The sequence below is a fragment of the Phocoena phocoena genome, chromosome 19 (genome assembly GCF_963924675.1).
Source record: "Phocoena phocoena chromosome 19, mPhoPho1.1, whole genome shotgun sequence".
NCBI lineage: Eukaryota > Metazoa > Chordata > Mammalia > Artiodactyla > Phocoenidae > Phocoena > Phocoena phocoena.
This window is the reverse complement of record NC_089237.1, coordinates 14,235,912-14,380,090: the sequence shown is the minus strand read 5'-3', so window position 1 is coordinate 14,380,090 and position 144,179 is coordinate 14,235,912. Positions and strand designations below refer to the sequence as shown.

General features: G+C 44.8%; 1 protein-coding gene, 3 non-coding genes and 1 pseudogene across 4 annotated transcripts; 3 read left to right on the top strand and 2 right to left on the bottom strand.

Moving 5' to 3' along the window:
* Positions 1-13,811: 13,811 nt before the first annotated feature.
* Positions 13,812-13,884, bottom strand: TRNAE-UUC (transfer RNA glutamic acid (anticodon UUC)). The gene has a single exon. It is a non-coding gene; the product is annotated as a tRNA-Glu (tRNA).
* An 11,580-nt stretch (positions 13,885-25,464) lies between these two features.
* Positions 25,465-25,534, top strand: LOC136139584 (small nucleolar RNA SNORD104). Its single transcript, XR_010657105.1, has one exon. It is a non-coding gene; the product is annotated as a small nucleolar RNA SNORD104 (small nucleolar RNA).
* A 196-nt stretch (positions 25,535-25,730) lies between these two features.
* On the top strand, positions 25,731-25,867 carry LOC136139601 (small nucleolar RNA SNORA76). The gene has a single exon (XR_010657121.1). It is a non-coding gene; the product is annotated as a small nucleolar RNA SNORA76 (small nucleolar RNA).
* Positions 25,868-26,886: 1,019 nt separating this feature from the next.
* Positions 26,887-135,629, bottom strand: TEX2 (testis expressed 2). Its single transcript, XM_065896699.1, has 12 exons — positions 135,571-135,629; positions 86,206-87,868; positions 69,183-69,383; positions 67,868-68,207; positions 66,360-66,607; positions 56,396-56,542; positions 51,580-51,679; positions 41,801-41,933; positions 34,642-34,767; positions 32,796-33,005; positions 30,259-30,379; positions 26,887-28,577 (listed from the first exon to the last, which is right to left on the bottom strand). Exons 2-12 carry the CDS (start codon positions 87,841-87,843, stop codon positions 28,455-28,457), a joined length of 3,387 nt encoding a protein of 1,128 aa, XP_065752771.1. The 5' UTR covers positions 87,844-87,868; positions 135,571-135,629; the 3' UTR covers positions 26,887-28,454.
* Positions 97,358-97,482, top strand: LOC136139542 (U5 spliceosomal RNA; annotated as a pseudogene).
* Positions 135,630-144,179: the final 8,550 nt, after the last annotated feature.

Genomic DNA, 144,179 nt, shown 5'->3' with positions numbered 1-144,179 from the left:
AAAAAGCCAAAGGCTGGCTCTGGTTTCGTCCAGGGCTCTGTGACATCACAGGGCACAAGTGGACACAATGGCTGTGTCCAGGACAAAGGAATAGGACTTACTTGATGGCCTCAACCTGGCTGCATGTTAGAAACACCTGGGGTTTAAAAAAATTTTTTTCTCTTTTAAAGAAAGGATGCCGACCTCCACTCCTAGAGATTCTGATTTCATTCAGCTGAGGTGGGACCTTGGCATAGGGTATTTTAAAAGGTCCCCAGGTGACTCAGTCAGCCGGGGTGGAGAAGCATCGCCTCAAGTAACACATTCCCGGTTGCAGCTGTGGCCTCCCAGACAGGTGTTTCTCTCTCTCCTGGAGGCCCCTCAGGAATCACGGGTCATTTGCTTTAAGAGGAAGGAGATCTGACTTAGTTTGGTCAACAAAGTCCTCTGACCCAACCGGAGATCAATGACAATGTCAGGTTCGAGGGATCTGACGGCACTATTTGTTCAGATAATGTACGAAAAAAATCCGGTTTCCATGACAAACATTCCCGCAGCCTGGACAAACAATGATTCCCTCATCTGAAATAGAGAGGGAAAATAATCCACTGAGGGAAGGGGTGGTTTTGAATGATAATTATAAATTAGTCTACTAACTAGGGAAATCATGTTGAATACAGAAGAGGACAACCCTGGATCAAGGTTCATTTTCTAATAGTGAAACATCAGGCTGAGTACAAAATGAAGCTGACTCGGAATAATCACAGACCATTTCTCTCCTGGGGTTTGGCGGTGGGAAAATTAATCTCATGATTGATATGAGGAGCCTATCAAGAGAGCACCACACACTGGGGGTCATGTCCACCCAAGCAAGTATCCTGGAAACCCTCTCATTGTGCAGAAAGAAATGCTGTTGATAAGATCTCACTAAAGAATACAGATTACAGCTAAAGCAACATTTTCCTTATCCCCCCGCAAATCCACAGCCCACGTCGCCTGATGATAAAAGAGCTCCTTGTCTTATTGGTCTTCAAGAGCCTCAAAGAGAAATTCAATCAATACTTGCTGAGTGCCCACTACAGGGGGTACGACCGACTCACCGTGCTAAATGCCAGAGAGGATGCAAAGGTAAGTAAAACACAGTCCCTGCCCTCTAGGACAAACCAGCAAGAAAAGTGCATCATCCCCAAGCAGGGCACTTTCCTGGCCTCCTTCTCTCTCCCTCACTACCCTCTCCTGAGACCCACCTGAGCTAACTGAGGTCCCTCTATTGTGGCCCAAGGGCCAAGGCTACTCTCTCTCCTGTCATCATATACCCACTTCCTGGTGCCAGCACTTGGTGGGAGGTGGGGCCTCTGCAAAGGCGAACACCCCAGACCCGGCCTGATCATTAAAGAGTTCTACCTTTTCAGGATCCCTTGCCGAAGGCTGTTGACTGCAGTATGGAAAAGAAACTTTGGTTAAAGGCTTCGAAGACATGAACTTTCGGTTTTACTATTCCAGAAACATTTCGGGGCAAGATCTTACTGAAAAACATGCACCTGCTTGGATATTATTAGACCTCAAGCAAAGAAAAGAGCTTAAACTGAGAACCTGGTGTAAGGGCCTCTTAACCTGCATTCTCCCCGTGACTGCCGGATTCAGTTGATATCCCTGATGGAGATGCTCAGGGTAAAGCAGTATTTCCATCCCAAATCTGCATCTTTCTCTGACTGAAACAAAGGGTAAGAGGCTGCGACTCTCCTGGAAGGAACAATGCTCGTCTGAGCATTTCCCCAAGCTTACAGGAAAGCCTACTTCCTTCTCTTCTGGTCCTTCTCTAGATCCCATCTCTCCCTGTAACATGGCTTGGCCACCGCCTCAGGTGTGACTCGGGTATCTGGACTTATTCGTTCTAACAGATGTACCAGGACATAAGCACTGCAGGGGCTGCTCTTCAAAGGGAAGCGGAAGGATCAGATTCAGGGCTCAGTTCTGCCACTGGTGCATGACCATGGACAGGTCACCGGCCCTGTCTGGCCTCAGCTTCCTCATGTGTGTGCTCTGGGAACACAGCAGAGCAGTGACTGTTCAACTTGGGAGGGCAGGGTGATGCCTGAGTGAGGGTGGTACGTGCCCCAAAATACCACCTTTGAAGGTTCTAACCTGCTCGCACTGTGGTCATGCATCCCATTCCTTACGTGGGGGTGGGGTGGGGCAAATATTAAGACTTATTGGTCTAAACTAGCAAGATCCCTTCTAAAAGTCTAACGTACTCTGACGGGAAGCTAAACATTTATCCATACATGTTCCCACTGCTCACAATACATCTGGAATGTTTTGGAAATTACCTTCAAAGAACATACTTTTGAATCCTCTAAGTGGTAGAAAGTCTCTCACTGGTTTTTAGAAACAACCAAGAATCCAAGTGTCCTCGATAAATTGTGCAATCAAGCTGGGTAATAACAGTATTGATGAAGACTTCAGTGTGGACCACGTCAAAGTTACATTCAAGCAGAGACCAGAAGGAATTGTGTAAGGATAATAGGCTTAATAGTAAATATTTGCCTTTTTAGGGCTCTTTTTTTCATTTTAAAGTTGAATTATTAAGTGAAGTTTAAAAAAAAGTTAAAAAAAAAAAAAGACTAATTTGTCTGACATGAACATTGACCCTGAAGGGGTTATTATTTTGAAAGAGACAACATTCTTTTGGATGAGTAAGTCCAGGTACGTTTGTGGGAAAAACAAAACAAGACGCCAACAAATATTTTACTTTATTGTCAAGTGGTATTTTCATTTTGCTAGGAAAAACAGCTGTATGGACAAGCTATATGTTTTAAGAACTATGGCTTCCAAAAGAGACAAACAATGCATCAACTTTTGATTTATGAACAGTCTTGAGTCAAAATTTTAAATGGCCTCATAACCAACTATCAAAAGAATCTTGGGAATTCCCTGGCAGTCCAGTGGTCAGGACTCAGTGCTTTCACTGCCGTGGTCCAGGTTCAGCCCCTGGTCAGGGAACTAAGATCCTGCAACCTGCGTGGCACGGCCAAAATAATAATAATAATACTAATCTTTTCTGCAGGGGGTGGGCTACCCTTAAAACCAAACACAGAATTATCCCAAGGTATTTCAGAGTGCTCATGGGAGCCACATCTGCTAGAAAGCTGATCTGAAACCACTGCAGACCAAAGGACCCTGCATGCAAACAAGCTATTAACAAATCAGAATAAAACATTTTCTCAATAGCTTTTAGGTACATAGGGTGTCATAAAGAAACTGTTGTGGTTTTTCAGGTCTTCAAAATATAAGCAAAATAAAACCTAAACATTCCATTTTCAGACTTAAAATCCACCCTGCTAAAAGAAAACAGCTTACTTTAAAGTGGCTATCATGAAACCAATTTAAGGTTAGTTCTGTGCTTTTTAAAACATCTAATATTGCTTGGGGGCTGGAGGAGGGGACTGTAAAAGAGTACATATGACAAGCAAATTCCAGTTCTAGGAATTTATCCCAAGGAAATAATTAAGCAGTTAAGATGGGCTCAAGAGTTTAGCAGTAAGGTTTATCACAATTGTTTATAGTAATGAAAATTAAAAACAGCCTCAATATTTAAATGGTTGAATGGTCAAATTACAGTATACTCTTTCACGGAAGTATCACACAACCAGTGAGAATAATGTTGTAGAATTAAATTTACTGACACAGAAAGATCCATGTTATATTCCAGTCTGGGGAAGAAAAACATTATCTCTGCAAATATGTGCACATAAAAATTGTCTAGAAGGACATATATCAAGATATGAGGGCTTCCCTGGTGGCTCAGCGGTTAAGAATCCACCTGCCAATGCAGGGGACACGGGTTTGAGCCCTGGTCGGGGAAGATCCCACATGCCGCGGAGCAACTAAGCCCTTGTGCCACAACTACTGAGCCTGTGCTCTAGCGCCCGTGTTCTGCAACAAGAGAAGCCACCGCAATAAGAAGCCCGCTCGCCGCAATGAAGAGTAGCCCCCCATCGCCACAACTAGAGAAAGCCCGCGCGCAGCAACGAAGACCCAACGCAGCCAAGAATAAAAAAAAAAAAAAAAAGATATGAGTAGACTAGTCATCAGAGAAATGCAAACCAAAACTAAGGAGTTACAACTTCACCACCACTAGGATAACTATAATAAAAAAGACAGATAATATCAAGTGTTGGGCATCTTTATGTCAGAGCTAAGATTTATATGTTAGACTGTTACAAGACAATAAAACTAACTTGACTTTAAAAATATATATATCAAGTGTTGGGGAGGATGCAGAGAAATTGGAACCCTCCTACACTGCAGGTGGGAATGTAAAATAGTGCAGCTGCTTTGGAAAACAGTTTGCTAGTTCCTCAGAAGGTTAGACAGAGGGTTACCGCATGACCCAGAAATCCCACTCTTGGGTATATACCCAAGAAAAATGAAAATCCATGGCCATTCAAAAATCTGTACCCAAATGTTCACAGCAGCATTATTCATAACAGCCAAAAAGGGGAAACTCTAATGTCCATCAAATGAAGAACGGATGAACAAAATGTGGTATATCCACATAATGGAATATTTATTCATCAATAAAAAGGAACAAAGCACCGATACAGGCTACAACATGGATGAACCTTGAAAACATTACGCTAAGTGAAAGAAGCCAGACACGGAAGACCACATGTAGCATGATTCCATTTATATGTAATGTCCAGAACAGGCAAATCTACAGAGACAAATGTAGATCAGTGGTTACCAGGGGCTGGGAGGTTTGTGGGAAATGGGGAGTGACAGCTAATGGGTATGGAGCTTCTTTTGGGGATGACGAAAATATCATAAAATTGATAGTGGTGGTGGTTGCACAATTCTGTGAATATACTAAAAGTCATTGAACTGTATATTTTAAATGGGTGAATTGTATGCTATGTGAATTATAGCTCAATAAAGCTGTTAAAATGTTAATAGAGGTAATGTTTGGGTAATAGAATTATAGATATGTTGTGCGTTTTAAAAAAATTTAGACCATCTATGCTTTCTTTTTTCTTTATTACGACAAATATGATAATACTCTGAGAGATTTATTTTCAAATCTTCCCATGTTATCATACAGAAAGCACCAAACACACAAAAGATTTGAAGAAAAAGAAATCACCTTTCTTATAATAGTGGAAAAATTGGAAAGAACCCATATGACCCCAGTAGGGTGATCACCAGGCAAAGCATGGCTTATTACCACATCAACCCTGCTCAGCTAGGACCCCAGTCCCTAACCTGGGGCTGGGCACAGAAGGCTCAAATGCTTTCTGAGTGGATGATGGTTTACTAAGGTGCTACTGAAAGTGACAAATGCAATGGTGCACTCAGAACATTTCCTAACAGGTCACAGGAGACATTCTGTGAAAAAAAAAAAAAACGGAACAAAAATACAGAACACAGGGACTTCCCTAGTGGCGCAGTGGTTAAGAATCTGCCTGCCAATGCAGGGGACATGGGTTCGAGCCCTAGCCCGGGAAGATCCCATGTGCCGCGCAGCAACTAAGCCCCCGTGCACCACAACTACTGAGCCCGTGAGCCACAGCTACTGAGCCCACGTACCACAACTACTGAAGCCTGCGTGCCACAACTACTGAAGCCCACCGCGCCTAGAGCCCGGGCTCCACAACAAGAGAAGCCACCGCAGTGAGAAGCCTGCGTGCAGCAACAAAGAGTAGCCCCCGCTCCCCGCAACTGGAGAAAGCCCGCACACAGCAACGAGGACCCAACACAGACAAAAAATTTTTTTAAATAAATAATTAAATAAATAAAATATATACAGAACACATTTTTACACTGTTCGACTTGCTGTGCCTTTGTGCATGAAGATCATAAGATAATCAGAAGTGATGCAGAGACTGTGTAAAAGGAACTTAAAATTTTTAAAAGTCATGTAAGCAAGGACCTTGGGATTTTTTGTTTGTTTTTGTATGGTATCTAGTGGGGGGGGCGCATTTTAAGTTCTACTTTTCCCAGTCCGTATGTGGTCTGGTGCACTCACTCATTTAAATATCTCTGAGCATGTGTTGCTCTGAGGCAGCAAAGTCTGAAACCAAACATGGGAAATAGGTAAAGATAAAGATAGGGAAAAAAAAATCCCCAGCCCCTGGGAAATATAGCCAACCAGCATGTTTATTATTCACAGACTATGATTCACTGTCCCTATTTTTTAAGCCAGCCTCATACTCTAATCATAGTGCTAGGTTACAGGTCCCGAGTTATGCGTGCATAATAAAAACAGAATCCATCAAAATGATACATTAGGCTTTTCTCCCCTATATCATCTCTTTAGGGAGAACATCTGATCATTATAAAACATACACAATATTAAGCCTAAGGATTACTGTGGATTCCCCAAACCAAAGAGGTTTCCAATGAAAATGAAATAGTTACCCAATGATTCTTCAACCTGAAGAATGGAGACGCCACCGGAGGCATGCAAATAACTATAACCCCCAGGCCCATGCAGATGGCACTGTTCTGTTCAGACATGAAGAAACCTTTACATAGCTCACTGGTTTTATATTCGGGAATATGGTCTACCGTCGAACGTTCTCAAGAATCACTCTCATACACGTTTTCTCTTGTGCTCTTAGAAGCCACATGACTGCGGAGAGCCTCCTGGGCAGGCAAGTTAATGAAACAAAACAAACTCACGTGCACAACTACAGTCTAATTTCAGGATCAGCAGTCCTGAGAACACGAGCTTCATGAAACACCCTCCTCACTCTCCTCATGGCAGCAGTATTAATACTCGATACCTCCTATGAGGATAATTCATGCAGGTGATAACTATCAGAATAAATGATAAGCAAGGCCATTTCTAGTTAAGACTCATGTCTCCGTGTGTTTTTGTGCACACGTGATCTACAATTCTCCGTGAAGTTGTTTATCCCCCTCTAAAACCAAAACATCGGCCGAATAAAAGAAATCGCATATCCTCTTGCTGAAGAAAGTACCCTGCCTCACGTGCCACAGATCTCTTTGGTACTTGAGAGAAGTGACACCCAAACACTGTACAATGAGGACCACAGGCCAGCAATGATGCAACACAAACCAACATCAGGCACAAGATCCAGGTCTAGGAAGGAGGCGAAAAACTCACTGACTGAAAAAGCACCTTCTGGATTAAAAAAAGACACAGCCCTGAGTGCTTAGTAACAGCGATATAACTGCATTTTGGATCCGGTAGCCTGGAGTCTCAGCTTGCAGGTGAGTCAATGTCTGGCTCAGACACACACTGAAGGAAAATCACAATACTGCCTCCTCTGCACTAGTTACTTCATCAATCAAAAAGAAACAGCATCAAAAAACATTCCTTGCTCAGGCATAGTATAACATTGAAAAATGATGACTTAGAGTAAAAAACACCTTTGGGGGGTGGCAAGGAGAATTTACATTACCTATGATGAGCCAGATCCCTTCACACCTGTTAGTGTGTTAGCTGTCCCCATTTCACAGATCAGGAAACAGAGTCTCTAAGACTCTGAGGGCACAGCTACCAAGGGACCAGAAAGAACTCAGGTTTGTCTGATTTTACAGCCAGTACATTCTGCACAACATCACTGCTGACTAGTTTAACTGCAAACTCGGCAATGCATTTCATTTAGAATTTTAAAATAATACTTCCCACTATGTTTGGGGATCGAAGTTTCTACTGGTAGGTAATTCTGGGAATGAAATTCTGACCTTTGCCCTTAAAAGCAGTTACACTAAAACATAACCTTTTGATAAAGGTTGGACTCTTTTACCATGAACTCTGAAAAGTTTGGATTTCTAAACACAATTTGGAAATATTTACATGAACCAAAACTATAGTCCCAACTAAGGCTAAATAGTTATTTTTGGTTCTTTAGCCAAAGTTGTTCAATAACTAAAACACTAGACTCCAGTGACAGAATAGCACACGAAGAGATGTGGCAAAGAAAACAATATGCACAAGGCTCTGATGATATGAAATGACTGATTTCCATTTCATACATTTTGGTCACTCTCTTTACACTCTTATTTGTGGACAGATGCCAGGCAGCAGTTAACCAATCCAAGATGAAATGTTCAAGTTCAAAACCTGACCCCAGTTTTGAAAGTAGATTTTTAAAAAATTCAATCAGAAGGAAAACTTAACTGACATGAGTTTTACTGTGAAGTGTGTACAAATTTTCCTTTGAAAAAAACCCCAGGATTTCCCTGGTGGCACAGTGGTTAAGAATCCGCCTGCCAATGGAGGGGACACGGGTTCGAGCCCTGGTCCAGGAAAATCCCACATGCCGCGGAGTAACTAAGCCCATGCGCCACAACTACTGAGCTTGCACTCTAGAGCCCACGAGCCAGAACTACTGAGCCCACGTGCCACAACTACTGAAGCCCAGGCGCCTAGAGCCCGTGCTCTGCAATAAAGAGAAGCCACCCCAATGAGAAGCCTGTGCACTGCAACAAGGAGTAGCCCCCGATCGCTGCAACTAGAGAGAGCCCGGGCGCAGGAGCAAAGACCCAAAGCAGCCAAAAATAAATTAATAAATTAATTTAAATAAATAAATAAATAACCCTGAATTTGAAAAAGGTGGCCTCGTATTACTTCAGCTGTTTCCAAATTCTTGTTACCCCAAGAGCACGGACTATTATTTACCTGAAATGCATAACCTCCAAAGAGTTCATGCTGTGGCACTCAGGTATACACATGTCAATTCTCCACCTGGACACCTGGTACCTGATACACCATATTAAAAAGTACACAGTGGAGGTCATTAAACAGAACCTGCTCCAAAGCACCATACCCACATCCCGAACAGTTCGTTTTCTTTCTTTCTTTTTTTTTTTTTTTTTTTTTTTTTAAAAAAAACCACTCACTAATTTAGGTTCTTCCAACCAGAAGGGGAAAAAAAGCCAAGTCTGTCCACAAAATGTCCTCCCAGCCACGGTGCCCGAATCCACAGCCTGAGTGAAGGCCTGAAAGTTAAATAAATGTAAACCAGGCTCTTCTCTCCAGAAAAAGATGAAAAGACTTTTTGGACAGCCCCACGGTGTTCTCCCGTGAGGAGACAGTCTTTCGTTTAAAGTTTCGAAGCGGCTTCACTGCCGTCCCATATGGGGTCTTGAAAACAAGAGTACCATTCCCACCGCTTAACCTGCTTAACGATGTCTTGCTGCCCGAAAGGAAGCCCGCTGTCTCCAATGCCAAGAAACCTGCAAGGCAGGTAAGCGGAATCAAGCTCTAGGGTAAGAACGCTTACCCACTTCCAGTGGCATTCGTTTCCCAAAGTTCTCGCATTTTGAAAAGTTCAAGCTAAGATTACAAACGCAAGACATTCCCTTCCCCTTGGTTACAGGGCCCTTTCTGCCCTTCCTCCGCGGCCACCGCCAGGCCGAGTTGGCGCCCACCGGCGGGAAGGGTCCGGCAGGTGGGGCGGCCTCCCAAGGGCCCGGGGCCTTCTGGAGACCTCAAGGTGCCTCTAGAACGACACAAAGTTGCGCCGGACAGCACACGGCCGGGTAGGCGCTGCTCGTGACAGCCGCGCTGGCCCGCGAGGCCCCTGGGGGGCGGACGCCTCGGCGGGGCCGGCCGTGGCCGCCACTCCGGCCGGTCAGGAGGCCGCCACTCCCCGCCAGGCGCCGTCTCCGCCCGGGCGCACGGAGCCTGGGGCCGCCGCCGCCGCGCTCCCGGCTCGGACCCCGGCCCGTCCCGCGCCGTTCCCCACCCCAACCTTCCCGGTCACTCACCCGGGGGCTGGGCAGCAGCAACGCCAGCAGCAGCAGCTGCAGTCGGGCAGGCATGGCGAGGACTCGGCCCTGGCTCCTGACCGGTCCGGCCGGCTCCAGGGGGGCGGTGCGGGCGTGCAGAGGACGGGGCGGGGGCGCCGCGACAACAGTGCGGCGTCGGCCGGGACTCCGCAGACGCAGAGCTATCTAGGCGGTGGTGGCACCCCCATTCCCGGCCCTATAAGTGCCGGGCGCCGGCGCTTCTTCCGGTCGGGGCGGGGCAGGAGGCGGGGCCGGCCTAGGGGCGGGTCTGGGATTGGGCGGGGCCCAGGCTTGGGGGCGGGCTGGGGTTGGCCTGGGCGGGGCTGTCGCTGGAGGGGCGGGGTTATAGGCGGTGGCAAAGGCAGCTTGGGCCTCCGGCTGGCCTTGAGTGCCCCGGCCGCGGCGGCAGGAGAAGAGCACCAGGCTTCTGCGTCGGGCATCTAGGGACGCTGAGTGATCGAGGCAAAGAGCTTGCCTGAGGGCAAGGGGAGACCGGCAACCCCGCCACACGGGCGCATTCCCTGCCCCAGGCGGTCCCAGTGATCCCGCTGAGAGATCCGCTGCGTCAGACTTGATCAGGAAAGGCCAGGAGACAGCCGGTGCCGAGTGTCCAGAGTCCCCGCTCCGTCTTCCCGCCGTGGTGGGATCGTCAGCGACCTCCGGAATGAGGGTCGGCAGCTGGCAGGGGATTCCTGAAACCCGGCGGTTCTGCCCTGCGCGCGGCTATTGCCGAGTTCGCAGCCCTGGGGTCCTCCAGCTGCGCCTCAGTTAGTCCAAACGTCCCTTTCTTTGTCCTCAGGAATTCCCCTCAAATCATGTCCACAGCCAACAGTTCCCTTTGGAATAACCACGGCCAAATCATTCGCCAAAAATTACAAGCAAAGAAGGAAACCATTTCAGCTGCTGGTGTCATGTGTATTTACGTGGCATTTGTAGATGTGACCTCGTGAAGCTTGACATGTGTCCCAACTCACTGGAGGGAGTGGGTTTGTTGAGGACTCATACAAGGTCCTTTTGAAGGTTGTGGGCTATTAACCTGATGTAAAGAGCCCCGCAGCTCTTTGGTCACTGTCTCATGCTGCCCTCCACTTTGATGGAAGCCTCTCTCCAGAGGACATTTGTAACAAGACAGAATAAACTAAGGTTCAGAGCACAACATTTCCATATTCTAGGAGAAAAGGAAAAGAAGGATGGCAGCTTCTCTAATTTTTTTTAAATTAATTAATTTTATTTTTGGCTGCCTTGGGTCTTTGTCGCTGCCCGCACGCTTTCTCTAGTTGTGGTGAGCAGGGGCTACTCTTCGTTGCAGTGCGCGGGCTTCTCATTGCAGTGGCTTCTCTTGCTGCGGGAGCACGGACTCTAGGCACATGGGCTTCAGTAGTTGTGGCTCGCAGGCTCTAAAGCACAGGCTCAGTGGTTGTGGCCCACGGGCTTAGTTGCTCCACGGCATGTAGGATCTTCCTGGCCCAGGGCTCCAACCCGGGTGCCCTGCATTGACAGGTGGATTCTTAACCACTGCACCACCAGGGAAGCCCTCTAATTTTTCTTGACTTGCTCCTATGACAGCCTAAGATTTTTCAGGGTTTGGGGGAAAGGAGTAAGCAATGCTAGAGAAATAAAGAAGTAGGGACTGTATTCAATCTTGTAATCACCTATAAGGGAAAAGAATCTGAAAAAGTATATATATATATATGAATCACTTTCTGTACACCTGAAACTAACACAACATTGTAAAATCAACTATACTTCAATAAAAAATAATATAATTTAAAAAAAAAAAGTAGTGGGAGACTGACCAGATGTCTGACCTGGGTGCATGTGAGTCAATCCTATCCCACTAGAGCAGACAGAAATGCTCATGGTAAACCAAATCCCATCAACAAAGTTCCCCATTCCCAACCTCATATCCCTGAATCACAGTCAAGGGACTAAACCCTTGCTGGAGAATCCAACACACCAGTTTAAGAGTAGGACAAATCTTGGCAACTGTGAAAGCAGTAGACACATTTTGAAAAGTGTTATCTGCATGTATAAATGCAAACGGAGAGGTCTGAGATTGGCGAGGGATGTGCAGAAACACAAGCTCCATCACTCCTGACCAGTGTGGCCAGGTGTCCAGGGAGGCGCCCACAGAAAGTGGGAGGAGCTCTTTAATGATTATCTGTCCGGCATGCAAGCTGACAACAGGATCTATAAGACCACAGGGTTGAATTAAAAGAGAAGCCTGATCAGAAAATGCTTTCACATGCCTTCTCTGGTGCTTTTTCTCCGACAGAGTGACTCTAGGAGGGGAACTTTCTGTGCTGGAACTCTGGCAGCCCTTTTACAATTCAAAATGTCACTGTGACCCTGTAAGCACAGCAGATAAAACACAAAGGGGAATGCTTACCTCAATCTGACTCATAAATCAATTTTAAAGATCCAATAAAGAAAAAAAAATCCGTTCCAAGGAGACTGGACCAGGTAGGTATATTTATCTTGTACTCAGCTGGACCAAATCTCCAGGCCATAACTGCACTGTTACAGGTTCTCAGAATTTCTTATGCACCAGTTAGGTTACTCTTATGCTTAATCAGACAGGCACATGTCTTGTGCCTGTCTCCATTTGATTAGCAACTCACACTGATAAGTTCTGGTTTTATTTACGGCAGCATTGCCCACAATCTTGTTCCATAGTCAAGTATTGTTTTAGACAGCTTTTTGCTTTTGATAAAGCAAAAGCTGGCATTGCTGATAAATACAGACAGAAATGGAAATATTTTTGCCGGGTGCCTTTGAAGTGGACCTGCCCATAGAAAAGGACTGAAAATGACCTTTCTGGAAGTTGTTTTAAATAACATCCACTAAACAAGGCAAAGGTCATGGTTTTAGTGTAAAGATAAGCCCTCTTTTTCCACCAAGGTTAAAATATATGTTCAGCAAAGACTGGCCCAGGCAGGACCTGACTATGTCAATAGAGGGGAGGGAGTGGTGGGAGAAAGTAAGCTAAAATCTTATTTTCACTTCTCTAAATCAGTGGCTCCCAAACTTGAAGAGTTTTTTTTTTTAAATAGATTCCCAACACCTTTTTCTGCCCTCTTCCCCCTACTGATTCTGAATCTCCTGGGGGTGGAGACTGTGTGTTTTCCAGTTTCCGCAGGTGATAGGGGCAGCCAAGGTCCTGGAATCCGGCTCACTCATAACGTCCAGTGTTAATCCCTGTGGCCCTTAATCCCTTTTCTTTATTTTAGCAAATGTCGCCCTCTAGTGGAAGTTATGATCCAGCCTTCAAATGTTTGTGCCTGTCTCAATTCTGTTTGAAACCCTTCAAAATTTCACTTAGAAATGATTATGAAGTTGGTTTGCAGATAGCTATTTAGCGAGAGAGTAGTTTCCTTTGAAGGAGACTTGAAAGGAAAAGCTGGTAAAACCAGAAAGGGAGGTCATGGTTGAAAACTTCAGTACCATCTCAAAGGAACAGTGTCTTTACCAGGCTAAATCCACTTTGACTATTTTGAGTGATCTCCACGCTGCCGCTGCTCCCAAACAGACTTGAACTTACAGCACATGTTGAGGGGTAGTTAAGGGATAAATAAAACAATGAAGCAAGAGTTTCTGGTAGCAAGCTAAATGTTTATCTCTTTCATGTCCTAATTTTTTAAGGGAAATTCTTTAAAAGCCACTGTCACTGTGAGCAGTTTGGTTCTTAGGTAAATAGAACCTTGGTTCTTCCTGTTCCAGGATGACTGGATTTGAAGAGATTGTGCCACTCACTCCGGAGAACTTCTCTTTACCACAGAATCCAATCTACTGTACACTTTTTTGCTACCGCAAAGATGATTCTCATCACAGTTAACATTGGTTGGCTGTGGGCTATTGTTTGGAAATGTGCAAACACATGTTTTATAGGACCAGCTCATGCTATCTGCACAGCAGTTCAATGAGGTAGTGTTCTTAGCCCCATTTTACAGATGATACATTGGAATCTTAAAAGATTAACAGCCAGGTGGGTAACACATAGCTAGTAAGCAGCACAACATGGATTTTTTTTTTTTTTTTTTGGCTGTACCGCACATCACATGGGATCTTAGTTCCCCGAGCAGGGATTGAACCTGGGTCCACAGCAGTGAAAGTGCTGAGTCCTAACCACTGGACCACCAGGGAATTCCCAGCACAACCTGGATTAGAACTCAGCTGTCAAAAAAAAAAAAAAAAAAGAACTCAGCTGTCTACATAACCTCGGAGTTCACTGAGACAACCACAGATGCTGCAGCCTGTTCCACCATCGCTGGTTGTTATCCTTGCCCCTCCCCCAGCGTAGTGACAAGGTACCATTCTGTGGCCCGTAAATGTGGTTAGGCAGGAGCCCAGACTGCCTTGTCCCTGGAATACTATTAACAAACAGAAGTTTGTACAAATATTTGGTGATAAGGGGCATTGCCTCAAATAACATGTAAGTCTCCTGATCTCACCTGGGGGTTGATTGTGCAAAAGCACAACTCACAAAAGGCACCGACCAGCCACCTGGGAGAGAAGAGTGAGCTTTCCTCTGGGGTTTCTGCCCTGGGAGGGAGCTCAGTCTAATGCTGATTATTTGTTCACTTGCCTCTGAGCTGTTGTATTTTACACCCATTTGTGCTGAGTCTATATGCCACCATGGTGAAGTGTCCATAGTGGTACCAGTGTATCGTATATTAATATTCTCAAAGGGCCAGCTCAGTGCCAATGTGGAAACGGCCATCCTCTCAGAGTACCTCTTCTTCCTCACTGGTCAGTCCCTCCTAATCCCCTGGGATCCAGCTTATTTCAACAGAACTCTCTGGAAACTTCTCTCAAGCAGCTCATGTTCTTCCTCCTGCAAAATCCCAGTGGTCTTGCTTTATCTTTTTTACCCTGGGCCTCTCTTCAGTTCACGTTGTTTTTGTTTGGTTGGTTTTTGGGTTGTTTTGGCCGTGCCGTCTGACTTGTGGGATCTTAGTTCCCGGACCAGGAATTGAACCCGAGGCCTCGGCAGTGAGAGTGCAGAGTCCTAACCACTGGACTGCCAGGGAATTCCCTCAGGTATGTTAACAGTTCTTTTTTCTTGAACTTTTCCTCCTTGGATAGTACCATTTTCTGGCTTTCCTCCTGTCTCTCTGCTCTTTTTCCTCCTTGCAGACTGTGTTTCTTAAGGTTCAAGATATATACCTTACCTGTTCTCTCTCTCTCCTTTCTACAAGAGCTCATTCACAGACATAACCAAATTTTATTTTTTTTAATTTTTTAAAAAATATTTTTTCGTTTTAAAAAATTTTTATTTGTTTCTTTTTTGGCTGTGTTGGGTCTTCATTGCTGTGCGCCGGCTTTCTCTAGTTGCGGTGAGCAGGGGCTACTCTTCGTTGTGGTGCGCGGGCTTCTCATTGCGGTGGCTTCTCTTGTTGTGGAGCACAGGCTCTAGGCGTGCGGGCTTCAGTAGTTGCGGCTTGCAGGCTCAGTAGTTGTAGTGCACGGGCTTAGTTGCTCCATGGCATGTGGGATCTTCCCAGGGATCGAACCTGTGTCCCCTGCATTGGCAGGCAGATTCTTAACCACTGCGTCACCAGGGAAGTCCATAACCAAATTTTAGAGTAGAAAGAAACTTTAGCTATAATTTTGTCACCTTCATTTTGCAGATGACCTCATCTTTGTCCTCGGACGGTTACCACTCATTCATTCATTTATTCATTCACTCTTTTAACAAATACCATCAAGGGCTTCTAAGTTCAAAGGATTGGTACCATGAAGGAATATCACAGTTTGCAAGTTGGTAAAGGTGATAGGACTTGCACAACGTACAAGGCCAACTGTGAAAAGTGCAAGAAGGTGAGAATAAACTCAGAAACAGAACTATGGTGTTCAAGAGAGAGATGGGTCTGGTAGAAGGAAGGAGGTGGGATGGACAGAGCAGGGAGGGCTTCATGGAAGAAGTGGTATCTGGGCTAGGCCTTTTGTCAGATTTGATAGGGGAAAGGAACAGTCTAGGGGGACAGGAGGACCCGAACAAAAGCCTGGAGAAGGGAAAGGACTGTGTGGCTTCATGGAAGCCCCAGCTGCCTCATTAGTGAGCTCGTGTGCTTGCTTCGACAGCACATACACTAAAAACAAGTGAGCTCGTGCTCGACTTCTACCCAGAGGAGCAGTGGGAGATGAGGCAGGGCAGGCAGGATGGGCCGGTGGGTGGGGGCGTTAATGTCAGGCTGGGCTTTCTTAGCAAGCCAGCAGAGTGAGATGGGACTGAAGGTACGCTTCGGGGGGAGAGTTCGGGCAAAAGACAGACATTTGAGAGACATCAGGAGCCGGTTAACAAGGGTTATTTGGGCCTTAATCTAGAGCAAGAAAAGGAAGGGGGGACCAGGGCTGATACAAGAGACCTTGCCAAAGCAGGATGGAAAATATTTGACTGGTGCAGTTAAACAAACAAGAAGACTCAGAAGAAGGAATTCAACGTTATCAAGTGTTTACCATGTTCAAGGGACCGTATTACCAAACTGAACTTGGGTCCACTTGCCTGCCTCAAAGCAAAGCCAATTCACTGACACCAGGTTGTGATGAAGGAAAGCATAGTGTTTATTTGCAGCTCGCCAAACAAGGAGTATGGGAGTGGCTCATGCTCAAAACTCCCTGTTATTGGCTTTCAGGGATGGGTTTTTAAGGCAACACTTGGGGTGAGGGCTTCAGGGTGCATGACTTTCTTCTGATTGGTTGGTGGTGAGGTAATAGGGTGATGTTTCAGGAATCTTAATCATCAACCTTCTGATTTCAACCAGTTTGGGGTCTACCTGCTTTTGCTCAGCTTATAGTCACCATCCTCCACTTGGGTGGGCGGTCTAATTTCCGTCAGATCATTACATACCTCCCCTGAGGAGGAACTAGGACTGTTTTACTGCTGTCATTACTTTTCCTGTTTAACTGATTTTCCTTTGCTTCTGCATTCCTTCACTTCCCTAATTCCCAGGTCCTGCTCAGTTTCAGCTGTTCTCACCATGGAGGGAGCAAGTGAACAGGAATTAGGGCTCGCCTTGGAAAAAGGGCAGATATGCTAGGTGGTACTGGCTCTGCCCTAGTGGGCACCTACCCTGGTGAGGCCAATCATTCTACTCTACTGTGGTAGCTAAGTTTCCAAAGATGGCCCCAAACAATACTTTCCCTCCTTATAAGCCATGCTGCTCTTCCCATCAAAAGTAAGAGCTATTTCCCTTCCCTTTGAATCTGGACTGTCCCCGTGACTGGTTTTGACCGTAAGTGACATTCTGAGACCTCCCAGCCCAAGTTTAAAAGGGAAGGCAACTTCCATTTCCTTCCTCTTGGAATCTAGCTGCCATCTTGGGAGACGCCCAAGCCACACTCAGGCCACATGGAGGAGAAGGGAGTTGCTTTAATCAACAGCTCCCAGCTGCCAGCCATCTAGGTGAGCCATTTTGGATGTTTCAGCCCAATCAGGCCCCAGGGTGACCACATGGAACAGAAGTCCCTCTCGGCTGAGACCGTAAGCAGAGAGGGGAGGGGGTCTCCAGAGAAAGAGAACCAGGCATGGCCTTCTTTTTTTTTTTTTTTTAAACATCTTTATTGGGGTATAATTGCTTTACAATGGTGTGTTAGTTTCTGCTTTATAACAAAGTGAATCAGCTATACATATACATATGTTCCCATGTCTTCCCTCTTGCGTCTCCCTCCCTCCCACTCTCCCCATCCCACCCTTCCAGGCTGTCACAAAGCACCGAGCTAATATCCCTGTGCCTCAGGCATGGCCTTCTTGACATAAGAGAAGCCATTACTGGCCTAAGCTATTTTGTGATCTTCTAAGCCTGGCCACAATGCTTGTCCTTGAACAGGTCTCAGTAATTAAAGATCTTAAGGCAAGTGAGGGAATGCAGGAGCAAAGGAAACACAGTCAAGAAAAAATAGTTCAGTGATAAAACAGCGTCCTAGTTCCTCCTCAATGGATATACGTAACAATCTGGTATGGTCTTTTGAGTTGTTCTACAGGAATTTAGGCCCCCACCCAGGTGGAGGATGGCTAAGACCCCAGACTGGTCTGAACCTAAGGAATGATATTAACTTTTTCTGACCTTTGTGCCTTCAGTCAACTAAAGCTTGGACTCTGTTTAACTTTGCCCCAATTCTGTGCTTAATTCTCCTCTACTCAAGGCCCTTCATGAATATGCACACACTGCCCCAGCCTCTTCATGAATATGCATATACCCTTAGCTTAAAATCTCCCCAGTTTTGCTGCTTGGGGAGACACTGCTTTGCGAAATTTCCCCGGCGTTCTCCTTACTTGCTGCAAGTAACAAATCCTTCCTTCTCCCAGTCTTTGGCTTGGTTGTGTCTTTTGGCTTGACACCTACCAAGAGGCAAACCCTGTTTTCAGTTAACAAGGCTAGTTAACTCACAGATCTGTGAGAGATAATAAAAATGGCTGTTGTTTTAAACCACTAAGTTATGTAGTGGTTTGTTGTGCAGTAGTAGTTAACCAAAACAGCTGCCCGTCTGACCAACTTTACTTAACCCATGGGTAGGCTTGTATCCAATCTGGCCCCAACTAGAGGCACGAAAAGAGACTCGTTTCCTTTTTACTGGCAAGGCCGGGAGGTGTGAGGCCCAGGAGCTGCCTCCATCGTGTAAAGAAAGCCAACACAAAAGAAAAAAGTTGACAAGTAAAGAGAAGCACAGATGCAGTCAAGGAGCCCTGGACAAGCTTAAGTTCTGATTCTAGTTGGCTTGACATCAGCCTGCACAGCTCTTCTTCCCCTATTTAAACAAACCTTCCCCTATTTATCCCAGCTAGTTTGAGTTGGGTTTCCATCACTTACAACCAATAATCCCTGATTAAAGTGCTAGCTCAACATTTCTAAGAGGACTAAATCAACAATATACATGACTACACCTGGCCCATGACCTACACTAAAGACATCATTTCACACTCACCATATTGGCAAACGTATAAAAGGTGTGACAATATCAAGAGCTGGTGACGGTGGAGGCCAATGTGGTAGTGCAGATTAGAGCCTCCACTTTGGAAAATAAGTTGCTATTACCTGGAAAGTCGGAAACATGGGCTTACCTAGCAGTTGTGCTTCTATGTGCATACCCCAAAGAATCTTTTGCACACACACGAGAATATTCAGAGCAGCTTTGTTTGTCATACTAAAAACTGGAAGATATTTTAAACATCTAACCCAAAGAGGAGAGATGTATAAACTGCAGTGTAACTGTGTACTGGGATGCTACACAGTAGTGAAACGGGTCGCATTCCTACAATTCCTGGTTGCATTACATACAACATGAAGGTCACCAATATTAAGCAATAAAAAGAGCAAGTCACAGAAGAATATATACAGTATATTCTATTTCTATAAAGCTCAAAGTCAGGCAAAACTAAATAATAAACAAATATATGAAGCGGGGCTTCCCTGCTGGCACAGTGGTTGAGAGTCCGCCTGCCGATGCAGGGGACACGGGTTCGTGCCCCGGTCTGGGAAGATCCCACATGCTGCAGAGTGGCTGGGACTGTGAGCCATGGTCGCTGAGCCTGCGCGTCCGAAGCCTGTGCTCCACAACGGAAGAGGCCACGACAGTGAGAGGCCCACATACTGAAAAAAAAAATATATATATATATATATATATATATATATATATATGAAGCAAAAGTCTAAAATAACCAAAAACCAGACAAACTCAAAATTCAGGACAGTGGTTTTCTCTGAGAGGGAGAAGTAGTCAGAAGGGGCCGAAAGTGAGCTTCAAAGTTACTGATGATGTCATTTCTCTTAAACTAAGTGGTAACTGAATGTTCAATTTATTAATATCTCCAAATCACACATATACTTTTATGTACTCTCTGTATTCAGAGATACTTCAAAATCAAAATTTAAATGAATTTTTAAAAATTGAAGTATAGTTGATTGATGATGTTGTGTTGGCTTCAGGTATACAGCATAATGATTTGGGATTTTTTTTGCAGATTATATTCCGTTATGGGTTATTACAAGATACTAAGTATAATTCCTTGTGATAGGCAGTAAATTCTTTTTTTTTTTAAGCACCCTTCTTTACATTCATGTATTCATTTTTTTTAATTTTGGATATAATTTTATAGCAGTAAACTCAGTAAAGACATTTTCAGAGGTCAGTGAAAAAAGGTAAAATCGTTCATATATGAGGCATAAAATCACGTGTTAATGTAAATTGACACAATGTGTGGTACTGTGACAATAGACAGGACTGTGAAATAGAATAAAATTAAAAGTAGAGCCCGGGGCTTCCCTGGCGGCGCAGTGGTTGAGAGTCCGCCTGCCATTGCAGGGGACGCGGGTTCGTGACCCGGTCCGCGAGGATCCCACATGCCGTGGAGCGTCTGGGCCCGTGAGCCATGGCCGCTGAGCCTGCGCGTCTGGAGCCTGTGCTCCGCAACGGGAGAGGCCACGACAGTGAGAGGCCCGCATACTGGAAAAAAAAAAAAAAAAAAAAAGTAGAGCCCGAATAATGTGGAACCCTAGTACATGATAAAAGTGGCATCTCAAACCACTGTTTCAAAAATGGGCTTTTAAAAAATTAATTAAATTAATTAATTTTTGGATGTGTTGCTGCACCTGGGCTTGCTTTAGTTGAGGCGAGCAGGGGCTGCTCTTCATTGTAGTGTGCTGGCTTCTCTTGTTGCAGAGCACGGGCTGTAGGTGCGCAGGCTTCAGTAGTTGTGGCATGCAGGCTCAGTAGTTGTGGCTCACTGGCTCTAGAGCACAGGCTCAGCAGTTGTGGCGTACAGGTTTAGTTGCTCCGCGGCATGTGGGATCTTCCCGGACCAGGGCTTGAACTCGTGTCCCCTGCATTGGCAGGCTCGTGTCCCCTGCATTGGCAGGCAGATTCTCAGCCACTCCAAACTCCGGAACTCCACACTCCGGAGGCCCTCCTTTCCACATGCTGCCTCTCCCCTTCCCTCATTCATTTATTTTTATTTATTTATTTTTTGGCTGTGTTGGGTCTTCATTGCTGCACACAGGCTCTTCTCTACTTGTGGCGAGCAGGGGCTACTCTGTTGTGGTTTGCGGGCTTCTCATTGTGATGGCTTCTCTTGTCCCCAAGCACAGGTTCTAGGTGCACGGGCTTCAGTAGTTGCAGCACGCGGGCTCAGTAGCTGTGGCGCAGGGGCTTGGTTGCTCCACACCGTGTGGGATCTTCCTGGATCAGGGATCAAACCCATGTCCCCTGCATTGGCAGGTGGATTCTTAACCACTGTGCCACCAGGGAAGTCCCTAGGCAGTAAATTCTTGTTGCTTTTCTATTTTATGTATACTAAGTTTGTATCTGTTAATTCCATACTCCTAATTTGTCTCTCTCCCCTTTGATAACCATAAATTTATCTTCTGTGTCTTTGAATCTGTTTCTGTATATACATTCATTTGTATTATTTTTTAGAGTCCACATATAAGTGATATCATTTTGTCTTTCTCTGACTTATTTCACTAAGCATAATATTCCTTAGTTCCATCCACACTGCCACAAATGGCAATTTCATTCCTTTTTATGGCTGAGTAATATTCCACTGTGTGTATGTATATATGTATGTATGTATGTGTATATATATATATATATATATATATGTATATATATACCACAGCTTCCTAAATCATTTGTCTGTTGATGGGCACTTGGGTTGTTTCCATGTCTTGGCTATTGTAAATTGTGCTGCTATGAACAATGGGGTGCATGTATCTTTAAATAAGTTTTTTAAAGGCAAATATTGTCACATTGGGATAAACACTATCATCCAACCATATGCCTCATACAAAGGACACAGTAAGAATAAAATAACATGGAAAGGTAAGAAATAAACGGATGGGCAAACTTATATTAGAAAAACAAAAAAAAGACAAGTAATAATGCTAATGTGAGATAAATTAGAACTCAAGGCAAAAGACATAAATAACCTAGTTATTTTATACAGATATGTGTAATCCACAATGGAAATATTAGCCACAAACCATAATGAGAATAAATAGCATAGCCTCAAAATGTACAAACAAATAACAATAGAAATAATCATGGAAAATGATGGAAGCATATTTTTTATTTTAATTTTTTGTTTAAAATTTTTATACAATAAAATTAAATCTTTTGGGTGAACAGTTCTGAGTTTTTGTTTTTTTAAAAAAATTTATTTTATTTATTTATTTTTGGCTGTGTTGGGTCTTCGTTGCTGTGCTTGGGCTTTCTCTAGTTGTGGCGAGTGGGGGTTACTCTTCGTTGCAGTGTGTGGGCTTCTCATTGTAGTGGCTTCTCTTGTTGTGGAGCATGGGCTCTAGGCGTGCGGGCTTCAGTAGTTGTGACACGGGGGCTCAGTACTTGTGGCTCGCGGGCTCTAGAGCGCAGGCTCAGTACTTGTGGCGCACAGGCTTAGTTGCTCCGCGGCATGTGGGATCTTCCCGGACCAGGGCTCGAACACGTGTCCTCTGCATTGGCAGGCGGATTCTTAACCACTGAGCCACCAGGGAAGCCCCAGTTCTGAGTTTTGACAAATGCATAAAGTCCTGCAACCACCAACACAATCAAGATACAGAAAAAATCTATCACCCTCAAAAATGCCTTTGTGCTGCCTTTGCAGCCAAATGCTCCACACATCCCCAATCTCTTGAGAGTTCTTTGATCTGTTCTCCATCCTTATCGTTTTGTCTTTTCTATAATGTCATGTAAATGGAATTATAGTATCTTTTGAGTCTGGCTCCTTTCCCACCGCATAACACCTCTGAGATTCTTCCATGTGTGACATGTGTTGATAGTTCATTCTATTTCTGGCAATATTTTATGGCCAAGTAGCATTTAGTTGTAAGGATGTACCTCAGTTGCTTACCACTTACCCACTGAAGTGCTTTTGAGTGACTGCAGTTTTAGGGGATTATGAAAATGGTTGTACTATTTTGCATTCCCACACAGTAATGAAGAAAAGTTCTTGCTGCTTTGCAGCCCTGCCTGCATTTGATATTTGAAGCATGATCTTAACACTTCACTATTAATCAATGAGAATACATACACTCCCAATCAAGTATAAAATACAGAGAGATTTGGACAACATAATTACAGCTAAGATTGAATTAATAATTTTAAAAAATTAATTAATTAATTTTTGGCTGCATTGGGTCTTTGTTGCTGTGCGTGGGCTTTCTTTTTTCTAGTTGCGGCGAGCGGGGGCTACTCCTCCTTGCGGTGCGCAGGCCTCTCATTGCGGTGGCTTCTCTTGTTGCGGAGCACAGGCTCTAGGCGCGCAGGCTTCATTAGTTGTGGCACGTGGGCTCAGTAGTTGTGGCTCACGGATTCTAGAGCGCAGGCTCAGTAGTTGTGGCACACGGGCTTAGTTGCTCTGCGGCATGTGGGAACTTCCTGGACTAGGGCTCGAACCCGTGTCCCCTGCATTGGCAGGCAGATTCTTAACCACTGCGCCACCAGGGAAGCCCCAAATTAATCGATATTTCATGTCATTATCTGTACATGATAGTGAAAACATCTCTACTTCAGGAATCTGTGGAACATTTATAAAAGGAGATCATATTCTAGGCTACAAAGAACACTTTAATTCATTTCCCAATGTAGAAACCGTATGACAGTGTAATAAATGTTGACTTAAAAACAAATGTTTGGGACTTCCCTGGTGGTCCAGTGGTTAAGAATCCACCTTCCAATGCAGGGGTGACAGGATTGATCCCTGGTCGGGGAAGTAAGATCCCACATGCCGTGGGGCAACTGAACCCGGGTGCGCCACGACTAGAGAGAAGCACTCGTGCTGCAACGAAGATCCGGCATGCCGCAACTAAGACCCAACGCAGCCAAATAAATAAATAAATATTTTAAGAAAATGTTTCAGCAGCAATAGAAATAATCGTTGTAGGTACTTCACTTGTGGTCCAGTGGTTAAGACTCTGTGCTCCCAATGCAGGGGGCCCGGGTTCAATCCCTGGCCAGGGAACTAGATCCCACGTGCCACAGCTAAAAGAGCCTGCATGCTACAACTGAAAGATCCCACGTGCTGCAACTAAGACCCGGTGCAGCCAAATAAATAAATAAATATTTTTTAAAAAATGTTGTCTGCCACTCCAGTTCTACAAGGAAATCAAGCCATTAGTCACTAAAGTCACCCACTGAGAGTGGGCCTATGGGGATTTCAGGATGGAGAAAAACAGGAAGCATTCTGTACTTTAGACACTGCCCCTAGATAGTTAAGATACATATCTAAGGAAAATTTTCCACATCTCCTAGATTCTTGCATCTTCCCATACGTAGAAAAGCACTAAAATCGTTAACTTGAGATGTCTGTTCTTTGTGATTAGCAGTAATCTTTGATGTTCGACTAGATGTTTTTTCCCCAGCAAAAAAATTCATATATGGCCTGGCTCCTCCCTTACCTCTTGGGAACACTTTCTCATAGCTCTCCTACTGTCTCCTGGGCTACAGTCCTCAGTAAGACGCTGAATAAACTCAACTCACAGCTCTTACATTGTGTGTTTTGGTTTTTCTTAAAGTCAACATCACATAGACGTTACAAAACACTTGCCAAAATAACTACTGTTTTGGATCAAAGAGGAATTTTAAAATTTAACTAAAGACTATGTAGCAAATAATGAAAATAAGAGTCCTATTCAACTACAAACTCAGGCTGAAATGCTTTCATTATTACCAAAAAACAATAAACTTTCCTTTTAAGTTAGGAGGAAAAAAGGAAAAGAATTCCCAAGGAAAACATATAAAGGAAGTAAAGATAACCAGATATTGTGCCCGTGTGTCTTCTGTTCCCTCTTCCAGTAAATCAAACCCAGAGAGAAGGGACATATTGACCACTTGTGAATACGCCTGGCTCACAGTTTGAGCTCAATACCTAGAAGTACTCTCAGCTTTCCCAATGTTAGATCTTCTCTCTTTTGGGCTTCCAGTGTAGGCTGTTTATAGCTCTATTTTAGCATTTATTAAAGTATTGCAATCCATAAGTCTTCCACGTCACACCAGTCCTTTAAAAACATATTTGTTTACCACACAGAATGTGCCAGGTGACTGACATTAACTTATTTAAGCCTCGTACAACACTTTTTTTTCCCCTATTTTTCAGAAACTGAGGCTCAGAAAAGCTAAGTGATCAAGGTCACAGGGCTAATTCATCACAAAGTCAGGATTTGGTTGCACATCAGTCTACTTTCAAACACAAGGTCTTTCTACCGGAACAGGTTACTTTAAATTCAGGGACAAGACTAGTTTGTCACCTCAGCTCCTAGCCTAGCTCCTGGCACAGAATATTAAACAGGTTAGGCATTACTTGCGCCCTGCCGTTTGTAAGGTTTCGTTTTGTGTAGTATGGAGAAACGCACACTACTCACAGGCCGACGACCTACGCCGCGCAAAAAATCAGAAGAATTTAGGACACCGCGCGACTCTTTGTCTTTCCTTGACGCCCATCTTTACGGCTGGCGTGTAACCGCTCTATACTCTGGATGACTCAGTGAGCAGGGCCAATCATTAGGCCACTTTACAGGCACGTGGCTGGAAGTTTGACTTGCTATTGGTTAATGGCGGTAAAGCCCGCCCAACCACCTCCGGTCTGCTTCTTTAAGTAGAAGCCCGGTTAGTTCTCCTTCCTTTCAGCGACTGTTAAGTGGTGAAGGTGAGTTGGGGTGGGGTGTGTCCTGGGCTGGGGCAGGTCTGTTCCCTCTTTCGGGGCCTGGGAACTGGGTGGAGGGTGGGCGGCTGGCGGTGATGACATGCGAATCAAAGCACGTGTTAGACTGCTGACGCGGGTGATGCGAACTGGAGTCTGAGCCGGGCCGCTGAGGCGTGAGGGTGGGAAACGGGTTTGCGGGTATACCACCTCCTCACCCACCGCTCTCGTTCTTGCAGGTCTCGGCTAGGAGAAGGACGTCGGATCTCATTGTCCTCTCTGCTTTTCGACCCTCCCCCAAAGCCCCTCAATAAAATGGCTTGATGTCAGCGACGGTGTCCATTTTGTTTGTCGCGATGCGCTGCCTTTGAGCCCCCGCCGCGCCTGCGCGTGGCGCCGGGGGTCAGGCTGCGGCGCCAGAGCAACATGCGCTTGCGCATAACTGGGGCCGTCTTGCCCCCGCGGCGGCGGCCCTTTTAACCGCGAGCTACACTGCGGCACTGGGCTGCCGGGGTGGGGGGCTGGGGAAGGCGTCGGAGGTCCTGCAGTCTCTGCTTATTCGTGTGCCTGTCCTGTGAGTCCGAGTGGTCTCTCCGTGGAAATCAGTGAGACGGGCAGGTTCATGTAACCGCGGCGGGGAGGGTGTCTGCAGGGAGGGGAGATGAGAATCCGGCTGTGGCCTTGAACCGCTTGAGTGAAGGCTGTAGTGCACTTGACACGAACTGGTTACCGGTCCTGAGCTGCATAGGCTGAACTCGTCTGGCTGAGGTGTGTTCGCGGACCACGTAGAAAAACCGCCGTTTAGGGTCAACTGCTTATGCCCCAGATAGCTTAAACAGCTCACAATGACGGTTTTGTGCATTGCGGGGCACAACATAGGCACCTAAATAAATGCACAATCACTCCTTCGTAATCCACATCCTAGGTGATAACGATCCCTCCTGGATTTAGGTGTAACGTGCATTATTTCTGAGTACAAGGCAGCACGTGTTGAAGGGCAGGTATGCACAAGTGCCATGTCTAGCCCCTCTGGTACTTAATGGAGGGGGCCCCAAGTTAGCAGGGTTAGTAAGCAGTTGGTGTAAAACTCTAGCTCGGAAGCAGAGTTTTTTTTTTTTTTGCGGTACATGGGCCTCTCACTGTATTGGCCTCTCCCGTCGCGGAGCGCAGGTTCAGCGGCCATGGCTCACGGGCCTAACCGTTCCTCGGCATGTGGGATCCTCCCGGGCCGGGGCACGAACCTGTGTCCCCTGCATCGGCAGGTGGACTCTCAACCACTGCGCCATCAGGGAAGCCCCAGAAGCAGGGCTTTAAAAAATACGAATTGAGGATAATTAGCGCCTTCCTTGTATCAGGGTGTGGTCTACTTTGGATCCTCCAACAGGACGGGTCCAGTGATGGCCCAAGAAACAAGCTGCTACTGGCAGCTGAGGGCCCAGGTTTATTCTGTACCACAGTTTATTCTGTTCCTATTATCTAAGCAGGATCAAGTAGAAATGACTTAGATGCTTATCTAGTATTTGACATGAGACATTTATTTTGTGAAACAATGCAAGCGATTGTAAATCCCCACATACTATTTGATTAAGTGCAATAGGGTACAGTCATGTGTAATCTCTACACAATAGTGCATCTAGTCCTTTGCCTTTAATTATTGCACAAAAATTATAAGACCAGCGAACAAGACATGCGCACTGACAGGCAAATTGGCCTACACAATGAGAAATCAGAACAGTACACTGACTGGAATGGTCTGATAATTTAAGTCAAATGTTTTAATGGTACAATTAAAGTAATCAAATAAGGGTTCAAATATGTTTTTTTCAATATATTAATTTCTTTAAAGTCCCGTTCAGGCAAGGTGCTGTTGCTGTTTAAAAAACCACTATTAGCTTTGTCCACAGATGTAAGTTGTCAAAAGTTAACCCAAGGTAAGTTTGATGTTGAATGCAGCTTTAAACAATTAAAAAATTGTACTGAGTGTACTTCTCAAAGCAAATTACACAGTTTGAGAGAGCCCCGAAACCTGTAAACTAAATGTTCTGACACAAATGCACAAAATAAAGTTGGCAACGTTAAATGTCACGGTAATTTTGAGATCTGTAGTGTTTGTAGTGTTTGATGCTGAGCAAACATCAGCATCGTCTTGACTCTGAGATGATAGAGAGCAGTCTCCGGTTTTGGCCGTCAGAAAAGGAAACTGCCCACAAAACATCCCAAACCAATCAGGTTAACAAAGCATTTAAGATCCCTATTTAAAGCTTCCCAGAGCTCACAGCAAGTGCCAGGTGGAAGGACGGTGGCTCTGGCTTTCTGGCCCCACCCGAGTCCAGTCATTAGGTTTGTTTGATATTTCCACATATGCTCAAGTCTCAGGAAAACATTTGGGATTAGTCAGAAACCAGGTGATTGTACCTCCTTGGTAAAAGGTGTGGGATGGTTTGATCTCATGGCTTTGCCTAATGGTCACATAAATCCCACAGTTCCCGCCCCAGCTGATAGTGTGTTAAGAGTGTATGTTCTATGGCTACTTGCTTCCAAAACGCACAATTGATAAGAAGAGTAAGTTGCTATGCATATCTTTTTATCACCAAAGAAACAGTTGACAAAATTCCACTCCCCACCCTCCACATGTGTAACCACACTGACGTTCTCTTGGTGTGGAGGGCTGCGTCACACAAACTGTAAAAGTGAGAAAACATTCCACTGCACTGGCTGCCTGAGAAAAAGCTTTGGAGGCATCGAGGAGGCAAGGGGAAGCCTTCCAGCTGTGCAGCTTCGCTCTTAATGTGCTCTTTTGCTGCCACAAAAACTGGTAGACTTAGAAAAGCCATGGTGGGGGTCACCTGTAATCTCTGGATCCACCGTGACGATCCTTCCAGTTTTCCTTTGCTGAGTCAAAGCTTTGCAGGAGGCAATCTGGACCCCATTCACTGGACACCTCCCAGTGGGATGGGCACCGGCAGGCAGAGGGCAGAAGCTGTGGCACGAGGAAAGGCCAGTGCTACAGCCCAGATGGCAGCCGAGAACCCCACACCTTGAGCTTCATCTCATAATACTGGGAACACCAGGTCTGCACCCATCACAATTGATCAGCAGCCTCCACCAGTGGGTCTTTCAGGAGGCTGGAAGTGGAGCGAGGATCCATGGCTGAGTGCATGATAGGGATATAAACGTCGTCCATGTTTGGCATGACAAAAACTTTCTGTAGAAAGAAGGAACAGGCATGTGGAAGAATGCTCTTTTCTCAGAGTTGCCCTAGTGTGTTCCGATAATTTTAGGCTTTAGACTAGTTTTTAAAATACATATGAAACAACTTTTCCTACACATTCCAAACTAATTCCTCTATGATATTGAGAAAGCGTTGAGGTATCACACCAGTGCACGAACACGAGAACCCAGTAAGTTCTGAGGAAGAAGCAGCCTTTGATTTCATGGACATATAATAAAATGACTCATGAATTGATAAATAACATTAAGAGAATTAAGAGCATAAGCTGCTCATAGTATTTCCAAATTACTATATCCAGAACACATATTCCAACACACATAAGCCAACTTATCCATTTAAATCCTAGCAACAAAAATGTAAGCTAATTTTTTGTTTTTTCAAACCAGAACTAGTTAAAGCTACGTATGAAAGAAATCCTACTATAGTGAACACCCAAAGGATAATGAGTGATTGACAGTAATGGTGCTTTGCCTATCTGTTTATAAACTTACTTTATGTAAGTGAATTTTGGCAATGTATCCAACTTCAACAATGCTTTCTTCCAAAGCAAAACCAAAAACAGGTGGCCATGGGAGAATGCAAGCAGTTACCCTTCAACTTCCCAACTTGCCTCAAAAATACCATGCACCAAAGTTTGCCCCCTAAAAGAGATGACCCTAATATCCCAATACCCCTAAAAGAGATGACCCACCCAAATTCCTAATGCAGGATCTAGGGAGATAAGAAAAAGGAAAAGAACTGAAGGCATGAGATTGTCTTTCCCCTAATTAGGTTCAAAGTACTTTTCCTTTTGGAGATAAGATTAAGCTTTCCATAGACTGGTTTTTAGTTATATTTAACCTATAGCTTTTAAATAATAAAAAATATATAATTTTAAAGGCAATAACTCAAAATATACTACTGCAAAAATAATACTGGTATTCTTCAAAAGCTGAAATTTACTATAAAGTAAATAGTCTGTTAATCCGTAAAACCTTAATAGACAACTATGCCTCAAAAACCTGATAAAAATTTGATAGAAACAGCTCATTCCAGGGCCTCAGCTACACTGCTATTTCCCTTGGTGGCAGAATGCAGAAGACAGGCTTAGAGAATGAGCTCTGGCTTAGTCAACTCCAGAAGATCTCTAGACTACCCTAGAAGATCCACAGGGGAGGGACAGGCCTGAATCATCTTTGGACTTCCAGGGTAGGTGGTAGCTACACGCGGAATGTTTGTTGCAACAAACAAACAATTTTTTTGTTGAAAACAAACCAAGCAAGATGGGTACCACACAAGGGCAGGAACCACCACAGCCCGGGTGCTACTAGCTGGCCAATTCCAGGCCCCACCCGGGGAAAAGTCCAAAGATAGCCCCAGCAGATGGACGGCTCGCCAGGCCTACTGGTACAAGACAGTCATTTTGCTCTTTGACCCCTACCTTTTGAGTTTCCTCTAAAGACTACTTCATAGGCTTCTGTGGATGAGTTTCAGAGTTTTTGAAACTGAACCTGAAACTTTATGCCTATTTGATCATATGTGTACTTTCCTGGGGTCCATAGCTTTCACCAGATTTTCCAAGGAGGATCCTGACCCACATGAAGTTCAGAACCTCTGTTCTACCCAGAGCTTTTAGAGCCTCAGCATGAAACACTAGATGACACTGCAGGTGTACCTGAAACTCTTGCTCCAGTTTCTTCTCTATCCAGTCTGTCACATGAACTAAAGTCACTTCTCTCTCTCCAAGTTTTGGCCGAGCTTTCAGCTCGATATGTGGTGGCTTCCGGAAACCATACCTTTTAAAGACGAGTAATAACCACATTTAGAATCAAAGAAAAGAAGCGGACAGTACCAAGAACAAACATTCCTCATTTACACAAGGCTTTCCAAGCCTAATAACAAATTTTTTTAAAATAGTAAGAGTTGATACTTTATCAACTAAAGAAGGCTTTATCACTACTTAAATGTTTAAAATAGTAAGAGTTGATACTTTATCAACTAAAGAAGGCTTTATCACTACTTAAATGTTCTCTTCTTCCGAAAATCCCTTCTAAAAAACACTCCAGTGTAGCAAGTATGAATTGTGAACTCCCTGTGTCCCTGGACCCAGGGCCGTGATGATCTGAGAACAGTTGTGACAAACTAAGAAAGCCAGGAAATGCCACTGGAAAAGTCCATGACCTGGGCATTGTTTCTTGTTTTTGTTTTTCCTAAAATGGAAAGGATCTTCTTTGTTTCCATTTTTATGAAAGTAGGATATGTCTGTTACAAAATCCAAAATATACAAGTGTATAAAGCAGAAAATAAAAGACATTCTCTCTCTGAGTCTCATAACCAAGATAGGACCACTGAGAGAAGTGGGATCAATTTTCCCCACACTCCTAACATGCATACGTAAATAGAAACGTTCTATAACCTGCTTTTTCATTCCACACTCCACACCATAATTATGGCTTCTCAGTGGAGCAGACTGGCACTCAGAATTGTTGGTAAGGTATCCAGTCAAGAGACTGTGTGCTATCAAACTAAAATCTTCAACCCATCATGGACCAATGTTTTAAAGAATCCAGGCACACCTCGGAGATACCGTGGGCTCAGTTCCAGATTACCACAATAAAGCTAATTACTGCAATAAGGTGAGTCACGTGAATTTCTGGTTTCCCGGTGCATATAAAAGTTATATTTACACTATTCTGTAGTCAATTAGGTGTGCAAAACAATGTACGTATCTCAATTGAAAAACACTTTATTGCTAAAAAAATGCTAACCATCATCTGACAATGCAGGGTTGCCACTAACCTCCAATTTGGAAAAAACACAGTATCAGCAAGTACAAGAAAGCAAAGCATAGTAAGATGAGGTCTGCCTGTACAATAAAAATAGCAAATTGCTATAAATGTTTCTAAACACTCTCAATATCTATACGTATCTTTGTGGATTAATAACAGTTCAGCACTCGAGCATGCACTGCGTGGCACTAGCCTAGAGGTCTCTAATTGTAACTCCCATTGAGCAGTGGCATTTGTAACTCCTAAGTCAAAGCTTGGAAGAGGAAGAAACGTATCAACTCTTACTATTTTAAAAAAATTTGTTATTAGGCTTGGAAAAATGTACAGTAAGTTACTTATTAACTGGTTATTTTTGGATGGTAAGGTTACAGGCTTTTTTTTTTCTGTTTTCTTCATGTTCTTCCAGTGAAAACATTACTTTTTAAAAATAAAATCTAAAATGGTATTTTAAAGCTTTTACTGGGAAACACCAATATCATTAAATGATCAGTCAATTAAAAAATCCTTTTGTGATCATTCCTACAAGCCCTTCTGAACACTAAGGCTGTGTACCAGCATGCTGGTTTCACTCTATAACAGAACAGAGCTATCTTTTTCACACAACTGTAGTGTATGGTACAAAGAGGTCTTTTATGCAATCCCTGTATACCCTTATGCACATTTGAATGTCAATTTAAAATTGAGATTTATAGATAGTGATTTTCTTCAGCTGGGCCCTTGAAAAATTTATTTCAGTGATTCTCAATCCTAGCTTAGTCCCCCCAACCGCTGAATCCTGGGGGCTGGGCTGGGCATAGCTTTAACAAGTCACCCAGGTGACTGTGATATGCAGGTGGAGTTAAGACCCACTGGTTCAGTCAAATGACAACTCTCTGGGTAGACCTTCTACCACAGTTACCAAGCACACGTGCTCCTGCCTCCTTAACATCCAAATCTGACCTGGGGAAGTCTTCCCTAACCGCCCAGGACTCTGCTGGATGTGTGATCCCCATCTGTAAGGTGGGCATAATGATGGCCCTGTCTCCGCCGGATGCTGTGAGGACTGGCCAGGTGAAGCAGTTACACCCCAGGCTAGGCAGAGAATAAGAGGTCTACAAATGATAGCTGTTCTCACTGGTGGAAAGGGTTGGCTTGAGAGAGGAGGAAGACCAAGAATAGAAACAGCTCATCCCATAAACTTCACCAATAACCTTAACTCTTCCTACCGTGTGAAGATGAGTCTTTATATGTGAATTAACCACTCACAGTAGAAGACAGAATCAGATTTACAACTAATGTTAAGGTTCCATGAAAAACGTTTGAAAGTGCTTCTTCCCAGGAGAAGGTACCTTCCATAATTTCAAGGATCAGCAATTTTTATGGGATTTTTATGGTCATGCAAGAAGGGGAATCACTGGCTGACCCCGAGGGGCCCTCTACGCACCATATTCGGTCAGTCGGGGGAGGTGGAATGTTGACCGCCAAGGTTCCTCTACATTCTTGTACTTCTACAGTTAGCAGCAGTGGTGTATTGGAGACTTCTTCAATCTTCTTTTTAATGAACTCTGTCTCCGTTGCTTTTTGGAAATATTTTGACTTGGTAATTTTATCAACAAACCTCATAATCTTACTTGTTCGGTGACCTCCAACATACCTTTAAATGAGGGACACAGACGGGTGTTAGTATAGATTTTGTTCCTTCACAAACAACTTGGTGGCTCTGTGTTCACCTGACTTTAGACCTGAGTTTCTCAACTGCAGCACCACTGACACGGTGGACTGGGCGATTCTTTGTTGTGGATGTTGCCAGACGTTTAACAGCATCCCTGGCCTCAGCCTACTGGATGTCAATAGCACGTTCCCCCACATATATGACAATAAAAAATGTCTTTGGACATGGCTAAATGTCCCTGGCGGGGGGAACAAAATAACCCCCAGGTGAGAACTACTACTTTATTTATTTTTAAATTTAATTTAATTTATTTATTTTTGGCTGCGCTGCATGGCATGCAGGATCTTAGTTCCCCGACCAGGGATCGAACCTGTGCCCCTGCAGTGGAAGCGCAGGGTCCTAACCCCTGGACCACCAGGGAAGTCCAGAGAACTACAACTTTAGACAAGGTGCAGACATCAGATAGAGCCTGAGTCTTGACAATGGCGAGTCAGACCAAGTTCTCACAGTGCAACCAGGGAAGGCATCTCACCTGCTCTCCTTTATAACCTTCAAATACTGAATATAAATCCAGTGTCCTCTGAGCAAAATATCACCATCTCTACATAGCAAATAAGAAATCAGGCTGCATTAACAGGGCCACAAAACACAGTAAAACATCTGCCTTTTAGATGGTGTCACAGCAACTCTGAGCAGCAACGACTTGTCAAAGGGCTCAGGAGCATCTAAAGAAAAAAGCTGCATCCAGCTGATACGCTAGCAGCCCAGGAAAGCAAGCTTTCCTGTATCAGGTCATATCTACCTAAGACTGCCCTAAGAAGAGAGGATATTTGCTCTTAAAATCCTCCACAGTTCCAGAGTGTCAAGAATACTATGGGTATATGTGTAGGCAAAAGCAATTATTCTTAAGAAGGTCAGGTGGGGAGAGTTTAAATAATGCACACAAACTTTAGTCCCAATTCCTCAAACATCTAGATTCCCTTTTCATCTCCTGTAGGATTTCAAAAGTGAACAGGTTGATATTTTCTTACAAATGCTTCTGAATCACCTGGTTTCTTTATCATTTTAGTTTCTTCACTCACTTTAAATAATTAAAAGATCCTTACAGAGAGGCAGCCTAGGCACTTTCATCATTCAGCAGTCCAAGTAACAGGCAAAGGGAGCCACCAAAATGTAGTTCATGATCCAAAAGATCAGCTAAGTGACCCACGTTTTCAAAATTCACCGAAGAAATCACCTGAATGTTTCAACATTGTAGAAACTAAAAGCTCAACAGCAAGTGTGACCCGTCAGAAGGGAAGTAATGTTCCCTATCCACACCAGGGGGAGCTGTTGTGTAATCTGTGCTCCTTGTGATAAACACGCCCTTCAATTCTCTGTTATTTATTCCAACGGCCCAAGAAAATCATTTTCTTCTGGACCCTCTTAATTAGGGAAAGCTATTCAGGTCTTTTGCTTTGGGGCATGAAATTTTATCCCACTGGCTTTTAGTTATTAATGCAAAAATCATTCACTCAAAGTGAAGGAGGAAGGAAGATCAGAGAGGAAAAGACAATAAAAGCTCACTCCCAACTTGCAGCCCTGACCCCTGAAGACCCCAGAAGCTAGATCCACTCACCCTTCAGCCCCTGGGAGAAGCGGTTTGTCTCCTGCACCAGGCTCTGGTGCGTCGTCTTCATCAGAGGAGCCAGCACTGGAGGACTCCTCGTCGCTGTCGGCCAGACAGAAGGCCCTGGGCCTGCAACTGATCAGGGCAGAGTCACCACGGCAGCTGGCCCAGCGCCAGGCTCCACCGCCACCACTGCTACCGCGTCATCACTCTCCCCCACCCAGCCCAGACAGAAGAGGCCCAATCCAAGAGTCCTCGGATTGGCCTGGTGCCCCGGGAGACCCTTCAGTGCCAAGTCCCCGGCAGGACCGCAGAGGACTTGGGCCTGAAGGGCTGGATTCTGCGCATGCGTCAGAAAGACAGGTGATGGGAGTGCGATGCAGTCCACACAAAATGCAGTGATCTCGTCAACAGTGCAGTGCAGCCAATGGGAGGGTGAGTGGAAAGAACGATGGTTGCACGGGGGAGGGGACAGCTCATGTTGGCGCCAGGACCACCTCACAGATGATGGGGATGTTCAGGCAAGTCCCCTGACTCTGGCTGAGTTCAACAACTATGCTTTTTGGCTTAGTTTCCTCCTGTTAGTTTTGGCTCAAGACTCCTTCCTAGTGAAATTACGTATCCTAGCCCACACCTGCCCCAGCTCCTGAAGGTCACAGAAAAAGCCAACAACCAACAAATCTCAAGGGACTCTAGGAAGCAACTGACATGGGAACCCAGGAACTTTTCAAGAAAAGTACTAATTTAAAACCGTATTTTAGGGCTTCCCTGGTGATGCAGTGGTTAAGAATCCACCTGCCAATGCAGAGGACACAGGTTTGAGCCCTGGTCTGGGAAGATCCCACATGCCGCAGAGCAGCTAAGCCCGTACGCCACAACTACTGAGCCTGTGCTCTAGAGCCTGCAAGCCACAACTACTGAAGCCTGCCCACCTAGAGCCTATGCTCTGCAACAAGAGAAGCCACCGCAATGAGAAGCCCGCGCCCCGCAAAGAAGAGTAGCCCCTGCTCGCCACAACTAGGGAAAGTCCATGCACAGCAACAAAGACCCAGTGCAGCCAAAAATAAATAAATTTATATTTAAAAAACCACATTTTTTAAATGAAGTAATAAAAAACTTCACCAAAGAGCAATGTCCCTCATTAATCTTTCCAGGGTAGAGCCTCAGTTTCCACTGGGTCACTGGCAGCAGCCAGTGATCAAGGTTCCCCTGTGAGGGCCCTGGGGGTTCCTGGCCAAGCTTGGGCCCCAAAGAAGGCAGCTCCCTCCCTGGATGGTGGCTTTGCTTCAGAGAGGCAGAAAGCAGGGCCCATCCCGGAGGCTCAGAGACTTAATGGGGACAGAATGAACATAATTAAGCTACCAAATGGTCACTAAGCAGAGCGTGGGCCTCGTATTTTTTTTTTTTTTTTTTTTGGTTGCATTGGGTCTCAGTTGCGGCTCACAGGCTTCTTAGTTGTGGCACGTGGGGGCCTTGTATTTTTGATAAGGAGAAAAATCACCAGGACAGGGGAAGGCAGCGCAGCTTAGGTCCCATCTTCCTGCGGGTGTAACCCTTTGGGGTTTTCCTTGGGCCACCAGAAGCCCACGGGGGCAGTCATCTCCTGGCCAACAAGGGCCAAGGGCACCCAAGGGCAGAGCACACCCACCAGTGTGGACTTGAAGGCCCAGCAGAGGCCCCAGCACTGGGAAGAGGGCACTGAAATCTCCGCCCTGAAACAGGAGCCCGGCTGTAAGAGGACCGAGCACAAATGTCCTCCCTGGCAGGACACCCGGATCCTCCTTGATCCTGGCCCTGAAACATTAGAGCCAGCGCTCTAGCCAACAGGCTTGAGTACAGCGTTAAAGGGAAACTCCCTCTGCAGACACAAAGGCCTCTTGTCCCTGGCCATGGGGACAGCACCCGACTCCTCCTCCTTCTGTCAGAAGCCGGGCTAGTCCAGGAAATGCTCACGTGTGTGTGCTGGTCACAAAATCATCTCAGTGCTTTCCAGGGTTAGGCAGCCCTCACAGAGCTCTGCTTTTATACAAAAGTAAAATAAGATTCCCAAGAAAGCCTGCACTGGGTCTTGGGATGAAGAAAGTCAGGGAGCTAAGTCCCCAAAGATAACACGACCATCTCAGAAACCTATCTTACTTCTCCATCAGTAAAACGACTGTGCCCCCTGGCTCAGACCTCGTGCTGCCAGGTAAGGAAGGTACAGAGCACAAAAGGCTGCCTCAGCATCCTGGACCACAGTGAGACCTGCAGAACCACTGTCCCCTTCTGTCCCCACTGGTATTTGTCATCTGGCAGCCTCCAGACCTGGGGCAGAAGATGCCAAAGGCTGAGCACTGCAGTGAGCTCTCGGGTTCCTGAATTAATCCTCCACAGGACAGAGAACAGGACAAATTTTGTGGCTTGAAGTTAATCATTTAGACAATGCTCTGTCAGTTAAAACAGATCAGATGACATGAAATTCTGACTGTGACCAAATGGTACCTCTCCTCTCAGCATAGGGGGCTGTACTATGCAGCACCTAATACTTACTAATTAAAAGTGTAAATATTTGGCAGATATTCAAGTTTTATAACCGAACATGCATTTTGTGATCTCAACCCTATGATGAATTTCAGAGAAAGACACCCTGCACATTCTTATATAAGATGTGCTAGAATGCAATAAGCCTACTTTTTTAAACATACCTTAGAATTCGAGATAAGTGTAATATCCTTTCAAGAGTCACCTTAAAGGGCCTTCCCTTTAATAAATAAAGGGCTTATTCCAGTTTTGCTGTCTCTGCTAAAAATCTTTTTGGAAATGCGCTTGCAGTCGGACACATAAGAAAAAGTGCGATATTTTATCACTGATACTCTCTGTCTTGAACCAAACATTTAATTTCTTAGTCTCATAATCACCATCACCTCTGAACAAAGTCTAGCAATTTCTCAAAGATCCAATCCATCTAGAAAGTAGGAAGATTTGCTGTCACTCAGAATACTTAAAGGAATGTCACAGACTCCGAAGGCAACTCTAAAAAGCAGCTCCAAAAAATGCTTTAAGTGAAGGGTGCATAATTAGATTAAACAGCCCAGTGAGGACCGCTTGGAGGGGGACCACGCTCATGAGAGTGCATTCGTTTCCTTTAACAGAAGTCGGGCCCATGTATCTGCCACACACACGTGCACGTACACCCACGGCGTGGGTGACAAGCACTGGGCTCCCAGAATATCAGGGCCTCGGGGCGGGGTGGTGGACCCGGGTACACGGGGACTAGCGGCCCAATACAGGGGTCCGGGTGGGGGGCCCACGCGGGGTGGTGGACCCGGTACACCGGGGACTAGCGGCCCAATACAGGGGTCCGGGTGGGGGGCCCACGTGGGGTGGTGGACCCGGGTACACGGGGACTAGCGGCCCAATACAGGGGTCCGGGTGGGGGGCCCACACGGGGTGGTGGACCCGGGTACACGGGGACTAGCGGCCCAATACAGGGGTCGGGGTGGGAGGCCCACGCGGGGTGGTGGACCCGGGTACACGGGGACTAGCGGCCCAATACAGGGGTCCGGGTGGGGGGCCCACGCGGGGTGGTGGACCCGGTACACCGGGGACTAGCGGCCCAATACAGGGGTCCGGGTGGGGGGCCCACGTGGGGTGGTGGACCCGGGTACACGGGGACTAGCGGCCCAATACAGGGGTCCGGGTGGGGGGCCCACACGGGGTGGTGGACCCGGGTACACGGGGACTAGCGGCCCAATACAGGGGTCCGGGTGGGGGGCCCACGCGGGGTGGTGGACCCGGTACACCGGGGACTAGCGGCCCAATACAGGGGTCCGGGTGGGGGGCCCACGTGGGGTGGTGGACCCGGGTACACGGGGACTAGCGGCCCAATACAGGGGTCCGGGTGGGGGGCCCACACGGGGTGGTGGACCCGGGTACACCGGGGACTAGCGGCCCAATACAGGGGTCCGGGTGGGGGGCCCACACGGGGTGGTGGACCCGGGTACACCGGGGACTAGCGGCCCAATACAGGGGTCGGGGTGGGGGGCCCACGCGGGGTGGTGGACCCGGGTACACGGGGACTAGCGGCCCAATACAGGGGTCCGGGTGGGGGGCCCACGCGGGGTGGTGGACCCGGGTACACCGGGAGTCGACCAGCGGCCCAATACAGGGGTCCGGGTGGGGGGGCCCACGCGGGGTGGTGGACCCGGGTACACAGGGACTAGCGGCCCAATACAGGGGTCCGGGTGGGGGGGCCCACGCAGGGACTTGCACGCCAGCCCAGGCTGCCGTGGTAGAGCACGCACGGGCCAAGGGCCTTCCAGGAAACGCCCGCCCCGATGTGCATTTAAAGAGCAGCCAACGAGCAGCACATTCCCCTTCCTGACTCGCTTAGGTCCCCTTCAGGCCAATTCCTAAAGTTCAGACTGCCCAGCTCACCACCTGAATTCCATTTTGAGTGTCTATCGCCCCAAAGTCACTAACTACAAGGTGTAACAAGAAGACTATTCGGGAAATACAAAGACTCAAGGAAAAATGTCTGCAAATATAAAGGGTACCCACATTTCAAAGGGAAAGGCCTTCACTAGAGTGAAGCAACACAGACTTCAGTTTCTTACCACCAGCCTCAGGGTCCTTATAAACTTTCTACAGTAAGCAGGACTTCCCACAGGCTGAGCAGCACCTCCTCAGGTACTCCCCACGGCACAGTCATTTGCACACTTGAAGGGGGACAGACAAAAGCAGCGAGACAAAGCAGAGGCCCTGCCAGAGCAAGGGGACAAGCCCTTGCCCAGAAGTGAGGCCCTGGACAGGCGGCCACGGGCTAAAGGGAGGGCCTGGAGGAGAGGGCTGCTGCGGACCCACCACTCACACATGCTGCTCTAGGAGAGGCTTCCTCAAGGAAACAAAGATCACACGCTCAGTAACAGCCACAGGTGCAGGGACTCTGCCTCTCCTCCGGCATTCAGCCTCAGGGCGATTCCATAGCTCCTGACTGAGGAGGAGAAGTGATGCTAGAATCACTTCTGGGATCAGGCTCTTAGCTATGGATGGGCTTTTGAGAGGCTCTCGAAGGTCCCAGAAATTGTAAGCCAAATGGTGCATGTGTAGGCATTCTCTGGGGGAAGGATCCAGAGCTCTCAGATTCCCAAGGGGGTCCTTTATGCAAAAAAGGGTTAAGGGTTCATTTATCCAGGCGTTTTCCTCCCAAGTGCTTTGAGATTGTATTTTTCCTTGCTTTTAAAATTAAATGACAGCCAATTACACATCAACATAAAATTTAACACCCTCACAGGAAGCAGCAAAACATTTTATACCAGACTCTACTGGAAAAAAATGGTGCTTTAGATATATATTATAAATTAAATATAATACCATTATATTCCTAACGCAGAGGACTTTTTTCATGCAGTCTAGAGAAGCACTGCTTGCTCAGAAACGTGTCTGTCCTCCAATCAGCTGAGTTTATGAACTTGAAATTGTGCCAAGAGAGCTGCATGAATAACAGTGAACATGGAATGCCTCAGTGGCAACGATCTCAGGGACCTGGCTGTGGTGGGGCCCTACCTGCTCCCAAGACCCCTCTTTCCAATGGAGTCCCAGCAGCCCTGGGCCAGCACAGGGCTGTTTCCAGAAAGGGCTCCCTGCACAGATGCTCCTGACCGAAGTCTGCTCTGTCCCGCTCCCGGTTAGTTAGAGCTCATTTTCAAGACTGCTTCTGCCTAAGGTGCTTGGTTTTACTGGCAGCTGGTTCTGCAACTTTGCCGTCCCAAGGCTGGCCTGATGGCGCTCAGCTGGCCATGGCGTCGGGGTCGGGGCAGCTGGGGACAGAAGCTGAGTCTGACTAGAGGGCTAGATCAGGACCCCGGCAATACGAATCAAGGAAGTCTGTACGGCTCTCCCCCCAGGAAAGCCTCTTAAATGCTCCTGATCTCCATCCACTCAGGTCTACAAACGGTGCCTTTATGTTGGGGAACATGATGAAAGGACAAGCTTCCTCACGGTGTCACATGGGTCCGAATGAGACTCAGCACTGATGGGGTATGAAATGCTACACGGAGGGCTGATCAACACCACTCACCAGAAAACACAATCCACAGATTGCCGAATCCAAACACATTTTAACAAAACAGTAGAAAAGTGAAAGGAAAATAGCACAGATACAGGTTAGACTGCATACAGCAGGTGAAATTCTCCAAAAATTAAAATATGAACATTTTCATTAAGTCACCTGGACAACTCGGAATCACCTTAGTGAAAGAACGTTCTCAAATGTATGATCCAACTCCCCCATCTACTGTGCTTTCACCACAAGTACGAATACAAGCATCAGGTCAGCATCATAATAAAGCAAACATCTAAGAGCCTGTGTCTTATATTTATATTTAGATGCTGAGAAGGTGCTCCTTGTGGCATTTTCCGATCATTGTACTGCTAATTCCATGCAAAGGGGCTGGAGATGTGAGAAGCAGACTCCAATCAGCATTTTTAGTTTGGTAAAAACAATAATATCATTTAAATATGTAGTCTGAAGCAGTCATTTTTAAGGTGTGTGGGAATGTGAAAGTTCCAGCTTATCCATTCTAGGCATCTAAGAAAAAGAATCAGCTTCATTAACTATCTCACAAATTGGAAATATTTACTAAATTAGACAAACTGGGCAACAGATGCAGTATCCTCTACAAAGAGAGGCGTTTACTTAGAAAATAGATATTGTATTATTTAGGGGAAAGGCGTCTCCAAACACTTTAGGAGCACCCTCTTGGCTACAAGATCAATCGTCTAATTATAAATAACTCTGACGCTGTGATTAAAGCAGGCAGCCGCCTGAAGCGCCTCAGCCTGGCCCACACAGTGCTGTGTGTGGCTGCAAAGCTGAAGGAGGAACCTGCCGGGTGATGCTTCTCTTCACAAAGCATCTCACTGTGCAGCCTGCCTGGCTGGTCTGAGTCAGGGATGCTTTCCAGGTAATCGACACTGTACGCTCCGCTGGCAACACCAAGGCCTACGGCACTGAGTCTGCAGGGGGTGAAACCAGGAAACTATTCCCTGAAATCCTCCGGGGCCAGGAAGCACTTACATGAAGCTCGCGCTCAACATTGGGGCTATACACATTAAAGCTGCTTCTCAAGGGCTTGAGGAAGGAGGTGGTTCCCCAGGGTTGGGTTAGTAAATTCATATAGCCCCTTACCCTTCTTTGCCAATTTCTCCAACCTTCAGGGCTTCAACAAGAGGCTCTTTACCTAGTTTGGTCAAATTCATTTTGGTCTCAAGAGTCATCAGAAAGGACCCGTTGTAGGACATTTCCAAATCGATCCAGAGTCCTGGAGAAATGGTGAAAAAACAGAAGGTTTTTTCCCCGCCCCGGAAAAACATGACTATAAGTGACAGATTAAAATTTAAAATTTATATTTTAAAGTAAGTAGGTATCACATTGAAAGTCTATATATATTGCCTGTACTACCAATGCATGCAAGAAGAGACTGTGAAAAGAAAAGTTTCTGGAAACAGTTCAAGCATCTGGCAAATTGCCAGTATTTCAACATCCGTTAAAATGGTCACAGTGAGCTCAGGGTCCTGTCCTCTGGGTTCTTCTCACTTTGGGTAGGAAACACTCCCAGCAGGAGGACATGGCTTGTGCCAGGGCAAAGCCAGGACGAGGTCTGCGTTGTCCCAGCTGGTTAGAGGCAGAAGAGAGGTGCAGAGACTTCACAGCAAGCTGGGCTCTTTAAAGACACAAGTGAGAACCACTGTCTTTCTTAAAATTATCTATTGTTTGGGGGTGGGGGAGGGGAGGGGCACAGAAAATGGTTCAGGTGTAGCTTGGTATGATAAGGATGGTGACAAAACCTTTTAGAACCCTCTTCTTTCTGGAAATTGCGTAGGAATGGAATCAAAAGAATTCGTGTTCAAGCCCCAGGATTATCTAGATAAAGCTGGGTAACCACTTTGTACCTTAGTTGAAAAACCTGTTCCTTAATGACGCAGATGTAGAGAATGGACTTGAGGACACGGGGAGGGGGAAGGGTAAGCTGGGGCGAAGTGAGAGAGTGGCATGGACATATACACATGACCAAATGTAAAACAGATAGCTAGTGGGAAGCAGCCGCATAGCACAGGGAGATCAGCTCGGTGCTTTGTGACCCCCTAGATGGGTGGGATAGGGAGGGAGGGAGGGAGATGCAAGAGGGAGGAGATATGGGGATATATGTATATGTATAGCTGATTCACTTTTTTATAAAGCAGAAACTAACACACCATTGTAAAGCAATTATACTCCAATAAAGACGTTAAAAAAGAAAACAAAAAACCACCTGTTCCTTAGAAAAGACACTCATGTCAACGAGAGCATAGAGCATATCTTAGAGGCTTTTGGCTTTGCGGAATTTCACTGGGAAGGTCCACCAAGCAGAAGTGGCCACTGACCATAAGTCTAAAATGCAAATAGGGGTCAGTCATCTCACAACCTTTTCTACCCCAGGGTCCTATGATTCAGCAGGTGGGACAGACTATGCTGTGACTTTACCGAGTCCAAGCTCTGTAACACCTCATGGACTTCCCATCAAAACATGGTCCTCACATGCACCCCAGTGTTCATTGCAGCACTATTTACAATAGCCAGGTCATGGAAGCAACCTAAATGCCCATCAACAGACGAATGGATAAAGAAGATGTGGTACATATATACAATGGAATATTACTCAGCCATAAAAAGGAACGAAATTGGGTCATTTGTTGAGATGTGGATGGATCTAGAGACTGTCATGGAGTGAGGTAAGTCAGAAAGAGAAAAACGAGTATCGTATATTAACACATGTATGTGGAACCTAGAAAAATGGTACAGATGAACCAGTTTGCAGGGCAGAAGTTGAGACACAGATGTAGAGAACAAACGTACGGACACCAAGGGGGGAAAGCGTGGGTGTGTATGTGTGATGAATTGGGAGATTGGGATTGACATGTATAGACTGATGTGTATAAAATTGATGACTAATAAGAATCTGCTATATAAAAAAAATTAATTAAAAAAAAACAGATCTGCTAGCTGGCTTGTGGGTACTAACAGTATATTCAACAAGTGTAACTTTTTTAAAATGCAAAAAGAATAAATCAATAATACAGTAAAAAAAAACACACATGGTCCTTCAAGTGGGTGTTTAAATGTAAATAAAGTTTTATAGATCCTCATAAGACAAATGACAATATCTAAAAGGAAGCAGGAAATTAATCTAAAACCACTGTTCACACACAGCCGCATTTTCAAACAATTACTGTAAATAACTTATCCCCTGTTTGGCCACCACCTCAGATAATTGCTTTCTTAACTTCAGTAAGCGCTATTGGTGTAACTCCTCACTAAAGGCAGAATAATTTCCATTTTGCTTTCACCAAATTCTTTTTATCATAATTGAAGATAACTATTTTCTGTGAATGACCTGGTTTAATTAAGTGATATGCAGATCAGTTGTGAATGTCTTCTTTGCAGCAACACACAAAACTGCTTTATTTCTTGCTTACATTAAACATTTAAAAATCATTAATTAGCTTGCTCTTCACAGGCAGTGTTACTGGAAATAAAGGGCACATCTGCTTTAATAAAGACATTTAGTCATTAATCACTTCCAGTAGAAAGGAAATTAGGGCAAAAGGCTTGATATTAGTAGATTTTAAACTCAGTATAAATGGAACATCAATAAAGAAGATATTTCTTCTTGTATATCGCCAGCTTTATTTAACTTGAGAATCAATAGACTCAAACTACCTGGTTGCGATATGTATTCAGACATAATCATTTCCTTTGAAAATCCCAGTCAGGTTTCCAATAAATATTACTAGTAAGTATTTGCCTTCGAAGGTTGTCATATTAAAGGCACCAGAATTTTACTTGTTATAATAAAGTGGAAGGTTCTGTTTGTCTGTTTTTTAAATGAGGGGATATGGACACAGGTTTGGTAAACAGCTGGCCCACACCCCAGTCATCGGGACATTCTACTCAATGACGTGTGGTCCAGCCCCCCTGTTGGGAGCTGAGGCTGGGAAGAGGAAAAAGCACTGGAGTCCAGTCACGTGGACCGGGGCTTGAATTCCCCTGGAAGTTTCTCAATGTCTAGGCACCGGCCTCCTCATCTGTACAGGGGAGGCCACACGGCTTGTACAGCCTGGCTCTTGGTGCATCCTGGCAGGGCTCTCCCCTTTCACATCCATCACCAGCCACTTCCTTCTTCTAACCACTCTGGGCTACAGCCTAGCTTGCTGCTGTTGCCATAGCAGATGGGGACCAGACCAGAGGACACGGGGCCAGAGGGAAGAGGCTGCACTGGGCAGCCAGAGAGCCCTGTCCAGACTGGGGAGCGGGCAAGGCGAGGACATCTGACCAAGCTCCTGCGTAGGGGATGAAGCCTGTTTCTTGTTTCATTGTAGATGTTCCATGAGGCCCACACAGGGGGCCTTGCTCAGCCCCCGTTCTCAGTGTAGATATGAAGGAGTCAAGAATGGCTTGAGAATCTTTAAATACAGATATAAACTGCAAACATTCAAACAAGATATCTTAATATGACGTGCTTGCATTCAGATGAGGGTAAGATGACAATTTTAACATTAGGTGCAAAGAAAAACACGCTTCTGTGACAATGATTCAGTGGCAAAAAGCTCCCTGAAAACCTTGGAGTGCACGTAACGAGAGCCGAAACCACGTGGTTACATAAAGGGTGAGTCAGGAGCTCCCACCTTGCAGGACTGAAAGACGAAATCAGCAGTTACTAGAAAGGCTGTCTTCTCAATGAGGACAAATGTAGCAACACTGTGAAGTGGGGACAGACACTGTGCTCTGAGTGGCACCCTAACCCTAACGAGCTGCATGTCCCTCACCTGGGTGAGTGCGGGAACAGAGCTTTTTCTTCTGGGCTCTTGACAAAGGTTAAGACTTGCTTGTGAGGCATTTCATTTAAAATGTTGCTTCCTGTAACCATCTGGTCTTGGTAGTGATCAAGGACAAAAACCAGAAGTTAAGGAGCAAGGCAATTTTTTAAATCTTTAAATACACGTAAGGCAGCCAGTCCTGAGAGGTTCTCTGGAAAGGGCATGAACACAAAGGGTCTTGTCTTAGTCTTCTTAGGCTGCTGTAACAAAATACCACAAACTGCGTGGCTGAAACACGGACATTTATTTGGCACAGTTCTGGAGGTTGGAAGTCCAAGATCAAGGTGCTGGCCGATTCATTCTTGGTGAGGGCTCTGTTCCTGGCCTGCAGACAACCGCCTTCTCCCGTGTCCTCATGTGGCACAGCGAGCGAGCTATCTCTCTGGTCTCTCTTCTCATGAGGGCACTAATCCCACCATGACCTCATCTAAACTTAATCACCCCAAAGGCCCCGTCTCTAAATACCATCACACTGCAGGTTAGTGACTCAACATATGAATTTGGGGGGAACACATTCAGTCCGTAACAATCTCCACCACATGAGGGGTCTTCACATTGTGAGGCTGTCCAGTGGCGAAGGGTGGCACCTGATTACCAACAAGTCCCTAAAAAACCGGCCCTTCACTGGCTACAAGGGAAACACAACTAACAATGAACATGACAAACTTCAGTCAGTCTTCACACAAGGACTTGAGGAGCTTGGAGGGCTGTTTTTCTGTTTCTCTTCAGCCTCGTGAGGGAAGGATCAGTTACCACCACCGCTACTCAGACTGTGGCAAAAGCTACTGCTCGCTCTACCTCAAAATGTTTATTTAGTTCTTAACGCAAGCTATCAGAGCTCAAGACACTGAAGTGAATCCCTGTCCTTGGGAAGTTTATGCCTGAAGAAGAGTAACGATGGCCTGGACCACCTGGTGCAGAGCAGACCTAGATGCCAGCAGAGATAGTACACATGCCCTGGTATGTGTCACCAGAGATGAGTAGAACAGAGGTTCTTCCGCCTTCTCCCTGGTAGTTGATTTAATAGACACCATGGCCTCAGGAGCAGTCCTACCATGCTCGAATAAATCTAGTACTTTCACTCAGCAGTTCACTGTCGTATTTACTATTAAAATAGCTAAAAAGCCTCAGTCTCACTGGAACAGGTTTAATGGGGCAGGGGTTGCTCAGGAGGAGGTAAGAGGCCCTAAAGCCTTGCTCACAGGGTCTGGCTCATGTTACCTGCTCCTCCACTATCCCTGTACCCATAACTGATGGCTGATTTTCACTCTGAAAGCCAACATTTGGCATCCAAAAAACAAAAGCTCTTAAAATGGAAGATTTAATAATATAGTGATTTTACCAAGAACAGATGTTTGAGTTATTCAGCTCTTAGACGACCACATTAGTGACCGTTTCGTTCCTGGCAAACAGACTGGTGCCATATTGCTCACTCAGATACTGCAGAAAACTAGTATTCCTTATAATTGGATGTGTCCTTTAGGACAGATGTCATTTTTGGTTTTGTCTACCTGTAACCGTTCTTGGAAACAGCTCCGCCTTTCAAGGTCAACACAGTCCCAAATCAGAGTCTCTCCTCCCCGCCCCAACCCAAGTTCCACAAATGAGTATTTTTTTTCCCTTTCCCACAAAAGGCATATTTTCCTTATGCAACACAGATCTGGTCAGAGAGTATATGTGCCATTCTTCTCAGTGCTGAGCCCCACAGTCTGGCCCTGTCACCGTGACCGACCTCAGGCAGCTGCCCTCTTGATGAGGGTGTAGCCAGAGGAACAGGCAGCTCGCAGGCTGCCCCTGGTTCCACTTTTCTGCAATACTCCGCTGGCAGAGTAGCTTCGGTCCCAGCACTGAACAAAGGCACCAGGCACCACAGATCAAGGTCTGGAAGACAAATGTAGATGATGGACCTGCCAGACACAACTACAGGCATCTCTGAAGACAGACCAGCTTCCTCTTCCTGTGGGACATGGTCATCTTTCCACAGAATCCAAGCCCTTTGGTGGAAACGCGGGTTGTTAATCGGGTATCTTGAAACAGGGCAAAAACGGTGCCACGCTGCACTCTGTCCACGTGGATGCTCAATGACGATCTGCAGACAAACTCCGCGTAGCAAAATCCCTGAAGACTAAATTAACTAACCTGAACCTGAGAGGTCCCAGTCCACAGCCTTGGCTCATTCTGACACTGCTGACACCCCTGCAGGCACTGCTCTGAGGTCACTGGTCCCAGGCATGGAAGAGAAAAACCTGGCTGACAGACGAGGGTTCCCACCAAACCCCTTCGGGAAGATTTGACTAATCAAGCTTGGCAGCAGCAGCAGCAGCAACGAAGACCGATGGCTTCCCGCGTGTCATGTGTGCTCTCTGAGTGCTGACATGAAGCGTTTAGTCTCCTCCACAAGCACAGGGGAGAGGCTACTGCCATCATCACTCCGTGGATGAGAAGCTCAAGGTGTTGAGTGCTTAGAAACCTCCCCAAGGCCTTGCTGCTGCATAATAAAGGAGCAGGGGCCAGACGCGGGTGGCCTGGCCCAGAGCTGGTACGCACGGCAGGCCTCTGGCTCTGGCCTAGAAGCTGCAGAGCAGCATGGAAAAGCGAGGCTGCTGAGTGATCTCTGGCACATCACGCCCTGTCTGGGCTTTGGCTTATGCATCTAAACACAGCAGGGTCCTGCTAGGGAACCTCTGATTGCCTTCCCAAGTCTAAACAGTCAATCTGCCCAATTCTTTAAGGGTTTGAAAAAGGAGCTATACATTTTTAATTAATTTTTTTAAATTAATTTTTATCCATAAGAAAAACGATTAGGAGAGAATGTACCAAGAATGTACCAAATGTAGCAGAATGGTCATCCTGGCTATCTCTGAATGGTGGAACGATGGGTAATGTTTCTCTTTTTCCTTTTCTAAATATTCGAGTTTGCCCCACAATGAGTAGTTGTTGAATGAACGAAGGAGCAAACATTACCCTAACAGAGTTAATAAAACAACTGGAAAGGGCTTGGCCTGGTGGCCCCCCGAGGACAGGCCCCGGGGACAGCAGCCTGGGGTGGGGATGAGAAGTGGGGGGGAGGCCCCGCTCTGTAGGGAAGGAAGGAGACCACCCCCCACCCCACGGTGAGGTGTGTGTGGAGCGGGCAGGGGTCAGAGACAGGAGGTGCACAGCCAGTTTCCGAGGTTCAGATCCTCTCCACCTTCTGGCCACGGTTCTGGTCCCGGGAACGGTGGTCCTTTCCCCTTAGCCACTGCACTAGAACCTAGCTGTGTGTCTGGAAGCAGGAATGGCCTTTTCCCTTCATCTGTTCTGGGAGGACCTGCCGGCCTCAAGCTGTAGGATGGGTCAACTGAACACCTCAGCCACTCACATTCTAAACTCTCCAAGAGCGGCAGCAGCGAAGGCAGCGATAATGTTGGTGAAAATAACAACAGTAACACTTAGAGCTTGTTTGGCACCTGATGTTTTCCGAGTGCCTTTCATGTATTAACTCACTTAAGCCACCAAGTGGGTGCCATCAGTCTCCCCCCGCCGAGAGAGGAGTGAGTTAGTGACGAGGTTAAGGATTTGCCCAAGGACAAGGAGCTGTGAGCCCGGCGGTGCGGCCTCAGAGCTGGAGCTCAGAACCACCGCTCTGGGCTGCCTCAAGAAGAGCATCCTGGGGCTGGAGCGATCCAGCAGCTCTGGCCCAAATATCTCTCCCAAGCCATGTGCCTTCAACAAACAAGCACAAGTTAGGAAATATTACCAAAAATAAGGGTGTGGGGTGTGTAGGGGGATCCCCTGGGAGGCGCCCGCTCCTGAAAGCAGTCAAAGCCCCCTTCACCCTAGGGGGCAGTTCCCTGAAAGGTGAACTCTGCTTTTCAGAGTCAGTTTTAACACGTCACTCCTGATTTTCATTCCCCCCAAAGGAAAGGTTTCTCTTAGAGCAATGGAATCCAAGATGCATTGTCCCTTCATGTTCATTTCTGTTATACCATCACATGTAGCCTTGGCAGACTTGGAAAAACCTAATTTGATCAAACTTTTAAAACCCACAGGCTTTATGTCTTTATCATTCCTTTCTTTAGTAACATTTCTTCCCTTGTTACATAAAGCAGGCAGATCTCTAGAACTTGCCCTGAAAGGAGTTAAGTAAGCCTCAAATGGATTAAAAACTGGCAAAAGCTTTGATCTATATAATAAAACGTCTTGATGCAGCTCTGGCTCCAGAGGAATGGGAAAGAGACTTGAGACTTAGGCATTTAGTGAATTTCACTCAAAGCCTCACAAAGCTGCCCTGGGAGGCTGCAGAGTTCACAGCCACAGGGACACTTCTTAGATGCTGCAAAGCCCAGCTATGGCCCTGCTCCCCTCTCATTGGAAATTTCTACTAGTTCAACAAAGGACAGTTCTGAGATAAGAGGCTGCTAATGCATTAGAAAATAAAGCATGCACACGTATTATTTACCTTCTTTAAGCCTGACTCTCAGGAGGCTTATGTTACCTGATCATTTACCAGCTCGTTACAAGTCAGTTCCTAAAGAGGCAAAGAGTAAAGGGCAACCTAGAGCCCCCCAGAGCCAGAGGGAGCCAGGCAGCCCTGGAATGCCGTCGGGGCGAAGATCCTAGCTCTGCACCTTACACATAGATAATGCAGCTGTTTAAATTTCACATGTGGTTGAAAGAACTCTAGCTAGACCATTCGCAAAGAATCTTTTCTAGTTTTACTCTTAGTGAACCAGAAATTCACTAAACCTAGGAGCACTCAGATTCATCAAAGTGTAGACACAATTGAGTGGTCACAGGTGATTTCGACGTGCTATTAGGTGGACTTCTGGGTTTGCAAATAATTCTCTGGTCTATCTTTCTCTGAAATCGATGGGATGCTAAAGACCTGGAAATATGGACTTCACTGTTAGCTGAAATAGTGCTAGAGAGATTTGTTAGAGCTGCTAGTTGTAGCGCTAAAAAAAAACAAAACTCTCTGTATTTACATCAAATGTATACAACACAGAACTTGATTTCACTAAATATGTTCAAGAGCCACCTGATATAGCCATACAGAGACAAAAGTAGATGCTATAGTCTATCAATCTTACAAAATATTTACTTCAAAACAAATACCACTCTCTTGAAAAGTTGTAATTATTTTCTCCCTTACTTTGTTCCTGAGCCTTTTGGGGAAGAATGTAAATCCAGTTTAAGTGGAAAGAGGCTCACTTGGAGAGGGATATTCTAGAAAAAAAGTTGAATGCTTCCATGACAGGGAGGTTTTTCCCTTTCTGCTCATGGAGTATTCTTGCCTACCTAATTCATTCTTCTTTTCACCAGACTCCTGGGTACTAAATTTTCTGTCAAGGTGCCACAAAATACACATAGATCTTTACATCATAATTGTATTTAAACTCTCCACACATTTTAATCACCTTCTCACATGCACACATACACAAGTAGGCATAAATAATGTGTCTGTAACATGTCTTAAAAACCAAATCAGAGAACTTCCCTCCAGCAGAGAGCCTTTACTCTCAAAATACTGCCCAACAATATAAGTCTTCATTTTTCAAACACTTACTGAGTGCCTACTTGGAGTGGAAAGGAACAGAAAGAATAAAACATGAAGCTCAAAGAATCTGCATCCTAGAGGTTAAGGCAAGGCAAAGATGTCACTACTTATGAGGAGGGGCGGCTCCCAGTAAGAATCCAGGGAGGGGCACATGCAGACGAGAAGCCACGAGGGGTAAGTGGGCCTGAAATGCAGCCACTGCCTCTCACCGTGGCAAGGGCTGTGACCATGCGGGGCCAGGCCCCCATTAACTGGCATGTGGGCATCTTTGGGCTGGAGGAGGACCTGTAAGGATCCAGAAGACCAGAAGGGCTTGGAGCGGGAGTCCTGATCTACTCCCCACCGGTTTCAGGCTGTGACCGTTAAGAACAGGAGACACACAACATCAAATATGGTTAAAATGCCCCCAACTCCCTCCAAACACAAAGCCTTGGTATTCAATCTGCAGTGACGGCAACATTCTAACGCTCATATAAATGCTCCACTCCTTTCTGGAGTCGGTTAAGAGTTACCTTGGTGATCAACGTAAGGCTTGAAGGCCTGGAGGATTTTTGGCACGGCTACTCCCATGTCGAGCTCCGTCAGAGTTAGCTCATTCATGAAGTAGGGGAGCTGGAGGACAGAAGGAAACAACCAAGGAGACTCGTTAGGAACCTGGTAAATGCCAGAAGTCAACATACTCTCAAAGGGAACAATGGTCAAGGTTTTGGGGACACATTTATTCAACCAAAATTTATCGAGCATACACCACATACTAGGCAGCATACTACAGACAGAGCCGCGGACAAGAGAGGCAAGGTCCTTGCTCTCGCGGGGCTTATGATGAAGAGGCAGGAACAGACAGATAAGCAGACAAATAACCTGTAACTGCAGAGCGTGACCGGTGCTACAGAGAAGATGAGGTGGGTAACGGGGCAGAGGGAGGCTGAACCGTCTTGGATAAGGAGGTCAGCGAAGGCTTCCCTGAGGGTGGCGTGTGGTCAGAGACCAGACTGTGGAGAAGGAACAAGCCATGCTGGTCAGGTTAATAATGCCCAGAGTTGGCTGAAGGCTGGGAAAATTGGCCTCTTTTAGACTACTAGTGAGGAGTTAGGAAATCACTACAACATTTCCTGTAGGCCAACTCACAACATGTACTAAAATCCTTGGGAAAAAAAAAAATCACATCCCTTGACCCTGTGCTGGATATTTTCCCTTTGCCCCTCTGGGATCGAATTCCTCACTACATCCCAAGAGGCTGGTCTGCGGGAACCGCATCGATGGACTCTTGCCCTCTCCTCTGGCTTCTGGTCGGGCTTGGCCAGTGGAACACACCAGTGGGCAGGGGGCGGGGAGGTACACGGAGAGGAGAACTGTCAGGCATTTGTCCCCTCCCTCTACTGAAGGCCACAGCTCCTGTCAGACAGGCAGCCCCCTCCACCTAGACACCCTGCCCGAGTCTGGGTTAACCGCTCCCCACCGCTCCAGCCCTGGGGTGCGGCACTATGCTTTGCGGTTTCTCTACATCGGCCCACACCTTCATAAATCCTTCCCCAGCTTGCTGCACTGAATGTGCCATATGTTTTCCGCTGGGACCCCCAACTAACACAGCTGTCAGTAGGAATTTACTCTAAATGAATTAACGTAAGAGTGCTGGTATCATGCTTAGAAATTCCTACTTCACCTCAAGAGCAGAGAATTAATTGACCTATGTTTCCTTGACCTGGATTTATGTATATACATTAAAAACAATCTTTAGTCCAGTCCTAATTTTAATGTAAGATGTAAACTAGGAATCCACCTTAATTTTTTTCCCAGTGGCTAGTCAGGTGTCTTAACCTATTTTTTTTAAAAAAACCAAATCTTTCCCTACTGACCTGCAAAGCCACCTTTCATTATGGGATTCCCATTGCACTGGAATCTGTACTGAGCACTGTTTCCTACTGGTATCAAAGTGGTTTTGTTACTGTAGCTTTAAAATACATTTTTAAATCTGGCAAGTCCCTCTCTTTTCTTTTCCCCCAGAATTTTCTTATTCTCATAAGGACTGCTCCAGTTGAACATTAGAATAATTTTGTAAAATTTAGAATGTAAAAGTTAAAAAAATTGAACATATGCTGAACATTTCCCATAAAATGAGAAGCATCTATAGCCAGACATGAATTTAGTGCCTATTTTGGCTGGACCTCTTCAGCTGTCTCTCTGCGGAGAAACTTAGACACTTTTAGGATTCACCAGTCAGGGAATTTCATCTCTGATTTTCTGTGGGGAATGGAGGTGTTAATTTAAAGAGGATATGATGTTTGAGATGGACAAAATGTGACTAGAGACAGTATTCAAATGTGCCTTTTGAATTGGTGGTTGCTTTATTTGGAAAACCTTTTTCCAAAGCATTAATGTTATGTGGTGGTTGGCCTCCCAATCAGCCTACAGAATGATACTTGGTCAAAAATGTAGCCAAAATCTTGCACCCTTGCCCCTGTCCTTTTTGTCTATTGTTGTCATCCTAATGCCCAGTGCTTCTGAGGCACGCCAGGTTTCTATGGGAACAGGAGTGGACACTGAGCCAGGGAAGTGCACGCAGAGAACATGGGGCCCCTCCTGGCGCCCCGTCCAGCCTCCCTCCCCACCCCATCCTGCTCCCTGGAGTCCCCAAGAGGGCAGAGGCAGGGCCTGAGATGGAGGAGGGAACTGAAGGAAGCGGGGATGAGAAACACTTGGCAGGGGTGGGATGGGCACTAATCACCAGGAAGCAGGATGGGGAGGGGAGGTCAGCAGGGCATTTCCTACTTATTCACCTGAGCACCCAACTCCAAGATTCCGCAACATTTCTAACCAACCCCCTCACTCCCTCCTTGCTCAGATTTCTGATGTGAATCAAAACTCAGGACCAGGCCCTAGAGCTGCTTCCTTCCTGCCCTGTCGGGTTGGGGGGAGGCAAGGAAAGGTCACGCCCCCTCCTGCTCTTTTCAACCAGAGACTCTCTTCTTCCCACCCTAAGGGCACCACAGTGAGATAGGAACCCACTGAGTGTTCTTTACCCTCCTGGGTAAACCCAGCTGGGGACTGGGCGTTCTCCAGGTTGGTGGGGGTTGAGTTAGAAGCCGTTGCAATAAGAGCAGCATTTGCTGACATGGGCAGAGGCCATAACTACTGAGGGCTCCAAGGTGGTGCCGGAGCAGCCGGCCAAGGCCCAGGGTGTACTTGCTGTGGAGGCAGAAACTCAGCTTATTTTAAACCTATCACCGGGCACCAGATACACACATGGGGCTGCTCTTCCACAATGTGAGCTATTTATCACAGGTGAGGGTGACAATCACTGCAGCCAGCAAAGCACCCTCCATATGTCAGGCCCTCAAGGAGACCAGGAGACGGGGGGACCTTTGTCACAGGGGCAGCTCAGGCTCCTCCAGCCATTCTGGTTCTTGACTGGCCGTTAACCAATACTCACTACTATATTTCTACTGTATTTAAGGAACAGCCCTTCCAGGGATACCTGGATATTTGGTGATAGTACGTGTTCTCTTGGCAGGGGTGATGGCAGGTTCAGAATGGGGGTAATCTCCCACTGCCCTCCCGTTTATTCCATCACCAGGGTCCCCTCTGGTCTGCTGGGCACCTCCCAGGACAGCAGCTCAGGTCGGGGTGGAGGGTGGGAGGCCCTGAGGCTGCCAGTGGGGGGAGTACAGCCCCCGCCTCTGAACTGCTGGCATTGCTGGATGGGGACCACTTTCCCCACCCTAACCCCCTAGCACTTCTGACCTCAAAGCACAGACAAGAGTTTATCTCTGTACCCTGCAGAAGCCCACAGGGTCAGCGAAGGGAGAAGATGAAAAGGAAAGACCTTCGTCAACCTCCTCTGGGTTGAGGGAGCCCACGGTTCTCAATCCGGGATGGAGGTTGGCCCCGAGGACTCCCAGCGCCAGAGAGAAGCCCTCCGACACCCGCTCTGAGAGTCAGTACTGGAACGTGTGTAGCGGCGAGAGCGGTGTCCCTCTGCAGCTCAGGCGTGCCCTGTTTTGTCGCCAGGACCCAGAGCCCTCCTGCTCAGGGAAGCACCCATAACAGTCTCTGGGAAGACAGCAGCACCAGCCCTACCCGTGCGCCTCAACCCGGGAGCTGGAGCCCTCCGTCATTTCCCAAAAAGAGGAGGAGGTTGAGCGAGCTCCAGGGTGGCTGCTGGCCTCTCCTCTCCAAACACTGCTTCCTGCTCCCGCTGCAGAGCGCTCAACCCTCACTCGCCTGAAGAACACAAACACGCTGACCCTTGTCAACAGAGCCCTCCCAACACCTGCCGTTCCAGCTGAGGAGGCCCCGCCTCTTCATCAGGGCCTGGGGAAGGGGTGACAGCGGCCTGACTGTGCCAGGAAAGGCTCTGTTCATGACCCAAAGGCACGACAGGAATCAAATCGAAGCTCCTCCATGCCCACATTTTCTTCCAACATAATTTTATCGTGACTCACCGTCTCCTAACCTGGAGTCCTTAAACTCTCTGAAATCATGGGCAAAATTTTGTGTCACAGGGCATTTTTCTAAGGAAAGGGTCCATATGTTTCTGCTTCTCAAAGGTATCTATGACCCAAAAGATCCACTGACTTAAGCTGCTGACTGTGTAAGCTCTCCGTGAAGATCTGGGGACCAAAGTGACTCTTCCTTGGTTGGGTCTTCAATGGATCAAAAACTTACTTCTAAGTAACCTAAATAAGGTCTCTTAGCTGGCAAAGGTGGTACTAAATGAGTCACTTAGTGGCAATTGTGAAGAATACTTAGGCAAGTTTAAACTCACTTCCAAGTGGGCCTACATCAGCACCGGGACTGTTTCTTCAGCAAAGAGAGAGCCCAAAATAAAATACCATCTGGCCAGAAGTAAAGGTCAAATGCAGACACATTTAGAGTGCAATGGTAGCTTTCCCAGCTTTGAGAGGGAGTTGGGAAAGAGGTCTTAAGTAGTCTGGCATTTTCCTCAGAGCACATGCTGTGTGGCCAAGATTGTGGGCTGTCCGCCATACAATTTAAGTTTATTACTAACTTAAAGATAACACAATTCTATATAACCAACCAGCTGCAACAGCTCCCATTTTCCCAAACCAAATTCTGGATTCTCACCCAGAGTGAATGACAATGAGGGCAACAGAAGGGGAAAAAATAAACAGGAACATTCACTACATCCCCAGAGGCAGTTAGTCGTATGGTCAAGGTCAGAGCCCAGATGTGTTATTTGATAAGAACTTACTACTCCCATTTGTTATACGTTTTAAACCAAATGATTTTTCACTTAGGATATAATGTACAAAACTTCTAGAAATTAAGACGTGATGAATCGGAAGCCTCTTGGGTGGAAAACAATACCTTTATTTTGCTGAGTTTCATTTGGATTTTCTTAGACACCAGATCAGACCAGTACTTCTCTCCTAAGAAGTCCCAAAACATTCTTCCAAGCAAGGCATTCACCCAGGCTTCCTGTTCTTCCTCCTCAGAGGGTGGAACCTCTGGCAACTGGTAAAAGAAAAAGGACCAGAATTAACTAGAAAGCAACTGGAGAGCAAGCCAGGGGCTTATTTTTATAATGTCACTGAAGGTCCCTCCCTCTAGAGAAGGGGGACCGGCCACGTGAGTTGTATTTCTTCCCTATAAATGACAAGTCCCACGTTGTATCAGTGAATAGAAAAGGAGAAACAAAAGCCACCATCACAGATAAAAACTCTTTGTCTATATTCTTCTTCTACCAGTCTTCTTGTGAACCAGCTAATATTTCATACAATTAGCTCAGCCGTATTACTCTATCCCTCCCCTCCCCTCAAATTAGCTTGGTACCATCATTCTAAGTCAATGACACATCTGATCAAACGTCTGCCTCTCTTTCTTCTAGCTAAGGCTCCCAGGACATGTAACCGTCGAGCTGGTCTCACCAGGCAGCCCCAGAGTTTCTCAGTGCCCAGGACTCTCACATTCAGCCTGACTCTTGGGAGGTCATGATTCTCCTGGGCGAAGGGCAGAGAGTGCTTAGAAATACTGGTGTCTGGGTCTTGTATCCAGCAATACTGATTTAAGTGGGTATGAGGATTTTTAGAAACTCTCTCACTGATGTAATGAACAGGTGAGGTTGAGACCCACAGCCCTGGATTAGAGAGAGGAATTCTGTGAAACTCCTACAGCTGTTCTCACCCATCTCAGCCCCGTGAAACACCCTGGGCTTCAGCTCCACTTGATACAATCCACCTGAAACATCTGTTGTGGCCAGTGTGCAAGGTGGGAAAAGAGCAAACCCTGTTAGCCTCCAATTTCCAAGGCTAAGAACTGGACCATGGATTCTTGCCTGGAGAGGGTCAGGGTCGGGGTAAAGCAGAAGGGAGAAGCAGCCGTGACACCCACGGACGGTGTGGTAGTGCAGGCAACGCTTGGTGGTGTCCGCTGACCCCACGCCAGGCTCTATGATAAGGTTCCTTCTCAGGTTCCCTCATTTACATCTCACAATACCCCGGAAAGACAGAACTTTTACTTCTATTTTAGGCTGGAGCAAACAGACTGGGAACTGTTCAGCACCCTGCCCAAGGCCCCTGATTCATCAGCACAGCCTGACTCACAGCCTCCTCCCTGTCTCCCACCTGCTGTGTCCGGTGGGAGGAAGGGGGCGTGACGGCCCGGGGGTGACAGACATATCCTTGTGCCGAGGTCTCTAATTAGGTGATAGCCTTATAGAAACAATTCGCCTTGGAAAGCAAAGACTAAAAGAACGAGAAATGCAGGAATCTGTGGATTGCTCACCCTTTCTCTTCCCTCTACGGTTTGTACAAATGCATCTGCCCTGCCCTCATGGCTGCCTGCAGCCATCACCTACACCAGACGCCTCACGTCTCCGTGCTCCAGCGTGGGCTCACACCGGTGATGTCTGTCTTGCGCAGCCGTGACCACGCCCCCACAGAGCTGTGTCCTAAGCCGGGGACAGAGTACACGGGTGGCCTGGTGCTTGTGGATTTGACACTTAGAGATCTGATGACCTGTGAGTGTCCTAAAGGCCTGTGGCAGGGACCTATGTGTGATTTTTCTGAAGCCTGGAGTCCTTGGGGTCTGACTCAGTTGAACTGGTCACTGAGCTTGTGCAGGGCCTGGAGGGCTGCCCAGCACCCACCTGTCCTCCACTCTCATCAGGGCTTGTGCCGTCTCTCGCTTTGGGGGCCTGGGGGTTCACCTGCATTTCTCAGTCTAATGTTATTGCATATAAGCAGGGATATCCTATGTTCTAGGAGTCCTTCAAATTGGGGTATTTTCAAAGTTCTCCCTTATAAATGTCGGCGAGTCTCATTAAAAAAAAAAAGTTAAACTCTGGTTTAAAAAATAATACATGTTGGTCACTGCATTTCAGAAGACATGGCTCTAGCTGCCTTGTGTGAATGGCTGTAGGGTCCCCTCTCTGTGCTCTTCTGGTGCTGTAAAGGCTTCTGATATTAACCGAGGCATCTCTACCACCAGGTTCTGGATGGTCGAGTGGAAGCCTGTGCCCAGCGAGCACTTAGTCATGCCTCAGGCTGTACGTGGTTTTTGGAATCGCTTTTCTCTCTGCCTGAACATCTGCACCCCACCCCAAGGGGATCTGGTCTAGCTTTTCTGAGGTTACAGTCTTTGAGTCACATCAGATTATCTATGCAGACTTCTGAGTAAACACTCACCCAGGGACAATACCCTCCTCCCCCAGGGATCCGGGCAGTGCCAAGAGGCTGCCCACGCAGGGCAGTGCACGTCTCACTCAGATCTGTAGGCTGCACAAGAGAAGAGATTACTTTTTCCCTTCTCATGTGGGAGAGTTGACTCTACTAACCTTTCCTTACAAACCTAGTTATTCACAGGAAACAGGTTTAACAACACAAAATAGCATGAAACAAAGGCTATTTCACAACTTTTGTCCAAGCCAAAGGCATATGATGTGGAAACAAATTTCTGAAATAACTGACAAGGAGGTTGTTTTTTCTTTTCAACTGTTCCTTTTTCTAATGCAGGCTTCTCTCCACAGACTCACTGGGAACAAAGAAAAATCCATGAGCAGCAGAACACTGACAATGCATCAAAGCAGCTTTATGAACAAAATCTGGATTCAACAGGCTGCTAGGAAGAACTCATTTCCAATGGAAGTCATACAAATTTAAGACCATCAACAATAAATGTGCACACATTTCCTAATGCTGCTGTTTGGCTGCAGGAAGGAATGTGAGAAGCAGATTCACTTTACCATTTCAATTAAAGATGTACATTTAGAAAGGGTATGTTTCTAAAAATGGCTTCCAAAATAAAGTTTAGAGAGTTCAATGGCCCGAAGCTAAAGCAAGACTATTGTAACTGTCTGAGTAGCTCTTGGGAGATATTTTATTAAAAACCAACCTGTAAAAAGAAAATAGTACAGATTTACTTTTTGTGGTGTAACTTTTCCTATTACAAATAGCCAGGCAATCAGCCCAGCTTTTTAAGGGCAAAGGCAGCTTGGTGGCTTTGCTGCTAAGGTCTGGTCGCACACTATCTGATGTCATGAGGGCTTCACAAAGGGCTGCCTGGCCCAGGAGAGGGCACAGCGGAAGACCCTCCTGGTTAGCTGTTTCCCCAATTACAAAAACAAGCATGTTTACTAGAGAAAACACCCATAATCTCATTATCCAGATATACTTATTTAAAACATTTTAACTATATTTCAGTCTGTTTTCAATGTGTATATATATATATATATATATATATATATAGTTTAAGAATACATAACTTTAAAAAATAAGCATAACTAACATGGTTTTGTATCCTTTTTAAAAAACAGATTTATTGAGATATAATTCACATACCATACAATTCACCCATTTAAAAAGCATCATCAGTGGTATTGGTATATTCAGAGTGTGAGGGCATCACCACAATCAATTTTAGAATATCTTCATCACCCCCAAAGAAACCCTGTATCCACGAGTGGTCATTCCCCATTCCTCCCAGCTCCATCCCCACCAGCCCAAGGCAACTAACGACATATCTGTCGCAGTGAATCTGCCTATTCTGGACATTTCACATAAATGGAATCACATAATATGTGTTCCTTTGTGGCTGACTTCTTGCACAAAGCATAATGTTTTCAAGGTCATCCATGCTGTAGCATGTACCAGTACATCATTCCTTTTTATTATGGAATAATATTCTATTACGTGTATGTACCACACTTTGTCCATTCTTCAACTGAGGGATATTTGAGTTGTTTTCCACTTCTTGCTATTGTGAATAACACTGCTATGAACAGTTGTGTACAAGTTTTTGTGTGGACCTAGATTTTCATTCATTTCTCTTGGATATACACATAGGAGTGGAACTCCTGGATCATAAACCTCTATGTTTAACTTTCTGAGGAACCACCAACTGCTTTCCACAGCAGCTGCATCATTTTACATTCTCACTGTTACAAGGGTTCCGGTTTCTCCACATCCTCATGAATCATTGCTATTATCTGTCTTTTTTATTCTAGCCATCCTAGTGGTTTGGACGTGGCATTGCATTATAGTTTTGATTTGCATTTCCCTGATGGCTAATGACTGAATATCTTTTCATACTCTTACTGGCCAGTTGTATATCTTCTTTGCAGAAATATCTATCCAGATCCTTTGCCCATTTCTTAATTGGGTTATTTACCTTTTATTATTGAATTACAGAAGTCCTTTATATATTCTGGGTACAAAACCCTTAGACATATGATTTGCAAGCTCTGTGGGTTGTCTTTTCATGTTCTTGATAGTACTGTTTGCACACAAAAGTTTGTAATTTTGATGAAGTCCAATTTACCTATTTTTTCTTTGGTTGTGTGTATTTTTGGTATCTTATCTTAGAAGTCTTTACACCTAGCCCCAATTCACAGAGATTTACTCCTATATTTTATTTGAAGAGTTTCATAGTTTTAGCTCTTGCCTTAAGGTCCATGATCCATTTTGAGTTAATTTTTGTATACGGTGTGAGGGAGGGGTCTGACCTCATTCTTTTGCATGTGGATGTCCAGTTGCCCCAGCACTATTTGTTGAAAAGACTATTCTTTCCCCCACTGAACTGTCTTGGCACTCTTGTCTGTAATCTTCCTAAAATTTATTTTTAAATTGGATATATGGCTTTATATTTTTTACTTATTGTATGATAAACACTTTGCAATTCTACTTTTAAATGTTTAAAAAGCTGACTCTGAGCTTGGAAAGGGGAAGCCTTGGGAAACCATTCTGCCAATTAAGATTTCCTGGTTTCTGTTTGATTCCTGTTTGCTTTGTTGAGTTCTTATCTCCTGATAACACCAAACAGGATGTAGTATCTTATGATCCAGTTTGTAGGTAACAAGATAATTAGTGGAACTAGCAATAATGGAGACAGGACTCTCCAAACCTGGGGCAACCTACATGACCTTTAAGTATTCCTGAAAACCTTGCATTGAAAAGGAGCGTGGCAGTGCCTGATGTGATCTGAACACCAGAACCTCACACTTGGTGAACAAGCACAGCACTGCCTCACCAATGGTCCTCCCTCCCAGGCAGGCTGCTTCAGGGCATAAGGAACTAGTAGCCTCCCTGGCCTCACACCTTTGAGTAAATCCACAGGCTGCCCGTGGGGTCTCCCTTCCTGAGGTACCAACACTAGGGGTAATACTATCCCACCTTTAGACATTTCTTAAAAGAGTTTCTTCATTTTCTTAATTGCTGTTTATATCTTCTCCACCTCAGCAAGATGATCAAGCTCTGGGTCTCCTCAGCCAGCCTCATGGTCTCACTATTCTAGAGGTGAAGCTGCCTGAGAAGAGAGAAAATGGCGCCAAGATCACAGGGGTTTGGAGACTTCAGAGGCTGGTACAGTCTGTGTTTGTGAGATAAAGCGGAGTCACAGGGCTCAGCGACCGATCACTAATCACTAAACATCGGGAGAACCAGGCCCTTCCTCCAAAAGAGCAGTATTTTATAATTCAAATGTTGAGCTCCAAAGTGATTTCAGAATCCCCCAAACTTGTTTTTAATTATTATGGGTAAGAATAACTACCAGAAGTGTTCTAGCATTGTTTAATACAAACCTAGTCTATGTCTACTAATTATCACCGGCTGTTTTTAACATTGGTTTGGCTCCTAAGCACCAGTGGCCCTACTCACCTCCTGACCCAGTTTAGCACTGGGCCATGTGTGAGAAAGGAGGCTGAGTGTGTGGAAGGCGCCGTTAGACCTGGAGCCCTCAGGGTGAGAGATGCTTTGAACGTGGCCTGTAAGAAGCAGCAGCAGGGTGGGGCAAAGGCTGGTGCTGTGTCCTAAGCTCCTTGTATAGAAGAGGAGGGGGCATGCTACCCTGGGTAAGCGTCTGGGTGGTGCCGACACTGATGAAGTGACAGTGTAACTTGAAGAGGTGTCAAAGGTTCCTTTGTGTCTCTGAGCCCTTTCAGTTCCTCTTGGACTCATGACAGCAGAGGCAATATGAACCCAAAGAAATAACCTGGTCGTCTTTGGCAGGAAGGATGAGCACTAATGACCACGTCCAAAAGGTTCACATTTGGCAAAATTGTGGGGAAACAGGCATTCTTATTACCAGTGGGAATGAACACTGGTGCAACCCTTATGGAGAGGCATTTGGCAATATCTAACAAAACTACATGTGAGTTTACATTCTGACATTCTCGTAAGACATCACCTTGAAGATATACCCGCAACAACACAAAAATACACATATACAAGGTTGTTCATTGCAGCACTGTTTGTAATTGCAAAATATTACAAACCACACATACGCCCATATAAGAGAATGAATATACTATGGAACATTCACACAATGGAGTCAGTCTTTGCAGTTGCTGAAAAACAAGAGGAAGGGGAGATAGCTAAGAACTGATGTGGAGTGATTTCCAGAATGTACTGGTAAGTGAAAAAAGCGTGCAAAAGAGTATCCATGGCGTGCCACCCTTTGAGTAAGACAGGAGGGGAAATGAACCCAGAGAGGATGAGCCAGAGACTAATGAGACCGGTTCACTACTGGGGTGGGGGTGGGGGGATGGCATGGATGAATAGAAGGAAAAGGGCAGGGGAGACGGCACTTTTCTGAATATGTCTTTGTACAGTTTTGGTTTTTGGAACCATGTTAATGCTTCACAGGAACAGAAAAGAAAAGAAAATTAAAGAGGGGGTGGGGGAAGGTCCTCATTTGCTCGAATTACAGAATTAAAGAGAAATAAAACTAGTAAAGAACTATCTCCACTGAAAAGGAAAGCATGAAAAGCAATAAAAAGAGCATAGGAATAAATACTGTAGCAGACCTTATTTCTCAAAAATGGTGCAATGATACTTCCCATCCCAGATGCTCTTCTAAGAATTTGCTACTCCCTCAGCTCAGCAGAGGTGGAATCTATGCCCCTCTCCTTGAAGCTGGGAGGGCTTTTTGACTACTTTGACTAATGGAGCAGGAAGGAAGTGACATTACTTTACTTCTGAGATTAGGTCATAAAAAGCCCACCTGGCTCTTTCTCTAGGGACACTTGTGCTTGAAACCCAGTCACCACACTGAAGGAAGCCCAGGCCACATGGGGAAGAACCAAGGCCCACAGCCCCCAGCCCTAGCTGAGCTCCCAGCCACCACCCAGCAACTACTTGCCAGCCATGCAAGTGCCATCTTGGAAGCAGGTCCTCCAGCCCCCCGTCCAGCCTCCCCAGCTGACACTGCGTGGAACAGAGAGAAGGTTTTACTGCTAGGCCCAGTCAAATTACAAATCTGTGAGCAAAATAAATCACTGTTATTGTTTTAAGCCATCCCATTTGGGGCTATTTGTTACACAGCAATAGATAACTAAAACATACACCTATACCTTATTCATGACTGTCTCTACTACCAGACCACTCCTGAGAGCCAGGACGCGGCCCACACATGCTTCAGGCAGGCCAAGTGGACATGGGAGCCCAGCGCTAAAGCTCACGCACTTGCTTCAAAAGCCCCTCTTTCAAAGACAGTTGCCTGTGTTCACACAATTCTGGCTCTCTGGTTACCTAGCCCATGCAGATTAGAACCATTAGATTAGGGGTAGGGGTGGGAGATGAGGATAAGCACTCAAGGAAAGGCAACTAGAAGGACACACACTAACACCAGCCAACAGACAAGTGACAGAAAATGCTGCAGAGTCTGTGGTCTGGGATGGTTCAGACGGGGGTGAAAGGCCTGACCTCGATAGCCCTGCAGGACAACAGGCCTGAATTTCCATGTGTTGTATTAAGTCTTTAAATCACCAGGAAAAAGATTAAATCATCCCTGCCTGCTCTGCCTAAGGGGGACAGGAAGCGCAATGTGGTTTTTAAAGACTTTAATCAGACTTAACTTAGAAGATGAAAAGAAGGTTCTGGTGTTTAAAGGGGTTAAGTGCTAAGTACCTGGAAAAAAGGTTTGTACCAGAGACACCCCCACCCCACCCCAGTGACAGCAGCGCAAGGTTGAGGGGTCAGGCTCTGTGCCAGCAGGACCTCCCAGGCCCTCCTGGGGCTTCCACAGACCCCAGTGATTACACGATACAACAGGCACATGTAACACATACTGAGGAAGCGATGTTCTAAAACTTTTGTTTTTTTAATTTACAGAACTCTTTTTTAAAAAGCAAGCATTTATTTATTAGATCCTTTTCTTACATCACACAATTCTCCTCCTGATTTTCCTGAGTCTAATGAGAATCCAGACAGCTGACAGGCCAGGCAGAAAGGGAATTAGGGGGAGTGGGACTCACTGTTGGTAAACAGGACATTTCCAGAGCAGTTTTCTATTACCCCGCTCTAGCTTAGAGGGAAGTCTACTTCCCACGCTAGCTGGTAACTTAGGTCAGAGGGGGAGGCGGTGGGTCAGAGGCCAGCAAAGGCATATGGTCTTTTTTGGCCCTGACAAAGTAGGCTGGGTGAAGGTTCTGGGGCCTCTTCCACACTGAAGAGGGTCAACAGAATGACTAAAGCCTGAAAGCACAAAGAGGATGGTACCAAATGCTTCCCGTTAACAGAAATACAGTCACTATAAGAGGTTAAACACTTTAGTAACTGAACATGGAAGAAACAGGCTTCGTGCTCCACGGGCGGGAGGCTGTGCCTCAGAACCTGAGGGGGCGTAGCGGCTGGAGGCCTCAGGTCAAGCACAGTCTGAGAATGACCCACCAAGACGGCAGTCCTGGCAGCCAAAGGGCCTCGGAGTCTCAGAGCAGGTTTTGTGCACTCCATCAATTAGCAACTGTGACATTAAGCTACTTCTGTGAAGTTTGGTTTCTCCATCTATAATATGGAGAGAATACCACCTGGTTTGCAAGACTGTTCAAGGGATCAGAGTAATTCTATTACAGTGTCTTACAGACTCTGACATATGGCAGCTTATATTAGTCATCTTATCACAAATGATCTTGAGTCAATGTCCAGCTTGTTACATTTTGCAAATAATGCATATGGTAAACCTTCAAAAGCCCTAGACAGAGCTGAGGAGTCTGAGAATTTGAGTATACAATGGTTGTTAAGGAATTAGATCTCTATTGCTAATGATTCTGTGAATTTCCCTACTGATGGCCCAGTTGCTCAGGTCAAAAGCTAGGGGTAATCTCTGACTCCTTTGGTTCTCCCCATCCCACATGGAACTCATCTGCAAATCCAGCCAGCTCCCCTCCAACAGTATCCCCAAGGCCGCCGCTTCTCACCACCTGCTATCAGCCTAGCCCCTTCCTCCTGCTGCCCCTTCTCCAGTCTCCACGGAGAGCCACATGACTTTTTACACTCAAGTCAGATCAACATCAGCCCCTGCTCAAAACCCTCCCAGGGCCTCCCATGACCTCATCGGATGAGGAATTGATCCGACGAGGCCCTGCCTCTGTCCCTTGCTCACTGTCACCTACACTGACCTCACCACAGTTCCTTGAATACTCCAACCACAGGCCTGCTTCAGGGCCTTTGTACTTTCTGGTCCCCGCACCTGGAATGCTCCTCTCACACAGATCGCCAGGGCTCACTCTCTCACTTTGGTCAGGTCTCTGCCCAAATGTCACGTCCTCAAAGAGGCTGTCCTCGACCCCAATCTAAAACAGCAGTTCTGGCCACTTTCCATCCTCCCTTATTTGTCTTTATTTTCATGCTTATTGGCACCTGATGTTTGCTGTTTGCTGCTTGCTGTCTCCGTGACTAGAGTCCAAGCTCCCTAAAGAGCACAGCCCTCATCTGTCTGGTTCAGCACTGTGTCCTCAATGCCTAGAACAGGGCCTGGTACAAAAGAGGCGCTCAAAGGGCTTATGTATGAGGAAACGAATCTAAGAGCAAAAAAGCTACCCCCAGGCAGCCAGCTTTACCTTCTTCCCAGCTGTGGGGCTGCTCTCCGCACTCTGCGCTGGGCTCCTTTGGGGGCTTCGGTTTTCTTGGGGGACACACCTGGCCATGTACACCCCGTAGTCCAGAAGCATCTTCTGCCGTACACTGCCCGCTAGCTCCTTCTGCTTCGGCTGGGGCATGATCTCCTCCACGCTGCCCTTGCTGCTGCTGCGGCTGTGGGTCAGATGCCCCGAGGGACTGTTGTGTCTGCTGTGTGATGGCAAAACCCCTGGAGCAAAGAAGTGATGGCTGTTAACACAGATGAGGAAAACGACGGCAAAGGAAATGGAACACAGAGCAAACTCCACTGGGTACAGTTGAAAAGCAGCTAAAATGCTATAAATGACTATTTAAAATATACATATTTATAAGGTTATTTCCCACCCTGAAAGACACCTTCCATTGTAATGATAGATAACTTTTTAGAACAGTTTTTATTCTTCTTGAAGACAATTCAGAGGAATGGGAGCCATGATACATATCTGGTAGGTACCTTTTTCTTTTTTTCTGGTGCTCTCTTGGGGTCAGATGAAGGACTGACACAGCCCAAGGGGCACACAGAAAGTGGGCAGAAAGCTAACTGGAATTGCCATAAGCTGTGGATGGACAAACATCTTTCATTCATTCATTCAACACATTTTTCATCGAGCACTTTCTCTGGGCCAACTCCACATTAAAAAGAATGATAAGACATACACAGTCCCTGCCCTTGAACTCGGGCACCTAGGCAAATAAAGCACAATTTTCTGTAATAAGCACCGTGCTAAAGGACTTTCAGGGCAGAAGGGACAGGGTGAGTCCCTCTGCCCAAGAGCCAAGAGGCGCTTCCTCCAGCAGTGACTCTCACAGACAGTGACCTCTGGACTGCCCCTTGAAGAAACAGTTGGCATTTTCCTGGCCTAGGTGGGGGAAGAGCATTCCAGGTAGAGGGAACAGCATACGCAAAAAGCAATGACAGGGCACAGTATGTCTGGAGGACGGTGAGAGATTCAGTGCTGTTCCAAGCAAAGTACATGGGACAGAGGGACAGGAAATGAGCAGAGGGGCGGGGTAATCGATGGCAGAAGCAGTGAGTCAGGAGGCCAAGGATTCTGTGCTTCGATGGCAATCTCAGGCGTGGAGGCCATGTTGAAGGCCAGGAGCTTGAGAGCATAAGCTGCCTTCTCACTGGCCTTCTTATTATAACTAGGGTTCTCCTTCTGCTGCTTCTCTCAGAGGAGCCACAGTACATAAACATAAATATTGATATAATCTTTAAGGAACCAGCAAAGGCAAAACAATACATCTGCAAATGGTTCCATCACTGGTTAAATGATTCAGTACAAAGTATTGCAGTGAGCAGCCTAGAAGGCAAATAATCCATGAATACACCTTAGGTGGCAGACAGTCATCAATTCACGGTGGTCTTCCTCTCTTCCTACCCGGGACTCTCTCTTGATTCTCCCACGGGCCCTTTAAAAATACATAAGCATTTAGCACACGTCATTACCTGGTTTACTTCCAGAGACACCAGGTGGCTTCCTGGTTTCCAACTTCAGCTTAGATGCCAGAATAAATCTCCTAAACCACTCCTCTTTTTCTCGGCCAGTTCTCCCAAAGAGATAGAGTATCTGATCTCGCTGGCCAGATCGTGTTCCCTCCTGAGGGTGGGTTGGCTTCTTAGGGTCCTCGCCTCCCAACTCCCTCTCAGCTGGTGGCTTTTCTTCAGAAGTCTCTTTATCAGTCTGGGCCTTAGACATAAAGTCATCTTGTCGACCAAGCTCGATACAAATGGGGTACTTTTTATTCCAGATTCGCTTTCGAGCCAAACTTTTAGGCACAAGATAAATCTACAGAGAAAGGGAAAGGATTTACACTCTAAATTAAGAATTGGCTACATGGTGCATTACTACTATGCAGAGCACAGATGCAAACTTCATAGTATTTTTGACTAAAATGATGAACGTGAAAGAATTACCACCTGTCCATAACGTGACTTCAGAAACTAGAATTTTTAGAAATGACTTATCTTTCAAAATAATTCCAGAAAGTAGATATTCAAGAATTTCGCATGAGTTACAAATATCTACGATTTTCAGGTAACAGTAGCAGAATACTTATTTAATGGACTATCATCAACTAAGTTTGGATATCGACTGAGTTTAATGACCCTGGGCCAAACCTAAGCTGGGGGGAAAAAGAAGAATTTATTAAATTAGATCTTGATGGGAAGCTCAAGTTTATCAACCACAAGTTAAGAATAAATTCGTCAAAAAACTATTTTAAATAATTCTGCCATTTTGGAGAAACTCAAAGGTCACTCACAAGATTTACAAGAAAAGAGAACCTATAGCTTTTTGGAATAACAAATAATTTACATTTCTCAAAAGCAGAAGGATACTTTATCAAAATGTGGTTATTTTGCATAACTTTCCATAATTTTCACATTTACAGAGCTTGCGTTAGTTATTAGCCTAGCACCACCACACGTGGCTTTCGTTTGACCAAAAAAACTAACTCTCAGCGTCAGAAGAGTGTATGATGCCTTTGCTTCTCAGAGTGTGGTCTGTGGACCAGCAGCATGGATATCACCTGGGAGCTCATAAAAATGCAGACTCCCAGGCTCTGCTCATAGCTGCTGAATCAGATTCTGTACTTTGAAAGACGCTCAGGTGATTCATATTCACATTAATGTTTGAGAGGCACTGCTCTAAATTACACTAATACTTTAAACACACAACCTGTTAAGGGGAAAAATTACAGTAAAGCGTCCAAGATTCCAAATGCTTTTCATTCATCTAAGCTTCCAAATTAGTTGGGCTCACCTTGCTGTCGGACAGGTCGTAGATTTTCTGGCTGACGTAGGTCACCTCTGGCTTTGTTTCATTGTAGCTTGCCCTCCTGGATATATTTTTATTGGGCTTTGAAAGCCTTACGGTCCCACCCTCAAGTCGAACAAAGACTGAATGTGTCAAAGTCGCATGGTAAGTTTCTGGATCATAGTTGTAAATCTCATTCATCCATCCCTGATGGAGAAAAACTTCCTTTAGTAAAATCAGAATAAACAGACACCTGATTCAGTATGAAAATGATGACCACTCTGGTATTCAGGGCACTGAAACCAAACTTGACTACGATGCCAGTATTAACTTACTGATGACAAGAGGTTGCTGAGACAAGTCTCTGAGCTTGAAGGATAATTGTGCTGAGGGGTGATTTGGTATGTTTTTGTTAACTAAAAACCTGGATTTAGGGGGAGAATGACAATGTCCAGTTTCCTAAATAATTAAAGCTTTTGTTTCTTTTCTTTAAAGCTGAAAGGCAAATCAGGAAACTCAAAAGTTTAGTTCATGTAAATAGAAGAAGTTGTCTCAGCCTGACCTCCTCTGGGGACTAGTAATCCCACCCAGTCTGGCCTTCTTAATTAATCAGACACAGCCCACCTGCAAACAATCTTTGAAATTTCACAGACCATATTAACTCATGTTACCATACCACTCCCCATTTCTATCTCAGTGAAATCACATAGTAAAGCAGATGATCGAGACTTAGGCATTAAATAAATCACAGATATGATCAATGGTATGTCAAAATTCAAAGATATATAGTAACTTAAATGTTTAAGAATTATATGTTAATTAATATGTTTAAGAATCAACGTATGAGTACAGAGAGCAAACATGTTGAAGGTATGAACGACACACAAAACCCTTACACACAACAGAACAGTGCTAAAGCTAGTCTCATAGCTGTAATCAGTATTCATCATTTAACACTCTGCCAGCCCCACGGTACTTTTTCAGATGACATGGGTGGTCCAGATCTCTTTAAAAGAAGTTCTCTAGGGAATTTTAATTACTGTGTTCCCACTCCCCTCACTTTATGTCTTTGAAATGAGCAGAGAAATGCTGAAGATCACTACAGTAGAGTTGGGATTGTCATTCTTCTCAAAGAATAGCCATTTCCATGGTGAGTATTTGAGCCTCACACTAAAATCTTGAATTAAGAGCCTCGGCAAGTGAGGGATGCTCAAAATTCTCTTTTATTCATTCATCCATTCAGCCAAACATGCAGTGAATCTTTCTATGTGCCAAGCAGTGTGTCAGGAGTTGATACAAAGATTTTAAAAAGAATAGCATTTTCTCCACACGCTCTCCAGCATTCATTGTTTGTAGATTTTTTTGATGATGGCCATTCAGACCGGTGTGAGGTGATACCTCACTGTAGTTTTGATTTGCGTTTCTCTAATGATTACTGATGTTGAGTATGGAGGTTCCTTAAAAAACTAAAAATAGAACTACCATATGACCCAGCAATCCCACTACTGGGCATATATCCGGAGAAAACCATAATTCAAAAAGAGACATGTACCACAACGTTCACTGCAGCACTATTAACAATAGCCAGGACATGGAAGTAACCTAAGTGTCCATCAACAGATGAATGGATAAAGATGTGGCACATATATACAATGGAATATTACTCAACCATAAAAAGAAACGAAATTGAGTTATTTGTAGTGTGGTGGATGGACCTTGAGTCTGTCATATAGAGTGAAGTAAGTCAGAAAGAGAAAAACAAATACCGTATGCTAACACATATATGGAACCTAAAAAAAAAAAAAACGGTTCTGATGAACCTAGGGACAGGACAGGAATAAAGACGCAGATGTAGAGGATGGACCTGAGGTCATGGGGAGGGGGAAGGATAAGCTGGGATGAAGTGAGAGAGTGGCATGGACATATATACACTATCAAATGTAAAACAGGTAGCTAGTGGGAAGCAGCTGCATAGCACAGGGAGATCAGCTCGGTGCTCTGTGACCACCTAGAGGGGTGGGATAGGGAGGGTGGGAGGGAGATGCAAGAGGGAGGGAATATGTATACATATAGCTGATACACTTTGTTATATAGCAGAAACTAACACAACATTGTGAAGCAATTATACTCCAGTAAAGACGTTTAAAAACAACAACAACAACATTCTTGACCCAAGGGTACTCCCAGAACAGTAGAGAAGAACTGGTCTTCATTTCACCATCCTATGACCCTACTAGAGTAACTATTTTTAAAAAGTCCTCACAAAGAATATCCTGAGTGTGTTATTGGAAATAAAAACAGACAAACATGCTTCTTTATCATTGGGGGTATGTGTGTGTGTGTGTGTGTGTGTGTGTGTGTGTGTGTGTGAAATTTATGAGCCAATTATATGGATTTATACACCTCAGTAGATCTTTTGCATGAGCTAGGAATATCTCACCCTCTTCCCAATGAGTCATTGCATCTATTAAAAAATGTTGGATGAGTAAGCAGTGGCCATGGGAAGAGAGTGTAATCTAGGTGTTTGTAAAGAAACAGCAATGATCAAAGCAATGAAGCAAAAAAGGGGACAAGCGATACAGAGCACAGTGAGGCCTGAAGTGGACTGAACTGTTGGAGCATCAGTTTGGGTGGGCTTATTTTGCTAAGTATAGAACTAAGCATGATTTTTGGTTCACAATTTTTGTCTTTTTCTTTAGTCTGTTATTATGGTGAAGTACGTTCATTGATTTTTGAATGTTGAACAGTTCGCATTCTTGGGAAGATTATGCATGGGTCATGACATGCTGAAGCTGGACTATACCAGCTCATGAGAGCTGATTCTACACATCTTTTCCCAACTCCACATTCAGTGACCTTATGTTGGTAACTTGCAACTGGCCACGGTGGGAGATTTACACCATGGAAATCAGTACAAAGAGGGCTCCCCCCACCAACCGGAGAGCCAGTTTACCAGCACAACACTATTATTATCCTTTATATACACTGCTGAATTTGGTTCGCTAGTGCTTTGTTCATTTGTCCAAGTGCATGAAGGAAGTTGGTCTATAGTCTTTTTGCAGTATCTTTTGGTATTATTATCTAGCCTCATAAAATGAGCTGGGAAGTGTTCCTTCTATTTTCTGGAGGAGTTTGTGTAGAATTAATATTTCTTCCTTAAAGGTTTGGTAAATTCGCCATGGAAGCCATGTGGGTCCAGAGTTTTCTTTGTAGAAAGGTTTTAAACTATGAATTCAATTTCTTTAGTTACTATTGGACTATTCAGGTTATCTAGTTCTTCTTGAGTGGGCTTTGATAGTTTATCTTATAAGGAAATTTGTCTGTTTCATCTAAGTTATCCAGCTTCTGGGCATAATGTTTTTTGTAATATTTCCCTATTATTCTTTTAATGTCTGTAGAGTCTGTAGTGATGTCCTTTCTTTCAGTCCTGATATTGGTAACATTTCTTCTTTTCTAATATAATCATTTATTGCTATTAATTTATCTCTAAGCACTGCATCAGCTGCAATTTTTGATTTGCTGTATTTTCAATTTTATTCAATTGAAAATATTTTCTACTTTCCCTTGTGACTATCTTTGGACCCATGGCTAATCAGAAGTATGTTTAATTTCCAAATATTTGCGAATTTTCCAGACATCTTTCGGTTATTGTTTTCTAGTTTACTTCCATTATAGTCAGAGAACTTGCTTTGTATAATTTCAGTTCTTTTCAACTTGTTAAGGTTTGTTTTATGGCCCAGAATATCGTCTATCTGGGGAATGTTCCATGTACACTAAAAAAAAATATGCATTCTGCTGTTGTTGGGTAGAGTTTTCTATAAATGTATTTATTTGTCTTTTTAAACACAAGCATTTTTCGCTAAACATCTCCTGACATATAATCCACAGTTCTCTTTTTATCCAATTTGGTTGCAGAAAATACTTTCTTACATATAACAGGTTTACTAGGCTTAAAGTTCTAAAGGCAACTAGATTAATAGAGAACTTGCAGCAGATCTGATTTTTCTAGGCTGCTTCAGAGCCATGCTCAAGGCCAGGTTGAGTTTACATGCAGTGCTACTAAAACCAAGAAGAATCCATGGAGGGAGGGAAGGAGGGACTGGTGCTTAAGAAGTTCTAACGGTCAAGGAATAACTATGAAATTAAAATAGCAACTTGCTATCAGTGTCCTTTATAAGCCATTTGGCCATATGGTCCCCACCTGGGATTGCTCTTTTGAGTCATTTCACTCTGAATGTATACTTCCTGGCTAAAGCAGAGGCTACTTGAGGATACAGAATATGTGTGATACATTTGTGGGTCCATCACAACATCTTAGCTGAGATGCTCACCCTTTATTTAAAGACTTTTGAATTATGACAATCATAATTTGATATGACAAACATTTCTGCAATAATATCTCCATATAAAATATTTTTCATTAGTTCCCAGCTATGTTAGATTATAGTAGACATATAAAAAAGGCAATAGAACTAACACGGTTCTGGAATTTTCGACAAAATTCCCAACATTACAGTTATCATCCAGTCACCATCAGACTAGAAAGGCTGAAGGGAAAAAAAGACAAGCTTTATACTATGAAGTTACTCTTAAATAATAAGACAGCCTCTGAGAAACAGAGTAATTTTTAGAGAATTCCCCCTTTTCGAAACTCCTGCGACTGGACAGATTATTTGATTTATGAATTAAGAGAAATTTAGGAATAAAAGATTGTTTCTACCCAATTGCTTTCATTTTTTCTTTCCTAAGTCAGAAAACGCAGAATTATTCAGGGAAGCACTCACTATCCAATGGAAATACAACATGAGCCATAAATGTGCATCATGAAAATATGTAGTTTTAAATTGTCTAGTAGCCACACTAAAAAAGAAAAAAGCAGGTGAAATTAATTTTAACAATGTATTTTATTTAACCCAATATATCCAAATTATCATTTCAACATGTAATAAATATTAAAAATTATTAATAAGATTTTACATTCTTTGTTTTGTACTGTCTTCAAAATCCATTATGTATTTTACACTTAGAGCACATCTCAGTTCAAACTAGCTACACTTCCCTGCTCAACGGCCAAATGTGGCTGGTGTCTACTCTACTAGACAGCCCATGCCCAATTCTTGGGTTCCAGCTTTTCAGACCTAGACACTGGGCTCAACCAGGATGGTCAAAACCCTCCTCTTTCCTTACTGACACTTCCATACATGCAGGTTTATGCAGTGTTAGTAGGTGCTTTACCTAATTGAATGAGAAGATAATCTAAACCTGTCTCCAGGTGAAACATTCTATTTTAGAAATTCAAAACCCCTTTAAAAAGCTAACATCAAATATTAAAAACTCAGGAATAAGAACAAAAGTAATCTAGGTAAAAGGCTAAAGTTTTTAAAACTCTTATAGTTCTATAAGATCATTAAAAGATACTCAACTTGTGAACAAACTTACATAACACTTTTAGCTTATTCCTTTGATTTTTAGTAGAAAAAAGACAAGACACAGGCACGCGTGTTGGGACACAAGCCCTGCATCAGCTCATCCGTTTACAGGCTTGCTCAGGTGAAGAGCCATCACTCTGCACTAGTCTAAGAAACAGCTGCTCAGTTTTTGTTCCTCATCAAATTCTTACATCTGGTTAACAAGAGCAACTGTTTCCAAGTGCTTCAGGGACTGGTTTTTAGCCACAAAGCCAGGCTCTTGACCCAGCAGCCTGAGCTACCACCTGAGCCCTCTACAGAGTTCTCACTGGGCCACAGCCTGTGTCCGCCCACGTGGCCACAGTTCTGAGATGAGATGTGGCTGTCCTTCTTTGCTGACAGCTCTGACAGGGACAGGTCACCCTCTACCACGGACCAAGCTGCAAGAACACTAGAACACTAGCCTGATTCCCAGGAATATGGAGAAGAGTTTCAAGTCCTCCACAGCTCAAAACCACAGGACCCTGCCTGCCCCACTGGAGGAGACAGTGGTGAGAGGCAGGGGTAGGCCTAGGAAGAGAATCCAGGAGCTGCTTTTCCTTGGGAAAGCCCAAGCAGGCAGACTCCCTTCTTCAAGCTGGGATTGGAGCTGGCTTGACCCTCCTCCTCCCAACCCCCATCCTTTCACAATCACCTGTGGCTGAGCTCTAAACACAAAGGCACCTGTGGGTTCTCCTTCCCTTTTATCTTCACATTTCCTCCTTCCTGCGGTACCGTGTTAAAAATCTATCAGAGGCTAAAGTCCACAGCTGCCAAAACCAAATAAATACAACTCACAAATCAGGATTTGAACTGCACATCTATTGTGAACAATCATTTGTTAGCTTCAGCGAGACTGGATCCTTGATCTTACTTGATTACATGAAGGGCTGCTGGTCCAAACACAGGCACTGAAGCCAACCCACATCCATTAGCAGAACAGCAGAGTCTGAAACAATTGGGTTCCAATCCTGGCTTGACTACTTACCGCCTAGTTGGATGATGCTTAGCCTGAGACCCTTGGTTTTCTCACCTGTAAAAGGGTCCTGCACACCTTACTTCCCAACTTCATGCATCCCTGGTCCCCACCTCCCACTCTGCTCAAGCCATAATGACTTTCTCCACGATAACAGCACCTTGTTGAGGTACAGTCTGCATATAGAAAAGGAACAAATCTTATGCATATGATTTTTTAAATACCGATATTAATATTCGTTATAATAGCTGGCATTTAAGCTCACATTATGATCCTGGCTCTCACATGCATTATCTCCTTTACTTCTGCCAATTCCCTAAGAATTTGCAGGTGAGGAAAGCGGTGAGCGAGGTTAAGAGATTTGCTTAGACAGGGGTTAAAAAAGTGGTCTGTGGAGTGGCAAATCTGGGACTTAAACCAAGTCTGCCTGACTACGAGGTCCAGGCTCCTACCCCACTTCCACAGCACAGCCCCACCTTTAGTCTGGCTAACTCCTGGTCATCCCTCAGGTCATGGCAAAGATGACGCTTCTCCTCGGAAGCTTCCCTGATTACCTAGGCTCAGTTCTCTGTTACCTTCCTCCTATCACTGTATTCATTAACTGCCTGGTTTGCTTAACTACAAACTCAAGACAATCACAGTTGTAACAAATGTTTGTCAACTGAATACATAAATGTAGCCTAATTCAGAGGGTGGCTGTGAGGATTAAATAAAATCTGTAAAGCACAAGTAAGTAGGACAGACTGGTGTGCTCATCACAGCCTGTAGGGATAGTTGTGGCTGCACAGGTGGAGAGAAGGAATGAGTTGAGATCCTACTAAGCACAGGGAACTGTAGGGCTTATTTGAAATAGAAGACGTGGTCCCTGTTCCTGAAGAGAAACACCAAATTATTATCGCACCAAAGAGCACAGAACAGGGACTGCCCTGGTGGTGCAGCAGTTAAGAATCTGCCTGCCAACACAGGGGACACAGGTTCGAGCCCTGGTCCCGGAAGATCCCACATGCCGCGGAGCAACTAAGCCCATGTGCCACAACTACTGAGCATGCGCTCTAGAGCTCGCGAGCCACAATGACTGAGACTGTGCTCTAGAGCCCCCAAGCCACAACTACTGCGCCTGCATGCTACAACTACTGAGCCTGTGCACCACAACTACTGAAGCCTGCACGCCTAGAGCCCGTGCTCTGCAACAAAGAGAAGCCACTGCAATGAGAAACCCGCGCACCGCAACGAAGAGTAGCCCCTGCTCGCCGCAACTAGAGAAAGCCCTAACACAGCCAAAAATAAATAAAATTTAAAAAAAAAGGAGCACAGAACAAGAAAAGAAGTAACCTCAGAAAGACAACGAAGAGTAAAAATTGTTAAAGCTTTTCAGGACAGAAACTGAATTAGCCACTTCTTATCTATAGAGGAGAGGGCAGTGTTGTGACTAGAGCCCAGGTGTCCTGACTCCCACGTAGGGTTCTTTCTGGAACATTACAAGCTTTGATAGGAAACCCGGAGAGAATCACAAGAGCTGCTGCTTAACCCACATTGTCAGGCATCCAGGATGCAGACTGGCCACTGGGAGGCTCAGGCCAACAGGTGGCCAGGCACGACTGCTTTCCGAGTTCCCTGTTCTGCCCGCTAATGCACCCCTACTGACTCAAATCCAGGTTGCCCTTGCAGGAAGCAATTACCCAGTGCAAACCCTGATTGCCTTTTTTTTTTTTGTGGCCCATGCAGCGTGTGGGATCATAGTCCCCCGACCAGGGATCCAACCTGCAGCTCCTGTAGCAGAAGCATGGAATCTTAACCACTGGACCACCAGGGAAGTCCCCTGACTGCCTTTGGATACTACCAATCAGCTAAATTTTACCTGGGGCTTGACCTACTCCCTGGGTTAAGCTGCACATGGCATTTCCACACCTAAGCGACCAAATATCCAATCTTGTGAGCAGTGCAGCAACTCCAAGGTCTTCATCGTGTTCCCCAAATAGTGACCAACTGTCCACTGCGCAGCTGTTCTAAAAGTCTTCACCCTGAATTCCTTACCCAGTAAGATCTTTCTCCAACTTTGTTTCGTTATGTGGGTGGGTCTAAAGAGGTACAGATACAGTTAGCAACTCATTCCATTTCAACAACTCAACTAAAGAACTCAGAGATGCTCTCAACCCACACTAGAGCGTCCCAGACAAGCCTTGTTTCTTTCTGACGCTGGAACTGTCAAAACAGAGACAGTGCCCGCCGCTGGGGGACAATGACCGCAGTCAGCTGGGCTGCAGCTGTCTGGCCCACAGACTGGTCCTGTGATCCCAGTTGTAAAAGGTCAGGGGTTTCTCTTCAATTCTCCGCTGGATTTAGAAGCCATGTCTGGCTGAAAGTACAAACCACAATCTATAAAGGGACTCGTTTAATACTTGGAAAGATTAAAAGCTACAATTAACCTTTTGCAAAATAATAAAGTCTGGAAGAATTATTATTGTGCTCACTTTCAGTTACAGTGCCAGTCAGGAGGTCAAGGCCAATGCTCTCTTCGTCAGCTTGATGCTGAGGTGACCAAAGAAATGTGCCATCCCTCTGGCCTGAGGACGCAATGGGGATTTCTCTATCTTCAGTGCGTGGGGTGCCTGGGCTGACACCCTCCTGTCACGTGGTTGTGCTGGCCTCAAGGCCCCTGCCACTCAGATCCCCTGCATCATTCCTTCATCTACTCTATCAGGGAAGGAGCAAATCCTAAACATAAGAACAGAGCCAGGACCCAAGGTCCCTTGCCGCTGAAAAACATCTCTGAAAAATCACACAAAAGTGTGATTATTTTTCGTTTGTCTCCCAAACTAAAACATAAGCAGGGCTTTCTCTTTGCCAGGCTCAAACCCTTTTTGATGTGTTAATGGTTTAGAACTGGAGTCATCAGTCAAAACATAATATCACAGATCATGGACTTAGAGAATACGGCAGGAACAGTCTACTAAACTTTACAGAACTTTAGATGCTAATTTGACTTTACCCATGAAAGACAGACCTACAGACAGAACTCACACTATGAATGATAGCCTCAAGCAAATAGTCAACATTCAAAATAAATGCTGATTGAAGACAGTATCTTAAAAAAAAAAGTACATTAAAGGAGGGAAGCGCCAGCATCAATACTATCCACATCCTCCAACTGCCTGCTTCAAGGTCACCTTCACAGTAGTGTCACCAGACACACTGGAGTCAGGGCTTAAGCCACAGTCTCTGCCTGGGAAAATGGCCTTTATCCTAGTTTTTCCTATCCTTTAGGGCAGCACCTTGTAAATTCAGGTATGTGACTTGGCAGACAGTGGTAGAGGTAGGAGATAACAAGCATGTAAATTAGACAGAAAAACAACATCATATCAGATGAACCAATAAAATAATCAAGGTCTGAGTTATGTGAATACACGATAAACATTAAATCACATTAACAAGTGTTGAAATTATAAAATAGATCAGCAAGCAAATAAATTAGTAGATCAGCTTTAGATCACATATCCTGTCAGTTAAATTTTTTTGAGTATATACTCAGAATGTAGACATTTACTTATAAATTATATACATGTTCTAATATAATACAGCTTTTATAAAAATTAAAAATAGAAATAAAGAGCAAAAAATGAAATAATTAGCCTTTTCACTATTAGTTTTGGCTTTCTGACAGCTTTGTACTATCTTCAGCTGACACATCAAGGCTCAATATATATACTTAGGGTGAGGCTCACTGTTAATGATAATGGATGTAAATCCGTATTTCAAACAGTCTTCTTGATAATTTCCAAGGATTTTGACCAAAGGTCAACATATGGTCATCTGTATGTTAAATATTAGCAAGGCTTTTTTACGTTCTTATAGATAAAAAGAGTAAAAATATATACAAAAAGAAACTTTAATATTTTCTTCTTGGATCGTGCCTTCAGCAACCCATTTTGGAGACCACTGAAAGGAGAAACAGAATGAATCAGAGTTCACAAGAGCCTCTGGGGCATCAACATGACAACATGCTCATGCCCTGGGGCCATCCTGCTTACAATCTCCTTGTCTTTGGGGGGATGGCAAACGAAAGGCTAATTATTGCACAATAAGAACAATCTTCGATGGATTTTGTATCTTCTTTATATATTACATATAAAATTTAGAAGTGAAATGGTATATAGCATTGATATTTTTTCATGATTAATACTTTACTTTTCAAAAAAACATGATTTGAGAAATCTCAGACCCACAATGCTCACAGCCTCTCTCTTCACTCCACAGATGACACCTGGAACAAAGCCAGAAAGGATGGTCCTCCAATAGCTAGCTGGAATTCAGGATGCATTTTCCCAAGGAAATGATGCTACAAAACTGCAGTTACCTATAGGTGGACCAGAATTACGGTTCAGCCATGCCATAAGTTAATAGGTTAAGAGGAAAACTGGCAAAATGTTGATAATTGTTGAAGCTGAGTATTGGATACATGGGGATTCATTATACTCTTCTCTCTACTTTTGTATATACTTGAAATCCCCTACAATAAAACATTAAAAAATAAAAGATGAAAAAAATCATGCTGGGGCCACCTGACATCCTTACCATTGCTCCTGTGTAATTCAGGAAGCATTTTCCCCACAGTTGCTTCTCCAACCAACTCAAAACATGGGGTACCTGCTTGCAAGTGAGAGTGTCTGCAATGAAACACCGCACCCGACAAACTCCCCTAAGCAACAAGGGGCACTGGGAAATAGCCATGATTATAAATGCCAAACACAGAAACTTAAGTGACCCATTAGAGGGGCAGGATATTTTCAGTTAAGTACAACATGGAAAGAAATACTTTTTTTTATTTCTTGTACTCATTGTATTAAGGATTATAAGACACCAAAAAAGAGCAACCTTTTTTGGCTGTATGCAGTGGGTCTCTTTTGGCTGTATATAATGAGGCTGTTTTTGCCTTAAAGTTTGCTCACTCTAATTTCTGAAAAGAAAGAATTGCATGAAATTGAGATTAAACTTACAATTTAGAATTTCTTCTCAAAACTGATAATGTTCTCCCTAAAAAGTATTCTTTTATATGTCAAAACCACAGCCTGTATTTAGGGAATGCAATTATTATAAAAACCTATCCCTCTTATTAAATATCTAAATATGACATGACCTAAGGAAAAAAGGTTCTCCAAAATTAATTTGTTAGTTTTGCAATGGTGTAAATGTAATATTAGTCAACCTTCTAGGCCATATCTTTCAAAAAGAGACACATCATCACTCCTGAAACCAACACCCTACTGCTGTGTTCTGCAGGTGGTTTATAAGTCTGAGATAAAGAATTTACTCATGAATGTAATTCACAACTACATGTCATACACTCAAACATAAACCCAAGAACCTTTTGAAATCTTCAGGAAGTTTCTCATTATAGACATGTGGAAACTTAGTGTGCAAGAACGGCACTGAATTAAATACAATCGTGCCTCAGCATCCAAGGGGGCCTGGTTCCAAGACCCCCGCAGATACCAAAATCCACAGATGCTCAAGTCCCTCATATAAAATGGTGTAGTATTTGCATAAAAACTACGCACAGCCCTCCCCCATATACTTTATTATTTTTTGAATATTTACTTATTTAGGCTGCGCCAGGCCTTAGTTGCAGCACATGGGATCTTCGTTGCAGTATGCGGGCTCTTACTTTAGGCATGCGTGCGGGATCTAGTTCCCCAACTAGGGAGCAAACCCGGGCCCCCTGCATTGACAGCATGCAGTCTGCCCACTGGACCAGTGAAGTGCCCCCACCCCATATACTTTAAATCATCTCTAGATTACTTATAACACCTAAGACAGGGTAAATGCTATGTAAATGGTTGTAAATACAATGTAAACGCTATGCAAATAGTTGCCAGCATGCAGCAAATTCAAGTTGTGCTTTTTGAAACTTCCTGGAATTTTTTTCCAAATATTTTTGATCCCCAGTTGGTTGAGTATGGGGACAGGGAACCTGAGGATATGGAGACTGACTGTATGTATACTCCTGGTCATGCGACAAGTACATTCTTGGAAAAGAAAGAGCATCCAACTTGCTTAAGAACACTCAGCAAGGCAAACATCCCAAGTGCAACATGCTGACTCTAAATGCCTCATTCTCCCATTCTTTCCCAGGGCCCCTAGTTCAGGGTATCTAGCTAGTCACCCAAAGTAAAACCCCGGAAGGTTACCACCTAGGGGTGTTGCTCACAATGCCGCCCCTGGACTCAGTGGCACAAACAAGGCCCCGCCAGGAGCTAACTTACCCAGACCCCCATGCTGTAAGTCCCATTAGCTTCTCCTAACATTTTGGTCTTCCCCCGGCTTTCATGCATTCACATGTCACTTTATTATGAATGCAGGTGGTGACATCTTTCTCCTAACTGCTGCTTCGTATTAGCTATGAATTCCCATCATTAAGAACAAGCAGGCTTTGGAGAAGGTTCTGAGAGTTATTCTGTGGACTTTGTGACAGCTCTTTGGCCTCACAGAGGCTTCGACAGCTTCTATTCCAGACAGTAGAGCTGCTGATTGGTGGGGTTACTGGGGAGGTGGTAGGGTACCATGAGGCCTAACCAACCCCACAGCAGTCTTTGAGAAGAGTTACTACTTGACTGCAAAGCAGTCTTTTTGGCTCACCAGCCCACACACTCATCACTGCTGCAGTGTCATTTGTAAACACAAATGTCTGCAGTATGGATGGAATAATAAAATCACCTGGATAAAGTACAGAAAAACTTTACTTTTCTCCTCCTGTTTCCTTGTCATGTGAAGGCACATCAAAAAAACAAAACAAAACTGCAATGCTCCTTGAATTGTTTATGAAGCCAATAAAGGAACCAGACTCTCAGTCCAGGCTGCAAGGACTGCCGAGGCCCACCGATGAGAACTTACATTGTTCAGAGGTTTAAAATCACATGGTCTCCTAAAACAGTCCCGAGCACCAAGCTCCCCGCCTGACTGGTTCATGGGCTTCCAGATGTAGTCTACTTAGGGCAGGAAGTATGCAGGATCAAGGGGCTAGGCCTCTGTACTAGAGAGTTTCATCACAGAGTGAGGTTTTATAGCCTCCTATATCAGTGAATGTTTAAAAATTTTTCCGTACCTGCCCTCAAGAATTGCATCATATCCTTTACAAAAAAACAACTAAATAGCATCAGATGCACAGAAAATAACTCAAACCAGCTGACGAATCCCTGGAATCAAGCCATATTCAAAAAATGACTCTTTCAACTCCCCCCAGAAACAGGTTCACAGAACCGTTTTATAAAGAAACCAAGGCCCGGGACTTCCCTGGTGGTGCAGTGGTTTAAGAATCCGCCTGCCAATGCAGGAGACATAGGTTCGAGCCCTGGTCTGGGAAGATCCCACATGCCGTGGAGCAACAAAGCCCGTGTGCCACAACTACTGAACCTGTGCTCTAGAGCCCGTGAGCCACAACTACTGAGCCCGCATGCCACAACTACTGAAGCCCATGCGCCTAGACCCCATGCTCCACAATAAGAGAAGCCACTGCAATGAGAAGCCTGCGTACCACAATAAAGAGCAGCCCCCTGCTCGCCGTGACTAGAGAAAAGCCCACGTGCAGCAACAAAGACCCAATGCAGCCAAAGATAAATAAATTTATTTAAAAAAGAAACAAAAAACCACATTTATCCCAGGCATCAAGGGTGAAACACCTTCCTTAAAAAAAAAAAGAAAGAAAGAAAGAAAGAAAGGAAAGCGTCAGTCCTGCATGGCTCCCCTACTCACTAGCTACGTGACCCTGGGCAAGTAACTTCCCTCTCTGTGCCTTCATGTCCTCATGAGCACACAACTTAACTGAAAAGGGTTGTGATGAGGATTAAATGAGATAATATACCCAACACTCAGCCCTCTGTCGGTGCTCAGCATCGTAGTGCTGCCTTTACTGTTTCAATGATCAAATCAAAACAACCACACTGTGCTATAACTTTGTCATCCTCTGTGTAGGTAGTAAGTTCCTGATTAATCAGTAGACTACTTAGTAAATTGGACTCAGCATTAAAGATTGACTGGATTAAAAGTAAAATCTTCCCAAGACAATTATGAGCTCAAACCAGTTTAAACTGAATACTGCAGTCAGTCATTAGGCACTGGAGTTAATGTAAGTACCATTTTTCTTTGCTAAAGTTAGCGCTAACTTCCTTAGAGGGCATGTAATTCAGGTAGTCACTGCACCACCCTATCAAAAAAGTTTAGCAACCATGCATAATGAGTCACTTTTGCTCCACTTCTTATATTAATGCTAAGCTTAAGTGTGCCATAGCCTCAAGATTCAGCACCAGCTTCTCTTAAAAAAGAAACAGTCTCATAACGTATTGCCATGTGAAAGGGAAAAAAAAAAAAGACTAAACTGCAAAACACAGGCATATCTCATTTTATTGCGTTTCCCTTTACTAAGCTTCATTGATGTTGTATTTCTTGCGAATTGAACGTTTGTGGCAACCCGGAATTGTCAGGTGATGGTTAACATTTTTTAGCAATAACTTTAAAAAAAAATTTATTTTACTGAAGTATAGTTTATTTACAATATTGTGTAGCAATGAAGTATTTTTAAATTAAGATATATACACTGTTTTTTTTAGACTGAATGCTATTGCACATTTAACAGAGGACAGTATAGTGTAAACATAACTTTTATATGCACTGGGAAACCAAAAATTCGTGTGACTCCCTTACTGCAATATTTTGCTTTATTGTGGTGCTCTGGAACCAAACCTGCAATATCTCTGAGATATGCCTGTATATATGATCCTATTAAATCAAAACAAAAAGAGTGCATGAGTGTGAATGTGTGTGATATATGTACTCATACATGCAGAAATGTAGGAAAAAACAAGGATATATACCAAATATATATTTACATATATGTATATATTATATATTAACTATAATTCCTTCCCACTAGTGTGATAAAGAATATCTTTTTCCTTTGGGTTTTCTGTGGTTTTTTAAACATTGATAGTGCATTTTTTTTTAAATAAGGAAAAAAGGTTATGAAATTAAAAAAAAAAATAAGACAAACAGTATTTTGGACCCTGAGAGTTCTTCCCCTTGTTTTGTTGTGGGGTTTTTGTTTTCATTTTTGTGTTGTAATAAATAGAGATCATGGTGCCATTTTTTGAGCACTCATTTAAACAGAGAGGAGGACAAACCTATTAACAGAGAAACCAAACAAGCTTTGAATTATAAAAAAATTATCAAAATAACAAGTGTTGGCAAAGATGTGGAGAAACTGGAATCCTTGTACACTATTGGTGGGAATGTAAAATGGTACAGCCACTGTGGAAAATAGTACGGCAGTTCCTCAAAATATCAAAATTAGAATTACCGTATGATCCAGCAATTTCACTTTTGGGTACATACCCCAAAGAATTGAAAGCAGGGTCTTGAAAACCTGTTTATACACCCACGTTCATAGCAGCATTACTCACAATAGCAAAAATGTGGAAACAACCCAGTGTCCACCAACAGATGAATGGATAAGCAAAATGTAGTAAGTATAGACATACAATGGAATATTATTCAGCCTTAAAAAAGGAACAAAATTCTGCAATATGCTACAACAGGTTAGAACCTTGTGGACATTATTCCAAGTGAAACAAGCCAGTCACAAAAAGACAAATACTGTGTGATTCCACTAATATGACACACTTAGAGTATTCAAAATAAAAAAAACAGAAAGTAAAACGGTGGTTACCAGGAGCCAGGCAGAACGGAAAATAGGGAGTTATTGTTTAGTGGGTTTAGAGTTTCAGTTTTACAAGCTGGATGGTAGTGATGACTGTACAACAATGTGAATGAATATTAAATATAATACCGCTGAACTGTACACTTAAAAATGGTTAAGATGGTAAATTCTGTTAGGTGTATTTTACCAAAATTAAAATATATATATACAAAGAAGTGTGTATGTGCCTATGACTTATGACCTATACAAGCTACAGCTGTACTTCTATATGGTGTATACTGTGAAACACACAACAACCAGAAACTTTTTAAATATGCAGAAATAAACACAAATGGAAGTTCTAGTAGTTTCTTTCTGCACCCTAGTGGTTTGCCTCGGCCGTCCCTCAGGAGGCCCAAATCCTGAGATCTGATATGCACGGGAAAGTGATGCCTCCTTCTAGAGCCCAGACCCCACTGTGTGCAGGGCAAAGAGTAGTGCCAGCAGTGGCCCACCCCTGACGTTAGTCTGCTTTCTCTTCCTCTGTCCCTTCTCTTGCATTCCAGGAGTATTTAACCCTGCTCCGAGATCTCAAGAATATTTAATCCTAACAGACTTAGCTATAATGAATCCTGAGCAAGTAGCAAATCCCTGGCAAATTTAGAGAGAGACTGGAATGGAAACTGGATGGAAATGCTACTCTCCAGAGCCATGGAGAGCCTTGAAAAACCACATGGTGAACTGGCAAAACCTGAACTAGAATGAGGTTTACCAAACAAGTCTCTTGGGTGCCTGGAGAATGAACAGATCCCAAAGTCTTAAAAACACTGCTTGGGCAAAAACCTGTGACAATGAACTAAAAGAATAAAGTCAGATCTAAAATGAGGCTGGATGCCAGCCAGCTACTGCGGAGAGGCTTACCTTCAGTATCTCAGGTTCTTTGATATCCAGAGACCTTGGGTTCCAGTGTTGTAGATTTTTATGTAATCTGTGATATTTATGAGCACTTGGTGGTGTAAAAAACCAAATCATGCAAACTGCAGTCATGAATCCAAGGCCAATGCCCAGAAAGAGTCCACTCACGTACTGGGGGAGGGGGAGGATGAGGTACGCATAGACACACATGACAAAGAAGCCCAGAGTCTTCACGGGCAATTCGGGGTGCTGCATGGCCGAGTCCACCTCGTGGTCACGGTCCAGAGCCGTGCCATCGTCCGCCAGCACCTCTGGCTTGAGAGGGACTTCTGAGAGCCTCTCAGCTTTACTCTCTCCCTCCGTTTCCAAATCAAAGTCCTCAGTGTACAGTTCGCAAAACTCTTCATCCTCTTTGCTCACCAAGGCAGACAGAGAGCACCTCTCAAGAACCAGAGAGCCGGTCTTCAGGCCTACCTCCTTCAGACTGCTCCCCTGAGAACTCTTCGGTTCTGCCTCTCTCACAGGGTCCTCGGAGGACTGGGGATGGTCACTCCTGGGGACGCCAGGGTCGCTCCCCAAGCCCTCGCCCTCGGAGTCACACTCCTCCTCCTTGATGCTGTAGTTGTTATTGCTTTCCAAGTGACCGTTCAGGCTGGACAGATTGGAGAGCTCTGAAGCACTTGAAGATAAGGCTTTGGGCCTATGGCTGCCACTTTCTTCCCCTATAATTTTACTAAAAAGCTGAAAAGGGTCATATATGACTTCGGAAAGGCGTCGCTTAGTGTCTTCGATTTTCGCCTCCATTTCGGGCACTTTAAAAAAGGAGCGTGTATCGGAAGGCGACGTCAGAGGGGAAGAGGGTGCAGTTTTGGAATCTCCACCTGTGTTTCGTGGCTGCGTGAACTGCTTGAACAGGTGTAAATTCAGCTTGGAGTCGGGTGGCTTGTACGACACGTTATCTGACTCTTGCCTGGAGGTGTCGGTGGACAGAGACTTGACTAACGTCTTCATCAAGTGCCGGTGCCGTGGCGGGTGGGGGGATTCTTTTGGCTCCACCTCGGTCGACAGGGACTTCACGAGGCTCATGAAGGGCTTTGCGCTGGAAAGGGTGGAGGACGAGGCACTGGAAGGGAGGATGGGAGACCTGGAAGGCGAGGAGAGCGGGGAGGAAGAACTGGTTTTCTGCTCAGAAAGGGACGACACGCTGGGAGAGCTAGCTAAGGGCCCCGACGAAGACAAGCCCGGGGACAGAGCCAATGGCACCGTGCTTAATACTTGTGCTGCTGCAGGAGGGGGCTCCAGCAGCTTTGCAGTGTTCTCGGAGACGGGCAAGATGGCAGGGGACACGGACAGTCCGTCTGCCAGGATGAGCTGGGCGCCAGGGCCAGCAGGGTCATGGCCACCCTGGGGTTCAAGATACAGGTCTTCCTTGGCTTCGAGCCCCGTTACAATGCTTTGGTCGTCCAGCCCCTCCTCCAGGTACTCCCTGAACTCCTCCTCCTCTTCCTCCTCCTCCTCCCCGGATGCCGAGAAGTGGATGGCGATAGTGTCTCGGGACACGGACCTCTGCACGTGCACTCTGGGGGTTGACGGTTTTGGCATGTCAATGGTTTTTTCGGCATGGCGACCATTCAGACTTGTCATCGCCGGCTTCACAAGGGCTCAGGCTCTGTGAAAACAGCGAGAAAACCAGGAGTCAGAAAGCGGTTTCTCCACGGGACACGCTGGTGTGTGTGGACAGGAATGCACGTGAAGCTCACTTCTAAATGGTGATTATGCTTTTACTTGGCAGATGGCCACTGTTTTTACTTGAGCAGGTTTAATGGTTTGATTTTCATCAGATAAATTCCAGTTAGGCATTCTCTTTTATGAGCAAACTACAAACCAGTGTTATAAACCCCGTACAATCTGTTTTCCTTCACAACATCTAACTCATCATTTCCTCCCTCTTAACTGGCTCATTTCTATCAGTAATTCTATATTGCAAGGCCTCAAAGACCTGCACAACAGTTGCTACCAGTATTACTTCAGAAGTCCAACAGGCTAAAATGCAGCATCCTGGCGATTTTGAGGATCTTGGAATAAAAATTTCACCAGTGGTTTTCCAGCTATAAAAAGCTAATCCTGGAGGGTTACTGCTTTCATTGCAATTTTCACAGCAATCCTAACAATTCTTTTGCGTCTCCCACCAATGCTCATATATCTTGCCACTGCATATAAGGAGCAAAGTATCCAAGGGTGGTAAGGGAAATATGTAAACTAACTGCTGTGATCTGTCAGCTTCTTTATTCCCCAAATGGTAGGTACCCTAAGGCCAGAGTATTTAGGCATCCATGAAGACATGGCCATTTTCTGAGGCTTCAAGATAAAGCAAACTTGTATTTTAAACTGAATCCAAGAATCAAAGGGCAGGAAAATGAAGTCTCAATGCTGCAACCCACCACCAACTGAGAACTCTGCTAAGAGCTAGGGCAAGAGACATGCAGGCTCTGCTTTCTGCCCTTCAGGAGCTTAGTTGCTGTAGCGAAAACAGACACCTGAAAAGCTGGGCAGAAAAACAAAAGAAGCCAAGCGCACCCTGTGACACCCAGTGCATTACATCTCCCCCTATTCACTTACGGCCCATTTATTGGGAACAAGGCATCATGACAGGTCCTACAAGAGGGAAATGAACACAATCTGGAAAGAAACCCCGTCAAAGGAGCTAAAACGCACTTGAGGAGTGACCTTCAGGCGTTCTGAGGAGGGTGAGAGCAGCGTGGACGGTAGGACACCCGCTCGCTCTTTTAAACTGAGGGGTAGGTTGTGGTTAAATGGGTGTGATTAGAAAGAAGGGACAAAGCCATGAAGATGAGCACAGGCATGGTGTGTCCTGACACATGGGTCTATTCTCCATGTCCAGGATGGAGGGTGGGTGTTGGGGAGCCGGGGGAGACCACCAGTACGAGAGAGGCATCATGCGAGAGAGGAAAGAGCAGCCTTGGGACCAGGAAATAGGGCTTCTGATACTTGCTCCTTTTCCAGCTGATTCTGTGGGACCTTGAACAAGCCAAGACCTCTACGGGTCTCAGAATCTTCATCTGTTAAATGAGGCACCAAGAGTCCTTTCCAAATCTAAAACCCTACGTTTATGTTTACAGGTGATAGTACACAACCCAATATGATATACGCACACAAGTAATCTGCCATAGACAATCAACATTATGTTGCTTGCTTCTTTTTTTTCTTTTCTTTTTAAAAATACTTATTTATTTATTTATTTATTTGGCTGTGCTGGGTCTTAGTTGCGGCACGCAGGATCTTCGTAGCAGCATGCGGGATCTTTAGTTGCAGCATGTGGGACCTAGTTCCCTGACCAGGGCTCGAACCCGGGGCCCCTGCATTGGGAGTGCAGAGTCTTAGCCACTGGACCACCAGCGAAGTCCCTTGCTTGTTTCTTTAATTTGAAAAACTCCTATAGTTAAAGTCTTCCACCAAATACTCATGTTCAAAATGCTAGCAACTGATACTACCAACAAGAGAAAAGGTAAACCTGTGTGTGTGTTGAGGGGATTGGTGGAGGGGCGGAACCTGGGGCAGGTGGGCAAGAAAAACTATTTCCTAGAAACAGGAAATAACCCAGTGATGACAAGAATTACAGTTCAAGGGCCCAGTCACAACAAGGACACACAAAAGGACACATCTGAAACAACACATTTCAGTATCAATACTTGAGAGAAATTACTTTCATAAAAATTTTTCAACAGAGTTTTGCCCAAGCTCATTCATGACCCTCAGGCTCTCCTATCCCCATTGGATCCAAGAAAAGGGAGTGATCTCTATCAATCACACAAAGCAATTTAAATCCAGGAGCTGGCAGCAAGCTAGAAAGACACAGCCTTGGGTCCAGGACAATCCTTCCCTGTTATCTCAAAGCCAACAGGTTTGTTGGCTTAGTGAGAAGAAAAATACCAAATGCAACACACATTTTTCATTTAACTGTCACCTACTTTTATAAGGGTAATTTTAAAAGAAAATTACAGAGGTAATTTTAAAAGTTTGGTACCTGATAATTCTCAACAGGCTGAAAAATCAGCTTTATTTAAATTGCTTTAATAACATAAAGGATGATCTGAAAGGCTCTGCTGCTCTGAGGCTGCTTCACTGGTAGCAAAAGTGATTGTAGGCACAGGTGCACATACAGGGAGCATGACTGGGGGGCCGAACAGTGTGTGTCGTCCTCTGAGGAGCAAGGCAAGAGTGCAGAGGCTCTTTTATAGTTGGGGGTGGGATGGCCTGGGAGTCCACAGGCAAAGTCAGGCCCAGTCCAGGGCCACAGGGCCAAACAGCAGTGTGTCCAGGAGCCTGTGGTCTCAGCACCTGCCCAGGAAGGGCCATCAGGGGCCCATCTGCCCAAACCTCCAACACATAGTCGGGCCCCCTTGGCTTGCCGGTTAAAGGGACCTCTGCTGATCTCTGACTAGACTGTCTTAAGGTCTTGTTGGGCTGCACCCTGCAGGCCTACAGCCCTGTGCTCGCCCCGCTTCAAGACAGAAGAAAGACCCTGGAGGCAGCTACGGAGACATCAACGGTTTAACGGATGGGGAAGCTTATATATCTGAAGCAAGGTTCTGAAGCAACACCCCACCTGGGTGGTGGACGGTGGGCAGGACATGGCAGCAGCCTTCACTCACAGGGGCAACGGAAGACGGCCAGTTATAGGGGGAACTTACATCAGGTTTGCTCATTGGTTACCAGGGAAACTAGCAGTGGAGCATGCCCCTCACCGCCCTTTTCATAAGAACAATGACTAACTGAGGCCTGGGGCAAGCATGCAGGAAGGTCAGTCATGTAAGTAGAGTGTGGGTGAAGCAGGCACAGGTCGGGCTGGGGACCTACGGAGAGCAAGAGAACAGCCATCTTGAGTGGCCTGACCGCAGAGGTCTGTGTCAGCCAACTGGGCCTGAGCTGGGCCCCATAGAGAGCTAGGTGCCAGGCAGCCAGCCAGAGTAGGTAGTCTGGCTCACCATGGCTAATGTCTTTCTCCAGGGCTCAGGCAGTGCCTTCAGAGGTTTAGAGTAACCTCCCTCAAATCCATGCTGACCGAAGTCTAGCTCCACCTCACTAGTTTTACACTAAAACATGCCATGTGAGGCTAGAGCAGCACTACTACTTTTTAAATATAAGAAAATCTTAGGGCCCTGTTTGCTTATCTGCAAATGAGGGGGTTAGACCAGATAAACAAAGACTGCTTCTAGGACTCAAACTGCTGGATAACTGTGTGTCCTGGAACTCGAGTCCCTGGTTTGGGTTCTAGACAAACCATCAAGTGGCCACTCCTTCCTCCTCCTGGGGAGTCCTCCAAGCATCCTCCTCTCCATCCTTCAATAGCTGGCGGCTGGGGCCAGTAAAACCGACCCTCCCACAGTCACAGCACTGCAGGACAGCCAAGGTCAAGAGGAAAAGTACCTGACTGTCGCCCAGGAACTTTACGTGGTTGGTCCAAGAACACAGCACTGAATGAGGAGGGGACGGGGAGACGGTTAGACACGGGCTTTTTTTTTTTTTTTTTGCAGTACGCAGGCCTCTCACTGTTGTGGCCTCTCCCGTTGCGGAGCACAGGCTCCGGATGCGCAGGCTCAGCGGCCATGGCTCACAGGCCCAGCCGCTCCACAGCATGTGGGATCTTCCTGGACCAGGGCACGAACCCGTGTCCCCTGCATCAGCAGGCGGACTCTCAACCACTGCGCCACCAGGGAAGCCCTAGACACAGGCTTTTGACACTCATGTCCTGATGCCTTTGCCACCACAGCAATCTGCCTCCTCAAGCATGTCATGGACACTCATTATGATTGCTTGTCCTGGCCTTGGTACCTGCCTTCCGTGCTCTGGCATGAACAGCTCTACCAGGAACTAAAAGCTGAGTTCTCAACAGCTGGCATGTGATTAGCAGGATTAGGAAATAAGAATTCGTTATCCACCTGTCAAGCTAGCATCATAAAAAAGTAGCCTCCTGCCCTCTGCTATCTCAATTCAATTATAAACAGGCTCAAAAAAAAAAAAAAAAAAAGGGACAATCTTATCTCAAGCCCTCAGGAATTGAAATGTCAAAAAAGGTCATTTCTCACCCAGCAGGTCTCCTTCCAAAGCCACCAGCACAAGACCGTGGGTTTTAACACTGATTTTGAGTCTTGTGAGGGGAGGGCCTATAGCTCACATTGTCATATAGGATGATTTTCTGCCAGAGATATGTTTAAACAAAAGTCTGATTTGGTCATGAGCAAATAGGTGCTAAAGATTAACCCCGTCCAGCCCCATAATGGATGGGGTGGCAGAGGCAACATTGACAAACTGAAGCCAGAGGTCTGGTGTCTGGGAAAACAGGCTCCATCATCAGGTCCACCACTCTACTGAAAACAACTAACAATGAAATCCATATTTTTTAAAAAATCTGAAAAGCACTGAAGCTTCAACAACTGAGTAAGGAACCACCAGGCCAAAAGGAATTAAGAACCCCAGAGGGATGAGCCCTACAGAAGGCGCTCTTGCCCTCAAAACATTGGATGATTCTGGCAAATTGGAACCTTCATTTTATCGATCTCCTGAGCAGAAATCAAAGTTAAGGGCTGGCTGAGATGGAGCCGTAATTGGAGGCTGTTCCACAATGAGCTGGAATGCCAAAGGGCTACATCTATCTACCTGGTAGTAGATGAATCAGAAGCAAAACAGCCCTCACTTAGATCTGAGAGCTTCGAGGACATTAAGCTAAGTGAAGTAAGCCAGTTACAAAAAAAATGAATACTGTATGATTCCACTTATGTGAGCTAGCTAAAGTAGTCAAATTCAAATAAACAGAAAGTAGGATGGCAGTTACCAGGGGCTGGGGGTAGTAGGAAATAGGGAGTTGTTTTTTAATGGAGATACAGTTAGGGTTTTGTATGATGAAAAAGGTCTGTAGACTGGTTGCAGAACAATGTGAACATACTTAACACTACTGAGTTGCACACTTAAAAACAGAATGGTAAATTTTATGTTATGTATAATTTACCTTAATTAAAAAATTTAAAAAAATTTTCACCATTCAAAACTTTAGAATGAAATAACGTAATATTTTGAACTACTTATCATGCTCACTAAAACAATTTCTATTCAAAAAGCTCATACTGTTCTTTAGTGTTTATAGCACCATGTGGTTATGTTCTAAGACAATACTGTAAATGCAAATGTATTCATTTATGCTCCCATACTTTTGGGGGGTGGGGGGAAGCTATTTGGAGCCAAACGCTCTCCAAACCTTAGCCTTAGTCAGGTATGTTTCAAGGAAGCAGCATATCTCAAACAGTTCTGGTGATGGGTCTTGATGAAAGTCTTCACTATAACTCTCCATTAAAGTTACTATGCCTTGTAAAAATGTTCGTAGCTCTCATTAAGATTGAGAAAGCCTCTAATAAGGAAGAAGAAATCAAAAAATAGCTAGAAACAAATGACAACGAAAACACAACAACCCAAAACCTATGGGACACAGCAAAAGCAGCTCTAAGGGGGAAGTTTATAGCAATTCAATCTCACCTCAAGAAACAAGAAAAATCTCAAATAAACAATCTAACCTTACACCTAAAGCAACCAGAGAAAGAAGAACAAATAAAACCCAAAGTCAGTAGAAGGGAAAAAAATCATAAAGATCGGAGCAGAAATAAATGAAATAGAAACAAAGAAAACAGTAGCAAAGATCAATAAAATTAAAAGTTGGTTCTTTGAGAAGATAAACAAAATTGATAAACCTTTAGCCACTCATCAAGAAAAAAAGGGAGAAATGAAAAAGGAGAAATCACAACTGACACCGCAGAAATATAAAGGATTATAAGAGACTACTACAAATAACAATATGCCAATAAAATGGACAACCACGAAGAAATGGACAAATTCTTGGAAAGGTACAATTTTCCAAGACTCAACCAGGAAGAATTAGAAAATATAAACAGATCTATCACAAGTAATGAAATTGAAACTAATTAAAAATTTTCCAGCAAACAAAAGTCCAAGACCCGATGGCTTCACAGGGTGAATTCTATCAAACATTTAGAGAAGAGCTAACACCTATCCTTCTCAAACTATTCCAAAAAAATTGCAGAGGGAGGAACATTCCCAAATTCGTTCTATGAGGCCACCATCACTCTGATACCAAAACCAGACAAAGATATCACAAAAAAAGAAAATTACAGACCAACATCACTGATGAACATAGATGCAAAAATCCTCAACAAAATACTAGCAAACAGAATCCAACAACACATTAAAAAGATCATACATGATCAACAAGTGGGATTTATCCCAGGAATGCAAGGATTCTTCAATATATACAAATCAATCAACATAATACACCATATTAACAAATTAAGGAATGAAAACCATATGATCATCTCAGTAGATGCAGAAAAAGCTTTTGACAAAACTCAACACCCATTTATGATAAAAACTCCCCAGTAAATGGGCACGGAGTGAACCTACCTCAACATAATAAAGGCCATATATGACAAACCCACACCAAACATCACTCTCAATGGTGAACAACTGAAAGTACTCCCACTAAGATCAGGAACAAGACACAGATGTCCACTCTCACCACTATTGTTCAATATAGTTTTGGAAGTCCTAGCCATGGCAATCAGAGAAGAAAAAGAAATAAAAGGAATACAAATTGGAAAAGAAGAAGTAAAACTGTCACTGTTTGCAGAAAAACCTAAAGATGCCACCAGAAAACTACTAGAACTAATCAATGAATTTGGTAAGGTTGCAAGATACAAAATTAATGCACAGAAATCTCTGGCATTCCTATACACTAACAATGAAAAATCAGAAAGAGAAATTAAGGAAACAATCAGATTTACTGTCACAACAAAAAGAATAAAATATCTAGGAATAACCCTACCTAAGGAGGCAAAAGGCTTGTACTCAGAAAACTATAAAACACCGATGAAAGAAATCAAAGATGACATAAACAGATGGAGAAATATACCATGTTCTTGGATTGGAAGAATCAACACTGTGCAAATGACTCTACTACCCAAAGCAATCTACAGATTCAATGCAATCTCTATCAAACTACCAATGGCGTTCTTCACAGAATTAGAACAAAAAATGTTACAATTTGTATGGAAACACAAAAGACCCCGAATAGCCAAAGAAGTCTTGAGAAAGAAAAATGGAACTGGAGGAATCAGGCTCCCCGACTTCAAACTATACTACAAATCTACAGTAATCAAGACAGTATGGTACTGGCACAATAACAGAAATATAGATCAATGGTACAGGACAGAAAGCCCAGAGATAAACCCACGCACATATGGTCACCTAATTTATGACAAAGGAGGCAAGGATATACAATGGAGAAAGACAGCCTCTTCAATAAGTTGCCTGCTGGGAAAACTGGACAGCTACATGTAAAAGAATGAAGTTAGAACACTATCTAACACCATACACAAAAATAAACTCCAAATGGATTAAAGACCTAAATGTAAGACTGGACACTATAAAACTCTTAGAGGAAAACATAGGAAAAACACTCTTTGACATAAACCACAGCAAGATCTTTTTTGACCCACCTCATCAGAGTAATGAAAATAAAAACAAACAACTGGGACCTAATTAAACTTAAAAGCTTTTGCACAGCAAAGGAAACCATAAAGACAAAAAGACAACCCTCAGAATGGGACAAAATTTTTGTAAACGAAGCAACAAAGGATTAATCTCCAAAATACATGAACAGCTCATGGAGCTCAACATCAAAAAAACAAACAACCCAATTAAAAAACAGGCAGAAGACCTAAACAGACATTTCACCAACAAAGACATACAGATGGCCAAGAGGCACATGAAAAGATGCTCAACATCACTATTAGAGAAATGCAAATCAAAACTATAGTGAGGTATCACCTCACACCAGTCAGAATGGCCATCATCAATAATAATAAATGCTGGAGAGGGTGTGGAGAAAAGGGAACCCTCTTGCACTATTGGTGGGAATGTAAACTGATACAGCCACTATGGAGAACAGTATGAGGTTCCTTAAAGAACTAAAAATAGAGCTACCATACAACCCAGCAGTCCCACTACTGGGCATATATCCTGAGAAAACCATAATTCAAAAAGAGTCATGTAACACAATCTTCATTGCAGCACTATTTATAACAGCCAGGACGTGGACTAAGTATCCATCGACAGATGAATGGATAAAGAAGATGTGGCACATATATACAATGGAATACTACTCAGCCATAAAAAGAAATGAAACTGAGTTATTTGTAGTGAAGTGGATGGACCTAGAGTCTGTCATACAGAGTGAAGTAAGTCAGAAAGAGAAAAACAACTATTGTATATTAATGCATATGTGTGTAATCTAGAAAAACGGTACAGAAGAACCTATTTGCAGGGCAGGAATAGAGACACAGACGTAGAGAACGGACATGTGGACACAGGAGGGGAAGGTGGGACGAACTGGGAGATTAGGTTTGAGATAAATACCCTCCATGTGTAAAATAGATAGCTAGTGGGAACTTGCTGTACAGCACAGGGAGCTCAGCTCGGTGCTCTGTGATGACCTAGATGGGTGGGATGGAGGGGGGTCCAAGAGGGAGGGGATATATGTATACATATAGCTGATTCACTTCATTGTACAGCAGAAACTAACACAACATTGTAAAGCAATTACACTCCAATTAAAAAAAATTTTTTAAGTAAGAAAATAAATAAACAAAACTCAATCACAGAATATTCCAATAGAAAGGGAAGCTCAGATATCGCCTAGTCCTAAGTGAATAAATCAAATAATTTGAAAGTGGAAAAAAAAAAGAGAGAAAGTCTCTAATAAGGGTTCCTCTCCCCAGCATTGATGCAGGATTCTATTCTATCCAGTCTAAAAATAAGGAACAAATCAATGGCTCCCATCTAATCTGAACTCATAAAAAACAAAAGGCCTCAACAGGAAGCCAGTAGCCAGCTTCCCTCCCTATCATGAACTCCAGGAACCTATCAACCTCAGTGGAGTCAGGGTTAGAATACCAAACATCCATGAAATTTATTTTATTTCTAGTCACTCAAAAAGGTTATCATCATTAATTAGTCCATGAAAAACCAATCAACAATAAATCAGACTGTACAATGAAAAATGAAGAGCTATCCATACTCGTGCTTCTCTTCATAATCGAATGAATATTTTGCCTTTTACTAAAGATTCATGTAGGGAGGGAAAAAAAATTAAGAGCTATTTCAAGACTCAATGTTGGCATTTATTAGCTCAGATATAATAACCTCTCTGAATCTGATAGGTTTGTTTTTTGTGAGTTTTTTGGACTAATTTTCTAATAATAACTGCCCTTCCTACCTCTAGCTGTATTTGAAATAATTCAATCTCAGGGTCCTACAGAGACATAAAAAGAGAAAAGAGTTCCTTTCAGGCCACTCATTTATCAGCAACTCCTCTTCTTGGTCCTTCTACATTAGAACAAATAGTAATGTGGCCCTTATCATTATTATTATCAACATTATTATTATTAATTTCTAACTCATATACTAGATTAGAGGAAGTGCTGAAGGAAGGAGAAAGAGGAGGGAAGCAAGCAACTTTGACTGAAAATTAAACGTGTCTCCAGATGTAGAAAGCACAGTAATACTGCATCTTAAGAGGCAAGCCTGGTTTGGAAGGAACATGTCTCATTTCTCAGGAGCACCCCTACTCCTTCAAAATCAATGTGAAAATTCTTCATCTTTGTAAAATTTGGCCTGTTAGATATTTGCTGTCTCTGAACAAGCTTGCACTTGGACATCTGATGTATGGGCACCATCTGCTAGCATGGGCTGTGTCGGTCAATAGTCTTAATTCAAAAACATCTCTTGGCAGCGGAAAAGAGTCAAGCTGCATTGTATTGCAGAGGATGTCTTAACATCTCTTATCTGTGCAGTTTTTAATAGCATTTGGCTTCATGAAAAGTAGAGAAGGGCCTCAAGGCTCATTTTTTCCACCTTGATGCTGCAGAGGAAATGGTGAATCTGGTCGGAAACAACCATAGTAGGAAGTTCTGATTTAGCCTTAAAATCTCAAGTACATCTTAATAGCCATCCCTTGATTCATTTAAAGTCAATGAAGCATATGAGAATTGCCAGCAGCCATTCTAATCTGTTAATACTCCACCTCACAAATAAAAATCAATATTGACATTGTAGATAATGAGCTAGTGCTAGGCTTAGTTTCATTTAAAAAGAGAAAAGGAAAAGAAAGTACTCTACTACCAGCACAGGCAAGCCTCCCAAGGCACTTAGACCTTGACTGGTAGAAACTCAGAACTCCTTTCCCATTAGTTATTAGGTTCCCAGACCCCCATTCAAAGTCTCTTCCAGCCCAGCAAAACAACACAAGGTTTATACTACTAGTACACAAGAGCTTCACCCTCTGCAGCCACTGCATGGACTTTTACCTGCCATGAGGAGGGCCCACCTGGGAAGAGGGCCACATCCCTGAAGGAAAAAGGTGTTCAAAAGCATCAATATGATTAGAATTTTGCTTTATAGATTGCTATAATAATCGATGGTTCCAGTAATGAAATCCAAATACAGTTCACAGTAACTCATTCAAAACCAGGTCATACCTTCAGCACAACCACACGAGGCCTATGGAGGTTTATAAAAGATAACGCTGATGCCATCCACGAGGGGCCAGGGTGGGTCTCAAGGAGACAGCAGATGGATGTCGTATGATGACATCTATATGAAAGTTCAAAACAAAACAAGACAACCCTAAAGTAATGAAAACTCAGGATAGGTATGCCCAAATCAGGTGGTGCTAATAGAGTAAAGAGGTCTGGGAAATTTTTTTTAAGCAGAAAAGCCATGTACGTGACTTAACGAGGAAGAAACGTGAACAAAATAATATGGCGGACATGAAATATCAGCACAAGGAAAGGCACCGAGATGGAAACGAGTCAATCAAGACAGAACAAGAGTCGCTAAAGATTAGGTTAGCTGCAGCTGAAGGGCTGTACTGGGGGGGCATGGGAGAAAGATTAATATTGGAGTTTGGAGGCATGGAATCAATTGTTCAAAGACTCTGAAGGCTAAGTGTCTGGATTTATATTTAAATCTTAGGAAACAGAACCACTGTAGGTTCTTGAGAAGTTTGAAACCTGGGTGTAAACAGTTTTGTTCAGGTGAGTGAGTACTTGGAACCTGGGAGACTGTCATGCTGAAAATCCAGAAGGAGGATGAGCAGAAGGTAGTGGCTGGGGTCACAAAATAGCACATTTCAAAAGCTCGTGGGGTCAAAGGTTAACAAGGGGTGAATCTGAGAAAGAGTAAATGCTGTTCCTTATTCAGTTTTCATTTTTGCAACCATTGATTGACTGATTGATTGACTGATTGCCATGCTGCTCGGCTTGCAGGATTTTACTTCCCTAACCAGGCACTGAACTGAGGCCCTAGTGAAAGCGTGGAGTCCTAACCACTGGACTGCCAGGGAATTCCCATAACCATTTTAAAGTTTGAGATTATTTCCAAATTAAAAACACCATCAACAACAAAGCAGTTTCCTAACCACTATTTGGCTTTGGGTCTGTTGTCATACATTGCCCCCTCCCACCTCCCACCTACCCTTCCAGTCAGAGTTGTCAAATTCAGTTACGGGAGGAAGCCAAAGTTTTACTACTCCTTGAATTAAACTTTATTTTGAAATAATTATAGACTCTCAGGAAGTTGCATAAGAGAGGTCCTGTGTACATTTCACCAATCACTCCTTAAATTTTAAAGTCAAACTTCCTTTTTTTTTTTTTTATGTTTTTTTGGCCATGCCGTGAGGCATTCAGGATGTTAGTTCCCCGACTAGGCATCGGACCCAAGCCCCCTGCAGTGGAAATGCAGAGTCTTAACCACTGGACTGCCAGGGAAGTCCCTTAAAGCCAAACTTTAAAGTCAAATTCCAAATGGTTAGGAAGTCAAGTTTTAACCACAGACCACCAATTCATCCCTGTAAGAAAAACGTATTCCAATAGGCAGACTGAAACTTCCACTTATAAGGACTTTCTAATAGTCTTGCTTAAGGTCTTCAATGGTCAACTTTAGGAAGACATCTTCCATAGATACTTCCCAAGTACATGAACAGGCAATTCACCCAAAAGTTCAAATGGCCAATAACAAACGAAAGAGCTCAACTGACTAAATACAACAAAGAATTATGAAACACATCAATGAGACAATATTGGTCATCAAATTCCATCATTAAAATATAACATATGATGCTGTCAAGGGCATGTGGAGACAAACCCTCTATTGCAGACAAACCCTCTATTATGTTGGCACATAATTAGCAAAAACTTTTCTGAAACCAATTCTGCAGTAACTATTAAGTACCTCAATAATGTTCATACCTATACACACACCAGGCAAAAAGGGCTGGGGGGCATTAATGCTAGTTTTCTCCATATAACAGGCTTATCAGTCATTTTTATTTTCTACTTTTTAGGTATTTCCAAATTCTACGAATTAGGTATTTCCAAATACTTCTGTAATCTGGGGGAAATAATTATATGTAAGTGTATGTCAATTTTAAAAATAAAATAATTATCTTCAGAATATCAAATTGTACCCACACCTTACCCATGAGAAAACTAAGACACAGAAAGATTCATTTTTATAAAATGAGTCACACCATATGTATGCTGTAATCTGTTTTTATACTCAAGATAACACAGTGAAGTAATCCAGCATCTGGGTATCAGCAAGGCCTTTGGCTTCAGTTCTACCAACTTGGTGGGAGTCTGACCCTCAGGCAAATTATTTACCCTAACCAAGCCTCCCTTTCTCCATCTGTAAAATGGGAATGGCAAAAGATGGTTCAGAAGATTAAATAAAACAATTTAGGTAAAGCACTGAGCATGGTCCCTGGTACAGAACAAGCATTTACTAAATGTTAACTGTACTTGTAAGTACTTCCTCAAGTCAGCAAAGATTCTTTCATGCATGAATTTAAATAGCTTTATAAAATGAATATTCTATAATGTAACCATTTCAACACAGGATACTAGGAATTTTTTGCTATTACAAACAATGCTGTAATACATTATGATGCTATACATAACCTTTGACTGTCTCTCTTATTATTTTCTTATTATTTTTAGAAGTGGAATTACAGGGTTGAATAAGCATATATAAATTTTCACTTCAATTTAAAAAAAAACACAATTTCAAGCTCATTGTAAAAAACTTCAAAAACAGATGTATGGAGAAGAAAAGTGAAAATTTCTCCTGCTATACCCAAAATCAACTGTTTAGGATGTATCCTCTGTCCTTCTGTATGCATTTATATACACACAAACACACAAAGCTGTTTTTGTTTTTAGTCTTAAATGTAACCATACTATGCATATTGCTTTGTTGTTTGTTTTTCACTTATTATTTCCTGGACCCCTTCCTATGCCAATACATACAAATCTACAGGCATACACACTTCTTCTACCTAGTACAGATATACCATCATCCACTTAACCATTCTTTTACTGATAGAAATGTGAGTTTTTTCCAGTTTTCACACTAGAAAAAATGCTGCCTTGAAAAGCTCTCTATATAGATCTTGTGTACAGAGCAAGTCTTTTATAAAGTGCCCACCCTGAACCCTTGTCAAGAATAAACATTATTTTTAATTATTGTCCATCTGATGGGTGGGGAAAAGGCATCTCAATGCTTTGATATCATTTCATGTTTTTTTCCACCATCTGTTTCTCTTCTATTCACTGGCCATTCATGTTTCTTGCCCAAGGGTTTTTCTTATTCACTTTATGTATCATGAACACTTCGTCTACTGAATGTGCTGAAAATATTTTTCCCCATCTCCGACTTTTTACCATTATGGGTTTTTTTTTTTAAACATACAAAGTTTTATATTTTTAGGTGTTGAATCTCTCAATCTTTTTCTTTATAGTTGCTGGGTTTTTACTTCCTGAGGAAGCCTTCCTCATTCTATCAGCCTAAAAGCATTACTCTCTGAAATCATTTTAGAAAACACTGACAGTAACATATGTAACACACATAATGTTCTCTGTTCCCTATACAAGAATCAAACATTTAACTTTGGAAAAACTGACTTGATATGGACAATCATATTTTCTAGCTATAATAAATAGTAAAGTATTTGAACTTCTCCCCCTCCAAATCATACTAGTAAACTAGAAAACCTAGTTTACATATCTGAATCCACTCTTATCTATTAACCATTCAGCTTCTCCATGTGCAAAAAGTATTTTGGATTAATTCTTCATAAATTGAAAAAATTCTCTGAGAACTTAAAGAAAAAAGTAGGCTTTCTTTTTCAGTGAGAAACAATACTTTTCATACATGCATCAGTAGACTTAACCTTGATATAGGGCAGTGAAATCTGATTAAATGTATACTTAATGTCAGAATTTTATTTACAGGTAAGGAATCTGAGGCCCAAAGAAGACAATTTTAAAAAAATCAAGTTGGAGAAGTCTATGTGTATAAGTGTGTGTAGGGCAGAACAGTGGGAGTGAGAGAAAGGAAGTGATGGGGAAGAGGTGAGAGAAGGGGCATGAAGGAGGGCTTCCCAGAGGCGGTGTGTGCGCTGGCCCTTGGAGATTTGACAAGCTGACTGCAGAGACCCAGGGTGGAGAGTACATTCCAAGTGAAGGACAGAGCATGAGTAAAGGGAAGGAGGCAAGAAACCCAAGGCCACATTCAATACCTGCAAGAAGGCCTAGAGATACCAGGTTCCTGGCAGAGGTCCCAGATGGCCATCTGTCCACACTGTGGTTCCCTCTGAAGAGAACCACTTGCCCACAGGTCCCATGGGTGAGATTTCCCCCATCCCACTCCACCACCACTGAGGATTGTGACAGGGAAGGACCTGGAGAGCAGCCCCGTGATATGACCCAGCCCCAAAGTCCCACCCAAGTGTGAGATTTTGACAACTGTTCAGTTGGTAGTGGAATCAGTCACTAAAACACAAACCAAGGGAAGCCATGAGGCAGCAGGGGCAGGAGCTCCAAGGAGGACCAAGACCCTCAAATGACAGTGACAGGGCTCACCCACTTCACCTCTCCTAACCTTGGGTTCTTTCATTGTAAAGGGGGAGGAGGTCCTCCATTGTCTTCAAGGAATTTTCCAGAAAGCTCTAAATTCTATAATTCTGTGAGTCCTACTTAGAGTCCTACTTTTCCATTCTGCACCAGAGATATTCTTGGCAAGTGCTCAAGTCAAGCAAAGGAAACAGAGTACACTTGAACTAATGTGCCTAAGGCAATTAAGTCAAAATATTTTTCTAATAATATTGTAACAGTTCATCCCACATTAACAAACACTTCTAGACCTTCTGGACTTGTCTTGCTTAGCCCAGCTGTAGAAACATCCTTTACCTCTAGTTAAAGGTGGAGAGTGGGCTGAGTCAGCTAAGAATGAGATGCAAATTATCAGCACTTGCAAGTGACATGGCAACAGATGACATTTGTCCATCCGACTTCCGCCAGACTCTACAAGAGGGCTGCCTCTGCCCTGGCTGTGATAAGGACAGGCTCTCTACCCCAACGCTTCCTTCGTTCTTACTCTGCACAAACATCCCTCCAAGCACAACCTCTTGGCTTCACCCTCTCGTGGATTCACACCACACCTGCTCCACATTCCCACCGCCCTCACTGCTACAGCACCCTGCAGAGCCCCCCAGGGACAGAACTCCCTGCCCTCTCACAAAAAAACATCTGCCTCCTACTCTGCCTGGCCTTTTTTTTTTTTTTTAATGGAGAGGAGATCATGGTAAGAGAAGGGCTGGCCTGTTTTCAAGACCAAACCATCATCTGTACCACCCTCTCTAAGTCATTAGCACTGCTATCTACTGCCTGCGAGATATCCGAGACATCCGAGACATCCGTACATGGGCGTGAGCCACTCCCACTGCCAGGGATCTTCATCCCAGCCAGGGAGGGTATGGGGGGAGAGGGTTGGGTACAGGTTGCTGTAGACCCCAGCCAGGAGGTGGCTGTAGCATGCAGACCTGGTCCATGTCCTTGCTGTTTCCAGGAAATTCCTGAATTAGCATACTGACTTCCTAGTCAGATTCCCCACTGGTGTGATTCTAGGCCTTGTCTCTTATCTAGGCCTCCAATTTTGTCTCCCTCCTTTCTCCCTCTAAGCACATGGCCTTGCCTCTATTCACCAGGAAGGTGGTATGAGTTGCTATCTTGTCTCCCATATCCATCTATATACACCAATCACTATTCTCATTCTTTGGCTAGAAATTCTTCTACCCATTCCTCTCTATTCTCCACCCACACACAGACTCTATCCAGGTCCAAAGAGGTCCACTTCTAAACCCAAGAGACCCATCTCATTCCTGCCCACCCCATCCTGACCCCACTCACTCCCTCTCATCCATCAAGGGACCTCTGCTCTCCCAACCACCAAGGCCCCAACCAAAAGAGTCTTCTGACACTCTCTTCTTGATCCTCCAAACCTCTTTAGTTGTCCAAGCCCTGTTGACTCACACCTCACACCTCAGCATTTCTTTCTGACTTTACCCCTTGCCCTCGTCTCCAGCCCACATGGCATTCTGCTGCCAGACGAGCCTTCTTTAAATACTACTCTCATCATGTCACCATTTTGCTCAAAAACCTACCATGTTCTTGTGTCTCATCTAATCTCCTCGGCCTTCAGGGCCCAATACAACCCAGCCCCTCTATCTACTCACCCTCATTTTCAGTTACGCTAAAGTGTTCCCAATATTCTGGCTGGGTGTGATGAGCTACTGGCTCATGTGAAAACCATCCTCCTTCCCACCTCCCTGTACTGAAAATGCCTTACCTGCTCTCCTCTGCCTTTGTCAAATCCTAGCATCCTCCATGAAGGCAGTGACGCTTGAACTGAACCCCAGGCCTTCCTTCTAGACAACTCCAGCCCCTCGGGTGACCTACAATATTTACACCACACAAATAACCAAAGGAAGTAAATCCTCAACCAAGAGTAGACTGAGTTCCCAAAGTTCATCAGTAAGTCAACTGTCTGAAATTCAAACTCCATTTATCCTGAAGGAAAATAAATGGGAAATAGGTTCCTAGGCTCACAAAACTTATGCAATCCACAATGTAACAGCTATGGTACAAGTGTACTTTTCCAACTACACAGAACCACTCTTTATAACACACTCAAAAGAAAAACATTCTGATTTCAGTTAATGTCAGGACCCTAGAATGAGGGCCACACTCCAGAAAAAGACAATTCTAGAGACTAGGAAGCCAAAGGCCCAGGGGGTAAATCCAGACACTTTTCACCCATCTGCCCCAATCAGACTTCTAGAGTCTGAACTCCAGTTTCCAATCCAGCCCATGGACGTGAGTCTGCTTTAATTCACGTGTAAAATTTTCTCATTCAACAGAAGCAAGCCCCTGGAAAAGTGCGGAGGAATTGGGTCTGCCTGTTCCCAGACTCACAGGAGCCCAGGTAGCAGTCACAGGAAACACCCCTTCTCGGGACAGTTCCAGGCTGCAGAGAGAATGCTGCAATGACTTCCAAGCATTGCCACAGAGAAAGGCATCAGGGAGAACATGGGAAATTCTTTACTGTGCCCAGAGAATGGAGCAGGTCACACAGGTCTAATTTTAGCACACATAGGATTTGGTGCCCACTCTCCAGTGGGGACTAGGTTCTAGGGTCAGGGGAAAAAGCTATCTATAGCCAAAATGACCCTTGAGAATCTCCTGAGTCTCCCACAAAGCACTGTACACATGCTTCAGGCGACCTCATGTAGTCATTGTTGTACCCATTCAAGTTTCAGAAACTTCAAGGCTGACTAAAGGATGGAACTAAAGGAAAGGCTGAACGTGGGCTGGCCTTTCACATCACTCTGCCCCCACGAAGACTAGCAAATCCCTAATGTGGACGGGACCTTCTCCGGGGCTCCTGCTTGCTTGCAGCCTTTGCTTTATCTTGTTTTAATATTAAGCCTCTGTGACTCTAGTACACATTAACAAATGTATCTGTTGTGAGGATTAAGGTGGAAGGTGGTTAGTTTTCTGAAGTGAGCTGAGAACTGGACGGGCCCCATGGTGCACAGAAAAACCTGGTTGAGAACTCTGGCACTGAAGAGACCCAGCTTCGGATCACAGGTCCACTGCTTACTGGCGTGTGACTGTGGACAAGTCACTGCAAAAAGCCTCTTTTTTCCTCATATATAAGTAAAATGGAGATAATAGTGCCTACCTCACAGGGGCTGCTGGGAAGGTTAAGAAAGAACATTCAGTATATGTAAGTTATTATTCCCAGCATCCACAGCAGGCATGAGCATATCTTTTGTACCCATGCAGACTTGGCCAGAGCTGACCCCACCAGCCATGTTACCAAGGATCAAACAGATAGCGTGTCTCTACCTTCTCGAATCGCTTGAACTAGACTGTCCCGTCTGATCTCAGGTTTAGTTCAGGCAGCTGTGACCATTAAGAATGACAAACATAGGGGCAAAGTAGAAAAATGGGAAGGCCTATACGTTTTAATACAAAATGAAAAAGCAGACTTTGGGATTATGTGCATACGTCAAACACAACTACGCAAAAAGTACATACAATCAACAGGATCCCAGGAGGCTACAGAGACTAATAGTTGGTGCTTCACTGTAAATTATCTTTGCTTTTAGTGCAAAGCTTTTAAAAGGATCATTTTTAAAATGAGGGCACTGAATGAGATCTGCAGTTTTACTAGCCTTTGTTTCTGTCTCTTCCCCAGGCTGGCAAAAGTCTAACAAACGATGTTTAACAGTAGTTGATTGACTCTGTGTACTATTTTTCCATTCCAATGCTGATCCAAATTTTAGCCAACAATCCACATTTACAAAGGGTTCATAATAACATTATGAAAACAAATCACTGCCACAGGTGTGATAATGATAAGCACAGCTAAGTAAACAAGAAACAATTAGTTGCTCAATTTATCAAAAATATGAGGCACTCATATTCAAGGTCAATCTCATTCTAAAGGAATTAAGCATGCTCAGCTTGGGGAGTGAGACCTGATACCAGCTCTAGTAACAATGTCTAGAGTTAGACCAATCCTGTCTCAGAAATTCCTATTATGTCATCCACAGCCAATCAGAACTTGGAATCCGCAGGCAACCATACAGACTTGCAATTCCCAACAAAAGCAAGGAAACTTGATGTTTTGGGTAGCTTTGGTGTCCTTATCCTGGGTTAAGGTATAGTTTCTGTTAAGCCTTTTGAAATGCCGGAAACAGTCCCCTGGCTCCCGTGGGTTCCTTTGCAGATGCGGTTGGAACCATCAGGCTCAGTCACCTCCAGGCAGCAGACTGTGGTGGGACAACTGATCGGCCAGCCCTAAGTGCCTGCTTAATCCTAGCTCTCAAAGGGCAGATGCATCTTGGGATTGGGCAGAGGGGAGCTATGCCAGAAAACCCTAAGAAACATCTGCACACAGATGACTCAGCCACCCCTCCCCATCTCAGGGCTCATCATGACTGAGGAGGGATTGGAAGACATATATTGATAATTTGAAAACACTGCCCTATGTATGTGCACGCACCCCCCACACACACACACCCCAATGCCTACCACAGAATTGAGACTCACGGGTCTAAATCAACTTGCAATATCAGGAATGCATTACACTTATTTAAATACACACACACACACACACACACACACACACACACACACACAGAAAAAGGTGATGGATTCACCAGGAGCTCAGTAGGAGACACAGTACCAGCTATTCCCGGGCACCAGTAACTAGTTATTAACTAGAAGGCATCACCTGAGAGGCAAATTGCTTTGTAAGAGGCTACTGCTCTGTACCTGCAGGAAAAAAAAGGCCCATCTCCATCAAGGCTAATCAGTCAACGACTTCAGATATTTTAAATGAGGAATCAGAGGTGGGCCACCGCTTCCACAGGCACAGGACACAATCGGACTGAGTTGTGCTCCTGATCTTTGATACGCCTGCCTTCACTGTTTGCCCCTTGAGCTGCGGCCTCATCTCCTGCGGCTGGTCCTAACCACCCCCACCCCCACCGCTCTGCCAGCCCAGACCCTGTAGCCAGGGCCTCCAGAGCTGCCCATTCCCGAAAGTCTGTTTCATTGCTGTCTCAAGGCCCAAAACAGAATAGAAGGCAGAAATGAAAGGCAAGTAGAATAAAAAAGAAACTTGGATGCACAAAGTAACAAGAGAAAAAGCTGTTTCTCGGACAATCAAGGAAAATAAGCACAAGTAGCATTTCATAACCAGAAATACGTACAAGTGCACAGCATGAAACCAAACTGTCTAATCTCCAAACTGTCTAATCTAATTCTGGAGGCACTATAAACTTGATGGCCGTACGGGGGTTCCATTTGACGTTTCAAAGAATCAAAGGTTGTAAAGTTGTGATCTTGATATTTTTCTATTCACAGGTCCAATAACTGCCTAACAGCAGTGTCCTGCCCTTTCCCAGATGATTAGTGCTGAGTTTGTTGTTGGGTTTTCTTCTTCCAGCTTATGTGGGTCCTCAGAGAGTACTCTCTGCTAAAGCAAAATGCCAAAACAGGAGCAGAACTTTCTGGCCATCTGCGTGCAATTAGGATCCCATAAAAATCCCACTCAGATAACTCAACACCTAAAAGTGCACTACCTGGGCCAGGTGAGGCTCACCGGAAAGAGCGCCAGTTCAGAAGAAGCCTCGCCGGGTCTGGATTTTCTGATCTGTCAAATGAGGGTCATGATGGTGAAACAACAGCCCTCAGGTTGTTGGGAGGAAGAATAAATAGCATAGCACTTCATAAACTGTAAAGTTTGGGCACCTGACAGCATAGCAGTGTTGTTATAATTAACCACATTGCTCTCTCCCCCTGGATACAATGGAGTAAAGTATACCAAGGTACTATCACTACTTGTTCTCAAAAGAACCTATCTGTTTGGCCGATATTCTATGTAAATAAAGATGTATCATGGTTATTCTTTTCTTGAGAAAATATAGGGTTTTTTTTTTTCCTCCAAAAACTTTATGATAGCCATTTAAATTTCCGTGGCAAAGAACACCATTTATGTACTGAACAGTATGTGCCCCAGTCAACTAAAAAGCAGCAGGAGTTATTTCTGGGAGGGAGGAGGGCCAAGGGTCATGGAGATCCAAGAGAGACACGGACCTGAATCAGTAACAACAGTTAAATTTTACGTGGCTCTAAGTGCTGTACCAACAATATCTCATTTAAGGCTGACAACCCTCTGAGATAGATACTATTATTATTTCCTCACTTTACAGGTGAAGAAAAAGACCGAAAGTGGTTTAGGCAACTTACCAAGGTAACAAAGCTACTCACTAGCAGAGCTACACTGCCTCGTTCAGCTATTTCCATAGACAAATCAATCTCGAGTCAACAGAAGCTTTCTACAGACGCTCTGTGCTTCGAGAAAGTGTTCCATCCTTTTGACATTTACTGAGCACTGGCTACAGGCCAAGCCAAAGACCTTCACCCTATCTGTCCAGGGGTGCATCAATTCCAGGGTGGACCTTGTGTCTAAAGACAACTCAGGAAAGCACTGAAAAGTGCTTAAAAAAAACACTGTAGTAATGCACAGAATGGGCTATAAAATACTTGATTCTATTGTTATAGGTTCCTCAAAACCTGCTTGGGATAACAATCAATTCATTAAGGACATATGCTCCATGGTGGGAAGACTTTCCTGTGGTATAATAAACTACAGTTTACAGCAGAAAGCAATCCAGCAGGCCTACATCAGCCCCCAGCCCTACCTATCCTATCCCACTCCTCTAATTCATTTCTCTGTATAAGTAAATGTTCTATTACATACATGCAATAGATCATAAAACCCCCAAATACTGCATACGCATTTTTGTGTGCTATGGGAACATATTTCCACCTTTAGGGAAGTTGGTTACAATTAGCTGGGACTTCACTGAGACACTAGGAGAGGCTACAGCAGGTGCAGGCTCCCTACGAGGCTCCATCTGTAGCAAATGTTCAATCCACACCACTGATCAGCTGGTGACTTTACTGATGTCTCTGTCTTCCCTTTTATACTGGCTGTCTCAGGCAGTTGCTAACCACAGATTTTCCCAATGTAAACTACTCCACGAAATGTTCATCTTAAGTGTCTCAAGGTACTACCATACAGAAATTAACTTCAAAAATAACACCTAGTTAAAAACAAACTCTTATTTTCCTCTCAATTTATTAGGTATATAAAACAAGCATTTGGAGTTGATTGTAGATCTCTTAATTTCACAATTTATGTACTGTTACAGCTTTGTTTGCACAAACATTTTAATTTAGGCCAAACTTTTCTAGTTGGACACATGGAATTTAAGCCCTGAGAGCAGAGACCATGATTTAGCATTCAGTACTCGTCCTTTGTAACCTGCCTTACAATTCACAAAGCAGCACAGTACTCGAGCAGACCTCAGGGAGCTTACAGAGGTGGCAGGGAGAGACAATCAAATCATCAATGCAAGAATGAAAGAGCAGACCACAGCCAGCAGGGAGATCTGCTCAGTCTGAGCATCAGTCATGGAAGGGTCCCTAGCGCAAGTGGGATCACGCTGACATCTCAAGGATGAGTCAGGTGGCTAAGGGGTGGTAGCGTGGGGCAATCCGGAGGAGAGAATGGCATGAGCATGAACCCGAGGCAGAAGCACGGCCTAATGGAGGAGCCCTAGGAAGCCCCTTGGATGTGAGTATAGTGTATACAGCATGAAACTGCAGAGGTGGGCAGACCAAGTTATGCAGGGCTTTGAAGGCCACACTGAGGAACTGGTCTTTATCCCAAGAGTGGCGAGGAACAACTGAACGGTTATTGTATGTGGTCTGGAGGCAGGTATGGAGGTCATCAGATGTATATTTTGAAAAGCTCACTCTGGCTAAAGTGTGAAAGCAGACTTAAAAGAGGCAAGAAGGGGTTCAGGGAGGTCATTTAGACTCTTACAACATTTTAGGTGAGAGACAACGTTAGCCCAGACAAGAGAGGTGGCTTTGAAAATGCAAGGAGGGACTTGAGAGAGTTAGAAGATGAAATGCATGGGACTCAGCAGGTGGGAAACAGAGTGAGGAAGAAGATGCTCTTAAGGACGAGCCTTAGGCTTTGGGCTTACAAGACCTTAGGCTCACAAGAAGGATAGTGGTCAGTGGTCCCATTCACCAAGTATGGGAATAAGAGGAGGACTGGGTTTAGGAGGAATGTAGTAGGTTCAATTTGGGACGTCTTAAAGTCAGACACTTGCTGACCTCCAAGAGTTGATGTCAGAAAGGTGTTGAAAGCTCTGGTTTAGTAACTGATACTATTACGTATCTACCCAGATGGGAGACTAACGGTCCCTTATAAATAACCTAAAACCAGTAGAAAGAGCTTGGATAATGAAGTATTTTCTTAAAGTCATGAACTTCTAACAATACTGTGCAAGCAACATATGAAACAAAACCATCTCAGAAATGTCAGCATAAGTTCTGCTTTTGGGAATATGCCTTTCAAGAGAAATTTAATTCCATTTACTACTCTACACAAAAAATTCTTCAAATTTTGGCATCCTAATTTAAACTAGGCAACAAACAAGAAACTTCAAAACGGAGAAGGAAAAGTAACTATTCCCTAAAATGAACAATGAGGGGTCTTTGCATTACCCAAACAGCTCATTTAGTGTGCACTAATTCACCCAAAGTTTTGAGTTAAGAGTAAGAAAAGAGAATTAACTTTTACTGAAGATTTATATCTCAGACACTTCAAGACACTCTTCATTTAATCTTCATGGCCCTATGAGGCAGGAATGGTGTTCCCATTTTCCAAATGAGTAAACTGAGATGAAGAAGTTGAGAAACTTACCTAAGGCATCGTAACTAGTAACGGCAGAAATGCCAATCAAACAAGTCTAGTCAAGTCCCTTTACCAAGGTCCAAGACCAGGAAAGGGAAGAAGCAGCTATTTCCTTGATGCCAATCCTCTGCTGTGGAGGTCAAATGTTGGGATGTTTAGTTTGAAAAGTTGTTTTTTTTTTTTTTAAATCATCACCTGCCATTCAGTAACTACATTCTTAGCCTTAAGATAACTTTAATTTTTAAAAATAAATCTATTTATTTTTGGCCGCGTTGGGTCTTCATTGCTGCGTGTGGGCTTTTCTCTGGTTGCGGCAAGCAGGGGCTACTCTTCATTGCGGTGCACAGGCTTCTTATTGCGGTGGCTTCTCTTGTTGGGGAGCACGGGCTCTAGGCGCGAGGGCTTCGGTAGTTGTGGCCCACGGGCTCAGTAGTTGTGGCGCACAGGCTTAGTTGCTCCACAGCATGTGGGATCTTCTCAGACCAGGGCTCGAACCCATGTCCCCTGCATTGGCAGGCAGATTCTTAACCACTGCGCCACCAAAGAAGCCCGATAACCTTAATTTTTAAAGAGTTGTCTTTGTCAATTCAATCCTCTCTGCTTCAGCTTCTTAAAAAGAGTTTTACTTGGTAAGACATATAAATCTCACCCGAAAAGGCTTTGTATGGTTTAGTTATAACTGCTTATAAAATTCGGATCAAGGGCTTCCCTGGTGGCGCAGTGGTTGGGAGTCTGCCTGCTGATGCAGGGGACACGGGTTCGTGCCCCGGTCCGGGAGGATCCCACATGCCGCGGAGCGGCTGGGCCCCTGAGCCATGGCCGCTGGGCCTGTGCGTCTGGAGCCTGTGCTCCGCAACGGGAGAGGCCGCAGCGGTGAGAGACCCGCGTACCACAAAAAAAAAAAAAAAAAAAAAAAAAAAAAAAAAAAAAAATTCGGATCAAGATGTAAACTCAAATCTCAAAAAACCAAATGTTTGTTTTCCATCAAATGTCTACTATATGTTTCCAGCCAAAATCCATTGAAACTATGGTGAATAAGCCACCCCTAACTTATAAAACAATTTTACAAAAACCACTTATTCTTAAGCCAAACTCAGAACTTATCTCCCTAAAGAAATAATGCTATAAGGTAAGTTCCTTGCCAGGTCACAAAAGCTTAACAACTCAAATGGTCAACCAAGAATTCTATGCATGCTAACAGGAAATATTACATAGTCCTTACAAATGACAAGTATGTACACTATATAGAAATGGGCAATATGCAAATAGAATCATGATAAATGAGGGGAAAAATAAAAACTAGTAAGTACACAGATTACACAATGTTTAAAAGTGTAAATGTGGGCTTCCCTGGTGGCACAGTGGTTGAGAGTCCGCCTGCCGATGCAGGTGACACGGGTTCGTGCCCCTGTCCGGGAAGATCCCACATGCCGCGGAGCGGCTGGGCTCGTGAGCCATGGCCGCTGAGCCTGCGTGTCCGGAGCCTGTGCTCCGCAACGGGAGAGGCCACAGCTGTGAGAGGCCCGCATACCGCAAAAAAAAAAAAAAAAAAAAAGAAAAGTGTAAATGTATGTTTGATATGCTAGAGTGGGATACAGTTTAATTTTCTTTTATGAAGATGTAGATACACACACACATACACACAGATACACACACATCCACATATACACACACACATTATGTATGTATGTGTGCATATGGAAGTATAGGTATGTACATATATGTGTGTATGTATCTGTGTGTATAAAGCTCTTCGTCACTAAATGTTTTAAAGTCTATTAACCCTCCAGGCACCTGAGATAGCAGCTCTTCTCAACTTGGCACTGCCCGCCCACAGCCCGGCTCACGACACCCTGCCTGGCACAGACTCAGGTGGGCCACTGGCTCAGATGCTGGGCAAAGTGACTAAGGCAACACTGAGGGCGGAGCTGGAGTTACAAAAGGAAGAAGGGAGCAAGGGGCAGGTGGCCTCAGGCAGGTGAGGCAGGCACCAGGTAGGGCGGAAAGAGCATGAGTTTCCGACTCAGAAAGACTGGGTGCAAACCCTAGCTCGGCCCCTCACCAACTGTGTGACCTCAAGCAAGGTACATGATCTTTCTGAGCTTCAGTTTTTCTTCTACAAAATGGGAAAAATAAAGTCTATTTTTCCCATCGCATCTGTGTGAGGGTCAAAGGGATTCTACACTAGCTCCTGTACAGGCTTCTCCTCACATGGCTAGAACCCTTCCTTTCTTTCTTTCTTTTTTTTTTTTTTTTAACATCTTTATTGGGGTATAATTGCTTTACAAGGGTGTGTTAGTTTCTGCTTTATAACAAAGTGAATCAGTTATACATATATGAACCCTCCCTTTCTTGACCAGTTTAGAGTCAGTTTCCTCGTCTGCCAAGTGGCGACAGTAACAACAGGATATCTGAGGACTAAAGGAAGGTCTATGGCAATGGATCTGTCAATTGCAGCCCTATACAAACACCGGTTATCAATGTATCCTGGGACTATGGGGTAACAGGAATAACTGTAGGGTTCATTGACATGTCACGTGTGAAAAAATGTTTTGAATGGAGGCAGCAGCATGATAAGACCAGTAACCTGTCACCATAAAAAATTATTCCAGTATTATTGACTATATTCCTTATGTTGTATATTACATTCCCATGACTTATTTATTTTATAACTGAAGTTTGTACCACTTAATCCTCTTCACCTATTTTGTCCAACCCACAACCCTCTTCCCCTCTGGCAACCATTAGTTTGTCCTCTGTATCTATTTCTGTTTTGTTTTGTTTGATTTTTTTAGATTCCACATAAAAGTGGGATCATACGGTGTTTGTCTTTCTCTGACTTACTTCACTCAGCATAATACTCTCTAGGTACAGCTGTGTTGTTGCAAATGGCAAAATTTCATTCTCTCTTATGGCTGAATAATATTCCACTGTATACTATAACACATCTCTATCCATTCACCTATCTATGGACACTTAGGTTGTTTCCATACCTTGGCCATTGTAATAATGCTGCAGTGAACGTAGGGATGCATGTTATCTTTTTGAATTATCTTTCTGAATTAGTGTTTTTGGTTTTCTTAAGGTAAATACCCAGAAGTGAAATTGCTGTATCATATGTAGTTCTATTTGTAATTTTTTGAGGAACCTCCCATACTGTTTTCCACAGTGGCTGCACCAATCTACATTCCCAACAACAGGGCACAAGGGTTTCCTTTTCTCTACATCCTTGCCAACACTTGTTATTTTTTGTCTTTTTGATGATAAGTCATTCTGACAGGTGTGAGGTGATAGTTCATTGTGGTTTTGATTTGCATTTCCCTGATTAGTGATATTGACATCTTTTCATGTGTCTGTTGGCCATTTGTATGTCTTCATGGGAGAAATGTCTATTTACGTCCTCTGCCCATTTTTTAATCAGATTGTTTTTTAATATTAAGTTAATTATAATTTGGATATTAACCCCTTATCAAATATATCACTTGCAAACATCTTCTCCCATTCAGTAGGCTGCCTCTTCACTTTGTTGATGGTTTCCCTCACTGTGCAAAATCTATAGATTCCATGCAATCACTCTCAAAATACCAATGGCATTTTTCACTGAACTAGAACAAAAAGTCCTAAAATTTGTATGGAACCACAGAAGACCCCGAATACCCAAAGCAATCTTGAGAAAGAAGAACAAAGCTGGAGGTATCACATTCCCTGATGTCAAACTAAACTACAAAACTATAATAATCAAAACAGTATGGTACGGGCACAAAAACAGACATATAGATCAATGGAACAGAACAGAAAGCTCAGAAATAAACTCACACTTATATGGTCAATTACTCTACGACAGAGAAGGCAAGAGTATACAGTGGGGAAAAGATAGCCTCTTCGATAAATGGTGTTGGGAAATCTGGACAACTACATGCAGAAGACTGAAACTGGGCCATTTTCTTACACCATCTACAAAAATAAGCTCAAAATGGATTAAAGACTTAAATGTAAGACCTGAAACCATAAAACTCCTAGAAGAAAACATAGGCAACACACTCTTTGACATCAGTCTTTTAGATCTGTCTCCCTAGGTGAGGGCAACAAAAACAAAAATAAACAAATGGGCTCATGCATTTTAAAGACCACTGGGCACACATAACATCAGAAAGCTAGATTCAGTGGCAGAGCTTGAAGCCAACGGGAGAGCAAGCAGGGAGATGCTCAGTCTGCTTTGAACCTCAGCCAAGAGGCAACTTCATCTCTCCTCCTGTTCTTGTCACAGGAAAACTGACAGTAAGAAAAAGAGGGCACTAAACCAGATAAGGCCAGATCATTCTCTCCAAAGGTCACTGACACCGAAGTCCTGACTCTTCAAAAGGTCCTTCAAATTAATCAGTCAAAATCTCTGCAAAGAAGTCTCACTGAATTCCATGGGCTCAAAGACAACTGTTATTCCCCCAAATTTGTTGCAGTAAAAATAATGGCAGGACTCAGCTCAAACGCTTCCTCCTCAGAAAGACCTTCTTGGCCACCTTCTCCTAAAAGAACAGTCTCCCCATCCCCTTATTCTCTTTATTTTTCAGAACGCTGTGTTATATGGCTACTTACTTGTTTGCTCCACAGAATATATCTCTAGGTGGGCAGAAACATAGTTTATTCGCTGCTGTGTCCCCAGTTTTGTACAGAGTCAGCACTTAAAACATTTACTGGTTGAATGAATGAGTAAACACTGCATATAACACCTAAGTAACCTGTTTATGTCCTTTTCAGAAAATTCCATATAGTACAGAAGATAAATCAATTATATCATTTACAATTGAGTATCTTTTTAGAAATTGGGCATCAGGTTTTAGCTCCTGAATGTAACATATTACAACACTGTTGCCATGAGCAAGTGAGATCTAACTTAAAACCCAGATCATCTCTACTGAGTAATACCTTTCCCAGGAATACAGGCCTTCCTAGCTGAGGACTGCAGGCATGGTCCCTCTCCTGTCACAGGACCACTCTGTACAATGTTGTTTCTGCTCGGAAAACGCATTTCTTTTAGGAAACTGAAATTCTAATCTGGATGCTGTGTCAAAGATAAGGATCCTTCAGGAAAAGGGGGAATACTGAGTGGTGGTGAGTTCTTAGACCTTGATGGCATAAATAAAGGCTCCTCTGCAAGTCACCATCCACCAGGGGTTCAGAAGTGGAAATCAAAGAGCTGTTGCCACCAGCAGGACTGCAGACCTGTGGCTTCAGGGCCTGCCCTTGTGTCAGAATCACCGCACTCCCAGCTTGTCTCATACGGGAGGGCTGTTGGGAAGTGCAGCAACGGATTTGAAAGCAGGACACAAATCCGATATATGCGGTTTTCTCAAGGTACTTTCTTAAAAACATATTCTCAAATGGGAGAATTCTGAAATCATGTTATGCCATAATAAATCAGGCAATGCCTCCTTTAAAACTAATCTAACAAGTGATTTACTTAACAAATTAACTTCAAGTTCTACAAACCCACTGGGTCAAAGGCTGTATCAGTCTTTTCACTCTAAGGGAAAACACATATAAATAACCAGGGAAATAAATGCAGATTTGGCTGCTTTTCCACATAACAAAACTGCCCTTAGACAAAAAGAACCTTCTCCCCAAATCCCCTAATGGAAAATACTGGGCCCCAGCTCTGGAGGGGAGCAGGGAGCTGCACCTTCCAGAAGCACTACTCTCAGATCGCATGACTTTCTCAGAATGAGGCCTGGCTGCAGGTTCCAGCCCTGCTCAAACTTACTGTCCAACAACCCACAAGGTACATTTTCAAGCAAGAGCCTGAACCCTCCAATGAAAAATTGTGTAACAGCAGCAAACTCCTTTCTAAAATTCTCTCCAAAAACTTGCATCTTATTGTAAACCAAGGGTTCTTATGTCTACATGCAATATTGATCTGTGTGTACATGTGTGGTTTTCTAGAGAGACCTCATAGTGTTCAGAGGCTCAAAAGGGGTGTATGTCAAAGGAAGTTAGAACACCACTCTTTTAAAGGGTGGTGAAACTTTTTCCTTTGGATTATTTTGGGAAACCAAAGTTTCTCAGAGCCGCCTCTGGTTTCTATCAAGCTGGGAACTGTCTGGCGTCAAACACTTTTTCCCAGGAGGAATCCGAGGAATCCGGAGGACCAGCTGCCACACTCCTCTTGCGGGTGCAGATCCCTCACATTCCCGGGGTTCCCAACGACAGCCTGCAGGAGCTCACTGTTAATGCAGCCTCTGAGATCAAGACAGCAAGTCAGCGAGGTCTCCACTCAGGATGCTGATTCTTGAATTTGCTTTGGACTCTTGGATGTTGGCATTTTTCACTGCAAGGCTGTGACACTTCATAATAACTGTTTTTTCTCAGAAACACATTATTTTATCCAGCTTCCTAAGAAAGATCAAAATTAATGTTGAGTCTTCAATGCTTCAGGACATCACTCAAGATGCAGGGCACATCTCCATAGAAACTTTCCTCCTGGGCAAGTTTTTTCTTCAACTGAGCGTTTCTACATCAAAAACTAACCCTGGGGCTTCCCTGGTGGTGCAGTGGTTGAGGGTCTGCCTGCTGATGTGGGGGACGCGGGATCCTGCCCCGGTCCGGGAGGATCCCACGTGTCGCGGAGCGGCTGGGCCCATGGGCCATGGCTGCTGGGCCTGAGCGTCTGGAGCCTGTGCTCCGCAGCGGGAGAGGCTGCAGCGGTGAGGGGCCCGCGTACCGCAAAAAAAAAAAAAAAAAAAAAGTAACCCTGAAGTCACTGTCCCACTGATCTCTGGCTCCCTCAACATACTGTGTCCTAGACATTTAAAAATTTTCAACATCCTGTAAGAATTAATACTTGTACATTCCCCCTTCTATTTATAAAAATTACTTTTTATTTTTGTTTTAACAAACTTGCTCTCTATGAGCTTTTTCTAACATGGAAACTTAAATATCATATAAATTTAAATATCCTACAGATTACATGAACTCTCCACTCCTACCAGCCCTGGCTGCTGGACCCGCTGTGATCACACATTCTTTGTTCCTATAAGCCAGGGAAGAAAGTGACCTTGTTACTCTCAAATATCACTCTCATTTCAAGTCTACCCGGTTACCACTGTTCTTTCACATATATGGCAATTTTTGGTCTTTCTTCCAAAATGTGGCCAAAGGTACAATAAAAGGCTGAAAATGCCTATTTTCTGCTTGCTCTCCCGGACTACAATCTCCCTCTACCATTTTTTCTAAACCAAAAGGTACCATTGTATTTGGAAAATAATAAATTTTAGAAAAAGGTACCTTTACGCTCTTATTTCCAGAATGACTACATGCACAGAAGGAGAAATTACAATCTGCTGAGAAAACTTCAAAATAATTTCTAATTCTGTTTGCCATAATTTGACAATTCTATCTTAAGAGTCTAGAAAAGATACCATTGTGAGATGTGTCAAAGACATTATCCTAATTGAAATCTATATAAATGGAATATTCAGTTCCTTTTCAAGCCACATAAAAGCACATACAGACCAGAGATCCTTCCTATTAAATCAAGGGGGGTGGGATGCCTGTAAAGTACATGTCACCAAAGTAGTAAATATTTTAGCCTCAAAATACCTCAGCCATTTATCATGGTATATGTAAGCGCTGGTCTAGAGAGCTTCACATGCTGACATACAAATGAAATATTGAACAGTGCTCCTTTTTAAAAAATCGAAGTCAGGAAAAGCAGACGTGTTCTATTCATCTAGCTGGTTTTCACTCCCAAGTTTTTGTTTTCCACACGTTTTATTGTTTTCTTTAAATACACTAGACCTTTCACTTCTCTGTGTTCATGGAAAAGAAAAGTGCAATGGATAATCCCAAACAATTGATTTGGGAATGCACTGCATTTTTTGGTAGCTCTCCATTAACATGGGTCTGTGTCAGAGGAGGAGGGATGTAAACCGACTAGAGTCACAGGCACAATGGGGAGAAGGAAAGCCAGCTGAAGGCTTAGAGACTGGCAAGAAATAATCCACCCTCGGGAAACTGAAAGCCAAGGCCATAACTTCCTCTGTATTTAAAATCCAGAGTGCTGACTCTTCATTAATTTTAGATGAATTTCACAGTAGGTTTTTTGTAATTCCCAACAGCTTGCATTACTAGCTCATGAGGTGGCTCTATCAATTAAGAGATCTGGTTTCCTGGGCAGAGCCTCCGGATCACATGCCCACCTTCACGCGAAGGTGTTGTGCTGCCAAAGGGCTCATGAATCCTCAGAAGTAGCAGAAGCCCCTCCTCCAAAACCCTGTTCAGGGCCAGATCCCTGAGCCCCCAGAACACTGTGGGAGAAATTCCGAGAGGGGAAGAAACAAACTACCAAAGGTAGAAGATGACCATCTTTGACTGTAATTTAAATTTGACAGGGTTCTGTTATAATAATGCACACCTGTCACCAGTGTTGTCTTATATATTGGCCTGCCCCTAGAAGAATGGTCTTTCTGAAAGCAACACCTTCTGTCTTTTCTGCCTCTGGCAAAATTGGAATAAGGAATATAAAACAGAATCTTACTTTCATGAGCAGAGCTCACAACATAGGATACACATGAGGTCCACAAGGAAAGAAGGGAGCCAGTGACGGTGATGCCAGATGTGGGTTCCTGACCAGTCAGAGGCTGCAAGAGCAGATCGCTGGACTTCCAGGCTAGAAACGGTGAGCTGAGACCCCAAGGCACTCCCCGGAGGGGCAGAGTCACAGGGTTGCAAGGACCAGATTCCCAGTCCTCTTTCTACTTCAGGGTCCCCTTTCTGGTGGCAGACAAGAATTACCAGACGTGGGCTTCCCTGGTGGCACAGTGGTTGGGAGTCCGCCTGCTGATGCAGGGGATGCAGGTTCGTGCCCCGGTCCGGGAGGATCCCACGTGCCGCGGAGTGGCTGGGCCCGTGAGCCATGGCCGCTGAGCCTGCGCGTCTGGAGCCTGTGCTCCGCAACGGGAGAGGCCACAACAGTGAGAGGCCCGCGTACCGCAAGAAAAAAATAAAATAAAATAATTACCAGACTTAACAGAAAGCCCATGAGAGGGTACAGATTAGCTTAGAATGCATTAAGGAAAAAAAATGGAGGAGGAGGAGGAGGAGAAGATGGTATAAAAGAGATAAACCCAAGAAAAATGAAAAGAGAAGCCCTGTGAGAACTTGGGTGGGGGGGCAGGGGGCGACTGGGTCATTGATCAAAAGAAACTGACTAAGGAAACCAAGGAGAAAATATCATGGTGCAAGATACCTGGCTCAGAGGACAAGTTTATCCAGTGCTCTCCCACAAAGGATATCTTAGGGATTTGAGGAGGGGCAAGAGGCCAGTAGTGAGGAAAGAGAATCTCAGGGGTCCAGGAATAGAGAGCCTGGCATGATGACTGGTGAGGAGAAGCCAGGCTTGCACACATGGGCTCCCACCAGCTAGGACCCTGCAGCCCTTGTTCTAGGTTCTCCCCCTACTGTGAATCAGTCCCTCCAGTCTAAAAAGCTGGCTTCAGAGCTTTTTAGACAAGACATAAAGAAACTTTAGAGCTGGAGTTCTTCTGTAACTTAGCCTGATGAACATCAAAGACCCCACCCCACTGCCACCACTGTCACTGCCACTGCAGCCAAATGCACATACACAAATACCCACAAGATTTCACATTCAATTTGCGGGAAGACAAAGACTTCTCCCTTCGCCTGCCCAAAGTTAAAAACCCTGACTCAAAGAACTCACTGCATTGTTTTGAGTAAGAGGGTGGTGTTTTGATCCACACCCCTTTGGATGGTGGGTGCGTGGGCTGTAGGCAGTCCGGACAGGGCAGGAGACAGAGAGCAGGGTCAGGTCCTGCTCTAGGAAGATGACAGTCATCTAGGGCCTCCCAAAGCTTCGCCAGGATTTTTACTCCTGGAACCAAGACGTTAATGAGAAAATAGCTGGTTACTTTCTAGACACTCCACAAATAACCAAAAAATCGAAAAAACAAACGAAAATTCCAAAACATAAAAGTGCTTACGTAAGTTAAAAAAGAAAGAAAAACTGGCATGTTGACTTATAAACTATTAACCCAGGAGAAAGGAATCTAACTAACCACTTTATAATTAAGAATTTATCATGTTTAATGTTATTCAAATACCTGCTTTAAGATTCTTCAAAGGCCTTCCTTAAAAGGAATGGCAAAGTGGGTAAGGACTTCCTTTAAGAGATTCACAGAAGACTGACTCTCACTTCAAGAGTCTGGACCTGCTCACTGACAGTCCCCAGGCACAGCCACTGTCTTCTAAGCAGTGTCATCTGCTGAATGATCAAGGGATCACTGGAGAGCCAGCCCATATTAACTCACTATGGGGATAACCTATTTGACGAGACCTTTCTCAAGCCTCAAAGAATCTGGTTTGAAATCATCACGGTGGTTGGATGAGGGGTTCCAAAGCCAGTTTCCAGGCTTCCTGCTCGTCTGGCAGGGCCACTCAGTCCCTTAGCAACAGCATCACACCACTGAGAGATACTGATGTAAGCCCTACAACCACAGGCAGGAAAAGGAACCGACAAGGCTGAACCACGTACCTGCCCCTGCCTCATCACTGCAAAAACAAGAAACCAAAGCCTCTCATTCCCATTTTAAATACCAATTTGGTCACCTGTATAAAAGAACTCCTAAAACGGAAAAAATGTGGCCAAAAAGCACTCCTTTCTTCCTTAGCTTGAGCACCCATCTCACTCAACACTAACCAATCAACAGTGCCCACCTGCTCTGTGCTTACTTAGCATGGAGGTGGGTAAGAGGCCAGGGGACCCCACTGCAGTGCTTGGGAGGAGCCCAGGAGGAGCAGGGTAGCATTTCTGGGGAGGGAAATGGAAGTTACCAGGCCAACTCTGACAGATAACACAAAATGTCAAAAATTCTTATCAGGCCCAGTAGAGCAAGGTTTCAGAAAACAGTTAAGTCTGCAATTTCTGCAAGATTTCTTCTAAGCTGCGGGTCAAAATGTATATACTTTAAACATGTATTACATTTTAATTTTTGAGATTAACACTCTGGCATTATAAATTCAAATAGTTGGAAGAACCTCTTGACCATCTGCCCCAGAAAACCCTGGGCCCTGTACTTGTTACCTGTGCTGTCAAAACAACTCATCACCTAATCCAGAAACTCAAATTGTGTTTTTTCCTTCCATGAGATTTTCGTACCACAGATCAGACCTCATGAAATAACATTCACCGCAGGCTATTAAGCTTCTGCCTACACCCCTGTTGGTCACAGTCAAGCCTGAAGACAAAAGCTCGGCTGACCCAATGAGTTTGGTCTCTGGCTTGGAGCATGATCAACAGTCATTTCTATTGGGAGTTTTAGCCTTAAAAAAAAAAATTAATGTTCCTGCTTTACTATCAGGATCGAATATCACTCATCATCTCCCCACAGACATTAGCCTACCTTGGGAAATTAAAACAAAAGCAACTCCTTTCCCCTGGGTTTTCTACTACTCTTGACTTATTTTCCGCTTCGATCTTGCCTGTGAGCTTAGCCAGAGCCGGCAGCTCCGCCTTCCCCTAGGACAGCTCCCTTCAGACTTCCTAGCACAGGCACTGGAGTTTCTGCTCCTAACTCTGTGGGGTGGGGCTGGACAGTAGGATGGGAAACCAAGCAGAGGCCACATCAAAGTAGTCACTGCCATGGGCTAATGCTCCAGAGGTCATTTGTAACAAGCATCTGGATATTAAGTACACAACAATGTCTCCAGTTCCAGCTCAGGTGAGAAGGAGGTCCGTCATTTTTATCAAAGGAAGCAACAAAATAAAGTAGGAGATGCTCACCCCAGTGACCGCAGGGTGAAGAGCAGGCGCTGTGGAGCCCGCCTCCCCTGAACCAAGCTCTCTGCCTGTTGCTGGCTGCAGCCACAGGCCCCCTTGTACTCTGCATGGCTTTACCCCATCCTCAACGTCAACCGGCTCTTCCTTATTTGTCATCATTAGGTCCAAGCAGGACCCCCACCCCCACCCCGCACACACCCACTTCCCTCTACCTGCTCTCAGAGGTAAAATTATCAGCAAGGTAGAATCTACCACATGGTCCACTTTGCATGGAATTCACCTTAACAAACATCTGCTTGGTCTACTACACCTGCCAGGGGCGAGGGTCTCCTGTTTTAAAATCTGTCTATGAAGAAAAATCATTGCCCCTCAATCTGGCAGGCAGAGTCCTAAGGTGAAATAACCTGCCCTCTGCTCCTTCCATCATAATTGAAACACTTCCCGTCAGCCTTCCATGATCAGGGCACACACAGTGAATCTCTCATAGGGTTTTCTTTTGGAGCCAGGTATACCCACACTACTTTGCTCTATTCTAACCCTCCCTCCGCCAGGTCATATTTACTTGGCTGTGCTGTTAAGGTTTCCAGGGCACGGAGCCATCACCTGCACACCCTCCGACAGGGGCATTCTCAACCAGCTCTGCTGCTAGCTCCCACTTGGAGTTCCTAGGCTCCACTTCGGTGTCGACACTGCTGCTAAGTCACCCAGGTCTCTGAGGTCTCTGGTTCTGCAATTTTCCTGTCTCCTTAATATTCAGCTTAAAGCCTTCTTTTTTTTTGCGTTACGCGGGCCTCTCACTGTTGTGGCCTCTCCCGTTGCGGAGCGCAGGCTCCGGACATGCAGGCTCAGCGGCCATGGCTCACAGGCTCAACCGCTCCATGGCATGTGGGATCTTCCCAGACCGGGGCATGAACCCGTGTCCCATGCATCGGCAGGCGGACTCTCAACCACTGCGCCACCAGGGAAGCCCAATCAGCTTAAAGCCTTCTTAACCAGGTTTGCAAGTCTCCCAGAAAACATCACTCTGGCCTCCATGAAATACCTCCCCTCTGGTTATCAGAGGCTCTGGTCTAGGGAACCAGACCCTTCCTTCCAAAAATAAAAACAAAAACAAAAACAAAAAAACGTGTTGCCTAGGAAACCAGCTAGAGACATCCCATATCAGTTTTCTCTTTCAGAATCACAAGTTGTAGAAGAAATTTAACCACTGTCTCTGCCAAGTCCTTCCATTTCCTATTCAGAAATTCAAAGTTTCTGGTGAAGACCCAGGTTTCTCCTACGAGTCCCTCCCACATGACAGGAGGATCTGATGAGCACCAGCAGAGTCCTCCCCTCAGCTAGAAGTCGGCTCAGGAAGAGGGCAAGTCTCACCTGCTGCAGGGCCAGGTCTACACACAGCTGCCTCCATTCTTCCCAATAGCTGTAAGTCTCTTCCCCGCCAAGGCACAACTAGAATTCCCTCCCACTGCAAATATGAACAGGGCAGAATCCTGACTCTCTAGAAAGAGAGGAAGACTACTACATCCCTGAGACTTCCCTGGTGGCGCAGTGGTTAAGAATCCGCCTGCCAATGCAGGGGACACAGGTTCGATCCCTGGTCCGGGAAGATCCCACATGCTGAGGAGCAACTAAGCCCATGCACCACAACTACTGAGCCTGCACTCTAGAGCCTGCGAGCCACAACTACTGGGCCCGTGTGCCGCAACTACTGAGCCCATGCGCTCTAGGGCCCGTGCTCCACAACAAGAGAAGCCACCACAATAAGAAGCCTGCGCACCGCAAAGAGTAGCCCCTGCTCGCCACAACTAGAGAAAGCCCACGCAGAGTAGCAAAGACCCAATGCAGCCAAACATAAGCAAAATTTTTAAAAAAAGACTACTACATCCCTGACTGTGGGCTGCATATGGAAGACTCTAACCCTGAGGTCTCAAATTGGAGACCCGTGCTACTAAGGACACACACTCAGTGAGGGTGATGCCTCCTGAGGGCTGGGATAGGAAGCCAGACAGGAGGGCCACCCTTGCAACTTCACAGGCAAATGCCTTTCAAGTCTGTGACAAGGGCACAGACATACTTCTCTTGTAAGACACTGCTAAGCCCACTGGACAGCTCCAACAACAGATTCCCAAAGACTCTCCCCTGACCCCCACCCCGGCCAGTTCCCTTCCCAGGTTATTCTACTCTAAAAACTATTCAATCCTTCCAATAAATCCAAGGTTTTTTTGCGGTACACGGGCCTCTCACTGTTGTGGCCTCACCGGTTGCGGAGCACAGGCGCCGGACGCGCAGGCTCAGCGGCCATGGATCACGGGCCCAGCCGCTCCGCGGCCTGTGGGATCTTCCCAGACTGGGGCACGAACCCGTGTCCCCTGCATCGGCAGGCGGACTCTCAACCACTGCGCCACCAGGGAAGCCCTAAATCCAAGTTTTAAAGAGCATTCTTCAAGTTCCTCCTTGTTCCCAATGTGCTTGCATTCACTCACTCATTCATTCATTCACCCAGTAACCATTTAAGAAGCTTGCACAATGGGTCAGATACTGAGCTAGGCACAGGGTATATAAGAATGAGCAAAATCGACAAGGTCCCTGCCCTCCTGGAGGAAGGGGAAAAGCAGATGTCTCCTAAAGAATATGTCACAACAACAGTGAGAAGTGCTGTAAAGGACAAAAGAGAAAAGGGGAGCGAGGTGAGGGGTCAGAGCTGTTTCCTGAAGAGGGAGCAGCAAGGTGGCTCAGTTCCTGAAAGGCAGAGCTCCCTTCCAGCTGGGAGTGGAAGGGTGCCTAGACTATAATAAACCAGGGGGAGAGAGGCACAGGCCCAGGCTGAAGCAGGAGGCAGGAGTGGCTGGATCACGCAGCACTTTTCAGACCAGGTTCAGAATGTGGCTCTTATCCTGGGAGCAACTGGAAGCCTTCCTAGGGTTTTGAGCAAGGACATGGCATGATTATATTGGGAATTTTTTTTTTTTTAAGAAGATGTTGGGGGTAGGAGTTTATTCATTAATTAATTTATTTTTGCTGTGTTGCGTCTTCGTTTCTGTGCGAGGGCTATCTCTAGTTGTGGCAAGTGGGGGCCACTCTTCATCGTGGTGCGCGGGCCTCTCACTATCGTGGCCTCTCGTTGCGGAGCACAGGCTCCAGACGCGCAGGCTCAGTAGTTGTGGCTCACGGGCCTAGTTGCTCCGCGGCATGTGGGATCCTCCCAGACCAGGGCTCGAACCCGTGTCCCCTGCATTAGCAGGCAGATTCTCAACCACTGCGCCACCAGGGAAGCCCGGGAATTCTTAAGACACCACTCTGGCTGCAGAGGGGTGAAGAGATTAGAAAGGAGAGGAAGCAGCTGTGGGGAGAGGAGGGAGGCAGCTGCTGCAGTCTTCGAAGCCAAAAGATGGTAGTTTAGACTAGAGTGGTGGCAGTGAAGTTGGCGAGAAAGAGAACCATTCAAGAGACGTTTAAAAGATGAAAATAACAGCACTTGGTAACGGATGAGATAAAAGCCAGCTTACATTTGCAGTGAAGACAAATGTCAACTACCTCCAGGAGAAAGTACTGGCTGTATATACTCTGCAGCTCACTGGTATTACACATACTTCCTTTGGCAACTATTTTTCAAATTTCTAGACAAATTTAAAGCTCTTCTTATTTGCTCTTAAACCTATTCTTAAAAACCGTCATCCATTTTTGAAACACATTTATTGAGCATCTACTATGTGCTGGGGATAGAAAGGTGATCAAGATAGCCAGGCCCTTGGCATGTCTCCTCTGAGCCTCTAAACCCCCCTGGCAATGAATGCAACTCCCAAGGCTGAGGTCACTCTACCTCCAGAAACCTTCACATGAGTCACTCAACAGACTCCCATCTACCTCTGAGAGACCCTCCACAATGCAACAGCAGCACAAGCAGGGAGATTCACTCCTTATTTCATAAGATCTGAGCCCCAGGAGACATCCCGCATCAAATCTAACTTCTCCAGGTGTCTGAGCTGCCAAAACCTTGCTCTTACAGGAAGACAATGAACCCCAAGAAGCAGTTCTTCCTTCTACATAATCAAACTCCTTTTCTCTAAAACGTACTGAGTTTGGGACCTACATGTGAACTGTGCTGTTCCATTTGATGCCCAAATTAGTTTGTGCTGGATTTTATCCTACCATACAGATTGAACAGTGTAGCTCCAGGGTTTACAAAACCATCAATGTGGCCACATAGAGCTATTTAACTGAAAATTAACTAAAATTAAAACTTCAGTTTCTCAGTTGCACTAGCCACCTTTCAAGTATTTGATAGTCACATGCGGCTAGTGGCCACCATATTGACGGCACAGATGTAGAGGTGCTGCTACAGGGTTCTTTGCTGTTTGATTTGAATTTCCCCTTAAAAAAAAAATACACAAAAGTTTAACATATGGAGACTTTCAACATATTAACTGTGTTCCCCTCGATTTTATAAGTGAATGCTATAATCTGAATTTAAGTTAACATGAACCACAAAAATAGTGCTTTTTAGTTAGTTTCATAGTTAGGGCTTTGTGTATATTTTATTTGCCAGGAATGTTGAAGATAAAACCTTGTGATTCCTTGTGAGGAAGAAAGGGACCATGATTTTACAAGCCAATGTGGACAGAGACTGTTTTACTCTTTTTACATATACCCTACACATTGTCCAATATAGTTGATATTCTCAGTAAATACACAGATTAATTGGTAATCTAATTTTGTGCCTACTTTTCATAATCAAGTCTATAAGGGGCTTGCAAGAAATGTTCATTTCAGATTTGGAATTTCAACTACTAACACCAGTCCTGTAATGATGCAACATGCAGGAGTTTTTTCTCTCGAACCATATCTACCATGTGATTTTATATCCCAAAGATACATTTATATTGTGACAGAAAATCCGCCAACAATGCTTCATATGTGAAACTATCTCGGAACAAGATTAGCAAAATGTTACTGAAACTGAGTGACAGAAACACGAAGCTCGTTATGTTATTCTTTCCTTTCGTGTATTCAAAATCTTTTTTCCTGAATAATAGATCTTTTTTAAAAAAAGGACTAATGCAATTATATACAAATTCAATCGGTTCTAACAAATATTCTGTAGGGTAATTATAAACTTTGATATGGCTGGGTTCATAGTATTTTACCAAACCTCCCAAGCCAGGTCAAGAACTAACAAAGCCAGTGACTTGTTTTATGAAATTCTCCTCCTGTGTGACCGGAGGTGGGATGGTTATGAGAAAGCACCACACCATGTCCCTTCAGGTGGGTTTTTCTTTCAGCAACTCGGAGCCATCATGCTTGATCACCTGATAATAAGGCCACTGGCCTCTGCCTCCTCTTATCAGAAAAAAAAGACTAAAAATCCACTTCCCACAGCCCAACACTAAAGCAGACACCTGCAGACAGAGGAACAATGCTTCCGGTCCACCCTGACTTCAAGGTGAGCCCTGCACCCACCGCCCAGGTGCCGGCTGACGGTTAGCACGTTACAGGCTGTCCCACACTGAGCCACAGTAAGATGCCTCCAGCGGACTCCAGTGGACGTGCACAGGAGCCACTTCAGTCCTACCTACTGCCCTGTGGTTTGCACACAGAATGATGGGAAATGTGGACCCAGAACAGAAGCTCATCCCCTCCAGGCCAAGTTCCCCACCGCCTGTGAGTCAGCAAACCCTTGTAAGAAATTCCTAAGGTGCCTCAAGCAGTGTCCGGCTCTGAGCCCCAGCCCCTCCCCTCTGCTCTGTGATGCACCTGCCTCTCCCATCTTCATCCCCTCCTCTCAGGCCCTCCTCCCCTGAAGCCAGACTTGCCACACACTGCTCCCTCCCTTGAGGTGCTCTTCCCAACACTCCCAGTTGCTGGCCTCCTTCCCTTTATTCTTTCTCAGGGCCTGTTCTTTTTCCTCAGAGGAAGGAGACTTCGCGCTTATCACAATTTAATATATATAATGCACACGTCTGCTGACTTGTTTATTGTCTAGACTACGTAATGTGCTATGTGTCAGCAGGGAACACATCTGTTTTGCTCCCCATTGGATTTCCAATGCCAAGCACAATGCTTGGCTCCAGCAGACGCACAGATACTTGTTTAATGAGTGATAATCACAGTTCAGTCAGTCCTTTCAGTGGAAAGATTTTTAAATTTTATATTTCAAGCCCCACATGATATACAGAACCATCTTGAGGAACACTGCTTAAAAAACAACATTAGGTGTAAGAAAGGACTTAAAATTGAGTAAGAGAACTGGCCAGCTTATGTCAGCTTTAAGTAACAAACGTGAAATGAAACTCTCATGAAATGCCTATTGTGATTCTGAAAGGTTATTTGCGGGAGCAATCCAAGCGGTGGGTTTAAATCTCAAATCCTAAATAAGGTGGTGACTGAAGAGGGCTCCTCTTGCCCAGTTCCATTCTCAACTGTTAGGATAAGCCAGGAGGGGCTCAGTGTGTTAGTTCCAATCATCGTCTTGGGGGTAAAGCCCTTAGAACCAATCTTCCAAGCAAACCCAACAGACAAAGGTTACCTCGTTGTTTCAAAGCCCACCCTGTTCCCCACCCCACCAGCTTCCTCACAGAAAGGTCAGATTCTTCTCTCAACAGTCCCACCTGTGCTCACAGTGACCTGGCCTGTGGTTTTGTTCACCAAAGAAAAACCAAAGAGGACTTAAGTCTTCTGCAACTCCCATAGAGTTCGTCCTTAGGTTTAACAAAGTTCTCCCAATACGCAGCAGATGTTCTGAATGAGAACTCAGAATTTAAACAGGGGTCAGTACACAATAAAAGACTAGGAATGCATGACCCCAAAGCAGAGGAAAATCTCACTTTTTAAACTGGTAAAACTTCCAGGGCACATGGCTTCAGAAGATTCCAAAATGAGGCAGGGTGCATCTGAAACAACCACAGAACTCATATTGGGGAGCAACATAAGCTTGAGTTCTAGTCCCAGCTATAAGCCCTTGTCCTTGCTGTGTGATCTTGAACAAGTTACTTAACTTCTCTGAACCTCAGTTACCTCATCTTAAAATAAGATTGACACTAGTCTCTACTACTCATAGGATGAGGTTTAAAAGTAGGAACGGTGCGCACAGTAATTCTCCATAAATGATGGTTACTCATATGGTTATCACCTACCCGTTCTTTTCTCTTTACAAAAGCGCTAGCACAAACATCGACCTGAGACTTCAGACTCATTTCCTTTCAACCATTTAATTTCTCAGATCCTTAGATTCATAAACTCACATAATCTATGACACTGTATTGGAGTGAGTGTGGGGGAGGAGACTAAGAAATCAAGTCCTCATTTTGGAAGAGACCCTCAAGATCCAGAATAGGGAAATGATGTGCCCAAGACACACATAATAACAGGATAAACCCCCAGGACTGGAAACAGGTCTCTTAATACCAACTGCAGTGCTCTCTCTAGCTCACTCAGAAACCCAGGGTTTCTGTGATTTCATGACCTCCTATCATCCCTCTGATGAATGGCACCTCACAGACACTTCACACAATGCAATTAAGCATTACAAGGAGTTTGGCAAGAGGCAACATGGAATCTTGCATAGAACCTTGAGGTGCTTTAAAATTCACGTATAAGAGTATTCACATCAGCCTACATTTCCAAACTTCTTATAACAATAGTTATTTTTTTATTTTTATTTTTTTTGTGGTACGCGGGCCTCTCACTGCTGCGGCCTCTCCCATTGCGGAGCACAGGCTCTGGACGCGCAGGCCCAGCGTCCATGGCTCACGGGCCCAGCCGCTCTCCGGTACGTGGGATCCTCCCGGACCGGGGCACGAACCTGCGTCCCCTGCATTGGCAGGTGGACTCTCAACCACTGCGCCAGCAGGGAAGCCCACGATAGTTATTTTTAACTTGGGATTTAAAGTTGACAAAGAACTCAATGAACAGGCAGGACAAAGGGAGCTGTCTGTCCACGGCTGGTTAGCTCCTGAAGTCAATGCTTCTCACGCGGACAAGAGTCAGCCAAAGGACAGAGCTTCACGCAAACTGAAAAACGTTCCTCCAGCCCACAGACCATGGATTACTGCCTGGGCTCCAAGTGGCAAATCTTACGAGATGCTCCCTAGCTTTTCCCCAGAGCCACCTACCAGTTAACCATACGTTCTGTCATCCGACAGGAGCAACTGTTACTGGGTGCTCACGCTGTGCCAGACACACCAGTGACTTCATGTAATCCTCACAACTACCGATAAAGAATGTACTACCGTGGTTCATATGACCTAGAACCCCACTGACTATGACACCATTATTTTACGTACGGAAAAGGGAGTTACTGCCAACTACAACTTAAGACCTCATAGATTATAAGATACTTTTCAGAAATGTTAAGATGAGACAAACTGTACTGTCTTAGCATTGTTGAAATGTGAATATTGTCCCACTTACAGATAAAGAAACTGAGGTACACAGAGAGAGAAAATAATTGCCCAAAGTCACGGAGCTGATAAGTGGAAGCATTGGGATACATACCTGGTAAGTCTGGTCAACTTTTCATGGCAGTAAACTCAGATTTCTTGAGAGCCACATGAATTACCCAAAAACACACCGGGCAGAGAGGCAGGACACGATGGTGCTAACTCTTGTTCCACCATGAGCACATTAACTGCGGCAATTCTCTGGACTTCTCTGAACCTGACCTTTCATGTGTCCAAGAAGGCACTGTGCTAGACTATAATAAACGGCCATCCTTCTTCTGGGAAAAGCAATGTGGTACCATGGAAAAAGCACATTTGGAATCAGAAAGTCATAGACTGAAATTCTTGTTCCAGAGAATTCCCTGGCGGTCCACTGGTTAGGATTCTGTGCTTTCACTGCCGAGGGCCTGGGTTTAATCCCTGGTGGGGGAACTAAGATCCCGCAAGCCGTGTGGTACGGCCAAAAAAATACAATCTTGTTCCACTATCTAACCAGCTTATTGCCCTGGGAAATTTACTGAACTGCTCTGAGCCTGTTTCCTCTCCTGTAAATTGAGGCTACCAGCATCTAGCTCACTTAGAGGGCTGCTCAAGGATGGGAAAGGATATATATACAAACAGAGAAAGCAGCACATGGCAGAGCTGGAATTCAACAAATGCTCTTTTCTATACTAGCCACCTTCTGCTTTGGGACAGAATCAAGGAACAAACAATTCCCTGTGACCTCAGCAATTCCCAAGTGGGACACTCAGGAGAGAATAAGGATTAGACAGGAGAAAGCAGACCCTGAGGGACACTCAGGCAAAGAAAATGAACTGGAAGCACCTGGAGGACAGGGACAGCTGATGAACTTCCAAACGTCTCAATAAACTAACTGACAGGGGAAAGGGAAAAAAAGAGACAACTTAACACTATCAAAAGACACTGGTCAATAGATATGAGGATGAAGAGATACCAAACCTGACACAGAAAACCAGTCTTGGAAGATTCAGTTTGATACCAAAAGTGATCTACAGCAGGAAGAATTTCCCCATTGTTCTGTTTTGTTCTTACTTAATATTCTGTGCATTTCTCCCCTTTCTTTCTTCAAGAGCTTCAGAAAATCCTCAGAAGAGCTTTGACTCGGAGGGAAGGTGAATCATATGGATGTAGAAACAAATTCTTGACCTGTTTCTTTCTCCATCATACCCATAATGCCTCAAAGTTTCTGGCACACAGCCAACTCTCAACAAAAATTAGTTGAGTGAATATTTTTTGACTACATGTCATTTCACTTGTTCACAAAACATCCTATATATTTATTCTACCTAAAAGCCTAATAATCTTTCCTACTTCTTTTCCAGAAGCATTCTAAAACCATAATCTCTAATACACAAACGATACACTTGGCGAAAGCTATTTCTCCAGTCCTCTCACACGATGACATTCTACCCGCTCTTCAAACCTCCAACAAGGTCCAGCCCCCTCAGCCCCACCAAACCCCTGCACTTTCTCTTCCCCCTCCTCTGTCCAGCCCTCGGGTGCCTTGGCAGTTGTCTCAATTACCACCATCATCTGAACTGAATCAGTTTGTTAATCTCCTTCCTCTCAGGCACAGCACCTTTCCTGGAGATAAATCTGCAGGCAAGTCAAGTTCACCCACAGTCCTCCATACACCCCCTACCCATCCCCATCCCAGCCTTCCCTGACACTCCCAGAGAGGCCCAGTGGGGAAAAAAAAAAAAGGCAAAAATCCCACCCTACCCCCATCACCTCAGGAGGCTGCTTGTTTTCCATAAGTTTAGACCAATCACCAACTTTTAGAAGAATTTCAAAGAATACTGAAATGATTTAACGGTTGGGTAAGAGCTGATAGAAATGGCACTTTTGCTCTTTCAATACCTCCTAGGAGATAAGCTTCACTGTGTCACTGAGCTCTAAACTCACAAACCTAGACTCCTGGGAATTCCCTGGCAGTCTAGTGGTTAGGACTCTGTGCATTCACTGCCCAGGGCCCTGGTTCCATCCCTGGTCTAGTAACTAAGATCTCACAAGCTGTGCATCGAAAAAGAAAAACCCACAAAAACCTAGATTCTGCAAACACTCCCTATCCCAGAGTTCAAGGATCATTTGCCCCTCCGTTTTTCCTTGTTGGTTTCCATATAAAAGTCACTCATTGTTTCCCTTCCAGCTTACATCAGGCTCCTGAAAGGACTCCTTTAAATCCTTTGATGAAAACCATCAAAACATGCGAAAGGCTGGTTCTTTTCAATTCCTGTGCAGAGGAGCCCTGGTGTCAAGAGCTAGAACTTCAAACATGAATATGGCACCACCCCTGTCTTCATGGCGCCCACGCTTTTCCTCCAACTCTGAAAAAGTATGCCCTCCCTGGGAAGCGTCGATTAAGACGTAGTGACAAAGTACTTCACAGCTTTGGAGGAAGAGCGAGGGTGGAAACAGACTTTGCCCTTACATTGGCTGCCGTGTAACCATAACAACAGATGGTTTAAGTAACCATCAACCCACCTAGGGGCTAAGTTTTCCAAAAACCATTTTCAAAAGGGGAAAACTCCCCTGCACCGACTCCCGCGTCAGCCGTGCATTCTGGGCAGCGTGCGAGGCGGAGCTGAAGCCGACGGTTCAGTCCATCCCCGGTCCCACCGCTTCATTCGTGTGCTCCCCGGCAGCACAACCTCCGCCGTCACACCCGAGCTCTGGGGCACGGCACCTGGCATTAGGCCTCAGCCCAATGTCACTTGTTAACCTTCCAAACCCCCGGCTTTCGGGACGCCGCCGCCTCAGGTCTAAGGCACGCAAACCACCCACTGCCACCCACGATTTCCAGAAGCTAGAGAAAAACAACCCGAGGCGCAGAGAGCCTCTAAAATATCCGCGTAAAAGTAACTGCGGTTCTCGACTTCCAGGCATTTCGCAACGTGAGCGCTGGGGGCGGCAGGAACCCGGGGCCCCATTCACAAAATTACAAGCTGTTTTCCCTTAGTTTGCTTGCGGACGGTCCTCCCCGGACGGGGCCAAACCCGGAGCCCGTGGACCGCAGGCTGCGGGGACCGGCCGGAGGGCACCTCCGGCGGGGTCAAGCCCACACCGCCCCACACTGCCCCAAAGGAAAGAAGGGTGCGCCCGGGGGCGTCGCGGGTAGGCGCCCCTGTCAACTTAACCTAGACCATGACAGCGGGGCGGGGCCCTGTGGGGGCCGGACCCCCGCGCCCCGCCGCACCAACGGCCGCCGGCCCCCGACCGTACCCCGGAACCTGAGGAGCCTGAGCCTTCTCGGCGGGCGTTCCCCCCACCGCCCCACCCGGCCCCGGGAGCGCTCACCCCGGATCCACTGGCTGCCTCATTGTACTGCGCCGGCGCCCGTGCTCCACGGCCGCCGCAGCTCCCGCTACGGCTCGGGATCGGGCCACAGTCCTGCCGCCAGCCCGCCCCCGGGCCACCGGCCGCCCCGCCCCGCCGGCGGACCCGCCCCGCACCCGCGGCCGCCGCCGCCAACCAGAGGGCGGCGGGGGCGGAACAGGCCGCGCGCCAGGCCCGGCCAATCCAGCTCTCTACAAGTGCGCCGAGGAGCGGCGGCGGAAATGGCCGGGCGATTGGTCAGGTCTGTTAAAGGGGCCGCCGCCCATGGGGCTGGGGAGAGGGGCGGCGGCGGGGTTACCAGGGAGAGAGCCTGGTGTGGGAGAGGTAGGAGCTTCTCTTCTCTCCCAGCCTGGCAGCAGCGCTCTCCCCAGCGCTTTGCATATTAATTTCCTCTTCCTGCAGCCTAGCAACAAGTGGAGACAGAACCTACCTCTGTCAGAAGGAGAAACTGAGTCTCCGAGAACCAAGGGTCTCCCGCTTGACAAATTAACTCAGGTTTGGGTTTAGAGGGCAGTCAGGCAAATCTGTTCCCGTCCAATCCCAGAAATTGGCTTACAAAGACACATTCTCAACCTCACCCTGGAGGATCTTTTTAAACATATTTAATAGACATTCCGTGTGTCTGGAATGGGACTGGGGAAAGTATGCATTTTTCAACGCCCCTCCCTTGAGGCGATTCTGCTGTGGGTGGTACAAGAGCCACACTCAGGCACGTATTTCAAGTCGATCATTGTAATGAAATCCAAATTCAACTGCCAAAAATAAAGAGAAACTTTTTTTTTTTAATCCTCAAAATCAGTAATACGGTTGGGAGACTTGCTAGTTGGGCTGGACGTCGCCTACTGAGAAACTCAGAACAGTTGCCTGAGTGGGTCATGCTGAGATCTGAGTTTGAAGGGCCCTGGGCTGGGATGAAGCAACAAGCCAGTCTTGTTTTCTGACTGGTGAGACAATGCTTAAATACTTCAACGGCAAACACACCCTTCCTCGTTGCTATCACCAGGCCCAGTCATAACCCCAGGAGGGTGCCTTGCCCTTCTGGAGCTTGGTTCCAAAGACATCAAGCCCTGCCCACCCTCCCAGATACATTCCTGTCCCCATCCCTGTGTCCCAGACACACATCTGACCCAGAAGTCACTGCCTCGACTTGAAAGTCAGACCCTTCCACCTAGACCCGTCCTATGAGGAGAAAACTGACTCCAAAGAACAACCGTTTTTGTCGTTGTTGTTGTTTTGCTGTGATATCTGATAGGTGCTGTGTTTGCCAGGAACAGCTCGACACACACATTCATCAGCCTCATCAGGATTAAGTCTCTGGGTTGCAGATATCACTGCCTGGGATCACCATTTGCTTCACTTGGCCTTCCCAAAGGAAGAAGAATTCTTGTCTTAAATGGAGAGGGTTCCGGTCGTGGATATCTGGAAATGTGCAACAAAGGCAGTTAGCACTAGAGAAACAGCCCAAAGCTTGTCTCGGCCACCTCTTAAAACCTCCACCTGGGCTGGGGGTGGGATGGGGAGTGAAGTGGGGTGCCTGGAGCTGCACCACCGCAAGGGTCCCCGGAAGCTGGCAGTGTGCATCTCAGAGTGCCCCCCAACCCTCCTTGCCTGGGCCAAGCCCTATATAAATATTAGATTAATTCATACAGTGTCAACCTTACCTGGAGGCCAATAAGATCTAGCACGCACCCTTAGAAGACTTTCTTTCTGAAAAGTGAGGAATTTGGATGCTTTGAAAAATAAACATATAATAACATAATAATATTAACACGTCCTACCTTTAAGAGGTTTCTCTGGGCAAGACACTTCGTCAAGATCTTTGCACATATTAATTCATTGAAACCTTACAAGAACCCTGTGTGGTAGGTATGGTTGTTATTTTCTCCATTTTACGGATGCAGAAGCTGAAGCTCATGGAGGATTGGTAATGTGTCCAAGATCACAAGACTAGCTCAAGAGAGAGCCGCATTCATGACCTCCTACCTGCCTGCTCCAGTGCCTGCCTAAATGCCCGTCCTTGCTGCCGGAAACAGGATGGCTAACTTCAAAAGGCAAAGGAAGCAAATATCACTGATCTTCACCAAAAGACAGCTCAATATAGCAGCACTGCCTTGGAGTTTAAGTTCCATTGCTCTAACTTACCACCTGCTTGATCTTGAACAAGACATATCATTAAATCTTTTGAGCTTCTGAGTGCTTGTCTATAAAATGGGATAATAACAAATTCTGCCTCCTGGGGCTGGCATGAAAACCAAATCAAATAAATATACATAAATACATATGTACTTTGAACTTACAAATGAAAAGAGTGATTTTAGAGCTTAGAGTCTGTGACTGAGTATAGTGACCAATGACAAAGGCCAGGGATTGTGATGCTAAATTTAGATATCAAACAAGATTCCTTACTTTCTCCCCCAAATAGCTGATCTATAGGTACAATATGTACAAAGTGAACTAAATCTTTTCTACCTATAGAAGTCATAGAAATTCAAACCCAAGTTATTACTCTGGCATCTGCTTCCCTCCCCCCCAACCATCACCCAAGTCTCTCTCTCAACCCAGGCTCCAGCTTAAGCCTACAGGTTCCAGTATACTTGATTATTCCCAATTATGGCATTTCAAGTTAATTCTTATTTTCTCATGAAACTTAAACTGGAAAAAAAAAAAAAAAGGCTGTACGATTTTTTACTTCCATTTTTTTTTTTCGGCCACACTACCCAGCATGTGGGATCTTAGTTCCCCGACTGGGGATCAAACTTGTGCCCCCTGCGCTGGGAACATGGAGTCTTTACCACTGTACCACCAGGGAAGTCCCTGCTTCAATTTTTTGACATTGCATTGCACTCTTGGCAGGAGAAATGGTTATGAAGTACACTAAAACAAAAAGTTGATCCACTCATACATCTAAAAAAAAAGGGTTAGGGGTCCATTGTGCCACAAGCTGCTCTTTAACGAGCAATCACTGAGAGCTCAGTAAGTACCAGGTGTTGTGCTGAGTACTGGGGATGGAAATGAAGACAGTATTTGTGTAAAAAAAAAAAAGTGCATAAAGATGGCCTTTTAGCACTAGATCTAACAGAGAAAGACTGACAAATTGATAGACCATTATAGGCTTCCGCAACGTTAAGCACAGGAGCTATGGCACACAGAATAGGCATTTATAATTGCTGGGGAACCCCATAGTGTTTTAGGGGTGACCAGATGAAGGCTACTAAGAAGAGAAACCAGGGCTTCCCTTGTGGCACAGTGGTTAAGAATCCACCTGCCAATGCAGGGGACACGAGTTCGAGCCCTGGTCCCAGAAGGTCCCACATGCTGTAGAGCAACTAAGCCCATGCACCACAACTACTGAGCTTGCGCTCTAGAGCCTGTGAGCCACCGGGCCCGCGTGCCACAATGACTGAAACCCACACGCCGAGAGCCTGTGCTTTGCAACAAGAGAAGCCACCGCAATGAGAAGCCCATGCACTGCAACAAAGACCCAACACAGCCATTAAGTAAATAAATAAATAAAATAAAATACATCTACTTAAAAAAAAAAAAGAGGAGAAACCAGAGAGGTGATTTAAAAAAAACAAAAACAAACAAACAAAAAATAACAAGTAAGTATGTTGTCACCAAGGAGAAGAGATTGGAGATGGAGGGAGCAACATATGCCTTAGAAGGGTCAAGTTGGGAGAGATCTGAACAGTGCACCTTGGGATTTGGAAATTAGAAGGTTACTGAGGCCATTGACAAAAGCAGTGTAGGTGGGGCTGGAGATGCAGAGTCTCCCTAGAGTTGGGCTGAGGAGAAGAGCTAAGACACCAGAATGAAGAGGCCGGGCAGGAGAGGACAGGGTCGCCAGGAAGCCCACGGGGACAGGGGAGCTGCCCCTGGGGAGGAAGAGGGTTTGCTCTTCCACTTAAGCTGGTTGCAGACAAGAATGGGTGTGGGTGCAGATTCATTCATAGATGGAGGGCAGGAAGTTAAGGAAATTCCTGCTTGCTGGCTTCTATTATTTTAGCTCTAAAGTGAGAGGCGAAGTCATCTCTTGAGAGTGGGTGGGAGGTAGTAACAGGGGCTTTGAGGGAAACAGTGAAGAACTGGAAAAGCCACTGAGAGGAATGAAGGAGGGAGCTGCCAGATGGAGAGGGAGAATTCTGGGCAGCCCTGAGGGCCCATGCATTTGAGGCATTCCCAGGATCGGAGCTGGATGGATGGTTATGTGGGGCTCAGCAGCCGGGCCCAGGTGTGGAGAATCTAGAGTCAAGAATTTACAGGGTCAGGAACAGGAGAAATACAAAACAGTGCAGGTTACTGACAACAGGGGGGGTTGAAGTGATGGATCTCGTGTTCTAAGTTGGATGGAGATAGAAGGAAATCCAAGGGGGTGTGGAGCTGCCCCAGAGGAAATCTGTGGGGCAGGAGAGATGGGAAGAACCAGACTTTGTGTCGATTTGGAGTGGGATGGGTTAGGCGAGGTTTTCACAGACGAACTATTCTGAGTGATGACAAGGTCAGGTGCGGCCATACAGCTGGAGTTTCTAAAGACACTCGACTCCTGGATTTTCCCTCCTCTGGTTCCTTATGGAGAATGATCTGAGGCCGTGTGGCCTCCAGCGCTTTCTGTTCACTCTGCACCACCACTGGGCTGACTTTCTGAGATGACGGAGCTGGGAAGAGCATCCTTCTCTCGTTTGGCTTTCCTTCTAAAATAAAAACCTGGGAATTCCCTGGCGGCCCAGTGGTCAGGACTCAGCGCTTTCACTGCCAGGGCCTGGGTTTAATCCCTGGTCAGGGAACTAAGATCCCACAAGCCACACAGCATGGCCAAAAAAAACCTGTTAATGAACAGAGGGACTCCCACCATCGTCATGGAGACATGAGCATTTGTGGGAAGGGATACTGGAGGGAAGTCTTCCAGGGCTTTAGAAATGCCTCACCCGGGGCTTCCCTGGTGGTGCAGTGGTTGAGAATCTGCCTGCCAATGCAGGGGACACGGGTTCGAGCCCTGGTCTGGGAAGATCCCACATGCTGCGGAGCAACTAGGCCCGTGAGCCACAACTATTGAGCCTGCACGTCTGGAGCCTGCACGTCTGGAGCCTGCACGTCTGGAGCCTGTGCTCCGCAACAAGAGAGGCCGCGACAGTGAGAGGCCCGCGCACCGCGATGAAGAGTGGCCCCCGCTCACCACAACTAGAGAAAGCCCTTGCGCAGAAACGAAGACCCAACACAGCCAAAAATAAATAAATTTATAAAAAAAAAAAAAAAAGAAATGCCTCACGCAGTGGGTTGATACACCTGTGAATAATTCCCGGCCACCAAGGAGCAGCCAACAGCCAGCTGATGTCGGTTATTTACTTTGCTAATTAGCATGTGAGACCTGAGGTTATTAAATATAAATGTCTCAAAGCTCTGTCATTCCGAGGGAGGGCCACTGGCAGAATGGTGGCTTCTAATTGATGTGGAGCAGAGCCAGAGTGAACTTCTAGGAAGAAAGACTGACATTTGCCTCCCTTTCCCTGCTGACTCTCTGCCTTGCCTCTCAGGGCGCTCCCGGTGCTCTCCACGCAGAGAATGAATCCACTGTACAGCAGTCACTCCCTCACTTTCCCTCTAACCTTGACATCACCCGCCATCCTCGCGGCCTTCCAGCCACCGGGCCCTCTACTCCACTTCGGCACAGGAGATTCAATCTCTGGCTTGCCCAGAATCTCCCTGGAGCACAATTTTAACTCCAGGGATGGAGGGTCAGCAGTGTAGCCAACAGGTCCTGGCCCCAGCCCTGTACCATGTCTCCTTAAGTAGCAGAAGTGGGAGGGCTCAGCTGGCCTTTTTTTTTTTTTTTTTTTGGCCACTCGGCTTGTGGAATCTCAGCTCCCCAACCAGGGATTGAACCCAGGCCACAGCAGTGAAAGCCTGGAATCCTAACCACCAGACCACCAGGAAACTCCCTCAGCTGGCCTTTTAATGACGTATACATCCACCTAAACATACGTGAAGGTTGTTTGTTTGTTTTAATCTTGAAAACATGATTTACATACCCTGATATAGAGTAGCTAGAAGTCAGTGGGAAATGTCCACTTCCAATCAGGTGGTTAAACAGAATTAGAGATGAAAAGCGTGAAATTGCTAGCCTTAGCCACGTCCACGTGGTTACAGTACTCAGCACCTATGCGATTCAGAAGACAAAGATGGTCTATATCTGGGTGAGAGCTTAGGCAAAGAAAATGTTTGAATCTGTTTTGGCCAGGGTTCCCCAAACGCAGAACTTGAGACAAAGCTCACATGTGAATACATTGCTGGGGAATGTGAGCCCAGGGAGCATACCTGAGGCTCAGGAACCAAAGCAAGGATAGAGGCAGAGGCGTTTGATAATGCCTTATTGGGGTGACCATGTTCCAGGCTGCTCGATTTGGAGAGACTGAGAAGCCCTAAGAAAAATATCTCAGGACCCACCTTCTAGGTTGGGGGAGAGAGAGGGAGAATTTTATCCAATGGTTTCTGCCCCCATTGGTGAAAAGCTCTGCACGGGGGCCTGCACCCTGCTTCCAGGATGCACTGGCCTGGCACTGAGTGGGCATCAACCGAGATACCCTGGGTGGGGTGTGAGGTACCGGCTGTGAGCCAGAGGCAAGATACTGTCAGATTGTACCTGCTGGAAGCTGGTAGGAGCAGTCACAGAACTGACCACTCCAGCAGTGGCTGAAGATCTCCAGTGGGACCCAGAGGTTTCTGATACAAAGTCCATTTTCAAAAAGAGGAACGTAGCACTGTCCAAAAAAACCTGCCATCTTAAGTTTGGCTTTAGGGATATAAGATTTCAAATGTCTTTTTATAATGTTCTCTTTAGGGAAGCAGCATTAGTCTAGTGACTTTGGGGTCATTTGGACATGGGTTCAGGTTTTGCCTCTGTCATTCCTGAGCCATGTGACTTTGGATAAGATACTGAACTTCCCTGAACTCCTGTTTCCTCATCTGTAAATTGGAGATATCCACATCATATGTTGTTGTAAAGATTAAGTGTATGCATAAATGCTTAGTATAGCATCTTTATATAATAGGTGCCCAATTAATGGAAGCTATTGTTTTTTTACTCTAGGGAAAATTCCTGGCCATGGAGTGTAATGCATACAGGAAGACAATCGGGTGATATGCTTAAGCTTCAAAAATAGAAGTGAAAGAAGCTATCACATGGCTGCAGGCAACCAAAAATGTCTAATACTTTAAAACAACTGAATAGCTTTTATCTACAGTGACTACATATCTTGGAGTTTCCAGGAAAGCATCAATTTCAAGTGTTCTCTCATGTTGTCCCAGTACAAAAACTCCTATTTGAGAGGCAGTCACCTTGAGCTTGGACCAGAAAACAGCATTATAGATATATCCCATCAGGAAGGGGGAACATCAGCCCTCTAGTTTCCTTTGCTCCCCATGCTCCTGGAGTGCAAGCAACACAGCTCTTCTTTCCAAGAAGGTTCTTCTTCCCACAGCTCAGCTGAGGGGCCCCAGCTCTGTTTGCACAGGTGAGCTAATTAACAGCCACTGCCTTTCAGAAGAACCAGAAGCACAATGACTGCCACACAGCAGAGGAGGAACCAAAATCCACAGGTGGAGGGCTCCTTCCCCACCCGCCAACCCCCCAGCACCCCTCTCTCCCACTGCACCTGTGTGATCCACCACAGCAGGAAATGGTTTGGGTTTTTCCATGATGAAAGTGATAGAAGCTCAGTGTAGAGTATGAAAAAAACACAGAAACCTAGAAGAAGGAAGAAAAAAAACACCACACATTTTCTTATCACCTATTAACAATTGTCAACATTTTGTTTGTATTTCCTCCTGTTCTTTTTTAAAGCATAGTTTGTTTTACATAGCTGTCATTTTACAGTAGATACAATTTTGTATCCTTTATTTAAAAGTTAACATGGTAACATAACGAGGAGCAGTACAGGATAAGGGAAAGAAGGGCTTGGCTTGGGGTCAGAAGAGTCTGAGTATTCATCTCAGCTCTGCCACTTATTCACTATGACTTCGGGCATGTGATTGGTCTTTTCTGAGCCTCAGGTTTGTCATCTGCATAATGAAGATGACAGACACATCCATTCTCTGTCACTAGTTTTCTGTGTGGTCCTAGACTATAGGACCTAAACCATGGTCTAGATTGTAAGTTCTATGAGCACAAAGCCCTTCTGACTAAACCCCTAGAGCCTGGATTTGGTGGACTAAAGATGGCTACAAACTCTTCTTGGTCATTCCCGCCATCCAGAGGTAGAGTTTATTCCTCCACTTCCTGGAATCTTGGGCTGGCCTCGTATGGTAGCCAGCCTCCAAGATGGTCCCAGTGATCCTCACTTCCTGGTCGTTCATGCCCTTTCATAGTCTCCTCCCACTGTGAACCAGGGCTTGCCTGTGTGATAAAAAGAGTATGGCAGAAGTGATGAGGTCTGACATCTGAGGATACTCAGATCATCATCAGTATAATGAGGATACTCAAGCAGCCTGTGGAGAGGCCTGTGTACAGAAGAACTGAGTCCTCCTGCTAACAGAAAGCCCCAGTTTTCCAACTATATGACTGAGCCACCTTGGAG

Excerpts from the sequence above, each read along its gene's own strand:
- TEX2 (XM_065896699.1), bottom strand. The coding sequence starts at position 87,843 with ATGACAAGTCTGAATGGTCGCCATGCCGAAAAAACCATTGACATGCCA. Across the intron at positions 69,384-86,205 it reads AAGAACCTGAGATACTGAAG|GGATGGATGAATGAGATTTA; the intron begins GTAAGCCTCTCC and ends TTTCTCCATCAG. Across the intron at positions 66,608-67,867 it reads TGTCTCTGGAAGTAAACCAG|GGGTTTTGCCATCACACAGC; the intron begins GTAATGACGTGT and ends TCTTTGCTCCAG.